This window comes from Capra hircus, chromosome 18 (genome assembly GCF_001704415.2).
Source record: "Capra hircus breed San Clemente chromosome 18, ASM170441v1, whole genome shotgun sequence".
Classification (NCBI taxonomy): domain Eukaryota; kingdom Metazoa; phylum Chordata; class Mammalia; order Artiodactyla; family Bovidae; genus Capra; species Capra hircus.
In genome coordinates, this window is record NC_030825.1 from 12344795 (window position 1) to 12487222 (window position 142428).

The window sequence follows — 142428 nt, forward strand, 5'->3', positions numbered from 1 at the left end:
ACGTGAAAGGTATGGGCATTGAGAAGCAGAATCCTTCCAGAAGGGCGAGGCGCCTTCGCCCCTCTAGAAGATTAGAGCCACAAGGCCTCGGAGTAGTCCCAAATGGGACTTGTCTCCTCAAAGTGAGGAGTTTCCCGGCCCATGCACCCAATGTTGTAGCCAAGTGTTCTGGGAAACAAACTCACTCAGAAGGACGATGCAGACAGTGGAGTGCGGTTTATTACACCGGCGGGCCCAAGGCAGAGTCTCCTCTTAGCCTAGGACCCCGACCAGTTTTTCTGAAAACCTTATATACCCTAAGTGTACGTGCCAAACCCACCTCCCCAAATTCCCTGAAACTAGTCTGAACAAAGGAAAAGAAAGATACAATCAAAGTTAACCCGTGATTCATATGCCTTAAGCCTAAGTAGTTAACAGGGGACAATTATCAGTAGGCCTGTGGTCATACCCCAATAAGCATAATAGAATTTGTGATTCTATTTGGTTACACAGATAATTAGGATATTCTTTTAGACAACAGAGAGTCTAGGTATGAGCCCTGGGGCTCTTCCATCCAAGGAGCCCGGTTTTCCAGTTGGTGTGTCGTTTCCATAGATAACTGGGCATATAGTTCAAAGTCCACAGTTCGCCCCAAGATGGAGTCCTGCTTTCAAGATGGAGCCTGTTCTGTCTGTTTCCTCCTTCATTCCCCTTCTTGATGCTCTTAACTCATAGTATGAGCATCATTCATAGGGATATATTGCACCCTGACTCTCCGACCTTTAATTTGGGAGAACGACATCAATCTTTGGGTTACAAAGTTCATGATACATTGTAAAATAAAGGGTCCACAAAGCAGAACTATCAAGGCAACTATAACAACGGTAAATATAGTTTTCCACCAGTCACCCTTCACCCCAGGTAGGACCGAAGTCCAAAAGGAAGATTATCATCAGCCATAAATTTTACCTGACCTTTGATGACATCTAGGGTTGCTGATACATAGCCAGATAAATCAGGAATATATACACAACATTCAACTTTAATTATAGCACAGGTCCCTCTTTGTATTGAAACTGTGGTTAGTCTCAAGATGATACCAGCAAGTCCTTGTGGCAGCAGTTGATTGTAGAGCTTCCCCTCTTTTTCTTCTTTATGATGATCTTGGTTCCACGGGGCTCAGTGGGGTCCTTTTACATAGTCAGCTCGGCGTCCTCCGGGTCTGCGTGGTATGCTCTCTTCACCCTCATGTGGTGGATCCACACCTGCAACTTTCACTGCAGGAGGGCTGGTTAGAACCACAGTATATGGACCCTTCTAATGTGGGGCCAGGAGTCGTGTTCCCAGTCTTTGAGCACACCTGATCCCCGGGCACAAATTCGTGAAGGGGGAATGGCACCCTTTCTTGTACAAACTTCAGTTCAATTCAGTTGAGTCACTAAGTCGTGTCCGACTCTTTTCAACCCCGTGAATCGCAGCACGCCAGGCCTCCCTGTGCATCACCAACTCCTGGAGTTCACTCAAACTCATGTACATCGAGTCGGTGATGCAATCCAGCCATCTCATCCTCTGTCGTCCCCTTTTCCTCCTGCCCCCAATCCCTCCCAGCATCAGTCTTTTCCAGTGAGTCAACTCTTCACATGAGGTGGCCAAAGCACTGGAGTTTCAGCTCTAGCATCATTCCTTCCAAAAAACACCCAGGGCTGATCTCCTTTAGAATGGATTGGTTGGTTCTCCTTGCAGTCCAAGGGACTCTCAAGAGTCTTCTCCAATACCACAGTTCAAAAGCATCAATTCTTTGGTGCTCAGCTTTCTTCACAGTCCAACTCTCACATCCCATACATGACCACTGGAAAAACCATAGCCTTGACTAGACAGACCTTTGTTGGCAAAGTAACGTCTCTGCTTTTGAATATGCTATCTAGGTTGGTCATAACTTTCCTTCCAAGGAGTAAGCGTCTTTTTATTTCATGGCTGCAGTCACCATCTGCAGTGATTTTGGAGCCCCCCAAAATAAAGTCTGACACTGTTTCCACTGTTTCCCCATCTATTTCCCATGAAGTGATGGAACCAGATGCCATGATCTTCGTTTTCTGAATGTTGAGCTTTAAGCCAACTTTTTCACTCTCCTCTTTCACTTTCATCAAGAGGCTCTTCAGTTCCTCTTCACTTTCTACCATAAGGGTGGTGTCATCTGCATATCTGAGGTTATTGATAATTTTCCTGGCAATCTTGATTCCAGCTTGTGCTTCTTCCAGGCCAGTTTCTCGTGATGTACTCTGCATATAAGTTAAATAAGCAGGGTGACAGTATGCAGCCTTGACGTACTCCTTTTCCTGTTTGGAACCAGTCTGTTTTTCCATGTCCAGTTCTAACTGTTGTTTCCTGACCTGCATATAGGTTTCTCAAGAGGCAGGTCAGGTGGTCTGGTATTCCCATCTCTTTCAGAATTTTCCACAGTTTATTGTGACCCACACAGTCAAAGTCTTTGGCATAGTCAATAAAGCAGAAACAGATGGTTTTCTGGAACTCTCTTGCTTTTTCCATGATCCAGCGGATGTTGGCAATTTGATCTCTGGTTCCTCTGCCTTTTCTAAAACCAGCTTGAACATCTGAAAGTTCACGGTTCACGTATTGCTGAAGCCTGGCTTGGAGAATTTTGAGCATTACTTTACTAGCGTGTGAGATGAGTGCAATTTTGCGGTAGTTTAAGGATTCCTTGGCATTGCCTTTCTTTGGGACTGGAATGAAAACTGACCTTTTCCAGTCGTGTGGCCACTGCTGAGTTTTCCAAATTTGCTGGCATCTTGAGTGCAGCACTTTCACAGCGTCATCTTTCAGGACTTCAAATAGGTCAACTGGAGTTCAATTCTAGTCTTTATCTATTCTATGTCCTTTGCCTTCCTACTTTGAATTTAGCATCTTCTTGTCTCTCTCTGCAGAGACTCATGCTGGAATTTAGACTGGAAATACCTTAAGCCCTAGAGATTGATTTCGGGAGAACTTAGAACGGAATTATGTCTTGTCTTCCAACCCCCAAACACAGTATGTCTCTCCATGTATTTAGGTCTTGTGTGATTTCCTTTTTAAGTGTTTCTTTGATTTCTTTCATTAACATTTAGATGAAACATAGAAATCAAGGGCAAATTTTGTTAGACTTACACTTAATTGTTTCATTCTGGGGGACCAATTGTAAATGGTATTATTTTAAAATATTCAGTTACTGTTTATTTATTGGTGGTGAATGAAAATAGGGTTGATTTTTGTATTTTGACCTTGTATCCTGAGATCTTGCTAAACTCACAGAAGCTTTTACACATGCTTTAAAATTTTCTTCATAGACAAAGATATACGCTTGTGGGGACAGTTCTGTTACTTTCTTTCCAGTCTGTATGCCTATGATTTCTTTTTTCTTGCCAGATTTCATTGGCTAGACCTTCCAGTAAAATGAGGTCTAAGAATGTGAAGAATATATATACTTTTCTTGTTTCTGGTCCTTAGAGAAGGCAGTTCTTTCACTATTAAATATGCTAGCTATGGGATTTTTGTAGATATATCTTTTACTGGATTAAGGAAGTTATTTTCTACTCTTAGTTTTTCAAGAGTTATATATATATATATATATATACATATATACATATATCACGAATGGATGTTGAATTTTGTCAAATGTTTTTCTTTCATGCACGAATTAATATGATACTGTTTTTTCTTCTTCAGAGTCTATTAATGTGATGGACTATGTAGATTTTTTTTTTTAAATACTCCACAGCCTGCATTCCTGAGATAAGCACCATTTGATCATAGAGTAGTATATCTTTCACAGGTTGCTGGATTCTATTTGCTAATATTCATCAAAAAATTTTGGGTCTGCATCCATGATTCATACTGGTCCATACATATTTCTTGCATTGTCTTTGTGTGGTTTGGGTGTCAGAATAATACTGGCCTCTTGGATGTCCCTGGTGGTCCAGGGGTTAAGACTTTGAGTGTCTGTTGTTAGCTGTGCACGTTCATTCCCTGGTTGGGGAAATTCCACATGCGTCATGGTGCAGAAAAAAACAAAGACAAAATGACAAAAACAACAACAAAGCAAAAAACTGGTGTCTAAAAATGAATTGGTAAGTTTGGTAAGTATTCCTTACTTGTGTGGGTCTCGTGTTACTCTGACTGTAAACATTTGGTAGTTTTCGCTAGTAACACCATCTGGGCCTAAAGATTATTTTTGAAAAGTTTTAAACAAGTTTAATTAGTAGAGATAGGAATACTGGGTAATAATCTATTTCATTTTGGGTGGGCTTTCGTCATCTGTGGCTGTTTAGAAATAGTTCAAATTCATCTCAATTATTCAGTTCAAGTGCAAAGAGATGCTCAAGGTATTCTCCCATTGTCCTTCTAGTGTCTCTGGGGTCTGTGGTGTTAACTCCTTTTTATCCCACATGTTGGCTGTTTGTGTCTCTATCTGTTGTCAGCCTTGTTAAAGATTTGTCAAATTTTATTGGCCTTTTAAAAGTACCAGCTTTTGATTTCATTGATTTTCCTCTCTTGGTTTAGTGTCACTGACTTTTGCTTTTCATCTTGATTCCTTTCTTTTGCTTGCTTTATTTTACTTTTGTTTTCCTGGTTTCTTAGTGTGGAAGCTTAAGTTATGGATTTGAGATCTTTATTATTTTTTTTTTAACATTTTCTAATGCTATAAATTTCCCTCTAAAGATAGCTTTAGCTGCATCCAACCAATTTGGATACTTTACATTTTCATTTTCAATTCAAAACATTTTCTACTGTCTCTTGAGACTTCGATGCATGTGTTGCCCAGAGGTGAGCCCAGGAGTTCCTCTCCCACTGCATGGGGTTGCTTTCTTGGGTTCCCTCCTCTTTCCTTCTCCCCTTACCGAGGTCTCCCTTCCCCCTCCCGTGACCAGAGAGCCTGAACCTTAGTTCTTGGCTCTGCCATGCTCTTCCCACCCTGCCTGCCTCTAGGACCAAGTGGCAAGAGGTCAGAGTGAGGGAGAAGCTAGTGGGGAGGGGGCTTGGGACTTCCCCCGTTGGTTCGGTGGTTAAGAATCCTCCTGCTGATGGATGGGGACATAGGTTTGATCCCTGGTCTGGGGAAATTCCACATGCCACAGGGCAGCTAAGCCCATGCGCCACAACTACTGAGCCCTTTGCCACAACCACTGCAGCCCACGGACCCTTATAGGCCATGCTCTGCAGCAAGAGGAGCCACCCTAATGAGAAGCCCGAGCTCCCCAACTAAAAGTGGCCCCCTCTCACTGCAACTAGAGAAAAACCTTGCGCCCAGCAAGGAAGACCCAGCCAGAAGTAAATGTAAAAGAAGCTAGGGTTGACCCCACGTTGTTGGGACCACAGCTTTTCTGATGAGACACTTTTCAGACTCGGAGGTTCTATATGCCTGCCCAACCACATCCCCGCTGCAGACTCCCTGGGGGCTGGGATAAACAACGGGAAAAGCAGAATAGAGGGAAAACAACTCGGGGCGTGCCCCCACATTCTCTGACTCTCCCAAGACTCCCTTTGGTGTTGCTCAGTCCAGAAACAGGGGTTCTGTCTGCTCTGTCTCTGCCCCACCTGGCGCATGGTTCCCTTCCTGCTGCCTGTGAGCTCAGACCAGGAGGTTCCAGGAGAAGGGTGGCAGCTCACCACTGCCCTAGGATGCTTTGCATTCTGGCTCCTTCCCCTGTCTGTCTGCCTCCATGTACTTCTGAGTCGATCCCAGTGAGAAAGCCAGCAAGGACAGTGCTGGTCCATCTTGATGGAATCAAACCACCTTGATTTTATTTTTAATAACAGTAATCACTGTGGGAGCTCGTGACAGCTGTCGAGGAACTCGGTGCATCCTGGCATCACAGGTACCAACCCAGGAAGTCATTTGGGTTTAAGGTTAAAAGCTGTTTTCCTCTACAGTAGCATAAGGTCCAGCCTGAACTCAGCTTTCCTGGGCGTGTGTGTCCACCTCCATCCTAGTTGTGCGTGTTGAGCTGGTTTTCATTGGAAAACGAGAAGGTCAGAGTGGACGTGGTCCTGAGGGAGCTGGCCAAGCCCATCATTCACAGAGGGAGAAACAGGCAGGAAGAGGGCCAGCGTGAGGGGTCCATCAGGGCCCGGCTGTAACGCCTCTGGAGGGCTCTTGGGGTCTCTGCTAACACAGCACAACTTTTCTCTGGAGTGAAAGTGCTTGGGTCAAGTCTATATCTTAAATACTAATCATAAGTGCTTCTAGTTACTAAGTACTTAACGCATCCGGACCATTACTCATTTATAATCTGTCATTAATCTCCACAGCAGCCCCAGGAGGTAGATTGTGCTTACCACCCTCATTTACAGTGGGGCATGAAGCCCAGAGAAGGCAACTGGCTTTCCCAAGGGCACACAGCAAGGGAGAGGTATGGCAGGGATTCAAACCCAGGATGGTGCCTCTTAGTCGGGAAAAACTGAAAAATCAAATCCTGAAGACACGTCCTCCCAGTGAACACTTGGGGCTGGCCAGCTTATCTTTCAAGGATGGACTTTTGGAATTTCAGTGTTCTGCAGATCAAAGCCTTTCTGGTGCATAACCAGGGAATCAGCCCATGTCTCAGAGACCTCGTAAAGTGGCTAGGTCATTAACCTCTCAGATGACTTCCATTTACTGGCAGGAAATATTAGTAAAAGAAGAGTTACCGTTGAAACGTTTGTACGCTGATGGTATTTTGTTTTGATTAAGAATTCTGGGAAGCCCGAGAGGCCTTCCTGCGCGCAGAGCTGCTGTTTCCCCGCCAGGGTTGGCGCCTTCTGCAGATGGAGCAAGACCCCATCATTCACGGGAACTTTAGAACCTTCCCTTCGGCTGACCCATCCCTGTCCCAGTCAGCAAGACTGACTCAGAATGGGCCAGACCCCCGCCCTCCCCTAGGGTTTTTCAGGAGGTGGGACCAGCGATTTCCCCCAACTCCCGATCATTTCAATCAATCTCAGAGACAGGACACGAGGGCGGGGGGACGGCCCTGGATCCCATCCAGGCACCAGAAGTGCTTCACATAGGCAGGATGTGGATTTGGTTGCCATCCTCAGTTAATAGAAAGTTAGACCATGCTTCCAGCTGCCCTCGGTCCAGAGTGAGCACTGACAGGGCGGCTCCAGTGTGGACTGCTTCACAGGCACACGCCTCCTCCAGGTCCACAGGATGCCCTGCTCTAGCAGGTGCCCGGCAGGTCGGGTTCCTACCTGTGATGATGCGGTGGAGGGTGGGGAGGCCCTCCTCCATCTCTCCTCCAGGATTCCCTGCAGAGTTGCCCTTCTGCTGCCTCTGTTGCCCCCTGTCTCCCTTCTTGTTTTGTTTTCCTTTCTCTTCCTTCCCTCCTCATATTTCTTTCATCGTCCTATTTTGCACATTCCCCCTAAGGTAATACATGCCCTCTGGACACATCTTTGTTAGACAATCAGCAGTAAGGAAGTAAACCCAGACCTCTATAATCTCATTGCATAATTCCTGTTGGCCTTTCTATATTCATATATATGTGTGTATAGAATACAGGACCCTTCTTCGGACAGTATATTTTCATGTACCCTCCCCATACTAAATGCTTTTATAACCACATTATCGTTTCTATACACATTGTAAACCAACAACTCCGGGCCATAACATTTGCTTTAAACAATCCCATTTACTAACTTGTTCTTTTACAGGGTGTGCTTTTGATGTTGTAACTGAGGAATCAGTGCCTAGCTGAGACTTTCTCCTGTCTTTTCTTCTGGGAGTTTTATAATTTTAGGTTCTGCATGTAGGTCTGTTATCACTGGAGTAGGTTCTCTTTATCCCTGGAAATATTCCTTGTTCTGAAGTCCACTGTGCTGCAGTATCAGCCCTGCAGCTTTCCTTCCATGAGCATAAGCGTGTTGGTTGGTCTACATTTCTCCCTCTCTTTGTTTTCAACCTCTCTGTATGTCTGTATATAAAGTTAGTTTCTTATAGACAGCATATAATTGTGTCTTTTTTGTACAGTCTGACAATCTCTGCATTTTAATTGGAGTGTTGACATCATTTACATTTAATATAAATAACATTGTTGAGTTAAAACCTGCCATCTTGCTGTTTGTTTTCCATTTGTTTTACCTCCTCTTTGTTACTTTTTTCTCACTTTTTCTTCTCTTCTTTCGGATTAGTTGCATAGCTTGTCTGATTCTAATTCATGTCTGTCATTGTAGATAGTTTAAAAGTTGAAGTTTTATTAGAGAAGTACAGAAAGTAGCGACTTTTTTAGTTAGGAACACGTACTTTAATCAGTTTTTACAATAAAAAAGTCTTCTTTTTTAAAAAAAAAGTTATGACACACACACACACATAAAGAGAGTAGCCGTTTTCCCTAAAATAATGAGCCCAATCATGAGATAATTGGTTAAGGAAAAGGTCAATAATAATAATAATGCATATTTGGATTTGCCTCTGGTTACCAATTAGGAAACAGAATAATCCCACACTGAAAGCCAAGAGCATCTTATTCCCTCAGCTCACAAGTGTGGAGTCTATGGTTCTAATTCTCAGAGGGGCAGTGCCGGGAGCTGGCGTGAGGAACCCCACCCGAGGCAATGGTCATGAGGAAGGAAGCCAGACAAAACGCAAAGGCGTGATCTAGCTTCAGGGGTTCCCCCTGAGTTTTCCTGAACAAATACCCGCCAAAAACCAGAGTCTGCCTGCACACCACCACTTTTCTCTGGAAAGAGTTAACTCAGGGCTTCAGTTAACAGTCTCCTGCAGAAGGAGTGTCTCAGCTCAGACCCCTCTGGTGGCTCTCTAACTTGCCTGACAGTTAGAGACTTTTACAATTTGTGGATTGTTTATAGCCCCCCAACCGCAAGAGGCACAAAGCTTAAAGCATCTTAAGATACAGAGCCTTTTCTAAGAGCTGAAAATCATATTGGTGATGGGTTTTCACTGTTGGCTCAATGACTGCTGCCAGGCCTCCATATTCTTTATCTTTTAGACACCTGAAGGATATTAATCAATGTAATAGGGATATAGAAATAGGAATGTAGTAGTTTTGATGTTAGCAACACTAGACTTTTGAGTTAATTACTTTTCTTTGTTATATGTCACTGCACTCCTCTTGTGTCCTTGCTATGTAAGAATGTAACTTTATTTAGTGCTGAGAGTGGCACCAGACTTTGGGAAGATCAATACAAATAAGTCTTCTGGTTGACAAACCCTTATCAGAAAAAAGGCTGTAAAATGTTAATTGGCCCTCTGGCTAGAAGATGATGTAAATCACCTAAGACTTGTGTATACAATTAGGTATGTAGAGAGAAAGCCTGGTTTTGATAAGAGCCAGGGCTGCTGACGCTGCATAACTTTATATTACCCATTGATCTCTATGTACAATCAAAAAGGTATAAAAGTCCTTTCTAGACAATAGAGGCCGGGCCAGTCCTGGGAAGACTGGTTTCCCCCGTGTCTTACTCCTTTTCTGGCTGAATTCCCATCTGGGGTGTGGAGGCTTGCCATGTCTACTTACTTGCCCCAGCTTCTAAGATCCACGCGAGAGGGAGCCCAAGGTGGGGCACCCCCCGCTATTCAAGAGGACGCTGGTAGGATGCCAGTGGCCTAACATAGATGGTGCAAGCTCCTTATCTGGAACTGTACTGGCTTTCCACGTAAACCAAATTATTCAGCCTCTTTTCTCCACTTAATTTTCCTCCTACACTATTTCTTCCTAATCTAATCTTATATTAATAAATAAATAAGTTTTTTCTCACCCACGCCGTCCCCGCTTCGAATTACCGTGGATCCAGCGGGGCTGGACCCCGGCAGGGCAGAATGGAGAGTTCTGGAAATTTAGGGGAAATGAGTTGACTGGTGAAAGCCCCGTCCCTGGGAACGACGAGCTCCCCTTGGCTCACCTTCCCCCACCATGCTTCTCTTCCCTCCCCTTGTGCTAAGCTTCTCTCCAGAGCCGTGTGTTCCGTGCTCCAAAACTTCCTGAGCCAAAGCACAGTTCTAACTAGTGTTTTTCAGTTCTCATCATTGTTAAGTCCAGCTCTTGGGTTAGCTGACGTCTCTCCAGTGTGCAAATTTTAGGGCATGTTTTTGTGGGGGCGTGAAGGACAAGGCTCCAGACACTACACTCAGAGCTTTACCTACATTGGTTCATCTGCTCTTTCCAGATGAGGAGGTCCCCTGTGAGGTCCCCACTGTTATCAGCTCCGCCTTGTGGCTAGTGAACTGAGGCTCCAGCCCTTCCAGCAGGGGTGGAAACATTCTACTTGTGATTGTAGTCTTTCAGTGTAGACATTTGTTGGAACCTGGTCAGCTGTGTGGTTTATCAGATTTGAAGTTGACCTCCAATAGGGTTGATTTCAAAACGCCTCTGCAGCCCCCTGCTGGTGAGGTTGGGTAAGTGCAGGCCATGCTAGTAGTGAAAGGGGATCAAATGAGAACTTGGCGATGAACCTTCCTCTTTTGTGTTTCAGGGTGCCTGACACTTCCCTTTCTCAACTGAGGCTCCTGTCTGCCTCTAGGGGACCAGGAATCCTTCAGGAGCTCAGCAGGAGAGAGGAGTCCGAGTCTTGCTTGGAATCAGAGATCAGAGGCCTGAAAGTGGACTTGGATAAAGACAAAGGGTCTTCTAATTCCCTTTAGCTCCCACTTTTGCATTAAGAGCCAGTTATCACCAGAAAGTCTACAAACAGTGAATGCTGAAGATGGTGTGGCAATGTGGAGAGAAGGGAACCCTCCTCCACCGTTGGCGAATATGTGAGCTAGTGCAGCCCCTATGGAGACCAGTCTGGAGGTCTCTTAAAAACAGAACTGCCATATGACCCTGCAATTCCACTCATGAAGATGATACACAAGAAGGGCCTACTATATAGCACAAGAAACTATTCAGTTCAGTTCGGTCATGTCCAACTCTTTGCGACCCCATGGACTGTAGCATGCCAGGCCTCCCTGTCCATCACCAACTCCTGTAATTTACTCAGACTCATGTCCATTGAGAAGGTGATGCCATCCAACCACCTCATCTGTCGTCCCCTTCTCCTCCCACCTTCAATCTTTCTCAGCATCAGGGTCTTTTCAGATAAGTCAGTTCTTCGCATCAGGTGGCCAAAGTATTGGAGTTTCAGCTTCAGCATCAGTCCTTCCAGTGAATATTCAGGACTGATTTCCTTTAGGACGGACTGGTTGGATCTCCTTGCAGTCCAAGGGACTCTCAAGAGTCATCTCCAACACCATAGTTCAAAAGCATCAATTCTTTGGCATTCAGCTTTCTTTATAGTCCAACTCTCACATCCATACATGACTATTGGAAAAACCATAGCCTTGACTAGACAGACCTTTGTTGGCAAAGTAACGTCTCTGTTTTTAATATGTTGTCTAGGTTAATATGCTGTCTAACTTTTCTTCCAAAGAGCTGCTAAGTCGCTTCAGTTGTGTCCGACTCTGTGCGACCCTGTGGACTGCAGCCTACCAGGCTCCTCTGTCTATGGGATTTTCCAGGCAAGAGTACTGGGGTGGGTTGCCATTGTGTCTTTTAATTTCATGGCTGCAATCACCATCTGCAGTGATTTTGGAGCCCCTCAAAATAAAATCTGACACTGTTAACCACTGTTTCCCCATCTATTTCCCATGAAGTGATGGGACCAGATGCCATGATCTTCGTTTTCTGAATGTTGAGTTTTAAGCCAACTTTTTCACTCTCCTCTTTCACTTTCATCAAGAGGCTCTTCAGTTCCTCTTCACTTTCTGCCATAAGGGTGGTGTCATCTGCATATCTGAGGTTATTGATATTTCTCCCAGCAATCTTGATTCCAGCTTGTGCTTCATACAGCCCGGCATTTCTCATGATATACTCTGCATGTAAGTTAAATAAGCAGAGTGACAATATACACCTTTGATGTACTCCTTTTCCTATTTGGAACCAGTCTGTTGTTACATGTCCAGTTCTAACTGTTGCTTCCTGACCTGCATATAGGTTTCTCAAAAGGCAGGTCATGTGGTCTGGTATTCCCATCTCTTTCAGAATTTTCTACAGTTAATTGTGACCCACACAGTCAAAGGCTTTGGCATAGTCAATAAAGCAGAAACAGATGGTTTTCTGGAACTCTTGCTTTTTCCATGATCCAGCGGATGTTGGCAATTTGATTTCTGGTTTCTCCGCCTTTCTAAAACCAGCTTGAACATCTGGAATTTTACGATTCATGTATTGTTGAAGCCTGGCTTGGAGAATTTTGAGCATTACTTTACTAGCGTGTGAGATGAGTGCAATTGTGTGGTAGTTTGAGCATTCTTTGGCATTACCTTTCTTTGGGATTAGAATGAAAACTAACCTTTTCCAGTCCTGTGGCCACTGCTGAGTTTTCCAAAGTTGCTGGCAGCATCTTGAGTGCAGTACTTTCACAGCATCATCTTTCAGGATTTGAAATAGCTCAACTGGAATTCCATCACTTCCACTAGCTTTGTTCATAGTGATGCTTCTTAAGGCCCACTTGACTTCACATTCCAGGATGTCTGGCTTTAGGTGAGTGACCACACCATCATGAGTATCTGGGTTGTGAAGATCTTTTTTGTACAGTTCTTCTGTGTATTCTTGCCACCTCTTCTTAATATCTTCTGCTTCTGTTAGGTCCATACCATTTCTGTCCTTTATTGAGAAACTATACTCAGTATTTTTTAATAATCTATAATGGAAAAGAATCTGAGAAGCAATATATCCATATGTATAAATGAATCACTTTGCTGTGCACCTGAAATTAACACAATGTTGAAAATCAACCATGCTTCAGTTAACAACAACAACAACAACAACGAAAGAGGCCCATTGAACTTGACCTTCAAGCTGATAACCAGCCAGAGGGGAATAAAATTCAGGGTCCGCCAAAGGGGTATCCCTCCTTCCCAGCTTCAGCCAGGTGAGGCGAGGGATGAGAAAGAAGTGGGGAGGCATGTCCTGAGCTGCCCCCTTGCGTCCCCCCAAAGTTGATGGAGGAAGGTAGATTAAGGGGGAGGCAGAAAGCAGAAGGACTCGGAGCTACCCCCAGTGCCACACAGAGGGGAGACTACCATGTTGCAGGATGGGGGACCCCTTTTCGAGCGCTTGTCTAACACTAGGAAATGAAGTCAGAGGAGACACGTGTGCTGACAAAGCAAGAGACTTTTTGGGAAGAGGCACCCGGGCGGAGAGCAGGAGGGTGAGGGGACCCTGGAGAGCTGCTCTGGCACATGGCTCAGCCTTGGGTTTCATAGTGATGGGATTAGTTTCCGGGTTGTCTCTGGCCGGTCATTCTGGCTCGGTCCTTCCTGGTGGTGCACACGTTGCTCAGCCAAGAAGGATGCCAGCACGGATTCTGAAAGGTGGTAGGACACGTGGCATTTCCTTTTGACCTTTCCCAAACTCTTTTCAGTGGTGGTGGCTTATTAGTTCCATGTTCCTTACCAGGATCTCCTGTTGTAAAATGTCCCATGCAATGCTTACTACAGTGCATGGCTTGTGTGTGGGTTCAGTCAGCGTGCTTCCCCTAACAACCACGTGCAGGCCCAGCTCCAACATGGGACAGCGCTGTGTGTCCAGGCTGCTGTGGGGCGGCCTGGTTAGGAGGGAGTAGCCAGAGCTGAGCCCAGGTAGTGTTGCTGTAGCGTTGATGGGGGGCTGGTAAAAAGCTGTGTCCACATGCCGACCCCCAGACCGGCAAATGTGACCTTGCTTGGAAAAAGAGTCTGTAGGTGTGATCAAGTGGCCCATCTCAAGAGGAGATCAGCCAGGCAGGCTCTACGTGCAGTGATCACTGTCCCTCTGAGAAGAGGAGGGGCCGGGTGAGGACGGAGGCAGAGGCTGGGGAGAACCCCCGAGCCACCGGAGACTGGAAAGGGCAGGAGAGGTTTCTCCAGAACCTTAGGAGGGAGACATACCTCAGCCACACCTTGTTTTCAGACTCCTGGCCACCAGAACTGCGAGAACATCAATTCCTGTTGTCTTAAGCATCCCCTCTGCACCCCCTGCAGTGTGTGGTCATTTGTTCTGGCAGCCACAGGACCCTAATCTTGGCTCCAGTGTCTTGTAAAAAGATCTGGGGGTTGAGTGGATTACCCCTGCCCCGGCAAAACCACAAAGACCCGAAACAGCTCCTGCCCCGTGAAGCATCATTGTAGGAAGGAGAGAGTCGAGGAAGATGCACCCATGAGAAGCTCCAGATGGAACATCTCAGACAAGTGACCTGAGACTCTGCAAATGAGCAGAGATGCTGTCAAGGGACAGAGACTGGGGCACTGCTTATTGTCAAGTTTAAACTAGTTACCACTCCCCGCACCACCCCACCCACCCTGTTCTAGAAGATAAGCACACACTTCTGAGCGGAAGTGGAGTGAGCATAGCTGCCTCTCCCACAGGGGTGAGAAGCACATGGAGGAGGAGGATAGCATGAAGATGCCTTGGCCACGGTCACGTCCAGTCTGGTCCCAGCTTCTGCAGGCCGTCCAGGGCTTCCCTGATGGTGGAAGGCGGCTACTGCCCACCAGAACAAAGCCTAGGGCTGGCCCCCATCCAATGCCTACATCTGGAACATGTTACATGATTGCTAGAAAAATAACCAGACGAACCCAGGACATTTCTGGTAAAGAGGCTCCGAGGAAGCAGCTCTTGGAGCAGATGACTCAGGCTGTGCTCAGGGCTGTGTGGTCTGCGAGCCACGCTGCCTGGAAGCCATTCCCTGTGCCCTGGCTGATTCACCCTGCAAGGGGCATCGCAGAAGGCTGTGGCCTAGCTCCGTGGCCGCCCAGATACCTTTTGCAATCACAGTGAATCATGGGATCTGCGTTAATGTTCTGTGGCTGCTGTAGTAAGTGACCCAACCTTAGAGACTTAAGACAGCATGTGAAATGAAATGCGCATGCTCAGTCATGTCCAGCTCTTGCGACCCCATGGACTCCAGGCAAGAGTGCTGGAGTGGGTCACCGTACCTTTCTCCAGGGATCTTCCTGACCCAGGAGTCAAGGCCACGTCTGCTGCATCTCCTGCATTGGCAGGCAGGTTCTTTACCGCTCAGCCACATAAATCAGCACAAACCTACTGTCCTGCTGGTCTGGAGGTCAGAAGCCTGAAAGGGTCTCACGGGACTAGTCAGGGTTCCTTCTGGAGACTCCAGGAGAGAATCTGTTTCCTGAATCCCTTGGCTCATGGCCCCCTTCTCCATCCTCGGAGTACGTTCCGCTGATTCTGCCTCACTCCTCCTCCTCCTCTGACTCTGACCCCTGCCTCCCTGCCTCTCAAAAGGAGCCTTGTGATCACACTACACCCACAGGATAATTCAGGGTAATTCTTCATTCCCAGATCCTAATCACCTTAATAAAGCCCCTCCTGCAAAGTGTGGTGACTGGACTAGTGTTCCCCCAGATTTCATCTCCACTCAGCCCTCAGAACATGACCTTATTTGGAAATGCGGTCTTTGCAGATGTAATCAAGTTGGGGTCCTACCTGAGTGGGTTAGCCCCCATCCAGTCACTGGTGTCTTGTAGAAGGAGGGAAATTTGGACACAGATGCTCAGGGAAGACAGCCTTGTGACTTCAGAGTCATGGATGGGAGGAACGTAGAACCCAGGAAGCCCGAGGATCGTCAAGACCGGTGGAAGCCGAGGAGGCGTGGGCTTCATCCCTGAGGGTTTTGGAGCAAGCATGGCCCTGCCGATGCCTGGATTTTGAACTTCTGGCCTCCAGAGCTTTGAGAGCACAAGTCTCTGTTGTTTTACACCCCACCCCCATTTTTGGTTGTTTGTAGCAGCCCTAGGAGACTGATGCGTCAGCTGTTTTTCGCTCAGTTGTGTCCAGCTCCTTGCGACCCCATTTACTGCAGCATGCCAGGCTTCCCTGTCCTTCACCATCTCCCAGAGTTTGCTCAGACTCAACGTGCATCGAGTCGGTGATGCCACCCTTCCGTCTCATCGATGCATTCCAGGCTTCAGTGATCAGGCTGTGCTCCTCCTGGGGGTGTTACTCAGCTCATCACAGAGCCTTTGAGGGGAAGGGAACGTCCATGGCAGGGAGGAGCTGGAGACGGCAGTCAAGCCAGATGTGAAGTCTAGGTCTGGGACTTCCCTGGTGGTCCAGTGGTTAAGAACCTGCTTTCCCGTGCAGGGGACGCAGGTTGGATCCCTGGTCTGAAAGGTCCCACATGCTGTGAGGCAACTAAGCCTGTGCGCCACAGCTACTAAGCCCATACTCTGGAGCCTTGCTCCACAGCAGAAGCATAGGCATCGCGACGAGGCGCCAGCGCACACCGCAACTAGAGAAGAGTCTGCACGTCACGACAGACACCCAGCGCAGCCCGAACTCAACACGAAAGACGAAGTCTAGGTTCCCTGCCTCAGGCCTTAGCTCAGGCGACTGACAACTTGGCTAGGGCTAGGGGTCCGAGGCCACTTGCCCAGGTGCCTGGCAGTGGGGGCTGGCTGGCAGCTCAGGCACAGTCTGGGGTCCTTGGCTACCCCCACCCCATCCTCTCATCCTCCTGTGGGCTAGACCGGGCTTCCCCATAGCATACCTGTCTCTGGGTCTGAGAGACCAAGAGCAGAAACTGCAGACCCCGTGGGTCCCAGGCTTGGAGCGGGTGCCCCATCCCTTCCCCCACAGCTTGTTGTCCAGAGTAAAACCATACGGCCAGGCCAGGCCCAAGGGAGGAGCATTAAACTCTGCCTGGTGATGAGCTGAGGGCTGGAGAGACAGGGGGCGAGGATGCGGGGTCCCCGCCCCACTGACCACAGGGCCGTGACTCCCGGGAGACCTTTCCAGCTTTGGCCTGAGTGGAAAGCGGGACCCAGTCAGCAGCAGACCCGCGTTACCCAGCTGACGACACCGACCTGGAACACGTGTGTGCAGGGTGAGGCCGTCCTCGCAGTTGTCCCTGGGTCAGACCCGCCAGGGCTTGTGCATCTGCAGGTCTCACTGACTCACCAGCCAGGGCCTGCCAGGGGCTCCGGAAATGTGTCTTCCATGAGGGCCATTATTTAATAGGAACACAGAAGCCACCCCATCATTTGGAAATAATCTCAGTTTGTCTTGGTTTAGGCAAGAAGGAGCACAGAACCTGGGCATGTTTCGTATAATAATAGATCACAGGGTGTGAATGCCTCCAGTTGTTGTCATTGTTGAGTAGTTTCTTGGGAGTCAGAGATGATTGTATTTCAGTCCTTGAACATTTGGTGCGTGCCCACTGTGTGCCCAGCCCCATGCTGTAACAGGAAAGAGTGGATCACCCCTCCCTGTTCCGGTCACCTATTGCAGAACAAGAAAGCACCCCCTAAACTTAATGACTCAGAGCATCACCAGTCAATCGTTTTGCTGGGTCTGAAGGACCTGCATTCATGACTGCACATTGGTGCTGCCTGCCAGCTCCCCTCCCTGGGGGCAGCTTGGGCTTCCTCCTGGCATGGTGGTGGGCTCCCAAGAACATGTGTCCCACAAGGAAGAAGTGGAAGCTGCCAGATTCTTAAGGCCTGGCCCAGCATCCTTCTGCCATATTCTTGGTCTCACAGTTTAGAGTCAAGGGAACAGCATCCTTCCAAGACTCATGGGAAAAAGGGATTTGTAGATGTAATAAGGTGAAGTTCTTACTGGATCAGTGTGGCCCTAATGCACTGTGACTTGGTGTCTGTGTACAGAGAGCAGGGGACACAGTGGGCAGATGAGAAGCTGGAGGGGAAGAGCAAGGATCCTCCTCTCGGGGCTCAGAGGGAGTCCGGCCCTGCCGACCGCTCGATTTCAGACTCTGGCCTCAGATACTGTGAGAGAACACATTTCTGTTATTTTGAGGCACCCAGTTTGTGGTCATTTGTTCTGGCACACCCCAGGATGCGGATACACTGATTTACCCTGCTTTTCCAACTTTGACCAGAAACTCCACTTATTTGACTGTTTCCTAGGGTGGGGGAGATTAAGGGAGGTGTCCCATAGGCGGTAGTGCTCAACTTGGACGATATTTATAAAAATAGTGTTGACAACTCAGAGGACATGGAGGAAAGGGATGATGCCAACAATTAACTCGTTTACTGCAGTGGCTCTGGGGAATTCCCTGGCGGTCCAGTGGTTAAGGCTCCAAGCTTTCACTGCAGGGGATGTTGGTTCAGTCCCTGATCGGGAAACTATGATCCTGCATCCTGAGCTGTGCAGCCAAAAAAAGAAAAGAAAAAAAAACACTACAAAGGCTTTGTCAAGAGGGTCTGTTACTATTCTCATCTCACAGATGGAGAAACGAGGGATGGGAAAATCAAGGCATTTGCCCAGGGTCTCAGGACAAGAAGGACAGAGCTTGGCTTCAGTGTCCAGTAGGAGATCTGGAGGTTTAGGTCCTCCCCGGCCGGAGGGGTTCCCATGCTGGGGGCTGGAGGGAGACAGGCTTCCATTCTTTTCATCCCTCAGTCCCCCGGGCTGGCATGGAGCATATAGCAAACACACTAGGGGACGCTGTTCATGAGCGAATAGGCGGCATTGGGATGCTTGGCTCCATCTGCAGGCTGACAGGAAGGTTTAGAATCTTCTGGAAATGCCACACCCTGGGTGTGATGCCCAGGGCCCAGCCTGCTCTGGAAAAGCCTGATTGTCACTGGAGAGAAAGCAGTCACCAATGCAGCAGCCGCCAGAAGAGCTGAGCTTCCGAGGCATTCTCAGCCACGGTCATCAGGCCCCCGGCTCTGCGCCTGGGATATCAGGGAGGAGAGAAGCAGGCTTCCGAGGCGTTCTCAGCCACGGCCATCAGGGCCCCGGCTCTGCTTCTGGGATATCAGGGAGGAGAGAAGCAGGCTTCCGAGGCGTTCTCAGCCACGGCCATCAGGGCCCCGGCTCTGCTTCTGGGATATCAGGGAGGAGAGAAGCAGGCTTCCAAGGCGTTCTCAGCCACGGCCATCAGGGCCCCGGCTCTGCGCCTGGAATCTCAGGGAGGAGAGAAGCAGGCAGGAACCCTGGCGACGGTGGCAGCCCAGGAGTATTTCGGATATGGGTTTGCCCTGTTCCAGGTTAATGATTTCAAAACCAGCATGAGCAACGAGTCTCGCAAAATTGTGAAACATAGTCTCCCCCTTTTTGTAAAGATATTATCATACTTCCATTTTGTTGTTTGCCTCCAAGAATGAAGAGGTTCCAGATGGATAATCCCAAAGAACAATAACAAAGAAAGAATAACAAAAAATAAACTCCCCTGTTCGAACATTAGATCTGTTATCAGGTTTAAACTAAAGATGTTATCCAATGTAAGTATTGGGGAGGAATAAAAATCCTACCCCTCCTCCTCACCTAAATCAGGATAAAAATTTATCTTTTTATGTAATAGAAATCTGAGGTAAGTAGTGGGACTGATATAGAAACCTATGTTAGTTATAGATGGCCAGGTGCCACTACTTAAGGCTTCTGTTCCCACCATACCTCGTGGTCTAAAGTGGCTGCTGCACTCCAGCCATCATATGCATATTCCAGGCAGGAAGGAAGAGGAGAACTCTGAAGTCTCCCTTGAGGGAGACTTCCTTGAAGCCACACTTAGATGTAGTTCTACAGACAAGAGAAGGTGTGAGGCTGGCTGGGAAGTATCCTTTAGCTAAGTGACAATAAAAAATCTTCCTATTTTTAAGGAAGAAGAGAGATGAGCTATCTGGAGGCAACTTGAGCATTCTGTCGCTACTAGGGAATTTTGTGGTTCAAGGGATCTAGCATTGAGACTGAGCCTTGGGAAGCTGGTATTATGGCCCCAGGATGGCCACACACTGTGTTGTCTGGGCGGTGATGGTTTGGCAACCTTATCACTTCTTATAAACTTTTCCTTGGCTGAGGAGGAAGGGTTCATGAGCGTTCCAGGGTAGTTGTTTATACTTCAAGACCACGAAAGCATTTCCATCCCAAATCCTGTAACAAAAAGCTCCCTGAAGGGTCCAGCACTTTTCTAACCAAAGAATTTCATGGGCTACTCTTGTCCATCCTAGAAGAAATCAGTCCTGAATATTCATTGGAAAGACTGATGCTGAAGCTGAAACTCCAATACTTTGGCCACCTGACGCGAAGAACGGACTCATTGGAAAAGACCCTGATGTGGGGAAAGATTGAAGGTGGGAGGAGAAGGGGACAACAGAGGATGAGAGGGTTAGATGACATCACCGACTCAATGGACTTGAGTTTGAGTAAACTCCGGGAGTGGGTGATGGACAGGGAGGCCTGGCGTGCTGCAGTCCACGGGGTTGCAAAGAGTCAGACATGACTGAGCGACCGAACTGACTAACCTGACTCTTGTCTGACTACCTACTTGCTTCAGGAGGTATCCCTTGCTAGCAGGAAGCTCACAGTTGGCACTCAGGGCCTGAATAGATTCAGGAAGAGACAGAAAGGGAGGAAGGGAGTGGGGGAGAGTGATGCTGCATTGGACCTCTTGATGATAAATTACCACATCACTGATTTGTTAAAAGGTCAGGTTTTGGAATCCACTGGCTCCCAGCCTCTGTATCGCTTACTGTGTTATCCTGGGCCACTTATTTATGTGTGTGACTCTCAGTTTTCCTCTCATTTGATGAAGATGCCCCAGGTCCCACCTCAGAGCACCGGCATGAGGGATGGGAGATGGGACTCATGGAGAGCACTCAATAGTGACGACAAGCTTGGGTACCTAGTTCTCTACTGTGAGCTCAGGGCTCACCCAGCACCCAGGCACCCAGAATGGAAGAGAGCTGTGGGGGGCTGTGGCCCACCATCCTCTTTGGTGCCAGGAGTTCCCCCAAAACCTCCATCCCAGCTCCCCTGGCCGTCTCCCCAAGGATGCCCCAGGATCTGCCCCAGATGTGAGTCTTGCCTTTTGGGGCTCCTCATTCTCTCCCCCTAGATTCAAGTCCACACTGATCAGAAGGCCCACTCAGATCCCCACCCCCCAGCCTCACCTTTCCACCGCGGTCCCCGTGTCTCCTATTCATCCTTCCAGACCTGTCTGTCTTGGCCATCTCTCTGCCTATCTCTCTTGCCCATCTGTCTGCTTCCTTGGGGCAGCTGTTCCTCCCCTGCTCAGGTCACTGACTCTGGCTGCCCTGGCCTCTGGGTGAACACCACTAACCAGGTCCTGTCCCTCGGTCACAGGGTTGCAGTGATGTCTGGGTTTCCTGGTTTGCATTCCCCCTAAACAGACTCCAAAACAGGATGTGAGTGCAAGTAGTTTATTGAGGAGATGATCGCAGGAAACGCCAGGAGGAGGGGAAGGGCCAACAGAGGGTGGGCATCACACCAGCTGTCACCTCAGCACCTGGAGTGTAGCCCCGGGGGTCTCTGGGAGCCAGTGTCATCACCCTGAGGGGTGCAGGAGCTGGGGCATTTACACTCCAGTTCTTACTAAGTTATTGGTGTGATTCCATGCTGATATTGTGCCATGCCCAGGGCAAAGGAGTATCTGTGCCGGCAGCTGACAGGACAGGGCATGGCAGCATCTGCCAAGGTTGGACGTGTGGCCTGAGCACAGCTAATCATGTCTTTCCCTGGGATTTTGCTTCTCAATTTGAAGCCAGGCGGGAGGTGTGACCTGTTGAATCATAGCTACCAGTGGCCACCTACTCTGCCTCATGGACTGACCAGAGGTGCCAGGCAGAGCCCAGAGAGGAGGGGGAGGTCAGGGGAGGGGAGGGGAGGGGTGGTGACCATCTTCTCTGAGGTCCTGGTCCCGGGCGTATCTGAACCTGTCTCTTCCCGGGCCTCCCACTCATAGGAGCCGACACACCACCTCTTTTTCTTCCTCAGTCTGTCCTAATTACCTTTCCATAACCTGCAGCTGGCCCTGCATCACGTCTGTTTGTGAAGCCTCCGTTCACTCCTCGGTCCAGACACCCGCCCCCTCTGGGCTCCTTGGAAGCCTCTAGATCCCTGTTGCTGCCCTCAGCACAGAGGACGCATTGACCATCCACCCGGGGTCCCTCCGTCAAACGGCTTGTCTCATGTCTGCTTTATTCATCTCTCTCTTTTTTTTTTTTTCCAGAATGCCTGGTCCAAAGAAAGTCCTCAGTAAATGTCATCAAATAGAATGAAAAATGAACTCCAGCATTCATTTATTTTTAAAAATCTATTTACATTTTCTGCTTGTATTACTTCTTGTGGGGTAACTCAAGGTGGATAAATTTGCTCTTCACTGTTGGCTGAAGAATTCCTTTCATTTGCTCAAAACTACCTCTCTCGAACTTTAAGGGGGTGCCCATCGTATTCTGGGACTTGGTGTTCACTTTTCCTACGTGAGTCATCGTTTTTATATAGTTAAATAATACCACAGCTCAGCCTTTGGCTTCCCAATCTCTTCTTGTAAGAAGCCCTCCTCTTTGCGTGGCTAGACTTTCTTGGCTCTTGCCTCGTCTGCTCCTGCACTGGCCCGCGTGTCGGCATGCAGTAGGTGCTCAGCTGACACTCAGTGGCTAGAAGAATGAGTGCACAGATACCCTCAGCGGACAGAGACTCCTGGGCTCGCCTTCCCAACCTTCAGGTCCCGTCATAGTTGGGGTTCCCAGAAGCAGGTGCGGAGCTGCAGATTTGAGGGCAGGCAGCTTATTTGAGCTGTGGAAGGAATACAGGAGCTTCCCAGGTGGCGCAGTTGGTAAAGGATCTGCCTGTGAGTGCAGGGAAACCTGGGCTCGGTCCCTGAGTCAGGAAGATCCCCTGGAGGAGCAGATGGCTAACGAGCTCCATTATTCTTGCCTGAAAATCCCACGGACAGAGGAGCCTGGAGTCCTGCAGTCCATGGGATCTCAGGAGTCAGACATGACTGAGTGCGCGCACTCACAAGGAATACAAGAAGGAGATGAGTCTAGTGGTGCAGGAAGGGCAGGAACGTAATGTCTATAGCATTAAGCTGATGGCCGCTGTGTGACCAGCTAGAGAATCTCCTGGGAAACATCCACCTCTGAGTCATCCCAGCTGAGAGCGCAGGGTCTGGGGTATTTACACCCCCAGCCCTGTTAGCCATGGTTGGCCAATGTCTCAGGGGCATTAAATCCCAGGCACTTTGGGGCCTTGACTGTGGAGTGACATCTCCTCCCAACAGGGCCAGTCAGATTCTCTCTCTAGGAAGTTGGAACTGGGAGACAGCTGGGTACACCCTGCGCTGGTCCCTGGAACAAGGGAGATGTGAGCTCCCATGCTGGCGGGCTGGCCGTGAGACCACAGGCGATGAGCAAGGCCAGGCTGCAGAGGGAGAGGGAGGGGACCCCTGCTGCGAGAGGTGAGAGCTGCGCAGAAAGTTCTGACAGCACGTTTCCAGGACTAACTCTCGTTCTCTGAGGGTCTTGGCTGTCCTTGAATGCTATAGTAACCCAGTATCCTACCAAGAAGCCCCCTCTGTGGTTAAGCGACCTCAAGTGGGTTTCTGTTACACGCCGCTTCAACTGATCAAGATCTTCCCCTAGGTTTACATCCCCCACCAGGAGTCGCCTGCCAATATAAGATGTGGAAATCACCCTTGGGCCCTTCCTCTCCAACAAGTCAAGCAAACCCATCCCACTGAGATCCCAGAGGGCCACAGAACTGGCACCTGTCAACACAGAGGGGTCACCACCTTTCCTACTTTTTTGGTTCTTCTTTCTAAACTAATACCCATCACAAAATGGTACCCCCGTGTCTCCTTGACTCATGTTGTTAGAGGTCTTTGATGCTGAATTCAGGCTCAGTGGCTTTGTGCAGCTGCTAAATGGGTGTGGCAGGAACAAACAAGAAGCTGGAACTCCCCAGCCCTGGCGCTTGGTGTCCAGCTCAAGGAGACTCCAATGCAGACAACTGGTAAGAAGAGTTCAAGACCCATCAGTTCTTTGGCAGCCACCTCGAGAGACAGGAAAGAGAGACTCTGATCTTTGCTGTGGATGATTAAACTCGTGGCCATCTGCAAACCCCTCTCTTCTGCAGACGTGTGTGGTCCTCGCATCAGCCCACCTTGGTTCTGAGAGACCAGGCGGACAAGAGGATGGAACCTCTCCAGGCCCAAGCGTTCCTTTTTCCAACCTGGGCTTCATTATGACCAGACGGCCTTTTCCTTGGTCTCAAAGTCTCCGTGACTGAACTGCTGCCTGGGTGGCACATCGGCTCCTTAGCTGGATTCCCACGGGTGTATGTAGCCAGTCCCTTCCCAAGAGGACCCTTGGGTGCCTCTCAGTTCTTTCCCGTCCAGGACTTCCCAGGAGTCCACGTTGCCCATGACACACCGTTTTATTTGAATTGAAATGCAGTTTTTTGGAAATCAAAGTCTAAGATTGCACAATGATGGAAAAGTTGATGGAAATCAAACCTCTGCCTTTGTACTCTGTTGGCCCTAATAACAGTAATATTAACTAACACTTGCTAAGCGCCAGACCCTGTCTGACTAGTTTCCTTATATTAACCATTTAATGCTCATGGCAGCCATGGGAGAGAAAGATGCTGTTATGATCACCCCATTTTACACACGGGAAGCTGAACAAAGGCCAGGCCTGGAGGTGGAGGAGCCAGGATTTGAACTCAGCCCTGCTGGTTCCAGAAAGCTGCAGACCTGGGCTCAAACTGCCCCTTGGGTGAGCCAGCCTGGGAGGCGATTGCAGCTCAGAGAGGTCAGGTGACTTGAACAAAGACACAGAGCTGGTGGAACCAGGATTCAAACTCGTCCATCTAGCCCCTCCTTCCCCTAAGAAGGATTGGTTATCTCTCACTGAATGTCTGCTCGGTGCCAGGCACTGTTTGTTTGTTTTCACATATTGCGTCTGTTTTTTTAATTAATTGATTTGGCCACACCACATGGCTTTTGGGATCTTGGTCCCCCAACCAGGGATCAAACCAGGGCCTAATGTAGTGAGAGCGCAGAGTCTCAATCCCTGGACCACCAGGGAATTCCCTGTTGTATCTGTTTTAAAACTTGGGGAGGATTTAAAACCAGCCTGCAGATTCTCTGATCTGTACCTGTTGAAAAGTTTGGTCTGTGCCCTCTCTTCTGTGCTTTGACCAAGGGTGTGGGAGCAGTGACGTTCTTCCACCGCCAGGCCATCAAAGGTCCTGCATCTTTTGCCTGGTTCTGTTGGGAGCCTTGCTCTGGGGGAAGTAAAAAGTCTGACTGCATGGAAAGGCTGCATGGAGCTCCTATCACGAGAATGACAGCTTGGGTATCCGGCCAGGTGGGACCTTCCAATGTCTGCAGCCCAGCCAGCATCTGACTGCAGGCACTCAATGAGGCAAGGAAGAACCATTCAGCAGAGCCCATCCCACATTCCTGACCTGTAAAACCATGAACACAGTGATGTTTCTTTCTTTTTTCTTTAGGTTTAACTGTTTTTTTTTTAAACTTTTAATTCTGTATTGGAGCATAGCTGATTAACAATGCTTTGATAGTTTCAGGAGAAGAGTGAAGGGACTCAGGCATACATATACAAGTATCCATTCTCCTCCAAGCTCCCCTCCCGTCCAGACTGCCACACAACATTAAGCAGAGTTCCGTGTGCTGTATAGAAGGTCCCTGTTGGTTATCCATTTTAAATATAGCAGTGTGTACATGTCAGCCACAAACTCCCTAGTACCCTTCTCTCCATCCTTCCCCTGGCAATCATAAGCTTGTTCTCTTAAGTCTGTGAGTCTGTTTTTGTTTTGTAAGTAAGTTCATTTGTATCAAGGAAAATGGTTGTTTTAAGCCACTACCTTTTGGGATGGTTTGCTACAGAGCAGCAGTGACCCTAACGTGCCGTTTGAGAAATATTAATCCCACTGAGATGTTAGAGAGAAATGAATTTGCTGAGAAATGTCTAGTGGGTTCACACTGTGGCACATCCAGCTCCCTGTTCCCCTCAGACCACTTGGTTCAGGGGCTAAGGTCTCTGACACGAGTGCTTGCCAGAAGGCAGCAGGCAGCTCTGGGCAGACAAGGAGCAGGTGCACAAATGCAGAGGAGCCCACAGAGGGAGAGGAAAGAAGCAGTGAGTGGAGGAGGTGGGGTGTTGGCAGTTCCTTGGTGCAGAGGGTGGGGCAGTGGCAGCCCGTCTGGACAGGCACCTCGGCTTGGAGGTGACATTATAGAAAGGTGCCCTCAGGTTGCAACTCTGCCAACGGCGCCTCTGGAACACCTGAGCTGGGGATGGTGTCCCCAGAGCCATCCAGAACTAGCGAGGAGCCCACAGAGCAGCTCCCAAAGGAGGCGGAGGCCCGAGTCAGCCAAACTGGAGATGTTTTGTTGTTGACCACCCCCATCCGCACCCCCACCTGCATGCTGGGCCCGTGAGAAATCAGTCTGAGTAGCTTCTCTTCCCCTCTGCTAGGGCAGGAGCCGCTTTGCCCACTCCTCCCAGAGCCCCAGCGTTAATGGTGCTCAAGGCGGCAGCAGGTGCATGGTGCGAGCCTGAGTTGAAATCCCAGTTCCTTGTGGCAGGTGGGAGTGCGCCTGCGCGCAGGGAACCAGCGAGGGAAGGGGCGAAGCGAGGCCTTTACAAAGCTGCCCTGTGTCCTGAGGCTTAGGTGCAGTGTCGCTGTTCAACCAAAGTTTAATTGAAATTGTAAATGTAAAATAAAAGTTCTCCTCTAGTGAAAAAACAAACGAACAAATCCCAGTACCTCCACTGGGGAGCTGTTCAACCTTGGGAAAGTTACTTGCATTCTCTGTACTCAGTTTCTGGGTGGTAGCACCAGCTTCGGAGGGCTGTTGGGAGCAGGGGGTTTTGCCAGGATGATGGGTATGAGGCTGGGTACCTGAGAGGCATCTGCCAGGAATACAGCTCTCTCCTCCCCTTGGATCTGCCCTTTGTCACATCGAGGATGCTGGTAATGAAGCAGTCTGTTTTGCTTACCACTAAATGCCCAGTGCTTGGGACAGAGCTTGACACATAGTAGGAACTTAATAAGTATTGAATGAATAAGTGTTGAGCTGAGAACGATGCTTCAAAAACTGAGAAAAGGAAGAAAAGTAAAAGATGAAAATAAAATGAGTTAAAAAGGTAACTTTTTTAAAAATTGCATTTGAGCTGCACCTAAATCTTGAAGAGTTTCCAGCTTTCTGAATCCTAGTCACACATGCCTGGCCAATCACTGAGGTTCTTCCCTTATATTTAACTCATCCCCCCTGCCCACCCCCCTCCCCGCACCAGCCAAGTGCTCTGAACCATTGACACTCCAGACTCAGATCCCAGTCCCAGAGGGGCATGTCTGTGCCTGCTCACTGCTGTACAGCGCCGGGGCCAGTGCAGAGTGACTGGATGGGGCTGTTGGGGAAAAGCTGATACTGAGTGATATGGTGTCTTCACTCAGGAATAAGCAGCGTGGTGAGGACAGGCTCCCTCGGGCACCGGCACTGCCCGCATACAGTTCAGTTCAGTCAGTTCAGTCGCTCAGTTGTGTCCGACTCTTTGCGACCCCATGAATTGCAGCACACCAGGCCTCCCTGTCAATCACCAACTCCTGGAGTTCACCCAAACTCATGTCCATAGAGTCAGTGATGCCATCCAGCCATCTCATCCTCTGTCGTCCCCTTCTGCCCCCAATCCCTCCCAGCATCAGGGTCTTTTTCAATGAGTCAACTCTTCGCATGAGGTAACCAAAGTATTAGAGTTGCAGCTTCAGCATCATTCCTTCCAATGAACACCCAGGACTGATCTCCTTTAGAATGGACTGGTTGGATCTCCTTGCAGTCCAAGGGACTGTCAAGAGTCTTCTCCAACACCACAGTTCAAAAGCATCAGTTCTTCAGCACTCAGCTTTCTTCACAGTCCAACTCTCACATCCATACATGACCACTGGAAAAACCTAGCCTTGACTAGATGGACCTTTGTTGGCAAAGTAATGTCTCTGCTTTTGAATATGCTATCTAGGTTGGTCATAACTTTCCTTCCAAGGAGTAAGCGTCTTTTAATTTCATGGCTGCAATCACCATCTGCAGTGATTTTGGAGCCCCCCAAAATAAAGTCTGACACTGTTTCCACTGTTTCCCCATCTATTTCCCATGAAGTGATGGGACCAGATGCCATGATCTTCGTTTTCTGAATGTTGAGCTTTAAGCCAATTTTTTCACTCTCCTTTTTCATCAAGAGGCTTTTTAGTTTCTCTTCACTTTCTACCATAAGGGTGGTGTCATCTGCATATCTGAGGTTATTGATATTTCTCCCGGCAGTCTTGATTCCAGCTTGTGCTTCTTCCAGCCCGCATATAGTAAGTCCACATTAAAAGTGGGGGGCACTGGGGAGTCCTTTAGCTCCTATGGCCTTGCTTTCTTCCTCTGCTGACCAGGGCCTTGGCTACATCTCTCAAAGGTGATTTCTTCTGGTTCTAAATTCACTGAAGCGTTTACCTGCACTGCCGGCTAGGGACTTGGGGCAGTCTCTTCTCCAAGCCTCAGTTGCCTGATCTGTGAAATGGGATCATTTCCATCTCAATGGATTCCTGTGAACCTATACTGAAATAATGACGATTAAGGATTAGCTTGGGCCTCAGCTTTACTGCGTTCATCCAGTAACATCTTCCTGTCTTCATTTGCACGTTGGGAAGGTGTGTGTCTATGTGTATATGTGTGTCCGGATGGCAAGAGTGAAGTTTTCTATCCAGGTGTAGAGGATGGGGATAAATTTAGCAAATGTATTCTACACCCTAGTTGATGGGGCCCACACCAGTCCCGAGGAGGTAGCTTCTCTTTTCCCATTTTCCAGTTGAGGCACACAAAAGTGGAATTTGGTAAATTTGCAAACCCCTAGTGGAAAGTGCTTGGCACCGCGCTGGATGCACCGTTAATTTCTCAATGGAAACGCTATTTTTATGGTCATGATGAGGAAACTGAGCGCTTCCTCCTTTTCTCAAGCCGAGTTTTTATTTTATTTTATTTTTTAAATTAATTAATTAATTTATTTATTTAATTTTTTTTTATTTTAAAATCTTTAATTCTTACATGCGTTCCCAAACATGAACCCCCCTCCCACCTCCCTCCCCACAACATCTCTCTGGGTCAAGCCGAGTTTTTAGGACGCGGGTGGTCCCGCTCTCCCTCCGAGGCCCCCGAGCTCGAGGCGCCAGCGCCTCCCGGAGGCCGCCCAGCTCTTAAGTGGGGCGAAGCCGGGAGGGGCGGGGCCACGACGGCGCGACCCTATTAGGGCCGCCGGGGGCGTGGCTCCTGGGTCCGGGCAGCCTACAAGAGGCGGCGCGCACGGTCCTCTGACCCACTGCATCTTTCGGCGGCCCGAGAGTCCCTCATCCTGCGACCTGCCTGCTGTGTCCGCTGTGCTTGTGCTGCTGTTGCCGCCACTCCGCGCAGGAGACGCCGGCGAGGAGGTGGTTGAGCCCTGCGGAGGGAGGTGAGTGTGCCTTAGATTCCTCTCTCTGCACCGTGCTCTCCACCCCCTCAATCTCCTAGGAGCTGGAATAACCAGAGCAGATGTCATCTCTTAGGGTTTACTGTGCGCAGGCAAGTTAGCTGTGCACGCCTCCTGCATTTCAGAACCGTGCTCGGCGGCATGCCCTTCCGCAGATGGAGAAACTGAGTCTCAGCGAGGGCAAGTTGTCTGAGACCTCACATACTAGAAGCTAGGGAGCCTGGGACTCAAAGCAGGTCTGACGCAGAATCGTGCTCCCTGAGGCTGTGTGTATTCTTGCCTTCCCTGTGCAATTCGCCAGCATCTATTGCATCCCTGTGTACACCGTGGGCGTCAATAAGTGGAGAGCATGTGGCAGGAGTTTGAATGTGTTCTGCCCACGTGTGGAGGCTGAGGTGATCCTGGCGGCGTGTGTATTCTGCTGGGCAGTTTATAGAGCCACGCCCCTTTACGATAGTGTTTGCGACAGACCTTCCAGGTAGTCTTCCTCTTCCCCTATTTCAGAGGAAGGCACTGAGAGGGTCAGGGAGGTGAAGTGTCCGGGCAGAGTGGAGGCTGGGACCCAGTTCCGTCTGCCTCCAAAGCCCCATAAAGCTGTGGATGTGTCCGGGCGTGGCACATGTCCAGTTCCTACAGGTTTGGGAAGAATTCCCGGGCTTCTTCAGCTAGAGTAGGTATCTGTATAAACTTCTGGTAGGGGGAACCGCTGGCAGCTGAGGGCTCAGCTCTGGGGTCTGGGAGATCTGCGACCCCCAGTGGAAGAGCCAGGGCCAGCCCCATGGGCAGTGGAGACCCGGAGCCTCCCTTGAAAGGGCTGGGCTGGTGGACAAGCCAGCTGGCTAATGCCAGCTCATCGAAGTCCAGTTTGAATTGGGTGTCCGTTAGCTGGAAGGTGAGTTACTGCTCTGGTCAAGGGAAGCAGCTGGGAGTTGACAGATGCTCAGCTCACCTTCCAACCAAGAGTGGGCTTGTGAGTTTCCACTTTGAGCCTTTGGGCTCCTTGCCCTGGCAGATTAGGGTGAGCCTGCCTTCCCCAGAAGGGTCACGGCATCTAGGGTCTAGAACCTGACAGATGAGAGGCCAGGATGTGAAGGACAGGATGAAAGGCATGCCCCCTTCTCCAAACAGATCCAGAGGGGGAACTCTTGGGCCTATTTGTTTTGTGCACTTGATGGCTGTGTGTGATGCTGTTACCTCAGGTCTATCTGTCTGCACTTAGCCTTCATACTTAAGGGCTGAGTCCTGCCTCCTTTAAGACACTTCTCTGTCCAATTGCTAACTCCACCTCTGAACCTGACCTTCAAACCTGAGGGATTGTTTTGTTTGAGAGGGGCTCCAGGTAAAACACAGTTAGCAGAGTTGGGGCCAGCCCATCCCTGACGATGCAGGCAGGGAAGAGAATGAAGAGAGTGATCTTGATTTTTACAGTCTCTTAAAAAATAGGAGTAGGAATAGTAATGATCGTGTTTGTAATCCTATCAGCAGCTGACATTCATCTGGCACTTACTGTGGGCCAGTCATGCCTGGGGTTTTACATGGATGACCGCTGACTTATTTGTGAGCTGGACTGTCCTCCTTTTTACAAGGAGGAAAGTGAGGCTCCGAGTGATGAAGGCATGTACCCAACATGACATGGGCAGGGTCGGGGAGAGCTGCCATCCTAGCCGGGTCCTCCCTCAGATCCTGGAAAAAGATGCTGGTCCAATGACTGGCCACATGACTGTCAGCTCAGAGCTTGCTTCTGGGCAAGGCTTCTGCCGTGCGGGTTCTGAATTCCCCGGCCCCGGTTAGGGGTGGGGCTGGAGAGGAGACACTGACATGGGGGCTTGGGATCAACTCTGCCGACAGGTACCTGCATCAGTGTGCAGGGCCCTGCTGGGGAACCCAGAGCAATGCCAGCTGCTCCAACAGCCCTGCCTCTGGACTGCCAAGCAGAGCTGGCTGGACGGGGAGGGGCTGGAGCCTCAGGAGCGGAGCATGGGCCTCTGAAGACCCCCACACTTCATCCCTCCCTCAGCGACCCTACATCGGATACCTGGGTTTTTCTGTAGGTTGCATTTGAAAACCAGCTTTTAAAGGCAGGACCTCTAAATGTGACCTCTTTGGCCTCATGGGAGCTGGAACATTTCTTTTCTCTGTCACCAGAGTAATTTACTATGTATGGGAGGTGCCTCTGTGTCTGCTTACTCCCGACCTAGGAAGACTCCCCCCCACTTTTTTGCAGACTCACTGGTTTTTGATCAGTCCCAGATGTGCAAACCCAGCATCACTCAAAGGAGCTGATGGCTTGTCGAGAAAGGAAAATAGAACACAGGCATCATTTCATTTCATCTTCAGTTCACTGAGCTGACTGCGATGGGGATCTGGAGCCCCTCATCAGGTCCTACGGGAAGCACACTCCGTTCTGGAACAGGGAGGGACAGGCCGCTCTTCTATTTTATTTTTTTCCCTTGGAAAAGATGATTCTAGTATTGTAAAATACTAATAACATGAGATTTATCATTTTAAAGTACACAGTTTGGTGGCATCTAGTACATTAGCTGTGTTGTGAAACTATCAACACTGTCTAATTCCAGGACATTTTCATCACTCCAAAAGGAAACCTTACGATCAGTATTAACAGTCACTCCCCATTCTATCCTCCTCAGCCCCTGGCAACTGCTCATCTGCTTTCTGTCTCTCTGGATTTGCTTAATTCTGGACGTTTTGTGTAAAAGAAACCACCCGGTATGTGACTTTCTGTGTCTGGCGTCTCTCACTGAGCCTGACATGGTCAGGGTTCATGCGTGTTGGAGCCTGTGTCCGTGCTGGGCCCTTTTTTGTGGTCGAACACTCTTCCGTGGTGTGGGCAGGACAGACCATCCTTAGTTGATCCTCTCACCCACTGCTGGAAGTTTGGGCCATTTCCCCCTTTCGGCTGTTGTACATAATGCTGCTGTTGACATCTGTGTACACTTTTTTTTTGGACACCCATTTTCAGTTGTTTTGGTTCTTCCCCCAGGAGTAGAATAGGTGGGTCCCATGGTAACCTTATTTTTACCTTATTAAGGATCATTTGTCCCTTTTTCTTGACTTTCGTCTTGAAGAGGCATCAACTGAGATCATCTCCTTCCAGAAGGAATCAAGGCCCTCTGCCATGAGCGTAGAGAATGGGGCGTCTGGGTGTTTTTGGGGAAGTGTTCACAGTATCTCCCCACCCCTCACCCTGGAGAGCAACTGGCAGAGATTCCTGTCAGAGATGTTGTCCTGGGGACATCTTGTATCCCAGGCTGTACATTTATGAGTACTTGGTGATAGACAACCCCCCAACCCAAGATTGTGGGGACAGACAGTTTCTTGTGGTCCAGCCCCGGGGAAATTTATCTTCTCTGATTGCCCCAAGTGCTGCGTCAGCTTAGAAAAAAAACCACAGATTCAGGGGAAAAAGGAAAAGTCCTAATGAGGATTATGCAACTTTTGGACCATCATTTTAAAAAAATATTATAAATTATGAAATCCCACATTTTCAGTCCAAGTTTCTGGACCATTTCCCACTGTGAGTGCAGAATGGTAAAATCCTGGAAGGAAAAGAATCCAGCTTCCATTTTGTTTGTAGTCAAGTGGTCCGAGAATGGACCCTTCCCTGACGTTCTTTTGGACTGAAAACTTCTGGATCTGTCTAGAACTAGGGACGGGCATCCAGCTGACCACAGCTGCGGCTGATTTGATAAGACCCTAGAAGTTCTTTTACTGGTGGCTCAGTGGTAAAAGGAGCTGCAGGAGACGGGTTTGATCCCTGTGTTGAAAAGATCTCCTGGAAGAGAGCATGCACCCCACTCCAGTGTTCTTGCCTGGAGAATCCCATGGACAGAGGAGCCTGGCGGGCTACAGTCCATGGGGCCGCAAGGAGTCAGACACGATTAAAGTGACTTAGCATGCACACACAGAAGTCATTTTAGAGCAAAGAGGCAGTGTGCCTGGCAGGGAAGGTGACAGTGGATGGGTGGAGCGTTCAGGGGTGCGCTGGGAGGGGGCCATGTTAGTGCAGAGGCCTGGAGGAGGGCTCCCCTGGCACCCTGAGACTGACAGGAAGCTCAGGGGTCCGGGGGTCAGGCTCAGGGTAGAGGAGCCTGCATCTCCTGCTCTGAGCTGCGGGGCACAGGGGAGTCATGGTGTGGCCTTCGTACCTGAGAGCAGGTCACGATGGGATGATCGGTGTCCCCTGCAGTGTGTGAAGCCCACCCCAGCCCCACGGTGACTGAGCCTGTGTACTGACCCAGCAGCAACCCACCCTTTACAAAACTGACCTCCCTTTACAACAAAGACAGGGCACCCTCTACAATGAGGCCTCTGGTCCTAGCTCTGCTCCATGTTCACCGAGGCTCATCTCACTTCTGCCTTCTGGCCACAGCAGGAGGGATCAGGTTTTCTGCACATGCTGACCATAGAAGGCCCCTCCTCCCCACTTTTTAAAAAAATTTTTGGCTGCCCTGCACAGCATGTGGGCTCAGTTCGCAACCAGGGATCAATCTGTGTCCCCTGCATTGGAAGTGCAGAGTCTCAACCATTGGACCACCAGGAAGTTCTGAAGGTTCCCTTTTTAACATAAATTTCTTTGAACTCCCAAAGCGAACCAACAAATAAAAATAAGAAATATGAACTAGAACAGGGAGATGGTAGGAAGGTGGGCAAAGCTTGGGGTAGCAGGTGTGACAAGGGCTGGAGTTTGGGAAACACTGGACTAAGGTGCAGCATGGGGAGATTTGAGAGGCCGGTGCCACCAAGAGTAGTGGTTCTCAAAGTGAAGTCCCAGGGCCAGCAGCAGCACCCAGGGGAGCTGTCAGAATGCTGATTCTCAGCTGCACTGCAGACCTCCAGAAGCTGTGGAGGTGGGGCCAGCAATCTGTGCTTTAGCTTGACTTCCAGCACTTTCTGGTGCAGGCTCCAGGGTGGGACCCACTGCCCGGGAAAGCCTGGAAGACTTTCCCTGGGCAGGGGCCCAGAATGGGGTGGGCGGGGCGGCTGATTGGGGCGGACGGTTCTGTTTACAGGACCTGATGTGAGCACAGAGAAGTCATGTGGCAGGGATAGAGCCAGTGGCTTGGGAGCAAGAGTGACCTCTTCTGTCCAGTGTCGAGGCCCCTGAGAGCAAGTTGCTGGGTGTTCCTAGGCCTTTCTTCCGGAATGACGCTGGGTTTGCTGGCACCCATTGCTCTAGGGCTTGAGCAAGTGTCCTGAGGGTTCCAGCCTTTTCCTTCAGCAGTGTTTAGAGCCCATGTGCCCTGGAGCTTGTGGAGTCCGTCTGTTGGTGACCCCTAAGCGGCCCCTCTGAAAGAATGGGCTGTTTCCTCTCCAGCATTCAAAATACATCTGTGTGTCTGTACATGTCCGCTGCGTCTCTCCATCCTGCCCCCAGCCGGCTCCCAACACAGCCAGTCTGTTCTCATGGGGGGAAGCACTGGCTGCTTTAAAAACACTGTTTATTCCCGGGAACCGTCAAGGCCAGGCTTCCCGGGGACTGAGATATTTTCAGCTTTGGCATCGCTGGACAAAGTGCCCTCTCAGACCAGGATGAACCGGGCCCTGTCTGGCAGAGTCGCTGTCTGGCCCAGGTGGGAGGCCCCAGCCGCACAGGGCTTTCTCTGGGCTCCAGCACCTTCAGGTTCACCTCGAAGGGCTGTCGGAGTCCAGGCCCCGGACTTGTCTCAGTGCTGATATTCAGGGGAGAGCCCGGAGGGTTTTATCTTCACAGTGCTCTTCTCCTGCTTCTGTGGAGGCATTCTTCCAACAGAAGCCAGAGCCTCTTTAACTCTTCACTGAAACTTTTTATTAAAGTTCAACATGCTGGAGAAGAAAGCACATGCATTCCTGCACAGGGGGATGGCGTTTTCTCCAAGTAAGGTGACAGAGCCTGACTCCCCCCCAGGCCCCTCCCACAGCCCCACCCCCGAGGGGAACCATTTCTGCGCTTCTGTTGGGGTAGGTTGGTTTTGCCTGGTTTTGAACTTTACATCAAGGGCAGCATGGATGTTTCATCACTGGAGTCTGGCCTCTTCAGTTCAGCGTTAGGTCTGTGAGGTCCATCTGCGGAGCTGCATCTGCCGGGTTCTCAGAGCGTAAATCAGACCCTGTCACCGTCGGCTTCGTCTGCTCTGCACCTGAAGTGCTCGCCCATGCGCACAGACACACACACACACACACACTCACACTCACACAGACACAACCCCACCCCCCATTCCACTTTGCATTTAGAGTAAAATCAACACTCTTTGGTCAAGGCCCTCGAGGCCCCAGGCTGCCTGGCCCTGTTTGCCTCTGTGACCCCATTCCTCCCTGGTCACACTGCTCTGACCCTTCTTGTCCAGGCCAAGACAGTGACCATCTCAGAGCCTTTGTCCTTGCAGTTCCCGCTGCCTGGGGTTCACTCCAGCCAGAGTGGTCACTGCCCCTACCTCTGTCTACCCTCACCGTCCAGTGTCCCAGGCTGTCTTCCTCCAGCCTTGGTATGGTCTCCTCTGCTTGCTGTGATGCCCACCCCCCACTGCACCCCACTCCTGGGGACAGAGCCTTGCTCACTGCATACCCCAGGGACTCCCTAGCTACCTGAGGGCTTGCCCTGGGGATTTCCCCCGAGAGGCCGCGTGCAGAATCCATAGTCTGGTGCTATATAGAATGCTTGACTTCGGTTCAAGGCTGTGACTCACCCTTGCAGGTACCACCTGACACCAGTGAGTCATGCGTTTCAGGTGGGAGGATAGTCCCGGTGCTGCCAGCGCCGTAGCCTGGAGCAGAGGTGTCTGGGATGGCTAGTTTCACCCTCAAGGAGCGGGAAAGAAACACTAATTGAGCACCAGTGAGTCTCGGGACTCTGCTGCTGGGCTCCTTAGAACCACTATTTCCACAATCTGCAAATTCTCCCCCAGCCCTGGGAGAAACTCAGTACTTTGTTTTGCCTGGGAAGAACTGGATACTCCGAGGGATTGAAGGACCTTCTGGGCGGCCCCCAGGTCTACGTCATAGAGTCAGGATTCAAACCGGGTTTGACCCACTGTCCACACTTTTCTTCGATGTCTCCTGAGAGTTCTCAATTTCTTGTTTTTGGGAGCTGGAGGTTTCCTGCCATTTATCTAAAGATTTCTGAGGGCACTGTTTCCAAGGAAACATCCACATGTCTACGAGAAGGGAGAAAAGGGCCCCAGGCGTCATGTACTGGGTATTTGAAGAGTATATTAATTTATTATCCAGTCACTTTAAAGTGGCTTCTCATATATTATCTTGGCTTGCATTGAACAAACCTGTTTTTTCTTTTTTTGTTCTGCACAGAGTAGATTAAGCGAATGTTTGTTGAGTAAGTGTGCTCTTTTTGTTCAGAATTGTGTATGTTCTCTGCATAGTATTTAAAAAACTGAATGGGTTTTATGTATTATATTCAGTTAAACATACTGAGTTGAAAAATAAAAAAATTAAAGAAAAGAAGAAAATAAACATACTGAGTTGTTGCCCTGTGTATCCCATAAGGACATATCTTTTGCTGAGGGGACAGGAGAAAAGAAGGTGCCCGTGGGGGTGGCCTTTTTTGTTAAGCCTAATGTCCGTCTTTGTGGGGTTGGGGGCAGAGCAGTTGACAAAGGAAGCGACAGTCCTCCGTGGTCTTTCCCTAAGTCTGTCTAGAAGGGTTTACGGAAAACTGGCTCCCATGGAGGAGGGAGATCCCTGCCCTCGGCGTGTCTGGTGCTTACCCAGCCGCTCTTCCAGCCCTGGGATTTGCCCGAGACAGGCTGGGGTGTCCCGCCCCCCTCCTCCCAGCCGCCACTTCATTCCTGGAATTTCTGGGTGGTTTGTGGGTCTGACTCTCCTCTGCCTTCGGCCTCACTCACATTCTGAGTTCTCCTTTGTGCTCCTGAGGGAGCTTGGAGTCCTGATGCCCCTGCCTTTGGGGCTAGCTGTGGGGGCTCCTGCTGACATGGGGGCACAAGTCAGAGCTGCCCTGATATTTTGGAGGGCAAGGCAGGCAGGGAGTCAGAGCATGGCAGGCTCCTTGCCGTTGTCCGCAGGCATTCTGCACGACTGCGAGCAAGTTGCTCGTCTGCGTTGAGCCTTAGTTTCCTCAACTGTAAAATAGGGATCATAGTCATAGTGACCCTAACAGTCTGCAGAGAGGGTAAAAGACAAGATTCTGGGAGTAGAGGACCCAGAACAAGGTCAGCCACTTTGTCCTCATTCATCATGTGTTGGCTGGGTGATTGGTGAGAAATGTTTGTTGAGCAGTTAATATGCCACGAAGTTTCGGGTTGAGTAAGACCCAGTCAGCCAGTGCTGTGCTGGAGCTGGCTCATACTGGCTTGTGGGAGCCGATGGTTAAGTTTCTGGAAAAGTTGTGGGCCAGTTCAATCCCACCATCATTTTTTTTTTAAATTGAAGTATAGTTGATGTCCAGTGTTGTGTATGTCTCAGGTGTATAATACAGTGATTCAGTTATACGTGTGTGTGTGTGTGTGTGTGTGCATGTGTGCGCTCAATTACTCAGTCATGTCCTACTCTTTACAGTCCCGCTCCTCTGTCCATGGGATTCTCCAGGCAAGAATACTGGAGTGGGTTGCCACGCCCTCCTCCAGGAGTTCTTCCCCACCCAGGGATCTGTCTCCTGGGTCTGTGGCACCGGCAGGGGGATTCTTTACCACTATGCCACCTAGGAAGCCCTACATACACGTATTTTCAGGTTTTTGCTCTTATAGTTTATTACAAAATACTGGGTATAGTTCCCTGTACACGCAACCACCATTATATGTTATATAAACTTACAATGAAATAAATCTTATTTAAAATAAAAATAGTAGCTAGTCAAAACATATTGCGTCCTAATCTTTTACCCTGCCTCACTGTTCTCTCTGTTCTTGGGGTGGTTGCTGTCTACTCCATGTGTATGGTGGAAAAGTTGCCTCACAGTGTGTTATCGTGGGACTCTTTCCAGAAACTCCATACTCAGTGGCCCTACATCAATGGCTTGAAATTGCCGTGGTGGGGATATTTACACCAAGGGAATGGGTAGACACTACAGATTAGGGTGAGTATTTCAAGGTTTTCCAAATGTCCGTTATTAAACATTTGCCAGTCTAGCACTGGTTCCAGCCCCTCGAGAAGTGCCAAGTCTAGCTGGCAAGGCAACCAGTGTGAGCAGACTTGAGGCAGGCTGCTGGCTCCTTGACACCCAGGGCCCAGCTGAGCCCTGGAAGGAGACCCAGCCTCAGGGCAGCAACGGCCACTGAGCCGGGTAACTGTCGCTGTGAATCCGGTTTCTGGCCAGCTGATCATGTTCGTGCTGCAGACCCTGTCTGTGACATCTCGAGTCATCACTTCCCCAGGAAGCTGAGAGAAGTGGCTAAGGCCCCAGGCATGTAGGGAACTGAAGCATATTTCAGATTTAAGGGAGGCCTGTTTTTTTTTTTTTTTTATCATCCCCACCAGCATTAGACATCTTATAGGAGTTTTAAAAACTAGGTTTGTCTCAAAGCAGAGGCTTTGAAATAAGAGAGAATAGCCTTTTTCACTTCATTCACCTTTATTAATCCCAGTCTTCCTCAAATCTCTCCAAACAATGGGTCTGTGGAGCATTTAGCATCATTATTATTGCCATAGCCAATACGATTAGCCATTAACCATGCAGTGAACCCTGTAATGTTGTGACCCTGTAGTTCTTTGTCTTCATCCCTTGATCCCAGCCTGCCTCCTCCCCTCACAGACAGATCAGTCTCTGCTCCACAGGAAGACTCAGTGGAGGATTCAAAGGGTCACCACTTTCCGGAAACCTCCGGGAGCTGAATCACGCCTGCAGACCTGTCGATCTTGTTCACTGACGAAGATGCCAACGGTGTTCTATAAATATTTACGAAGTGAATGTACAGATCTCCTCGTTCCGACGAGGTCAGACTTTGGCGATTCAGCGGTGAACAAGGCGGACAGGTCTGGGGCCATGATTAAGCTGGGACCCCAAAGTTGAGTCCTAACCCACGGGCAGGAATTCATCTGCCGGGCCCCGGTGGGGGCGTGGCAGGTCGGGGTCACAGGCTGAGCCGCGGGAACAGCGTGTGCAGGAGCAGAGAGCTTGGCACAGCCTCAGGGCTGCCGGCTGGCGGGTCCCATGAAGATTCATCTTTCTGGCAGACTTTCCTAAACACAGGCAAAGGCAGCCTGGGCGGAGTGACACCTCCAGGTTCATCCACATTCTCTTTCTTCATTTTGCTCCTGAGAGTTGAGTTGAGTGTCAGGAGACCCCGAGGTGGATTGGGGGCACTTGGGGCTGTGGGTGCCCTTGACGTCCACAGACTCTTAGGCGGCGCGGAGGGTGATGGCAGAGCTTTGTGGCAGCAGCCAAGTGTACAAAGCCCTCCACGCTTCCAGGAAGTGGGATCTCAAGTCTTGGTTCCACCCCAGTCCAGCCCCAGACCTCACTAATACCATGGAAGATCACCAGGCTCAGTTTTGTTTTCCAGAAAACGGAGTGGAAAACAGCCAGAGCCCAAATGTATCCCGCAAGTTGGGGAGATGCTGCAGGAATCCGACCCCAGATTGAGTGGCTGTAGACCGAGGGGTTTGAAAGCTTTGTCAGTGTCTCCCCGCCCCTGCGTCCCACCCCTGGTGCCCTTATCTTGTTTGTGGTCTCTCAGGCTGGGAGTTTCAACTGCCGTCAAGGAGACCTCTCCTAGACTGCATTTCTGTCAACTGCGGCATTCACTTGGGTGTTTGATGCTGTTGGTAACAGGCCAGGGACAGAGAGTGGGGAGGGCTTCCCTGGAAAGGAAGCCTGCATTTGGCCACCCTGGGAGAAGCGGGGGGGCAAAAGAGCCAATGAGTGTTGGCCTCCATCTCCAGGCCCCAAAGGGAGCTCGGATAACCCGCTTGCCTAAAGTGTGAGCCCCTCGGGGATGTCAGGAGGGTTGGAGGAGTGCAGAGAGAGTCAGAGTGGGCATCATATTTGAGTCAGAGGCAGATGGAGGTTGGGTGGGTGCTAGGCTCGGTGACGGGGCATGTCATGGTGCAATGTCACCGTGACGTAAACGTTTCACTCCCCTGGGGATGACACATGGGTACCTTCTTCTCGACAGAGTCACTGGCTGACCTGGAGTGGGGGTGGGGCCTGTCTCCACTGAGCCCAGCCATCTGCCCAGGAAGCAGAGAAGGGTGGGGAGGGTCAGAGTGTGAACTGGGTTGTTTGCGGGGGTCCTGCCCTGTGTGGGTGGTGATGAGAAATCCCCAAGGAAGCTCACCCCGGGGAAGGCGAGGTGGCATTGAGGAGGGGGCTCAGAGGCCAGACGGAGCTGCGTTCCAGCCCCAGGTTTTCTGCTTGCAGTTGTGTGACCTTGGGTGTGTTCCCAAAGACCCCAGGGGCCTTAGTCTCCTCATCTGTCAGATGGGAGCAGTAGAACCCAAACCCCTGGCTCATCAGGAGGGTGGAGTGAGGAATGCAGCCATGGGCACATGGTGGGCCTCCCTCCAGGTAAGCCCCCACCGGCCTCCCTGGTAGGAGCCTGTACTTGTCATTGGAAAGCCCCAGGTGGCAGTGTGTGGGTCTCCGCTGGAAAACTTTAAAAAAAAGTATTTTATTGAAGTATAGTTGGCTTACAGTGTTGTGTTTATTTCTGTTGTACAGCAAAGCGAGGCAGTTACGCATCTGCTGCTGCCGCGCCGCTTCAGTCGAGTCCGACTCTTCGACCCCACAGACGGCAGCCCGCCAGGCCCCGCCGTCCCTGGGATTCTCCAGGCAAGAGTACTGGAGTGGGCTGCCATTATATATATTCTTTCTCGTATGCTTTTCCATTCTGGTTTATCACAGGATGTCGAGTATATTTCCCTGAGCTCTGCAGTAGGACCTGGTAGTTTATCCATCCCGTGGATAGTAGCTTGTTTCCGCTAACCCCAGCCTTCTGCTCTGTCCCTCCCCCACACCGATCCCCCTCAGCAACCACAAGTCTGCTCTCTGTCTGTGAGGCAGTTTCTTTTAAATTACAGATGGAAGGGGCTGAAGTGCTTTGTTCCTAAGTTCTGATCGAGCTGTTTGGGCAGCAGAAGTTGAATAGTCTGTGCAGACCAGGGGGCTGGCAGGGCCTGGTGAAGTCGCCTCGGCCGATGGCCTTGTGCTGAGACACAGCACCAATCGCCTCCACCCAGGTTCCAGCCGCGATCTCAGTCTCGGCCACCCGATTTGCCTCTCTGTTGCCCCGTCACCCCCTTCCATACAGCCACCAGCGGGATGTTTAGAACCTAATTCTCATTTATTATCTGATGCTTGTATTAATACTAGTCTGCTAGGGCTGCCAGGACCAAGCACCCCAGACCAAGCAGTTCAAACAACAGAAATCCATTCTTTCACCCTCATGGAGGCCAGAAGTCCAAGATCAAGGTGACGGCAGGGCTGGTTTCTTGTAGGCATTGCCTTCAGCGTGTCGATGGCGGTCCCCTCCCTGTATCTCACACGCTCATCCCTCTGTGTGTGTCTGTGTCCAATCCATCCTTCTCACAAGGACACCGGCCATACTGGAGCAGGGCCCACTCACATGGTCTCATTTTAACTTAACCACCTCTTCTAAGGCCCTGTATCCAAATCCAGCCATGGTCTGAGGAGCTGGTGTTGGGACTCCAGTGACGGAATTTGCAGAAGGCATAGCTCTGTCCATGATTCTGTGTTTCCCTCTGTGTGCCAGCCCTGTGCTGTGGTCTGGAATAAAGCTGTGGGACACCAGGCCTGTTACTGCTACAGTTCTGCTTGAATCTTCCATGTTCTTCTTGGCCCAGACTTAGAACCCATCAGGGTCCAAGCATTGCCCCCTCCAGAGCATGGCTCCCCCAGCCCCCAAGCCCGCCCCTCCCTGCCCCCGCCCCAAGCTGCAGGCACACCAGGCCACTTTCAGACCCAGCAGTGCCACCCGACATGATGCTATGAATGGCCCGGCCCAAGACAAGTCGGCATGTCTGTGCCAGCGACTGTCTCGAGGTAGAGAAGCCACTTGGAGAAACGCCTCTTTTCACTTGTGTTTCTCCCCAGGGGAAGGTTTGGCTAAACCCCGTGGTTCTCCCAACTTTGAAGCTCCACCCGAGCCTTCATCAGCTCTCTCCTGAACCTTGGAAGGAAGGCCCCGTCTGTGGGGCATGGACCATGTGAGGCCATTGAATGTTCAGAGTGAAGGCGACTCTCCAAGTCTTCTGGCATAAGGTCGCCCTTGTTCAGGAGAACATGCCAGGAGGGTGCCCTTGAACCAGCAGTGGTTTCATTGTCTTTCATGCTTTGGCATTTTGCTTTCTTCTACTCATTAATATTTTTAAAAACTTTGAAGTAGACAAGTCCAAAAGATAGAGGGCACTCACCGGTGAGGTCCGGCCCCCAAGGACGCCCAGCTCTGGCTACCACCTCACAGTTCCAGCCAACTCACCTGGTCCACCTTGCGTGAACTGAGCTTATGTTTTGCCACGTGTTCTTGAGCTTTTAAAGCAGAAACAATATATTAAAGATAAAGATGAGTCCCCTCATAGTCTCATTCCTGGTTCAATTTCCTTCCTGGAGTGAACCACCAACATGAACTGGCTTCACTGTACAAACATGTGCACGCACACCATATGATATATGTACAAACACATATAATACACGTCTGTTTAATAGACACATACGTATACATGCATGTCCACCTATAATATCCACAAACTTGTCCAAACATGGTCTATATGCCTTAAAATGTACATAAATAGTACAAACACATATGATACATGTCTGTGTAATATACACATACATATACATGCATGTCCACCTATGATATCCACAAACTTGTCCAAACATGGTCTATATGCCTTGAAATGTACATAAATAGTACCATTAGCATCATACTCTACAACTTTCTTGGCCCAACCTCGGATTAGAGCTTTGTTGCTGCGGACAATCCCAGAACACCAGGTCTTTCTTTTACCTGCTCTATACTATTCCACCCACGCTGACCCACACCTATTTTACCCCTCCCTCTACTGAGAGTTATTTGAATTGTGCCCACTGGTGATTTAAACCAAACCCAGGTTTTGGTCCAGTTGAGTCATGTGAACAATTCCTGTTTCATGCCTTTGGGGGTGCCCTGCCCCTCAGGATGCTGAAGCGCAGAGTAAAGCAAATTGGATGTTTCTGTGACGACCGAGTGGTCGTTTTGTGATGTCAGTCTTGTTCCTGCTTTGTCCCAAATCTTAACCCGGCGTCAGTACTTTTTGGCATCCTTTTCAGCCTGGCCTCTGCAGCTGGGAAATGGTCATATATGGTGGTGTGACTAAGCGGGGAGGTGGCAGGGACCCTGGGAGCGTCTGCATTACTGGCTTGATTCCCACGGGGCGAGTGAGCACACAGAAGCCCTCCCGTGGGCCCTGCGGCTCTGCCCCAGAGGGAACTCCTCGGCCAAGAGGCCACAGAGCCAGGCCTCCGCCTGGATGTCGGCTGCTTTTATCTGAAGCGTAAGCCTGGTCAGGACCCTGGAGAGTTTCCAGGGATGGAGATGGGAACTGCCATGTTCCCATCGCTCCAGGCTCTGTGCTCAGCCTCTCGGGTGCCCAGGGCAAGCCCCAGAGGATCCCCGCCTTCCACTGCCATCTTGCAGCCCCACTCCAACGCAACCAACAAAACCCTGGCTGTTGCTCAAGTGGGAGATGCCAGGGGGGCCTCCTGGGGTTCTGGGTGGGCCAGCCTCCAGGCTGCCTCCCTCCCTGCTCAGCCAGCAGTCTCTGGAGCCCTCCTTTCAGCTCTCCGTGCTGTCTTCAGCCAGGCCTATCCCACTGGTCAGGGCTTGGGGGCTTCCCTGCCCGTCTCCCAGCCTAACTGGGAGCCCCTTGAGGCCAGGGAAGTGCCTTGTTGTCCTCCTCTCTCAGTGTGCAGCACAAAATAGGTGCCTATAAAGGTCACTGGGTAACTGACCGACTCTCCCTGGGGGTGAAACAGAGGCGGGAGGGTGAACGAACAAGGGTGAACGACAGGCCCTGTCTTGTCTTCTTGGACCAGACAACAAGCATCAGGAGGACCACACTTCGTGACCTGTAGTGTGACCCCTGGCCCCCCAGGGTGAGAGGAACCAGGGCAGCAAGCTGGAAAACCCCAGGCTCTCAGGGACATCACACCTGGGTTTGAGTCTTACCAGTAAGCAGCCTTTGGGATCAACTCTCTGAGCCTCAGCCTCCCCATCTGTAATGTGGTCGCAAGGGCACACCGACCTCCTGGGTTGTCGTGAGGGCTGGAGATGACATGGATGAGGCGACTGGCCCCCACAGAGGCTCAGGAAGGGCTCTGGGAAGTAGCACAGGCACAGCGGAAACTCAACCTAATAAATTATCTTCGGGCTGGGGAATTTTAGAATTAGTAAGTGTGTTCCAAGACTAAGACAGCTTTTCCTAAGATGCCTGCCAAGGAAGAAAGGTTAGTGAGAGGCGGTGTTTGGGAAAAGGGCCCAGAGCCCAAAGGCAAGGATGGATCATGAAGATCCTTGACAGGTCATAAAATGACAGCGTCAGGCACTGTGGATCTCAGAGGGGGTGAATCCCAACTGATGTGACCGTGAGGCGTGCACCACAGCCCCCGGCCTGGCACGCGTCAAAAGCTAGGGTTCCAGAAACACTCCTAGGGATGCACAGCCCCAAGAGGGGCTGGGAGGCCCGGGAGCCCCAGCCACCATCTTCCATCCCTTCCTTGGCCCCGCTGATGCAGCTGTTGGGTACTAATCACCCATATGAACCATTCACTCAGCAGCCAAGAGGGTCACAGCCAGCAGTGCCCATAACAGGCCCACTGTCAGACAGAAGCTGGCCGAGGAAGGCTGCACGCTGGACTGTTTGAGGGGGTTGCCAGGCAGGGACAGGGTGAGAGTGGGGTGCACAGGTACTCCTGGGAGGCCCTTCTCTTTCTCTGAGGATCAAGTTAGCAGAGCATGTGGCTGGGCCCTAGGAGGCTGTGTCGCAGGGTGTGATGGTTACACACCCCATGGAAGGGCCGTGACCAGAGCAGCCTGTGCAGGGATGGGTCTGGGGGTGCCTGACGGCCAGTTTGGGAACTGAGTCTTACTTCACAGGGACTAGGAAGTTTGCTACCCCTGTTGGTTCACGGCACATCCTTTGCTGACATGAAATGGCTTTAGCAGTCTCTTTCGGGGGCAGGAGATGGAGTTTAATTCAGGCCATAGACTCACCGGAGCCCTGAATGAATCCAGATGCTGACTCAGAGTGAGGAAAAGGAGGCGCCACGAGCAGCTGAGTCTGGGAGAGACCGAGCCAGGATGTCCATGTGGCATCGGGCCGCTTGCCGTGTTGGAGGCTGTTGGCTTGAATCCCAGCTCCACCACTTCCTGCCTGCCGGACCTTGCTGGTGTAGCTTCTGGGAGCCTCAGTCTCCGCATCTGCACAGTGGGGAGAGAGGGGTGCCCGGTCCACTCTCTGCCGTGGCGGGTTTGGCACTGACCGACTTCTCCGGCCACCCTCTGCTTCCTTTCAGAGCACGAGAGCGCCCAGCTGTCTCAGGCACCCAGGCCACCCGTCACTCCCTGCCCTCACTGCCAGAGTGGAGCCATGAGCTGTGTCCTGACCGGCGTCGTGCCCTTGGGGCTGGTGCTGCTGCTCTGCGGAGCCCAAGGCTTTTTCCTGCCCAATGTCACACACTTAGAGAAGCTGCTCAGCAAATACCAGCAGGACCAGCCCCACTCGCGGGCGCGGAGGGCCATCTCCAGGACGGACCGGGAGGAGATCCTCATGCTTCACAACAAGCTGCGGGGCCAGGTGTCACCGCCCGCCTCCAACATGGAGTACATGGTGAGCTCCGGGCCCGGGGCAGGTCCGGTGTGGGGGCTCGGGGCGGGGGCTGGTGAGGGTCACAGGCTGGGCTCTGGCCTCGGCGCTCACTTGGCAGTTGGTGGCACGCCCGTCGCACGCCCAGCACAGACTCTCAGCCCTGGGGCTGTGCTGGTACCGTGGCCTCCGTGCAGCGTGGCCTCCACCCCACTCTTCAAGTGCTCCCTCTGTCCACACAGCGAGGGGCAGCTGAGTCTGAGCAGTGGGGCTTTCTGCTGGGAGGAGGAGGCCGAGAAGGGACACTGGAGGGTCCCCTGTACCTCAAGAGAAGCCCCCGCACTTAGGAACAGAAGGAGCAACCAGCTCCAGGTGCCCGTCCCCAGCTCTACCTTCACTCACGTGTCTCCATGTCTGGTTTTCTCAGCCCCATGAAGTGGGCACCGGGGTTCCCCCCAGCTTTACAGACTGGCCCGGGATCACACAGCTGGCAGAGGCAGAGGTGGATTCCGACCTGGGTCCAGCTGAGTCCAGGACCCACACTCTCGTTCACCTGTCCATGCCTAGTCTGAACTCTACCCCACCCTGCTGCCCCTATAGGTACCTGGAGCTCGTTCTCTGGCTGTTTCCATCCTCCCTGCCCATGGTGTTCTCACCTTGATTAGCGGGGCAGCCTCAGCCCTGGAGGGGGACTCACCTCCCATCTTGCCCTCTGAATCCTGGTATCACGTTGTAATTCCTCAGTCTTTATTCTTCCAGCCTTTCTCCTGGCAGGAGCCTCGAGGGCCCTCTGTGCTTCTTGCCTGGCGCCCGAGGCCTCCTGTCAGGAGCCCTGGTCTGTCTGGTTAGCTTGTTTCCCTTCCTCCTCTACGGCCAGAGAGGTCTTGGGGTGCTGTGTGTGGAGCCCCCACTCTGCACCCTGGGCATCTGCACCCTGTCACTCCCGTATCCAGCTCCGTGCAGCCCAGGCCCTGGCCCTCTCCTTCCTCTGGACTCAGCTGCCGCTCTCTGTGTTGATCATGTTCTGACCTCGGTCACCCTCATGGTCGGGCACCTGCCTGTGTGGCTGTGGGCCCCTAGGCATTGCTGTGGCCGATGAGGTGGTCCATCACCAGGGATGAGTGGATGCCGCCTGGGCAGAGCCTGAGCAAGGCTGTCCCCTGGGGACTCCTTATGAAACCATTTCTTTTTTTTCCCTCAAGAAAATAGTCCAGGGGTTTGTTCTGAAGGGGCCGTGCTAATTTTAGAAGGCAGAGTGGGCACCCTTTCAAAATGTTAATGCACAGGGCAGCCACGCAGAGCTCTTTAGGGTTAAAGATGGAGAGAATTAGGGTAGGTTTCTTTTTAGGCTCCCGCTGCCCCCTGCCAGGATCCTCGCCTGCCAACGTCCATCCACCCAACAACAGGCGGCACTGATTGGAGAGAGTGCCTCAGATCCATGGCTTCCTGCTCAGCCCCGCTTCCTGGGGCTTTGAGCCACAGCCCTCTGAAACAGGCTCATCCCAAGAGGTGGACTGTAAAACCCCACAGAGTTAAGACACCCTGTTTTGAGGTTTTACAAGTAGACAGGCTCTGGAGCCAGCCTGTCTGGGTTTAGGACTTGCCCCTGGATGTTGAGGAGTGCAGTTATCTTGGCCAGAAGGAGACGCAGGACCGGAGACTGGGGCAAGGGGTGGCTCCGTGCTGGGGTCCTGCGGTTGGTGAACCAGTCTCCTGGAACGTCCCAGGGCCCTCCCCGTACAGGCTGTCAGTGAGCACCTACTATGTGCGGGGCTGGGCCTCCTGCCTGCCAGGAGACTCTGGGAGGGGGTGAGCAGCCGCTGGCTCATAGCCTGAGGGTGCTGGGTGTCAGTTTCTTGAAAGAGAGAAGTGGTCTCCCTCACCTGCTTCACCGGTTTCTCTTCCGGGGAGTTATATATGTGCCCTGTGCTGGCTGGGAAGGGAGCAGGTGGCAGATTCGTTGTCCCAGACCCTGCCTCAGGGTGGGCTTTGCTGGAGGGGAGCAGGACTGGGTGAGTTAAAGGCATTTCTTGCTACTTACAAAAAAAAAAATCTCTCTATATGTGTGTGTATGTATGTGTGTATATATAGAGAGGGTTATATATGGGCTTCCCAGGAGGCACTGGTGGTAAAGAATCTGCCTGCCAATGCAGGAGATATAAGAGATGTGAGTTTGATCCCTGGGTCAGGAAGATCTCCCGGAGGAGGACATGGCAACCCATTCCATTATTCTTGCCTGGAGAATCCCCATGGACAGAGGAGCCTGGCGGGCTACAGCCCATAGGGTCACAAAGAGTTGGACATGATTGAAGCGATTTAGCATGTGTGTGTATAAAGAAATGTATATGTATATATATATATAAAATGGTAAAATATACACAATATAAAACTTACCATTTCAACCAGTTTAAAATGCACTGTTCAGTGGCATTAGGTGCCTCCACACCATTGTACAGCCATGACCACCACACATCTCCAGGGTATTCATCCTCCCGTGTCACAGACGAGGAGGCTGGGGCTGAGAGGAGGGACTTGCCAGGGTTCCCAACAAGTTACGGGATGAGCAGGAGCTCTGAGCATCCAGGCTCCTCCAGGTTCTTTGCTGAGCAGAGACTGTTGAAATGCTCTTGGAGTCCTTGAGTCCAGTGTCGCGGAAGCTGAGCCTGGTCCTTAGGGTCGTCCTGGGGCCCGAGCTGGGGGCGTCTGTGCAGCTTGAGTTCTTCCACACACTCCTGACCCTACCTCCTGGTGCCCGTTTCTCGTCCCCTGCAGACCTGGGATGAAGAGCTGGAGAAGTCGGCGACGGCCTGGGCCCAGGAATGCATCTGGGAGCATGGGCCCACCAGCCTGCTGGTGTCCATCGGGCAGAACCTGGCCGTGCACTGGGGCAGGTGAGAGCCGCCATGGCCCCCTGCTTGTGACCTGGGGTCTCACTCACTCTGCCGGACCTCTGAGCATCTGCTAAATGTCACCCACTGACCTTCGCCCAGGTCAGCTGGGCCGGTTTCCTTAGAGGAAGTGGGGAAGATGGCTTCCGACAGGTTGAGACTCGCTGACCATGTGCAAGGCACACGAGTTCTCTGAGTAGGGGCCCAGGAATCACTAGGGTTCCAGAGTCTGCTTCATTTTGCCCCATTCATTGAAAAATTGATATGGACTGGACAGGGCCCCTGAAAACTCAGGGCAGGGTTTGCTGGCCTTCAGACCTACCATATCCAGTTTCTGAGCTTGGATTTTAATGGGACCCCAAGCCCTTGCACTCTCCTTTAGCCAGGTTGTTCTGGGCAGGACCTGGGCAAGGGGTCATCACCGGGCAAGAGGCTTGACTCCGTGGAGGCAGAGCAACCCGGTGTTGTTTTCTGCTTTCTATCCAGTCAGTCTTATGACAGCATCGCCAGAAAATGTCCAGGAGGAACCCAACCCATGGGCCTGCTGACCTGGTCAGCTCTTTCTGTGTTTCTGGGCTCCTGGGCTGCATCTGGCCGACATATTTTCGCATAGTTGTAACCGTGGCCAGGACAGCTATTGATTTTTTTTTTCCTTCTCATATGACATCAAACAGTTTTCTAGTACATGCTTGTCATGGTTATCACATTTTAAAGGCTGCCTGTGAGCCGTCAGGTTGACAGACCAGAATTTAGCCATTCCATCCTCGTAGCTGGGTTTTATTTTTTTCTTTTTCCCTTTTGACTCATTTGAATGATTTCATTAGGAAAACTCCAAGGAGTAGGATTGATGGGTCCATGGCACAAAGGCTGTTCCCTTTCTGGATCAATATTGCTGACTCACTTTCCAGACCAGCCCCTCATCTGAAAGCCCCTCAGCAGCTGAATGTTTTCTTTCTAAAACCGGCCTAGCCTGGCAGCACGCTTGTGGGACATGGATAGATGGGGTGGTGGGTACCCTGTGGCCCTGGAGCTCTGTCACTGTCTGTGTGTCCCTCTCCGAGCTGGCCCCAAGCAGAGAGGCGCTTTCCCTGGCCAGGGCACTGACCGCCACCATTACCTGAGTCCTGACTGTAATCCTTACAGGACTGCTGGCTGCCCTGCTCCCCACGGTGCCCTCAGAAGTGCCCAGTTCCCCCTGCATCTGTTCTGCTTATTGAAACCACTTTGTCCACACTTGCTGGTGACAGCAACCGGGGCTTGCATCTGGCGTATTTTCTCTCCCAGTGCCAGCCTGGGGCTGAAGAGAGGGCCAACGGCCACCAACAGGAGGTGGGGAGGGTCTTCTAAGTGCTGGGGGCGAGGGAGGGCTCGGGTGATAGGATCCCAAACGGGAGCTTGGAGCAAGGTTTTCGCCCCCTTCGGTTTTTTCTTATGCAGTAGTCTGTGAAATATGGGATTCAGGGGCTGCATATATTTCCCCAAATGTATATAAAAAATACATAATTATTAGTATAAAAAAGGGTTCACTGGGACCAGATACAGGTATCCCATACACACAGGTGGTGTCTGGGTCACCCAGGCATACTCCTGGACTCTGAAGGAGGCCAGTTCGTGTTTTAAGCACTTCTAACAGGTGCCAGGTGGGATGTGGGGCTGTTGGCCTGAGGAGCGCCCGCCGCCCCCCTGCCTCCAGCTCCACCGTGGGTGGTGGTGCTGCCAGAAGGGGTCTCTGTTGCTGTGCGTGTGGTGGCCGGAGCTTCACAAGCTGCCCTGTCCCTCTGTGCCTGCAGGTATCGCTCCCCTGGCTCCCACGTGCAGTCCTGGTACGATGAGGTGAAGGACTACACCTACCCCTACCCCCACGAGTGCAACCCTTGGTGTCCGGAGAGGTGCTCTGGGCTCATGTGCACCCACTACACCCAGGTAAGGCTAGAAGATCGGGCGTGGCCTCAGCCTGGCACCCCCTAGAATTCTGGGGCTCTCCCCCAATCAGAGAACCTCTGTTCTATCATTGCCTTAATTTTTTCCCTTTAACTCAGTCCTACTCAAAGTATAACTGGTGGGTTGAGCTGTTTGTGGCTGGTTCACAAATATGGAAGCTGAGAATAAGCACTAGAAACTTCTGTGGCAGTTTTACATTGCTGGGGCATTCTCCTTGTTTTGTTTTGTTCACTTTTCTGTTTCTGATTTAAACAAATGTCTGGGTCTTTCATGGGCTAAGGGAAGCATGTGGGCCTTCACCCCTTTACCACACACCCGTTTACTGTGGGCACCTTATGGGTTCAGGCCAGATTACGTCACCCTGGTCGTTTTCCCCTTGAACTTTGATGTATGGATGTCATCTTTTCAGATAGTTTGGGCCACAACCAACAAGATCGGCTGTGCCGTGAACACCTGCCAGAGGATGAATGTCTGGGGAGATGTTTGGGAAAATGCCGTCTACCTCGTCTGCAATTATTCTCCAAAGTAAGAGCGAGTGGCGTGGTTTTACGGGTTGGAGTGTGTTTGCTTGCCGTGGAAGACCCAGCTAGAACTGGCTTAAGTGGTAAAGTCTCTTCATTACTTCACACTCAGAGATTAGTGTGTCTGGGTTAGCTTAGTAGCTCAGCAGTGTCAGTGCGAACTTTCTGTCTTCTTGCAGTGCTGTCCTCTCCTCACGGTCTTAAGAAGGCTGCAAAACATCAGGCACCAAGTCTTCCCAGACAGAAGGGAAGCGAATGGTAGAAAAGAGTTCTCTCCTTTGGCTTTTCTTTTCCCTGGCCCACTTTCTCCTTAAGTCATTTGCCAGAACCGGACTGCTCATGGACAAGGGGGAACAAGACTGCCTCAGTTGGCTTTGACCAATGAACTTGTCCCAGTTGGCTTGGCAAATCGTCCTCTGGGACTACCCGAATAAGTCAGAAGCAGGAATAGCTGTTGGCTGGGCAACTAGTGGAGTCCACTATAAAGATTCTTTTTCTCTGAAAATATGCAGCAAAGAGCACTCTAGTAAGTAGGTGTTTTGCTTCTTTATATTTCCCCTTCCAGAAGGGGCCTCATCAAACCTTGTGGGCACAGTCCCTCCGTCTTTACAGCATCCTGATGTCATCAGTGTGTCACTCACCCCCTTACTCATTCGCCTCCGCTGCTCATGAGACAACTATGTGCTGATTCTCGGAGAACAGCTCACCCAGTTTACAGCCTGTGGTTTGCGCACTGGCCGAGGGGCTGGCAAGCCCTCCTAGCACTGTGCCCTGCATGCAGGGGCCCTTAAGGGATATTTTCTCAGTGACTGCATGAAGCAGGAATGACCTCATTTATTGGGTTGGGTCAGGAGTGGCCGTGAGAAGGTGGGATGAAGAGGGAATCGCTGAGGTCGGGAGGAAAATAGAAACTCTCCATAAACCATCTGGCATGCTAGTGGGAGCAGTGTCTCCACAGCCACAGGGATGAGGTTAGGGGTTGTGTCATCAGTGGGAGGGACCGAGCCCCATGGAAGGGCAGTAAGCTGGTCAGAACTCCTGGAAGAGTGGCAGGTGGGGAGTGAGGAATCATTCAGTTTGACTGTGTATTTAAAAAACCCCAAACACTAGAAGATCCTACTAGAAATACCACTTCCCCCTTATTTAGCTCCTATCCCTTTCTTAAAAAAATTAATATCCTATGTATAGTAAAATACACTAATCCTGAAAGTACAGCTGGTCAATTTTCACGTGTATAAACATATATTAGCACAGGCTGCTGTAACAAAGTGGCTTCAGCAGCAGATTTCTCTCTTATAGCCCCAGAGGCCAGACGTCCAGATCCGGGTCCAGCAGGGCTGGTTTCTGGTGAGGATTCTCTTCCCAGCTCACAGATGCCCACCTTCTCCCCATGTCTCCACATGGTGTTTCCTCAGTGTGTGCAGGGGGTGGAGAGAGATGGAGGGGAAGTTGAGCTCCCTATGGCTCTTCCTATAAGGACACTAATCCTATCGGATCAGGGTTCCCACCCTTGTGACCTCATTTAACCTCAGTCACCTCCTCTGAGGCCTCATCTCCAAATGCAGCTACCCTGGTGGTTAGGGTTTTAACATATGAGTTGGGGGGTGTGCACATACGTTTAGCCCATGAATCATGTATATATAACATAGCACCCAGGTTGGAAGACGGGCTCCCAGGACGCCTGGCACCCAGCCCATGTCAGCAGTGGCTAACTCTGAGAGTTACTGCTCCAGTCCTGTGGGAGGCATGGTTTGTCACTGAGGAAACGTGGAGCCTACATATTCTGGCAAACTCAGCTTGGGGAGGGGAAGAGCCCATCTGGGGGCCCAAATGGTCTGAAGAACCTGCTGAGCCCTACCCAGGGACAGGGCAGGGGCTGGGGCACCCAGGGTCCACCTGGTGATGGTCCATTTGTGGAGGTCAACCCGAATTCGTGGCCCTCCGTGAGTCCCGGCTAGCCTGCACGTGAGGCAGATGTGCTCAACAAAGCAGTGTCTGCAGCCTGCTGGGGAATGTTATTTTGCCCTCTCTGGGTGCAGATTAGGACAGCCCCTGCCCACCATCCCCAGCCGGACACCCGCGTGGCCCTGGGTGGTTCCATTCCACTATTTGTGCTGACCAGGAGCAAATAGTATGTTTTCTGCAGTTTGTCCCTTGGCTAGCACTAACGGGACCCCTCCCTCTCTGGCCACCCTGGACAGCCGTCAGACCGTCACCCCATGAGGCTGCTGATTTAGCAAGCACTCAGAGAGTGTGTCGCCATCACCAGAGGCCAGCCCCGATGTGAGGCGTACACACAGCCACCTCCTTCATCTCATGACCAGCCCCCGAGGTTACCCTGAGCAGAGAAGGGGGCAGAGGTTCTGGTTGGCAGGGCCAGGTCTAGCCCCGGAGCCTGCTCCTCATGGCTTGGCCACCCTTGGCCCAAGACTGGGGCCCTGCAGCTATTTCCTGAGAGGATAGCTAGTTGAGTGGGGCAACCATGAAGGAAGTTCCTAGAACAGATCACAAAGACCAGCCCCCAGTCACTCACTGCTCCAGCCTCTGCTGCCAAAGGCACCACTAGAAGAGCCTTGGAGTCCTGCTCACCACCCGCTCGCTACCCAGGCCCTGGAGAATTCCCACCGAGTGGCCTTTGGTTTTCCTGCTCTGGGAGCTTAGAGGGAGGCGGATCGGCACCTGTGATGCCCAGAGGGACCTTGGTTCCAGCCCCACGAGCAGAGTATGGTCAAAGCTCTGAACCCCACAGGCTGAAGTCAAATCCCAGCCCTCACACTCACTCACTGTGTGACACTGGGCAAGTCACTTAACATCTCTGAGCCTCTTTCCTCTACTGATAAAGGATTGAACTCTAGCATGTCCTTCCTAGGGTACTGGAAGGATGGAGTAAGCGGGTGGGTATGCAGTGAGAAGCCAGTAACCTTGAGGTCCTCCCTGGAACAGGCTGCCATCACTCATTTGAGAAATGGCTTAAATGGGAGGGTCCCAGCAGTTTCAGGGCTGGGGGAGGAGGCGGTGCCACTGGCTCTCAGAGTTGTGCGAGGGAGCAGTGTGGGTAGGTGGGGGCCACAGGACAAAGGATGAGAAGGAGAAGGACACTTCATGGCTCCTGGCTAGATTTTTCTGTAATTCTCTAGACGCTGTGCACAGAGGGGCTCAGGGCAAGCGCCTGTCCCCCTCATACCTTCCTTCCTCCCTGCCCAGGTCGGGGCCCCAAGAGGGTCTAGAACAGAAAGAGGGGTCCCCGGGCTCTGGCATGGCAGCCCTGTGATGGTGTTTCTGGTCTGTCCTCAGGGGCAACTGGATCGGAGAAGCCCCCTACAGAACCGGCCAGCCTTGCTCTGAGTGCCCGGCCAAGTATGGCGGTGGCTGCAAGAACAACCTCTGTTACCAAGGTAGGAATCCGCTTCAGAGCCCTTGGGAGCAGGCTTCTGCTCCCATCCCTGAGCCATAGAGCTGCCAATGTGAAACGGGGACGTTGGACAGCTAGGGGGAGAAGTTGGTCCCTTCTCTTGGCCTCTGCTCCCCTCCTCCATCTTCAGACTCCAGCCCACGCTCCCCTCCTCCCCTCCTCATCTCCAGACTTGGGGTTGAGCCCCAGCTCCCCCTGGGACATCCCCCAGTGGGCATCTCCCATGGGCGGCACTGACCAGAGGCATCCTGCCCTCTTGGTGCTCAGACTTTGGTATAAAACAGACAACAAACGAGGAATTTAAAGCAGCCATGTGATGGATGGTCCAGACCAGCTATGGGCTGGGTGGGCTGTCGGAGCCCCTCCTGCTCGTCCTTGTCCCCACCAGCCCCCCACCAACCCACGTGTGCGGCTCAGCAGGCCCTTACTCGTCATAAACATCTAAGTTCCCCTCCACCCTCAGCTCAGGCCTGGCTAGAGCTTTCAGGCCCTGTATTTCCCAGCGACACCAGCGTTTGTTTATTGCCGGCCACTCAGGGTGCTTCCATTTGCCCCGCTCCTGTAAATAATGCGCATTTTTCACGCCTGAAGTGCTCCTCACATTTTGGACTGTTTCCTCCAACTCCATCCCAGCTGCGGTGCTGACCACGTGTCTGCGGTTGCGGTGTGTTTTTTTCACGTGGCTGCATCAACAGGTCCTGTGATGGCTGAGAGGGGCCTTTCAGGAGGGTTGGCACGGGCAAGAGGCAGCGGCCCTTCCCTGCCGGGGGTTCGTGGGGTCAGCCCAGTGGGCTCCAGGGTGAAGAGTGAAGTTCCAGCCATCTTGCGCTGCAGCGGGGCGGTGGCGGCGGGGCATCCTCTGAGGGGAGAAGCAAGGGTCTGACGGTTCGGTCAGTGTGGCCCAGTCCATGTGGTCCCCTGGGTCATGACTTACATGCAGGGAGCTGAGTCTCTGGGGGAAGCAGGGGCTCAACCCAGAGTCCAGACATGAGACTTCCGGCTCTGGATCTTGGTGATCTGAGGCTCTTTGCTTAAATCCCTCGGTCTCTCTGCCCAGCAGCAAAATGGGCCTGGTGACTCTGTCCGTGACGCATCTCAGGCTCAGATGAGAGAGTCAGTGCATTTAGTGTGAACATCCTGAGTGCCTGCTGTGTGCCAGGATGTTGCTAGGTGATGGGGTGGGGTGACTATGGGGACCAGTCCCGGCCCTGCCCTGGGGAACCTGACATCCAGTGGGGCCGTCGCCCGTTTCAGGGCATGATACAGGTGCCTCGGGGCTGTAGCATGAGCCTCCGCCGTGGGCCAGGTCAGGGAGGGCCTCCTGTGCAGGCAGCTGTTGAGGAAGACTGAGCCTGGTGATGAAGGAAGGGAAGGGCGCGCCCCCCAGGGAGCCGCTGTGCCGTGGCGCAGTGCCCAGGTCCTGGCAGTGCCCGCTGCGTGGTAGGGGGCTACAGGCGTTTGTTAGGTGGAGTTCCTCCTGCTCCCCCTCTCTACTGTCTTCGAGACAAGTGAAATATTTCCACGCAGTCCCACTCCGATACCTGGATTCCTGGGACAAGTGTGGGTTTTAGAGTCTAGTACACCTGCTTGAGGGCTATCAACCCTGCACGTTCCAGCAGGGGGACCCCGGCAGGTCACTTCATCAATCTGAGCCTCAGTCTTCCTGTGTGAGCATGGGGTGACGTGTCAGCCCCTGAGGTTAATAGGAGGGCTGAGAAGGCAGGCCAACACTTGAGGCATCTCAGGCTCCAGGTCCTCATTCAGGCGGGTCCTGTGGCTGCTATCTGGTCACCCAGAGGGACAAGTCCCCTCTTAGATCCTGGGGGCTGGTTAGGGGACTGTGAGGGAGGGCAGACCCCTGGGGGCGCCCCCTCAGGTCTCCCGTTGGGGGACTCCATGTGTGCACGAGGCAGACTGTTGTGGTGCAGGGCGGGCAGAGGGGCTGGGTATGCCAGGCAAACTGCTTGCCTTCTCTGAGCCTCAGTTTCCCCATCTGTAAGAGTAATGCCATCATCTCCTACAGATGGTTTGCTGGAAGGATGCGGTAAGGAAGGTACGAGTTACTAGGACAGCAGCCTGCACATAGTCAGCACTTTATGGACCCAGCCCATTACTTTCTTGGAGAAGCAGGTGGGGAGGTATGACCTCACTCGTCACCTGGCATGGAGTTCTTCACCTTAGGGGTTACTGGGGTCCCCATCCATCTCAGGATCCTGGCACATGCCTTCTTTTCTTGGAAAACACAATTGTGGTATCACACCTCCTCTAGGAAGACTTCCCTGATTTCACAGCCAAGCCACTCACTTGCCTCCATGCTCTTACTGCACCCAGACTCTCCATGAACTTGAATCACCTGTAGTTACAACCGCTGGTTCACGCCAGGGCCTCCAGGGGCACCTAGCAGGTGTGTTCTGCATGTTGTCTGAATAAATATACCCCCAAAGTCCACAGAGGGTCCTTGTCAGAGAACAAATGTACGCAAAGACAGCCTAGATACAGGTTAACCCACCCAATGAAGCCTCCTGGACTTGCTTCTTTATTTTTGGTGGAAAATACCCAACTTCACTTGGCGGGCATCCTGATTTCCTTAGCTAACCATGCAGAAAGTCTCCTCTAAAGCGGCTTATCTGCATAAGCTACTTAATAAGCGTTTATTGAGGTGCCTGGCAAAGCTTTGACCTCTTAATAGAGATGGAGCAGGGATAAGGATACACCATAAGAGGTGTTCCTACCCCTCCAGCCTGTCCCTGTATGGCGATGAAGGGTGTGGAATTCAGGGAAAGGAGTTTGACTCTCAGCTGTGTGAGCTTGGGCAGGTCATAGAGCCTCTGCAAGCCTCAGTTTTCCCATCTGTGAAATGGGGCTGTTCACGCTTCCCAGGGCAATGAGAGGATGACACGAGAACTTGACATTAGCTATGAGCTTTGTCCACACTTACAGAACAAGATGGAGTCTGCAGAATGACGTAGAAATGCTCAGTGCCCCGGGACCCCTGGTCTGGAGCTGGACAGTGCACAGGGTAACCTTGGCGTGAACTTGGGCATGGAATTTCCCCAGGCCTATGCTGGTCCACTCAGGGGACCTTAATTAGGATGTGCTCAAATACAGCCCGTCCGCTGGGTAAGCATTCCACTTTTCATGTGTGTGTCTGAGGGTGAGGACCGTCTGCCCATTTTCTCAAATAGTGAGCCCTCCAATGCTTTAGGCTGCTCTACCCAACTATATTCGGCTAAATAAAGCTGCGATTATGAGGTATAAAAATCCTAAAGGCCAGTGGAAGAAAACCCAGCTTATTCCAGAGACAGCTCTGGCTTTCAGTGAAGGGCAAGCCTGAATAGCCACATTGACGGGAAGACAGACCAGAGACCGCTGCTGGGTTCCAAGTGCTGTTTGCAAACCCAGCGTCTTCGTAAAGATTTTGCCTATAGAGTTTAGCTACAGATGATGTTTTTCGCATTCCCCTTCCTGAATATCTTTAAACTTTGCTGGGACTATTTTTTTCCTTTCCTCCTCAAAGACAGAATTCATTGCAGGGGTTGGGGGGGTGGGTTTGATGGTCCTTCATGCAGCCAATTTTGTTGAGCAACTGCTGTGTGCTGGAGCTCGTTGTAGAGTAGGGTGTGAAGCAGGCTGGCTGCTGCCTCAGGGAGTTTTCAGCTGGTGGGGGAGGCAGGTGGTGGTGAGCATGTTGTCCAGGAGCCGGACATGAAGGCCCACGAGCTCTGGTAATGAACTTGGGACTCAGGATTGATGTTCTCCTCTGACTTCGATCCCGTCCATCCTCCTACTCCCGTCCCATCCCCAGGGTTCCCCTGGGGCAGTGGTTGTACAGTGATGAGTCAGCCAGTGAAATGGCTGCAGAGTATCCTATCAAAAGGCATCCAGAGAAGATCTCTGGAAGAAATCTTGAAGTCACCCTTCAATTGAATGGCTTGTGTCAACACAAAACGGTTGGTCTGCCCTTCAGAGAAGAAATGTCACCCTAAAGGAGAAATGGAGATAAGACTCAGAATTGGTGGACATTTGATGGGACTTGAGTCTTAATTCATTGACACAAAGAAGCCTGGGAGGGCCGCATTCCTGCTCCATGAACTCTTTATCAAAGCACATCTGTTGTCTTTTCTCACAGAGAGAAGCTTAGAAGGCAGGGGTTTCCAACTCTGGTCCACGGCATCCTTGCCGAGTCCCCCAGCAGATGTGCACCAGCTCATGTTTGATAAGGGCACACAAGCAATACTTTGCTTTGCTTTGGCTGGAGTGTAAGGCGAGGTGGCAAGAATACACAGAAGAACTGTACAAAAAAGATCTTCACGACCAAGAAAATCACGATGGTATGATCACTCACCTAGAGCCAGAAGTCCTGGAATGTGAAGTCAAGTGGGCCTTAGAAAGCATCACTACGAACAAAGCTAGTGGAGATGATGGAATTCCAGCTGAGCTCTTTCAAATCCTGAAAGATGATGCTGTGAAAGTGCAGCATTCAATACGCCAGCAAATTTGGAAAACTCAGCAGTGGCCACAGGACTGGAAAAGGTCAGTTTTCATTCCAGTCCCAAAGAAAGGCAATGCCAAGGAATGCTCAAACTACCGCACAATTGCACTCATCTCACACGCTAGTAAAGTAATGCTCAAAATTCTCCAAGCCAGGCTTCAGCAATACGTGAACCGCAAACTTTCAGATGTTCAAGCTGGTTTTAGAAAAGGCAGAGGAACCAGAGATCAAATTGCCAACATCTGCTGGATTATCAAAAAAGCAAGAGAGTTCCAGAAAAACATCTATTTCTGCTTTATTGACTATGCCAAAGCCTTTGACTGTGTGGATCACAATAAACTGTGGAAAATTCTGAAAGAGATGGGAATCCCAGACCACCTGACCTGCCTCTTGAGAAACCTATATGCAGGTCAGGAAGCAACAGTTAGAACTGGACAAGGAACAACAGACTGGTTCCAAACAGGAAAAGGAGTACGTCAAGGCTGTATATTGTCACCCTGCTTATTTAACTTCTATGCAGAGTACATCATGAGAAACGCTGGGCTGGAAGAAGCACAAACTGGAATCAAGATTGCTGGGAGAAGTATCAATAACCTCAGATATGCAGATGACACCACCCTTATGGCAGAAAGTGAAGAGGAACTAAAAAGCCTCTTGATGAAAGAGGAGAGTGAAAAAGTTGGCTTAAAACTCAACATCCAGAAAAGGAAGATCATGGCATCTGGTCCCATCACTTCATGAGAAATAGATGGGGAAACAGTGGAAAGAGTGTCCGACTTTATTTTTGGGGGGCTCCAAAATCACTGCAGATGGTGATTGCAGCCATGAAATTAAAAGACGCTTACTCCTTGGAAGAAAAGTGATGACCAACCTAGATAGCATATTGAAAAGCAGAGACGTTACTTTGCCAACAAAGGTCCATCTAGTCAAGGCTATGGTTTTTCCAGTAGTCATGTATGGATGTGAGAGTTGGACTGTGAAGAAAGCTGAGTGCCGAAGAATTGGTGCGTTTGAACTGTGGTATTGGAGAAGACTCTTGAGAGTCCCTTGAACTGCAAGGAGATCCAACCAATCCATTCTAAAGGAGATCAGCCCTGGGTGTTCTTTGGAAGGAATGATGCTGAAGCTGAAACTCCAGTACTCTGGCCACCTCATGTGAAGGGTTGACTCACTGGAAAAGACTCTGATGCTGGGCAGGATTGGGGGAAGGAGGAGAAGGGGGCAACAGAGGATGAGATGGCTAGATGGCATCACCGACTCAATGGACGTGAGTTGAGTGAACTCTGGGAGATGGTGATGGACAGGGAGGCCTGGCGTGCTGCAATTCATGGGGTCACAAAGAGTCACACGTGACTGAGCGACTGATCTTATCTGAAGGCTTGGTATCATGATTACAGATCATGGTGACTTTCATAATGAGAACCGATGCTTAATAAATGCAGTTTCTTTGGTGAATTAGAATGTTTTGAAACATGAAAGTGGCAGTCATGTTTGGAGAAATAACCATATTTGGCTGGGGAAAAGGTTGGGAGCCAGTGAACTAAGTTTTTTTAACCAAGAGTTGGGTCTTTGGCTCTTTCTGGGTGACGGTTCCAATGTTACTGGGTTTCAGAACTTCAGTGCAGAGAAAGGTTAAGTGATCTTGACCTTTGGGGGTGGGGAAGGGAGCAGAACCTGTGGGCGGTAAAGGGCAATGGGTCTAAGACTATCGACACGGGTATTCTTGCACCCCGATGGCATGTATCTAGGAGGACCCCTCCCGCAGTGAGAACCCAGGGCAGAGGGTCCTCAGGGAGACAGCTGCGGTTTGGGGTCAGAGGATGAGGTGGCTTCCTGAAGCTGCTTCCTTGGGTGGGCAGTGGTGAGTAGGCAGAGATGGGACAAGAAATCATTCTGACCACCCAAGGGTGGGTGCAGGGGCCTTCTAACCTCCAGCCAGCCCAGCTGCTCTTGGGTTCCAAATCAAGCACAGTGAGCAGAGAGCCATCCATTGCCCTTGGCAGGGAGAATCCCACCTGGCCAGTTGGCCCTGAAGTAGAACTTTCTCTTTGCTGCTGAAATGACCCTTTGTGAAAGCAAACCTCAAACCAGTTTTGTCTCCAGATGGCTTTTTGAGTTTTTCCCAAGTGCATTTCGTTTGGATCCCAGCATGTTGCTTTTCTCTCCCCCCTTCACTATTAAGAGACTCACGGCCAGGAACCTGAAACGGACGACATGAACGAGGTGGAAATGGCCCCTATTCCTGATGAGAAGCACGTCTGGATCAGCCCGAGGGTGATCAAACCCACGAAGCCCAAGAAAGACTCTCCCGTGAACTACATGAGTGAGTGGGGCTCTGCCCTGCTGGCCGCCTCTGGAGGGGGCAGTTTTCTCTGGGGTGGACGCAGTAGGGGAGCCAGTGGGCTGAGAGGTCTCCAAGTCGACAAACAGCGGGGACCAGAGTGGAGTGTAGCTTGCAAAAGCACCACCCAAACACATTTCTAAAAGATGATACTTTAAAGTCATTTCAAAAGAAGCATTACAGGAGCTGTGCTTGGGTGGCCTTCCCCCCAGCCCCCCTATGCAGTTATTTAAGGTTAGACCTTCTCTTGTCCTTTCAGAGAGGACCAGGGCTGAGATCGGGTTCCTGTTGGGGTGCCCACCTCCCAAAGGATGAGTAAACAGGCAGCGTGGGGCCCAGCTCCCAGGGCCACCACGCACACGGGTCCTGTGGCTTGGACCTGCCTCTTTGACACCCCATGTGCTCATCTGTAAAGTCAGAGCCCTGATGACTCTTGTTAGCACTGTTTTAGTTTAGAGACACGGGTGTGTGCATTTCCTGTGTCCATATTTTAGGAGAGGCATTGTGTTCCTGACAGAGAAGAACTGAAGCAGTCACTAAGGAGCTAGGCTATGAATTCTAGACCTGGGCTGGATGTTCTCATCTGTCCCTCCTCAGCTATCTCCTTGCCAGAGCGGCTGCAGCTCCGTCAGGTCACTGTGAGGATCCTTTGCAGTCACATGGGTCCCCAGTGTCAGCTGTACTGTGAGGTCCTCAGCGTTGCCTCTAACAGCTCCGTTAAGGCGGGAAGTTGGCTGTTTCCCCAGAGACTTTTGGAGGTCCCCAGATGCCATGTTCTCACGCTCACTTCTGGTCTTCCAAGACCCTTCCCCTCCTGGGGCTTGCTTCTCTCTGCCTTTCCTTGCTCGGCTCTGATTACCCCCTCCCTGGCCCGGGTCACCTGTGTATGCTTCACCTTTACTGAAGTTTGGGGGCTCTAGAAGGCATTTTCTTACAGACATGGCACCAGGTATGGCTCCTCTGCCCACCAGTGTCTCTGTTTTCCCTCTAAACCATCACACAGCACACAGCTGGACTCGGCTCTGAGCAAGAGGCCGGCTCACACCCATCTTTCTCAGAAAGCCTTGGCTATTTTGTCAGTTGCCCTCCCGCCACCCCCCACCCAGCCGGTGTTCTTGTGGGCCTTCAGTTATCTCTCCCCTGGGCTTCCCGCCTGTTTAGTCAGTGGGTTGCAATGGCTCCCCACTCCAGTACTCTTGCCTGGAAAATCCCATGGATGGAGGAGCCTGGTAGGCTGCAGTCCATGGGGTCGCTAAGAGTCAGACATGACTGAGCGACTTCACTTTCACTTTTCACTTTCATACATTGGAGAAGGAAATGGCAACCCACTCCAGTGCTCTTGCCTGGAGAATCCCAGGGACAGGGGAGTCTGGTGGGCTGCCATCTATGGGATCGCACAGAGTCGGACACGACTGAAGCGACTTAGCAGCAGCAGCAGCAGCTCTCTGTGACCAGGAAATACCCTGATGTCCTTGTCTGTCCAGAGGTCCCAAACTCTTTCATTATTATTTTATTTTTCGATAATGTAAAATTACAAAATAATACGTGTCTTTCTGTCAAACTATAATGCTACTCCAAGATTCTGATATGTCCCTATAAACTAAACCAAAAGGAAAACTTGGCAAAGTCCTCTTGGCTGTAGGGGAGTTGACACTGGGAAGAATGGCTGGGTCCCCACTTCCTGGGCTGCACCAGGCTCGCCCTCCAGGCCCTGTGAGGCTGAGGGGAACTCAGTGTACCAGGCTGCCTTCCAGGGTTGGTTCACTTTCTCATCAAGGCTCAGAGAAAGTCCTGGAGGTGGACACTGTGCCCGTCCCCGTTAATAAGTGGAATTTGAACCTCAGAGAGGGAAAGTAAGTGTCCAAGGTGACAGTCCTACTGGAAAAAGGAGCCAGGATTCAAACCTCCACCCTACACCTGCAGCCAGTGGATGACGCCTCTGTTCTCATTATGACGAGAATTCCAGGATATTCCAGAAAGTTCCTCAGGGTGGGGATGGCATCTGCTCTCAGACTCATCCTCCCATTTCTTGCCGTGACAAGTGTTTCTGCATTTCTCTCCTAGCCCAAGTCGTCAAGTGTGACACCAAGATGAAGGACAAGTGTAAAGGGTCCACGTGCAACAGGTAAGGGCTGGCCCCTCCCTCTCCCACCACTTGCAGCCCTTAGACACACCTGCTCTGGGTCAGGGGTCCCTTCGTGACCTGTCGGCTGATCTGCTGTGTAAATGCCAGGTGTGCTATTGACAGGGAGATCCTGAACAATGTTTTGGTGCAGATGGGTGCTCCTTTCCACCCTCTGCCTGAAGGGGTCCCAGAGTGACCCAGAGCTCTGGGCTGCAGCAGCGTTAGGGCAGGTGTGGCCGTGGCCAGGTCCAGCACAGCTGCTGTGGGGTCCCAGTCAGCCTGCTTCCCCAGGGCCCCACCAGACAAGGAGTGGCCAGCATCTCCCCCGGAGTGGAACGAATTAATCTAGCCAATGGAGTCGCTTAGTATCATCCATTTCAGATGTTGAAAAACATCTGCCAAGAAGAACAGGCTTGGTTTTGGCAACATAGCCGCTGAGCTGCTCCTTCTAGCAGCAAATGGCCAACAGGTGCAGCGGCCACGTGCAGACCCTAAGGTTCACGGCAGGAAAACTGTGGAGGGAAGGGGTGGAGGGGTCCTTGCTCTTCTTCCTATAGGTCCTGGCGTCTGTTCATCTAAAGCTGAATCATGTTATTTAAAGCACATGCTAGGTGTGTATGCCCAGTAGTGGGATTACTGGGTCATAAGGCAGTTCTATTTCCAGTTTTTTAAGAAATCTCCACACTGTTATCCATAGTGGCTGTACTAGTTTGCATTCCCACCAACAGTGTAAGAGGGGTCCCTTTTCTCCACACCTCTCCAGCATTTATTGCTTGTAGACTTTTGGATCGCAGCCATTCTGACTGGTGTGAAATGGTACCTCATTGTGTTTTTGATTTACATTTCTCTGATAATGAGTGATGTTGAGCATCTTTTCATGTGTTTGTTAGTCATCTGTATGTCTTCTTTGAAGAAATATCTGTTTAGTTCTTTGGCCCATTTTTTGATTGGGTCATTTATTTTTCTGGAATTGAGCTGCAGGAGTTGCTTGTATATTTTTGAGATTAGTTCTTTGTCTGTTGCTTCATTTGCTATTATTTTCTCCCATTCTGAAGGCTGTCTTTTCACATTGCTTATAGTTTCTTTTTTTGTGCAGAAGCTTTTAAGTTTAATTAGGTCCCATTTATTTATTTTTGCTTTTATTTCCAATATTCTGGGAGGTGGGTCATAGAGGATCCTGCTGTGATTTATGTCAGAGAGTGTTTTGCCTATGTTCTCCTCTAGGAGTTTTATAGTTTCTAGTCTTACGTTTAGATCTTTAATCCATTTTGAGTTTATTTTTGTGTGTGGTGTTAGAAAGTGTTCTAGTTTCATTCTTTTACAAGTGATTGACCAGTTTTCCCAACACCACTTGTTAAAGAGATTGTCTTTTCTCCATTGTATATTCTTGCCTCCTTTGTCAAAGATGAGGTGTCCATATGTGTGTGGATTTATCTCTGGGCTTTCTATTTTGTTCCATTGATCTATATTTCTGTCTTAGTGCCAGTACCATACTGTCTTGATGACTGTGGCTTTGTAGTAGAGCCAGAAGTCAGGCAAGTTGATTCCTTCAGTTCTATTCTTCTTTCTCAAGATTGCTTTGGCTATTCGAGGTTTTTTGTATTTCCATACAAATTGTGAAATTATTTGTTATAGCTCTGTGAAAAATGCCGTTGGTAGCTTGATAGGGATTGCATTGAATCTATAGATTGCTCTGGGTAGTATACTCATTTTCGCTATATTGATTCTTCTGATCCATGAACATGGTATATTTCTCCATCTACTAGTGTCTTCTTTGATTTCCTTCACCAGTGTTTTATAGTTTTCTATATATAGGTCTTTAGTTTCTTTAGGTAGATATATTCCTAAGTATTTTTATTCTTTTCATTGCAATGGTGAATGGAATTGTTTCCTTAATTTCTCTTTCTTATTTTCTCATTATTAGTGTATAGGAATGCAGAATTGAAAGAGACACATGTACCCCAATGTTCATCGCAGCACTGTTTATAATAGCCAGGACATGGAAGCAACATAGATGTCCATCAGCAGATGAATGGATAAGAAAGCTGTGGTACATATACACAGTGGAGTATTACTCAGCCATTTAAAAGAATACATTTGAATCAGTTCTAATGAGGTGGATGAAACTGGAGCCTATTATACAGAGTGAAGTAAGCCAGAAAGAAAAACACCAATACAGTATCAGTTCAGTTCAGTTCAGTCGCTCAGTCGTGTCCGACTCTTTGCAACCCCATGAATTGCAGCACACCAGGCCTCCCTGTCCATCACCAACTCCCGGAGTTCACTCAGACTCACGTCCATCGAGTCAGTGATGCCATCCAGCCATCTCATCCTCAGTTGTCCCCTTCTCCTCCTGCCCCCAATCCCTCCCAGCATCAGAGTCTTTTCCAATGAGTCAACTCTTCGCATAAGGTGGCCAAAGTACTGGAGTTTCAGCTTCAGCATCATTCCTTCCAAAGAAATCCCAGGGTTGATCTCCTTCCAATACAGTATACTAACGCATATATATGGAATTTAGAAAGATGGTAATGATAACCCTGTATACGAGACAGCCAAAGAGACACAGATGTGTAGAACACTCTTTTGGACTCTGGGAGAGGGAGAGGGTAGGATGATTTGGGAGAATGGCATTGAAACATGTATAATATATGAAACGAATAACCAGTCCAGGTTTGATGCAGGATACAGGATGCTCAGGGCTGGTGCACTGGGATGACCCAGAGTGATGTTACGGAGAGACAGGTAGGAGAGGGGTTCAGGATGGGGAACACATGTACACCCATGGCAGATTCATGTTGATGTATGGCAAAACCAATACAATATTGTAAAGTAATTAGCCTCCAATTAAAATAAATAAATTTATATTAAAAAAAATAAAGCACATGCTCAAGAGAGAAGTTGTATTGTATTACCTGAAAGAGAGGGTCCTATTTTACACCATGGGGACGTGGAGTCAAATTTGTCAGGAGAATGCTCCACTCGCCTTTGGCAGAAGTGTCCTGGGACAAAGAGCAGCTGGGATCAGATGTTCAAGGGGCTCACATGTTGTCCCACCAGCCTTGGTGATGGGCCAGCAAATACTGCGAAAGTAGAACCAGGCAGTTTGGTGGTGAGACGAGCAAGAGGTGGCAGCGAGGGTGGTGGAGTAACCATCTGCCCCCACCCTGAACGTCATCCCAGAGGGGTCTCCACCCTGCAGACTCCCGAGTCTGAGATGCCCGGAAGGCTCCCGAGCTGCCCCATGGCAGTGCCATGTCTTCCAAACCGCTGACTCATAATAAGAGCATCATTCCTGAATAGTCAGTGGGAAAAATGACAAGATTTGGAGAACTTTCGTTGTCAGACAGCATCAAAAGAGTTTCAGGATCGGAGGTAGACGGAGCCCTCCCCAAGCACGAAGAAGGCAGGGGTCTGTGCACCTGAAGCCTCTTAGACGCCTCCTGTCAAGAAATAGAGCTCAGCCCACGTGTAACCCCCTGAACTCCCACGGTGCCCTTCCTGGATGTTGTCCCATCACCTGGCACACCAGTTTTCTGTACATGGCACTTTTGCTGGGATGTTTTTCTGACTTTAAAGGATATCCTTGTTCATTGTAATTCAGGAAAACAACCACCAAAACAAGTATAAATAAAATAAGTGTCCTAGAATCTTGTTAGTGTCAGTAATAATTTGATGTCGTTCCTTCCAGCCTTTGTTCTGTGCTCTGATTAGGCCTATCCTATTGTACAATCTTGTATGTTACTGGTTTCACTTAAGATTTCCAAAGTCAATAACTATTCCTCAAAAACTTCATTTCTAGTGGCCGTATAATACGCTGACATTTGGCTGCACAGAAATATATTTGCCTATTCCTTTGACACCTGCTGACTTACTTCCAGTTTTCCCCAGTTATGAACAGTTGGAATAACATGAAGGTCTGACTTTCTGATTTTTTTCTTGGGAGAGTCAAGAATCAAGGGATATAAATTTTTAGGTTTCTTTAAATTGAAGCATAGTCAATTTACAATGTTGTGTTAGTTTCAGGTATATAGCAAAGTGATTGTTATACATATATATATATTCTTTTTCAGATTCTTTTCCATTATAGGTTACTATAAGATACTGCATATAGTCCCTATATACAATATACAGTAGTTCTTTGTTGGTTATCTATTTTATGTATAGTAGTGTGTATATATTGGAGAAGGAAATGGCAACCCAGTGTTCTTGCCTGGTGAATCCCAGGGATGGGGGAGCCTGGTGGGCTGCCGTCTATGGGGTCGCACAGAGTTGAACACGACTGAAGTGACTTAGCAGCAGCAGCAGTGTGTATATATTAATCCCAAACTCCTGATTTATCCCTTCCCCGATTTCCCCCTTTTGTATTCCTAACTTTTCTATGTCTGTGAGTCTGTTTCTGTTTTATAAATAAGTTCATTTGTATCTTTTTTTAGATTCCACACATAAGTGATAGCATATATTTGTCTTTCTCTGACTTCACTTAGAATGATAATCTCTAGATCCATCCATGTTGCTGCAAATGGAATTATTTTAGCTTTATGGCTGAGTAATATTCCATGGTATATATGTACCATCTTTTTATCCATCTATCTGTTGATGGACCCTTAGGTTACTTCCATGTGAATATTGTGACTATTGCTGGCATGACCATTGGGGTACCTGTATCTTTTCGAATTAGAATTTTTCATCTTTTCAGGATATATGCCCAGGAGTGGGATTGCTGGATCACTTGGTAGTTCTGGTTTCAGCTTTTAGGGAACCACCATCCTATTCTCCATAGTGGCTGCACCAAGTTGCATTCCCACCAAGAGTGTAGGAGGCTTCCCTTTTCTCCACAGCTCTGCAGCATTTGTTATTCGTAAACTTTTTAGTGATGGGTGGTACTTCATTGTGGTTTTAATGTACATTTTTTCTATTAGCAAAATTGAGGATCTTTTCATGTCCCTGTTGGCCATCTGGCTGTCTTCTCTGGAGAAATGTCTATTTAGATCTTCTGCTCATTTTGGGGGCTTTCTGATTGGATTATTTGTTCTTTTTTTATATTAAGCTGTATGAGTTTATATATTTTGGAAATTAATCACTCTCGGGTCACTTCATTTGCAAAAGTTTCCTCCCAGTTTGTAGGTAGTTTTTCTTCATTTTGTTTATGGTTTAAGGGACATGAATTGTTAAGGCTTTCTGGAAAGATTAATTGATATTTGTGAGCATGATCACCATCATTGAATTTTATTCTATTAAAACACCCTTGTAGTTTGACACCTAGAACTTTTAGTCTGCACATCTTTGATGATTGGTATCTGAGGACTTTTTTGGTGCCTTTGCAGCCACTTGTCTTTCTTCTGGACAAGCCATTTGTCCATTGTTCACAGAAACGTCCATCTATTTGACTTGAATCTGAAGCACATGAAAATGGTCTTTAAAGAGGCCAAGTTGAATCTATAGTTGTGTCCATGTGTCCATACACTTCAGCTTGGATAAATTGTGACTTGCTCCCAAATGGTGTATGCTAGATCACTGACACTTTTCTATATGTAATAATAGCTACTGAAGGGGAATAAAAACAATAAATTCATGGCGAGGTTTTATCAACGTATTTTATTCAACTTATGAATTTCATCTCCTTTCTTCCCCATCAGGTACCAGTGCCCAGCAGGCTGCCTGCACAGTGGAGCAAAGATCTTTGGGACTCTCTTTTATGAAAGTGTAAGTACGGCCAGAGCTTCTTTAAATGGCCGGTGTGGACGCCTGTCTCTGTGTTAAAAGCAGGTGGCTGATTTTCAGGTGAACAGATTTTCATTCTGCTCAGTAGTCAAACCCCCCTCTTTGTAGAGCTGATCCATGCTTATTTCTGGGGTCACAGATTTGTGAAGCCACTTTCGGGAATGGGGGCTGACCCCTGAGCCAACCAGTCTCTATGTTAGCCCCAGCGTTAATATGCTCCACTGGAGGGGGAGAAAGGGCTGTTTGTCACTGTTCTTAGTTTGTAAAGCAACGCAGATGAGTTCTTAAAGATAAGCAACCCCAGAAACAAAGACGTGTTATAGAGTGAGGTCAGAGTCAGCAGTGGGGTGAGCCTTGGCCCGGCTTTTTGGCTTTTTGTGGGTTGAGGACAAACATCTTGTGTGTTCCTGGAAATGATTGCTGACAAAGGTGAATTCAGATGTACTTACATTCCGGCCCCGCCCTGCAGGCGTCCAGCATCTGCCGGGCCGCCATTCACTACGGGATCCTGGACGACAGGGGAGGCCTGGTGGACGTCACTCGGAACGGGAAGGTTCCCTTTTTTGTCAAGTCAGAGAGAAACGGCGTGCAGTCTCTGAGGTAAATGTTCTGTGATCAGGGCTCATATAAACTTCTTTTCTGATTGTGAAAGTATTGTTGAAACCTTGGGAAGTTCTGGACCATATAAAGAAGTGGGAAATAATAAAGATGACAATGCTATAACTCAGAAACCACCCCTATAGGCCATGTAGCGTATTTTATCCCACTGGGTTTCTGTGTGTGTGTTTAATGTGTTGAGCTTTTTGTATGTTTGCTTGTTTTGTAGCTTTTAGGAAAGTTTATTCCATATTTGAAAGTTAATACTGACTGCTCTTAATTATGAAATGTACATATAGCCATTAAGATATAGAAAAACAAATAAGGAAATATTGACCCCTTCTTTCCCACTTGCTCGAGATAATCTCGGTACACAACCTTCAAAAGCACACAGTCTTGCAGTCTGACGTGAGTTCTGAATCCTGCTTTTTTTCCCTTCCTTGTCACTGAGACCTTTTCAGACACCTCAGTAATGACTGATAGTATCTTTGAGTTTGCAGGCTAATTCTTCACTGGCATTCCCCACATACCCCCCTACCCCCGAGAATGAAGCTTTACATCTAAAAAATATACCTACTTGTGTTTGCAAGATGCTCATCACATAAGGTATGTGGATAGATCACAAGGCAGACCATCCTTGCCGTCCTGACTTTTGGGGGATGGAGGGGGCATGAAGACCAGCAGGAGGCTATGTCTTGATCTGTCCATGGCATCTGAGGCATAAGGTGACCAGGAGATGGTGGAACCCACTGCAGGCTCTGGGGTCAAATGGACCTGGCCCTGCCTCCTCCCCTTCTGTGACCTGGGCTGGCTTCCTCATCCCTTCTGGCTGGCAGTGCCCTGATATTTAAATGGGGGCCATGGTAGGACCTGAGGCTGACACCCAGCTAACCCACCACAGGGCAGCGTGTCAGGGACCCCTGTCAGCGCCCCCCCCCCAGGGTCTGTGGCAGGAAGGCGCTCAGCAGACGCTTCTGTGGTTGTTACAAGGTGGTATGTCCATGTCTGTTCTAAACAGTGAGGCCACTCAAAACGTTTCAGAAACGGTGTGAGTCATTCTGCTTGGAAAGGCCTGGTTCTTCATCTTCAGGCAGTGTTGCAATATTCCTTGTTCTGTCTTAGCTGGGGATTTGGGGGTTATATAAACAAAACAAAACAAAAAAGAGCAAGGAAGTTTAAACGAAAACCAAGAAAATATTCAGAGATCGATTGGGTGACCTCAACACCAGCCTTGGTGAAGCTCATCCTCAGCCCTGGTGGAGCTGTGGGCTTGGGTGAGGGTTCAGGTCTGTGTTGTCCAGGATGCCTGTCCTGAAGCTACTTCTGGTCTCTTCCAGTGGCCAGCTTTGCATCTAGAGTGAGGCTCTTCACGTCTTAGAATTCAGGGAGTCTGTGAACACAAGACAGATGAAAGCTTTAGTTTCACTGACCTCTAACTGAAATGTAGTATTGTCTTCCTTTATGGATATTTAGCCCCACATCTAGCTAGCACTGCTAGAAGTCCGCTTGCTGGAGACATCTTGAAACATTCCCTGCCATCATGGTCCCTCAGTGACAGAAGTTAGAAAACCTGCCTCTTGATTCTGGTTTTAATGCATTAATAAAGATGCACAGCCATTAGGCTAACACAAATTTGTTTTCATACTTTGATAATGATATTAATAATACATGACTTCCTTTTAATCTTTTAAATGTATCATATGCATTTAAAAAGCATTGTTCTGAGGAGGCATCCAAAGGCTTTACCAGGCCTCTAGAGGGATCCTTGGCACGAAGAAGATTAATGAGCTCTGTTCTAGAATGTTCTCAGTCTAGACCTTGCTCTGGAATGTCCTACGGGCTTTCAGGGTGATGGGAAACAAGTAGGAAGACATGAAATTGAGGCTGAAATAAACTAACTACAGTAACAAGGGTGCATGTTTAGAAGCAGTTCTGTTTTGCATTCATCTAATGTTTCCTTTTACAGCAAATACAAGGCTTCCAGCTCATTCACGGTGTCCACAGTAAAAGGTAAGCTGGACAGTCCTCTGTTATATGACCACAATCCACAGGTTACCCTGAAATTTTGTTCCCCTTAGTTACCGATTTAATGGTTATCATAACTGTTGATACTGCTTTTCTCAGCATTGCCACAATATTGAAGAGGTTCCTGAGAAGGATTCTTTAGCTAGTTTCTAAACATATCTGAACTTGGCATTGGCCCTAGATGGCTAAGGCTGAAACACAGGCCCGAGTTCCCAGCTGACTATCACAGAAAGACTATTGCCTGGGTCTAGAAGGCAATGGCACCCCACTCCAGTACTCTTGCCTGGAGAATCCCAGGGATGGGGGAGCCTGGTGGGCTGCCATCTATCGGGTCGCACAGAGTCGGGCACAACTGAAGTGACTTAGCAGCAGCAGCAGCAGAGTAGCTAACAGGCTTCATAGGCAGTTTGATTTCTACTGAGTGGTAGGGGCTACCTGGAACATTGTGTTGAGAAGGATTCTGAGGTCCAGTTCTGTGCTCAGCAGAGAATGGAGCTGGAGAGGTTAGTCATGTCTGCCACAGAGGAGAGAGTGAAACCTGGGGAAGGACGTGGCCTATATTTGCTGTGTCTCGTCCAGCTTTGTACATGACCTGTGGCTTGTTCCTTGGCAGGGCGGCATGTGACCATGGGAGAGCAGGCTGTAGTCAGAATTGGGGTTGGGTTTGTAGTTGCCCAGACCGGGCACTTTCCTGGAGGGGCTCAAGCAGGCAGGGGTGCATGGGCACACCACCAACATTCCCCTCCCCGCTGGGAAACTGCCCGCCTGCCCTTTATTCCTTTGGGAAAGCCATGCTTGTCATTTGGCCTGGATACCAGACAGGTTGTTGTTCAGTCGTTCAGTCGTGTCCGACTCTTTGTGATCCCATGGACTGCAGCACGCTAGGCCTTCTTGGAGGCCTGGAGTTTACTCAAACTCATATCCACTGAGTTGGTGATGCCATCCAGCCATTTCATGCTCTCTCGTCCCCTTCTCTCCTGGGTACCTGACTACCTGGTTAGATATCTTTATAAAAATATGTAGCAGCATTTTACCATATTACAAAATTAATACCTATTTATTCCAGATAATTTAAAAATATGGAGAATCAGTAGGGAAAAAAGAAAAAAGAAAACCTAAATTCCACCACTCAGAGATAACTACTCTGAACATTTTGGTGGATTTCTGTAGAATTTATTTTCCCTCTGCATTGAGTATATACATTGATAATATGTACATTGATATGTTTTTAAAAATTGAAATTGGTAGCCTGATTTATTTTTTGAATAATAATATACCAAGAATATACTGCTATACCTTTAAGTGGACTTCTGAACCTAATTTTAATGGTCTCCCCAGCATCCCATTGTATAACAGACCCTTGTTGGACCCCTGCCTGTCTAGATGATAGGCTCTGCTAGAGGTAGGCAGACTACAACCTTCAAGGCCAAACCCCACCCGCCATCTGTTTTGTAAATGAAATTTTACTGGCATGGAGCCATGCCTATTCATTTCTGTGTTGCCTAAGAATGGTTTTCAACAGTATGTGAACTGTGAACTTCCAGATGTTCAAGCTGGTTTTAGAAAAGGCAGAGGAACCAGAGATCAAATTGCCAACATCTGTTGGATTATCGAAAAAGCAAGAGAGTTCCAGAAAAACATCTATTTCTGCTTTATTGACTATGCCAAAGCCTTTGACTGTGTGGATCACCACAAACTGTGGAAAATTCAGAAAGAGATGGAAATCCCAGACCACTTGACCTGCCTCTTGAGAAATCTGTATGCAGGTCAGGAAGCAACAATTAGAACTGGACATGGAACAACAGACTGGTTCCAAATAGGAAAAGGAGTACGTCAAGGCTGTATATTGCCACCCTGCTTATTTAACTTATATGCAGAGTTCATCATGAGAAATGCGAGGCTGGTTAAAGCACAAGCTGGAATCAAGATTGCCGGGAGAAATATCAATAACCTCAGATATGCAGATGACACCACCCTGCATTTAGTGAAGAAGAACTAAAGAGCCTCTTGAAAGTGAAAGAGGAGAGTGAAAAAGTTGGCTTAAAGCTCAACATTTAGAAAACGAAGATCATTACTTCATGGCAAATAGATGGGGAAACAGTGGCAGACTTTATTTTGGGGGGCTCCAAAATCACTGCAGATGGTGACTGCAGCCATGAAATTAAAAGACGCTTTACTCCTTGGAGGAAAAGTTATGACCAACCTAGACAGCATATTAAAAAGCAGAGACATTACGTTGCCAACAAAGGTCCATCTAGTCAAAGCTATGGTTTTTCCAGTAGTCATGTATGGATGTGAGAGTTGGACTATAAAGAAAGCTAAGCACCAAAGAACTGATGCTTTTGAACTGTGGTGTTGGAGAAGACTCTGAGAGTCCCTTGGACTGCAAGGAGATCCAACCAGTCCATCCTAAAGGAAATCAGTCCTGAATATTCATTGGAAGGACTGATGTTGAAGCTGAAACTCCAATACTTTGGCCACCTGTTGTGAAGAACCAACTCATTGGAAAAGACCCTGATGCTGGGAAAGACTGAAGGCGGGAGGAGAAGGGGGCGACAGAGGATGACATCACTGACTCAATGGGCATGAGTTTGAGTAAACTCTGGGAGTTGGTGGTGGATAGGGAGGCCTGGCATGCTGTAGTCCATGGAGTCGCAAAGAGTCGGCACAATTGAGCAACTGAACTGAACTAAACTGAAGGCTGGTTTCTGCTACAACAGCAGAGCAGAGTGGTTATAACACAGATCATAGGGCCCAGGGAGCTGGAAATATTTACTCTGACTCTTCAAGAAAGAGTTTGCTGAGGCCTGGACTAAACAAGGACAAGACGTTAGAGACCACAGGTATTCAGTATTAGAAGTGCTTCCTTAGACACAGCATTTGACCTTGAAGGAGTCACCTACCCCTCAGGAAGGGTTTGAGCAATGAACTGAGGCTGGAAATCAAAAAACCAGACCTTCAGCGTGTCCTGTGCAGCCTCAGGGGGTCTCTTAGCTCTTGTGGACCTCAGTTTCCCCATATACATAATTAGAACAATACCTTCCATGAGGATCCAGCATGATAAGGTAGAGGGAAAGGCTTCAAAGCAGAAAAGCACAATGCTGGCCCCACAGAGAAACTGGTAAGGGTGACGACCTTTGACCTGGAGACACACTCCGGCTGTGGGTTTTGTCTCATCCCTTGAGTGGCCCTGGGGGAGGAGTCAGGAGCACTGGGGCCTGGTGCCTGCTGGGTGCTCACCCTGGCTCTCATCCGAGTTCAGAGGCCCAAGTAGCCCCCAGGACCAGCGGCCCCTTTCACAGTCTGGAAGCCTGAGGCTCAGGCCCGCCCATGACCTGTCGTTCCCATTCACAGTGCAAGACCTGGACTGCTACACCACTGTGGCCCAGCTCTGCCCGTATGAGAAGCCGGGGACACACTGCCCAAGGTAAGGCTCCCTGGGATCTGGATTTGCAAACATGGGGTCTGATAGAAAAAGGGCCAGGCTGGGTTGCCGGGTGGGTGGGGTGGTCACCGCATGCAGCCATGCACGGCTGAGTTCTAGATGTGGCCCTGGCATGTGTCCACCTAGGAAGTCATTTGCTTTGTGATCTGAGTCAAAGTCCCACCTGACTTCTCCCTGAGACCACTCATTCTCAGCCCTGGCTGAACATTGGACTTGCCACAGAGGCATTAAAAGGGCAAATCCCAATCTCCAAGGATGGCCCAGGAGGGCATCGCATCTTTAGAAGCTTCTCTGTGAGTCCCTTGTGCAGCCGAGTGCCTGCGGACTGCCATGAGGAACCTAACTGAGAAGATGATTTTGCCCCGCTCACTGTTGCATCCACTAGCAGGAGAGAGTGTGTGCTTAGCTGCTCAGCCGTATCTGACTCTGGGACCCCATAGACTGTAGCCCTCCAGGCTCTCCTGTCCATGGGATTCTCCAGGCAAGAATACTGGAGTGGCTTGCCGTGTCCTCCTCCAGGGGATTCTTCCCAACCCAGGGATCAAACCCAGGTCTCCCACTTTACAGGCGGATTCTTTACCGTCTGAGCCACCAGGGAAGCAGAAGAGAGTATTTGACTTCATTTGCCGCCAAGCTCTTCCCAGGCCCCAAGACAGAGCTCAGTGCCTGTCATTCTTGACCCCTTAGATCAGCTGAGAACTCTGGAAGCTGGTTGACACTGGTCCCCTTGAAATCTGCTCTTTGATTCTTATATTTGATCTGTGATGTTTTCTGTGGGTCACTTTAGAATGAGCTTGTTAAAATCCAGCTTTTTGGAGGTAAAACTTACACAGTGAAATCCACCAGTAATAAGTATACAGTTGGGTGTGTTTTGAACAGTGTACACCACAGTCCCGATAGAGGACATTTTCATCACCCCAGCAGGTTCCCCTGTAGTCCGTTCCCCTCCCTCCGCTCTCTCCTGTATCTCTGCCAGCCCCTGATCTGCTTCCTGTCCCTATAGTCGTGCCTTTTCTGGAACCTCATGTACATGGAGCCATCACAGCAGAGACTTGGGTGTCTGGCTTCTTTCACTCCGCACGATGCTTTGCAATTCATCTGTGTCCTAGAGCCAACGGGTGATTTGTTTCTTCTTTTACGTTGCCGAGTGGTGGTCCACTCTGTGGATGTACCGCAGTTTGTCTAAGGAGTGAGTTTTATACTCATCTGCCTAAACCTTACTTGGCTGGTTTTGGAAGATGGTGCGTCATAACTAAAGAAGAGGTGCCTCTGAAGTACCTATTAGATCCCCTCAGAAGATGGGGGATGTAGCACCCCCTGAGCCCTTCTCCTGGGCCTGGAGGCCTGTGGGTTCTCCAAGGGAAATACTGACCTTAAAACCAACAGGTAAGGACTTCCCCGGTGGTCCAGTGGTTAGGACTCTTGCTTCCACGGCAAGGAGCACGGGTTTGATCCCTTGTTGGAGAACCAAGATCTTGCATGCTGGGTGCAGCGGCCCCCCCAAAACCTAACAGGCAGAGAACCCCCAAGGGTGAGCAGGAGGAACCCCAGGAGGGTGCTGATGAGGGAGAGGGGCCTGGACTGGGCCCCAGACTCCTCCCCTTGGCTACTCATGTTCCCCTTGGGGCTTTCTCACTGCCCACTGCCACCTCCACCACCACGCTGACCCGCCTTGAATGTTCAAGGGAAAACATCCCTTTAATATTTTCCCACATGTTAAAGAGAAGCAGAAGGAAGTAATTTCAGAAAGCACAAACAAAAAGAAAAACTTGACATACAAGTATCCAAAATGTTTCTGACCTCTCATTCTAGAAGCAGGAAAGAACATTCTTACCCAGATTCCCTTTTTTTTTTTTTTTCCTGTTTAAATCTCAGACACATCCTCGTTCTCTCTGCCCACTCTGCCCCTTCACCCCAAAGGACCCTTTCCACTTCCTGGTCGCTCTGCCTGGCTCTCTTCCCCTTCAGCATCCTGCCTGTCTCTGGGCCAGAGGGCTTCCGGCCGCCTTTTTGGTTTCTTGGTCCCTGGGCTCCAGCCCATGTGTGCCTGTTCCAGATGAAGACAAAAGACCTTTTCTTAAGTCAAGCTTGTGCTCTTTCTTGGTTTGAGAGGCTCCAGTTTGAGGCAGTCTCCTCATCCCCTGTGGCAGGGATGTGGTGACTGACACAGCAGTGAGCAAACCCTTCCTGCCCCAGGTTATCAGTGTTCCCTCCCTGGAATATTCTGTGACTCACAGAGGTGAGCACCCCCACCCTTTCCTCCTCCAAAACAGGGAAGTGGCCTGAAAAAAATATCTATTGATTACAATCTCTATACAGTACCCGCAGTGTGAAGCGGCCAACACCCAAGAATGGGAGATACAACCCCCTACAATTGCATACTCACCTCTGTTAGATTTTTGTTTCATTTCACCTCGTTGTTTGTGCATGTCTTTTAATATGAAGAGCTATTTTTTTTAAATTTTATTGCAGTATAGTTGACTTACAATGTCGTGTTAGTTTCAGGTACACAACAAAGTGAATCAGTTATGCAAGCATCTGTTGCTGTTGTTCAGTTGCAAGGTAGTGTTAGACTCTGTGATTCCATGGGCTGCAGCATGCCAAGCTTCCCTGTCCTTCACCGTCTTCTAGAGTTTGCTCAGACTCATGTCCATTGAGTCGGTGATGCCATCCAGCCACCTCATCCTGTCACCCCCTTCTCCTCCTGCCCTCGATCTTTCCATCTATATCTACTCTTTGAGATTCTTTTTCCTTATAGTCATTACAGAGTACTGAGTATAGTTCCTCATGCTATACAGCAGTATAGAGCGGGATATTACAGTAGGCCTATTTTATATATAGTAGTGTGTATATGTCAATAAAATTCTACATTTACTTTTAGGAAAAGGAAAAATATCTTTTATCACTGCTAGGGTGAGAGAGGTATATATGTATTTTTTCTTAAAGGGTAGACTGTGGTAATAATTGTCTTTCCTTTAAGTACTAAATCTTGATGAGCAAATAAAGAGGGCCAGCTGCTTTTCTCAAGAAGTTTTGTTTTCTGCTGATGATAACCATTCCCTAAACGCTTCTTGTTTTCCAGAGTTCACTGTCCAGCTCACTGCAGAGATGAGCCGTCCTATTGGGCTCCCGTGTTTGGAAGCAACATCTATGCAGACGTGAGTATTCTGGCCTTATCAGAGACTGCCTCACAGAAACCACGTTCCAGGGTCTGGACATCAGAAATTTAAAATCTCATTCCTGTGCCTCTAGATAAATTTATACCATCCATTTCTGCTACCAGTGCTCTAGTTTCTGCATTTTCAGAAGTATTTGTGCTTCCACCAATGTGTGCTAATGAACACAGACATGGGTGTGCCTCCTCTTACCCAGACATCTCAGAGTCTGGTAAACTGAGTCCTGCTCCCTCACTGACAAGCTCTGCTCATGTGGAGGCTGCCAGGCCTCACATACTGCACCGCCCCGGATGCTTAATGGCCTTTCTGGCTCTCCTGACGCTTGTGTAGCTGTTGGTCTTCTCTGCACATTGCATTTCTTTTTGGCTGTGTACATGCCCTGAACTAAAAGCACACAGAAGAAAATGCAAACTACCACCAATTTACTACTGGTAATAACCACTCTTATTATATTCCATTTTTCCATCCTAACTTTAGCAAGGAACCTTTAGCTTGGTTGTTTTTTAAGTTTTATTGAAATATAATTGATTTACAGAGTTGTATTAATTTCTCCTGTGCAGAAAAGTTAGTCAGTTATACATACATATTCTTTCTCATGCTCTTTCCTATCCTGGTTTGTCACAGGATGATGAATATGGTTCTCTGTGCTCCAGAGTAGACCCTTGTTGTTTATCCATCTTACAGATAAGAGTTTGCAGATGTGGCTCCTACAGAAAAAGGTCTCTTTCTCCTGTGCTCCAGGGTTTAGGGACATGGTGACCCAGGAGATGTGAAAATGGTCACAGCTCTGCCCAGCAGGCTCTGTGATCTTCTTGACCAAGTCATTCACCTCTCGGTAGAATGAGCCAGGGCTGGGGTTTCCTAGTTCAGGGAATCCTCTAGATCTGAAATTCCGTGAGTAGGTCAGCTTCGCTCCGCCCCAGCTGATGTTCTCGCGCCGCTTTCCTCAGCTCCATGTCTGTAGCTCCCCTGCGTCCACTGTCGCCGCCCCCGCCTTTGCCTCCATCTGCCTTCATTTATTCTAGGCCCCTGTAACGTCAGCTCACCGAGTTCTGTAAAGTCAGAGCAAACTTCATGACTGACCTTCCCCCACCCCTCATCTTTTTTTCCTCTCCTCTTTAAATGAGCCTTTTTTTTTTCTCCTTAAAAGGTGCTTAGCCAAAATGGAGCTCTAAAAGTTTAATGAAGGAATAAAACAACGTGAATCAATTGTTATACCAAATATTTAAGCCAAAACCTGCTACTGAAAGGCAAAGTCTTTGATTTTCAAGTGCTTTAAATATAAAAGGATGAGCAAGATGATTCTAGTAAAGTACAAAAAGACAAATAGATAAAGCAGGAGTGGCAATATTGCTATCTGATAAAGTGGAATTTAAACATACTGAATGGGACAAGACAGTCCGTTACGCAGTGGCACAAAAGGTACGATTTATGTGTATGTGACAATCAAGTCCATATCCTCCAAACAGCGTAGCAGCTAAACACATAAAGCAAAAAAAAAAAAAAAAAAAAATTTAGAAATGCGAGGAGAACCTGATGAAATTTTAATAATAATACGAGGCTACATTTTACTTTGTTATAGGTTCTTAAAAACACCATCACTAGGTATTGTTACTCCCATCTTACAGAGACGGACAGGGAGGCTCAGAATAACCTGCCCCAGATCACGCTACTGGCAGTGGCGAAGGCAAGATGCAGACGAGAGCGTGTCTTGTCTTTGGGTCTGTTCCGCCTGCATGAATGTTGCTGCACTTATGAATACACAGGTGTGAACAGGCCTGTGTGAAAACCTGTATTCAGTCTCTAACTAAGTTATTCACTAGGATTTTGAGCTTTTGACATCACTGTGCCGGTGCCGATGACAGGGCTTGGCATATAATAATTGTTCAATTAATGTTTGTTAAAAGAATAAGTAGATAAAAATACTGCAGTAGGCAATGCCTAAACATCTCTTGAGAAAATTTTGAAAAAAAAAGGAAGGAAGGAAGGGAGAAAGAAGGAGAAAACTACCTCCGTTTCAGAGGCTCTTTTCTGGCCTCGGTTTCTAGGTCACTCTGTATTCTGGGAAATGATGATGCCCCTGGAAAATGTCTGTTTAGCTAAGAGATTTATTTTGGGAGAGTTGTCTCCAGGCCTTCGAAGGGCCCAATAGTGCCTCCCTCGGCAAGCGTTACTTGGCAGACCCCGCACTTTGTGGTGAGCTCCAGGCAGGAGGAGCACCAGGGTGCAGCCTGTGAACCATATCTGGGTCAGAAAATGCGAGAAACTCGAGCCCCAGCTGTGACACTGAACAGGCCTGGGATGGTGGACAAGCCTTGCCCTGCTCTGAACCTCAGTTTTCTTATCTGTCCCATCTCCCTCTGCGGCTCCTTGAGTTCTCACACTCCTGCGTGCACCAGAATCTCCGGAGAGCTTGTTCAGACAGAGTTCCGGGTCCCACCCCCCCCCCCACCCCGCATTTCAGACTCAGGGTTTTGGGGCAGAGCCAGGGAATCTGCATTTCTAGCAAGTTCCCTGGTGGTGCTGATGCTGCTGGTCTGAGACGGCACTTCAAGGACCCCTCGGTTGGAGATGACTGTCGTGTGGGAATTTCCGATAGTGGTGGTGGTGGGAGCAATGATTGTGGTGGTGTCTATCTTGTCACCTGACATCTGTTGAGCACTTGCCGTGTGCAGGCCTGCATTCAGCCTTTGTTCTTTACACAGTCGCCTTGCTAGCCCTCCTCGGGCTCTTACTGACCCCTGTGGAATAGTGTGCGGCTTGCCGGCTCTGAGCGGCAGTCCCGGCTCTGCTGTTTGCCAGCCCAATGATTTGGGGCAAGTCTTTAAACCCCTGTTAAGAGGGAATAATAGTGGTGGTGATGATGGTGACCATGATGATGATGACGATGATGATGATACTGTGTAGGTTACTGGGAGTGACTACATCAATCACTTGAAACGCTCAGAACTTGTCCTGTAGTGATAAATGCTCAGAAAAATTACCTATGATGATCCCTGCTTTATGTTGAGAAGATAGAGCCTCTGAGGGTTAAAACAGATGATCCAAGGCCACACAGCCAACCAGTGGTGGGGGCAGGGCTGCTGAAACCGGATCTCTGTTGATAGTGCTTGTGAATAAGTATCCAGATACCGGTGATGCCGATATGTTGGTGTTGGAGAAGACTCTTGAGAGTCCCTTGGACAGCAAGGAGATCAAACCACTCAATCCTAAAGGAAATCAACCCTGAATATTCATTGGAAGGACTGATGCTGAAGCTGAAGCTCCAATATTTTGGCCATCTGATGTGAAGAGTTGACTCATTGGAAAAGACCCTGATGCTTGGAAAGGTTGAGGGCAGGAGGAGAAGGGGATGATAGAGAATGAGATGGTTGGATGCATCGCTGGCTCAAAGGACATGAGTTTGAACAAACTATGGGAGATGATGGACAGGGAAGCCTGGCATGCTGCAGTCCGTGGGGTCGCAGAGTGGGACACACCTGAGTGACTGAACAACAACGAAGTTGGTGTCGCCTCGGGTCTTGAGAGAAAGCAGATACCTTGTACCTTTGGGGAAGCAGAGGTGAGAAGAGACGTGTGGGAGGAGGAAGCGGGAGGAGAGTGTTTGTCTGCCATCAGCAGTGGAAGGCGTGTGCAGTGATCACCAGCCCATGCAGTGAGGAGGATGATGTGCCGGGTGTGAGGGTCCCATGCCTGCTGTTATCGTGGGAACCTCTGTACCGCTGGTGCCCAGACACCCTCGGGGGCCAGGGCAGAGGACCGTCCCAGAGGCCCCAACACTGGAGCTACCCAGCCTTTTGGCAGCTGTGGTCAGAGGATATGCCTCCTGGGCAGGCCCTGGGTCTGGTCACCCACAGAGCATGAGCGATACAGAGAGGGAGACGGAAGAACCCCCAGTCCTGCCCACTGGGCGGACAGTGAGCCCCAGCTCAGCCCTGCAAACAGCGAATGTAGGAGGATTCCACAACAATCGTTTCCTTCGCCCAGTCTCCCTGCCTCTCTCTGAGATGGGGCAGACTTATTGCTTGTTAATTTTCTAGGGACACAAACCCTTCTGAGAACTGGAAAGTTGTGGATCCTTCCGCTGAGGAGGTGGGGGTGGAGAAGGCTTCATAGTATTGATAAAGTTGACCAACCATCCCAGTTTGCCTGGGATGCTGGGTTTCCCAGGCTCAGTGCTAAAACCTTGAAAGTTCTTGCCAACCCTCTAGGCCCACAGAGTTCTGCCTGTAGCCTTAGGGCCTTGCAGATGCCCTGGAGCCTGCCTCAGGCTAAGGAATCCGGCCCTTATCTGTTTAATGTATGAACTGAAGACAAGATATGTTCACGCAGGATTAGAAAAACTGGCCTTCAGCGCCTCAGGTCAGTCAGTGGTAGGAAGCAAGAAATCTGGTTCTCCCATCTTTAGTGTGAGGGTGCCAGTCAGCTCTGAGACTCTCCAGCTTCTAACAGCAATATTAACTTCCCAGGGAGCGGGCAGGGCAGGGCAGGGCCTTCTACTGTGAGTGTTTTTTTCTCCTTCTGCAAAACCAGCAGCTTGTCTGGAATGGCCTGGATTTGGAAGGGATGTGGCAGGAGCTGGCAGTCTGCAGGGCTGTTGGGTCTTTCTCTCTGCCTCTGACCCTCCAGTCTACCTCTTGCAAGGACCCTTGGAATTGCACTGGACCCACTGGGGTAATTCAGGACCCTCTCGCCTCAAGGTCCCTAGCTTCGTCACATCTTCAGAATCTTTGTGCTGTGTCGAGTCACGTGCCCACATGTTCGGGGATGGGGTGGGAATCTTCAGCGTTTCCGTTATTCTGCTGACCACAGAGGCCCAGACTTGACCCTTAGCCCAATCTCGTTTGGAATCACTACTAAACCATGAAGTGTCTTCAGGGCTTTGGCAATGTTGTCCAGTCTCACTGAGCCTGTGTTTCTGGACTACAAAATGGGAATAAGATAGTCACCCATCTCACTGGAAGGTGAAATGAGATGACAAGCAAAAAGCAGCCCAGGGCTGGTATTCAATAAGCTCAGTCGACATGAGCTCTGCTCACCGTGACGGAGCCTGTTGATGCCACAGATGGGTTGGCTGCACCTGACCAACACTCAGCCTCAGGCTTCACCCCAGAGCAGCTGAATCTGTGGGGTCGGAGGGGGGAGGGGGGATAGGAAGGGCATCACCAGGTAAAGACGCCGCAGCTGCAGTGAGGGTGGAGGCTCGCTGCCAAGGCCAGTGTCAGAGTCCAGCACAGGCCAGACGAGGGACCGCAGAAGGGTGTTACCTGGAGTCAGCCTCAGCATCACCTGGCCCTCACCTGAGGGGATGCTTCTGAGTCTGTAGGTGTATCAGGGTGAAGTCCAGGAGCCTACATCTTTCAGAAGCACTGGCCTCCCCAGCCCTGAATGAGTCTCCCCAGCTTTGAGAAACGTTGATTAATTACTCTCAGACAACCCAGTCTGAAGAACGTATTTCTACTGGATAAGTCAAGACCCTAATAGAAGTTGAACCCGACGATTGTCTTACCCAGGGATTGGATGACTTGATGACTTTAGAAAACAGCATCTCCTGCCCTTGCTTGAAACACAGGGGCTCATGTGGCACCTGGAGTGAACCCAGATGCCCCCACGGCCCTCACGGCCCAGAGTGACTGGCCCCTGCTCACCTCCTCCCGCCTCTCCTGCCGCTTTCTGTCTGACTCACTGTGTTTCAGCCACCCGGGCCCCTTTTTCTATTCTTTGGATATGACAAGTTCAAGTTCACTGCGCTCCAGGGCCTTTGTACGGGCTGCTCCCTCTTCCTGGGACACTCCTCCCAGACTTCCCATGTCCGTGGGAGTCTTCCCGTATTAACTGTTCTAAAAGAGCCTCTCAATCTTATCTCATGATCAGGTTTTGTTTTCTTTATGGGTGAGTTCCTCATTTGTGTATTTGTTTATCTGTCTCTCTTGACTCCGTGAAGGCAGAACCTTTATTTTGTTCCGCCCGAATCCTCTTGCATCTAGTACAGTGCCCGGCACATAGTAGGTGTTCAGAAAATGTTTGTCAACAAATTAACAAATGAATGAGGGATGAGGCCAGATCTCCCTGGAGAGACCACTGAGGAATCGAGGTAGTGATGGTTACTTCCTAGGGCTTGGTGGGGTCAACATCCTACCAACCAGCAAGCCAAGTCACGGTTGACCCCATCAGGGCGTGACTGAAGTCCTGACCTTGACACTAATCACAGCCCTTCTGCACTTTCAGACTTCCAGCATCTGTAAGACCGCTGTGCATGCAGGGGTCATCCGGAACGAGAGTGGGGGCTATGTGGACGTGATGCCTGTGGATAAAAAGAAGGCCTACGTGGGCTCGCTCAGGAATGGAGTCCAGTCTGAAAGGTAGGGCTGCTTTCTTGGCCACTCAACACCCGAGGCCTGTGGGGGCCATTGGAGAAGGGCCATGGCCAGTGCCCTTTAAGGTAAAGCTTGGGCAGACTTGGCACGTGTTCTCAGTAGATCACCCAGGACAAGCCTGTCCTTCTCTTCTCTCTTCCTTTCTTTTTTCAAAATAAGAGCTTGTTTCTCTGCCCAGCACATATTCTTGTAGACAATTTAGAGGTGTCAGAAAAGCCCCAAGGAAAACTATCACCCATTACCTCTCACATGGGGGAGTTGGAGATCTTTGGTGTGCTACCCTATGGTCCTTTTTCGGTATATGTGTGCATGGCCCCCGCCCCTCCCCCCAAAAGACAAAGGGATCAAGTTATAGTCACACAGCGGTTCTCTAGCTGCGTCAGGATATAGCTGCATATACCCAGCTAAGAGCCGAGTCTGAAGTGCAGCAGACCTAGGTTCAGCTGCTTCCCAACTTTGTGGCCTAGAGCCGGTCGCCTGGTTTCTCGAGCCTCTGCTTTCTGGCCTGGAACATGGGGAGAGCTACAGTCCCCACCTCTGGGGCGTGTTGGGAGGCTGACAGAGGCGTTGCCCAGCCCTTCTGGCCAGGACACCAGCCACATTGGACTGGGGCCCCGTTGATGACTGCGTTTTACGTTAATCACTCTTTGAAGTCCCCTTCTCCAAGCACAGTCACATTCCGAGGGCACCAGGGGTTAGGAGGCCCACATGTGAGCTTGGGGGTGGGGGTGCACAAGCCAGCCAACCACACCATGGGAAATGATGAGGATTCTATACTTGGGGAGCGCTTTAGAAAAGGAATATAAAGTCGAGGGTACAGACTGTGCCAGGCCCCCTGAAGCCCGGGCTCTCGTGACTCCTGGCACTCTGCCACTGTCTGCACCCTCCCAGCCTCCTGGGGCGCTGCAAGGGCGGACCCTGCAGAGTCAGGGGACAGGGATCCTGGCGGGGTTAGGGGCGCACAGGGTGTGCTTGGTCATAGCCATCAGCCCCGAACACGCGGAGTTAATGGCTTCTGCGTTTTCTCCTTCAAAGCCTGCAACCTCTGTGTGGAAAAAGCTTAATGAAGGGAAATTCCATTGATTTAATGGGAGGGAAATGAAGCAGCTGATTAGGTGGAATTTCCTGGTGGGGCTGGAAAGAAATCCCAAGACACCCATCTCATGAGTTCACTGTGTCCCTTTGAGGGAGAAAACGCCTTGGTGAGAAGCTGATAGGCTGGCCTTCATATCCTTGAGAGGACCCCAGCAGCTCCACCTCCGCCCTAGGCTGGGACACAGGGGGGTCTCTAGGGAGGACTGGGGACCGACAAAGGGTCCCCCAAAGTGCCTTCTTCCCCACTGTTAACTGCCTCCGTCCATCTGTAGTTCTCTCTGCCCAAAGGACCCGCCTGAAATACTGTCATTATAACTGCCCCTTGACATTCACGGCCTTGGTTCCAGGATCCCCCAAGGATACCCCAGTCCAAGGATGCTCAAGTCTTTATTATTGTTGTGGTTGTTTAGTCGTTCAGGCATGGCTGACTCTTGTGACCTCATCTACTGTAACGCACCAGGCTCCCCTGTTCATGGGATCTCCCAGGCAAGAATGCTGGAGTGGCTTGCCATTTCCCTCTCTAGGGGATCTTCCCGACTCAGGGATCAAACCTACGTCTCCCATATTGGCAGGCAGATTCTTTACCTCTGAGCCACCAGGGAAGCCCCAAGTCCTTATATACAATGATGAAGAACAGGAGGTCGTCCACATCCACGACCCCACAGCCACAGGTGGACGTGGAGTGGATACAGAGGGCATGCTGTGTCTTGTGGGCAGCCTTCCCCAGGCCCTGGAATGGTTGATGCCCACTGCACTACTCAGATAGGTTCTACTGAGCGGACAGTTTGCTTCCCTTCCTTCTTGGGCTCTTTCCCCCTGAGTAGGTCGTGCAGGCTGAAACCTGTGATCAGCTGAAATCTGTGGTGAGCTTCCCTACCTGTAGAGGGAAAATGATAGCAGCCACCTCCAGTGTTGGGGAAGACAGTGGGTCTCCAAGTAGGCTCCCCAGAGCAGCATCCAAGTTGATGGGGAGTTTGCCAGAGAAGCACATTCTCTGGCCCGCCCGGGACAGACACTTGGGGAGCGTGGGTCTGCCCTCGGGGGCCCTGATGCCTGCTGGAGGGCGGCTGCTGCTGCAAGAGGCGGTGATGCAGGGCGGCCATGTCCTGGCACACAGTTGCACCGTCCATGCTCCTGATAGTCTGTGATGCACTGTGTATCTGCGGGGGTTCCAGACGCATGCCGGGATGGGTGGGCGCCAGGTGGTAGTCTGCCTTGCATGTGCAGAGGGGAGAGGCCAGGCCAGAGGGGACATGGGGTCTGAAGGCAGCTGGGAGCCCTCTGCACTGCTCGTCAGCTGGCTGTCCTGGGGCAGGCAGTTTCCCCAGGCCTCCGTCAGTGTCTGCTGTGAGGATTAAATAAGAAAGTGCGTGCAAAGTACTCACCAGTGGCTTAGAGCAAGTGTCCAACAGACCCACTGGTCTGGCTGTTATGACACCTCAAGGCTAGTTCTGAACCTCAGGACAGTATGGTTCTTTTCACGTAGGGTCAGGTAACGTGACTGTAGGAAGTAGCCTACATGGATTATTCCAGGACAAGGGAGAAAGCATCATACAGGAATTACTCTTTCGTCCTGAAATCCGTCCATTCCGCGTGCTCTCACCTATCAGGTGTCACACACGGGATGAACCCTTACAGTGTCCCAGGCACTGGGACCCAGCGGGGAACACATAGTCCCAATCTCCGCCCTTCTGGGACTTGTTACCTAGTTGCAGGACAGACAGTGCAGAAATAGCAACTTCAGCAGCAGGGCACAGGTGTCTCTGCTATGGAGGGTGGTGCTGGGAACCAAGTACACCCAGCAGAGCCCCATCTTACTTGCTGGAGGGGCCTCTGTGGTGACATGGCTCCTGCAGAGATGTCTGGCTGCCCCAGGCAGGGCAGCCCCCTCCTCCCCTTCTTTAGATGGGACCTCGGAGCCCCTCTGTGTATGGACCAGGGCTGAGGAATTTCCCTGGAGCCTGTTCCCATTAGGGAATTAGGGACTGTGGGAACCCAGCCTGAGGATGGTGACTCTGTCCTCAGTGTCTGCAGAGCCCCTGGAGTGGTCCTGGCTGTCCCGAGGGAGATGTGGATGCTGGACATACAGTGGCCCGTTCACAGAAAGCCACATTCTAAATTTAGGGAAGCCTTCAATCAGTCAAACAAACAAAACCTCCCGAACAGAATTCTTAGTACACGGACAAAAAGTTGGTTCTGCGTCAAAGCGTCTTTAGCAATTGTCTTTTTCTAGAAAAGGATTTCCTGAACATTTTGAAAGATGACCATGCAGAACTGGGACCACGTAAGACGCCAGGCACTTTCTCTCTCTCACACACATACCCGTGAAAGAATGGAAGGAAAAGGAATCCAGGGAAACTTTAGATGTTGGGACCTGGGTTTGTCCAGATATTCTCAGAAAGAAGCTAGACATCTGGAAGAAAATCGGTTCAGGATTTTTTTTTTTTTTTTTCTGAGGCCAGGACTGATTTTTGAAGACAGATTTCACAATGAGATTGGGAAATATACCAGACAATGGCAGATAATACTCTTGGTCACAATGACCTGTTTACGGAGGTTGATGGTATATGCATGGAGGGATGTTTACCCGAATCGTAGGCCATGTGGACTAGCATTTATGGGGAAGCTCCTGTGTGCTGGGCACTGTCTCTGGGGCTGGGGCCACAGCAGGGACAGAAGGAGCCGAAATTCTCATCCTCAGAGGCTTCTGTCTATTGGGGCATGTCCCAGATACATACCGTGAGCCACATATGGGATTAAAAAAAAATTATTAGAGCATAGTTGATTTACAGTGTTGTGTTAGCTTCAGGTGTGCAAGACAGTGAGTCAGTTATACATACACATATATCCACTTTTTTTTTAAGAGTCTTTCCCCAACACATGGGGATGTTAAGGTTTCTAGTAGTACATTCATTTCATCCAATGAATCAACATCATTATTGTCTCAATATGTATGAACAGAAGAAGAGCTGATGGGAAGCTTGCACTCCTCTTTTCTCAAAAGAGCTGGGAATCCAGCGGGTGTTCCACACACAGAACGCGTCTCAGTTTGGGTGAGCTGCACTCCAAGCCCTCGACAACCACCGTGAGCTCCGGGAGTCTCGAGGGCCAGGTGTTTGGAGCTCTCTCAACTTGTGCAGAAACTCTGGGAAGCAGAGACCACTGGGCCATTATTTCCAGATGGAATGAGCTTTGCATTCTCCCCCAGGCTGGCGTCTGCCTCCCTCCCTGCTCCTGTTTCCCAGCACTCTCAGATCTGTGCTACCGTTAGCTCAGCTCACCTCCCAACAGTCCCATGAGGCAGAGACCACCGTTACCCACAGTTATCAATAAGGAAAGGGAGGCTTAACAGAGAGGTTAAAGGACTTGCCCAAGGGCACCCCACAGATAAGTGGCAGGGCCCATACTTGAACTCAGGCTGGTAACCAGCACGTGTGACTTCTCACTGCAGACAAGTTGTTGACTGAAGAAGGGGCTGGGGTGAGCCTTAACACTCCTAAGGTACATTTGTTTGTAAACTTTACAAATAATTAGAAGAGAAATACTTATTATTTAAATAATAGGGCTTCCCTGGTATCTCAGACGGTAAAGAATGGCATCTGGGACCCCTCTGTACTGCTCGCCAGCTGGGTGTCCTTGGGCCAGCATTCTCCCCTGCCTCTGTCAGTGTGTCCTTACAATGCAGGAGACTCGAGTTTGATCCCTGGGTCAGGAAGATTTCCCTGAAGGGAATGGCAACCCACTGCAGAATTCTTGCCTGAAGAATACCATGGACAGAGGAGCCTGGCGGGCTATATAGTCCACGGGGTCGGCAAAGAATTGGACACGACTGATCGACTAACACGTTCACTTTCTATTTAAATAATATGTCTAGGGATTAGAAAAAAAGAGTTCCTATAAGCATTCTGTTAATCTCTGTTAACTGCTTTTTTAAAATAACTTTTCCAGGCTTCCCCTACCCTATGCCGGGCAATACACATAAAAATGAAAATGTAGATTGTATTTTTTTCCCTAAAAAAATATTTTTTTAATTGTTTTTTCCTAAAAAATATTTTCTATTTCATGAAATGAGATGAAGATGTTTGATGATTCCTTGGGGATTGGGCTTATGCGCGAATAGTTCACTTGCCGCCGTGCACCTGCCCGCAGTTCCCCTGATGGGAGAATGCGGTTTCAGTCTCGTGGGGTGACGCTGTCCATGGCCCAGGGCTTGAGCTCCGGTCAAGTGCACAGCACTGACCCAGAACCTTCCCTGGATGAGCTCATTCACCTCCTATAGGGCCCCTGAGGAGGGGGTACTTTTGTGAATTCTGTCCTCAGAAGAAGAAACTGAGGCTCAGATAAATGGATTAACCACCCCAAGGTCCAATAGGTAAGATCTGGAACTCTTTCTGTCTGACTCTTGAAGTTTCCTGGAAGATCAACAGAGGGTAAGAATCTGGGAGAACAGATTAGAATATTAGAAAAATGTTTATGTATATATAACACACTATACATATACATACATGTTCATGTATGCATATAAGTGATATTGCTTAGTACTAAAAAAGATGTCACACATTTAAAGCCAGGAGAGCAATGCTCTGCCATCCTTTTGTCGCTGGGTTCCCTGCCCCCTGGGGTTAGCTGCCAACTAGTGGACCGTTTATCCCAGGACAGAGGTACACTGCCCTCTCTCTTTAATCCAGTCTCTGTCGTGTGCTGCCAAACGCCAACCACTTCCTCCCTGAGTAATTTTCGCCCGCAGGAGTGAGCTTCCAGGACGAAGCCTTATGCTTTTGGCTCCTTGCGGACAAACCTCCCCCCTCCCAAGGGGCCCCCGGCGTTTGAGCCCCGACTACCATGTGGGGTTGGCCAGTGTGGTCCTCAGCAGTGGTGTGGCCACAGCCCATCCATTTAGGGTGAGGGTCGGGAAAGGGTCCCAGAGCATCCACAGAGCTGCATCTGTGTCCCAGCTGCGCCTGGAACAGATGTTCTGTTTGGGGCAAAGCACGTCACTTCTCAGAGCCTTGCTTCCCTTTCTGTAAGTGGGAAGAACCCTGGAAATCTCTCGGGGGGCTGTGGGGACTGGATGGGGTAAGATTACATAACAAATGGAGGCAGAGTAGGGGTGCGGCGGTGTGTGTGCCTGACACAGCCGCTGGCTCGGAGAGCTGAGCACTGGTGCCCAGGGCAGGCGAGGGGCCGTCGGAAGCCTGGACTCACTCCCCAGGGCTGGGCTGTGATACCACCCGAGGCTACAGTGCCTCAACCTTTCCCGGAGCTCCCATCCCAGCTTGTCAAGTAGATCAGTGACCCTGGGGACGCCCCAGAGGCTTCCCAGGCCAGCTCCGGTTCTTCCCCAGTTCTCACAGGGGGTTTTTGCGCTGGTTTTCCCTCCCTTCCCCCTCCCTTTCTCTCTCTTTCTTTCTCCCTTTCTTCTTTCCTTCCTTTCTTTCTCTTTTTCCCTTCCTCCTCACCCCCTAACTTTTCATAGTAAGATTAGAGAAATTTCAAGAAATAGTGCAAATAGTTTTAAGAAACTACTATCACAGAAAATCCCACTGTAAACACTCTAGTGGTTTCCTTCCAGATTTTTATTTCTATTTACACAGTAACACTTTGTTTCTTCGTTCTCTTAATTAATTCTGCTTTTGGCTGTGTTGGGTCTCTGAGGGCCTCTCTTGCTGCGGCGAGCAGTGGCCGCTCTCTGGCTGTGGCAGCTGGGCTTCTCTTTGCAGCGTCTTCTCTTGTGGCAGAGCACGGATTCTAGAGCACATGGGCTTCAGCAGTTGCAGCTCCTGGGCTCTAGAGCTCAGGCTCAGGAGCGGTGCACAGGCTTAGCTGCTCCGTGTAACGTGGAATCCTCCCAGACCAGGGATCAACCCGAGTCCCCTGCATTGGCAGGCAGATGCTTATCCACTGTGCCATCAGGGAACTCCCTTGTGATTTTGTTTTTGTTTCTACAGAAAAAGGAATCAGACTGCCCGCATTGTTCTGTTAATTTTTTTTCAGTCAACAACAGTTGTGAGTGTCTTCCCAATATTTCCCATGCCTAACGTAGCCACACCATCATTTCCATGGCTCCGTGATATTCTGTTGCATGGACGGACCATCGTTTCTTTACCCAGTTGACTGACATCTGGGTTGGTTCCTTTTTTTTTGTTATTGTAAACAACACAGCAAAAAACATCTTTGCACAACCTGTGTGCTTTCCCTGCACTTTGCTTAGGTAACTTCCTGTTAGCAGCATAGCCACAGCCACCAAATTGACCTCTTTCTGTGATGCATAGCATGTCTCTCCTGTTCAAGCCCTGGTGAGAAAAAAATCTTCGACTCTTACCAGGCAGGTCACCCCACCCACTTCCCCACCCTCCTGGTACAGCATCTGCCTCGTCACAGCAATGCCCCTCACTGGCCTGCTCTCTTTCCTGGATACCTCAGGGCCTTTGCACCTGCTGGTATCCAACCCTGGGCCCTCCCAGCTCCTAAACCTCCCATGGCTGGACCCTCATGTTGTTTACATCTACACAAAAATGCCAGCTCCCCAAGAAGGCACCCTCCTGCTGTGGGGTCTCCATTCACTCTCCCCCCCACTGCGCCCCCGATCTAATCGGATCCTCAGGACCCACCACTGTCTGCAAATACTCTTTACACCTATTTAGTGGTTAATCTCTCACCCCCAGACCGTAAACTCCATGAAGGTAAGAACCCCTTCACAGGTGTGGTTAACCCTGTGTCCCTGACACCCACCCCAATGCCCGTACACAGTAGGTATTCAGTAAATACTGGTTCAGTGACTGATAAAATGATGAGTTCAGCTATTTGTTCAGAACCAGCTGTAGGATTTTAATACCCTTTATGAAAGTTATTCAGTATATTTTAGGAACATCGTCCAATACCTTTGGTGAAAATTGTTCAGAAATGTTGTGCTGGTTTACATTCCCTCATGGGAGCTACAAACTAACCTAGAAAGAGTCAGAGGGCAAGATTTAGAAAAGGAGGTTGTCTTCTAATTTATCAGGTCACACTTGGTTTTCATCAGACACACACAATTGTCAACTTTCCTAGCAGAACTGGAGCTTGGTAAATGTTTGAAGCACGGACCTTGCCCGAGGCGGCGGGAGGGACCCACTTGATGTCACATGATACTCAGTTGGCCCGCTGTCTGATGTGTTGAGAAATGAACAGCCCGTTCAGCAGAGCCTGCTTGTGCCTTCCAGGTGGGGTGGTGGTTCAGTGGGGATGTCTGGCAGGAACTTTAGGGTTCCTGTCTGGAGGGCAGCCTGAGTGGCCCCTGTCCCTGGTTTGTTGGGGGTCCTGTGGATGGGGGGCACCCACTGCCCCATCCATAGAGTTTCAGAATCACAAACCCTGGTAATTATCCCCAGCACGTGTAATAGCCGAGGGCGTGTGGCTCTGAGTGATTCTCCCAGACGATTCCTTTGGGCAGAGAATCCAGGAAAGTCTTGCAGCCCAGAGGCCCGAGGAGGGCCCTGAAATCTGAGCTTCTGAGAAAACTGCAGGACAGCCAGGGTTGCCACAGCCCCCACCACAGTGTCCACCCTCTGCCTCTGCAGGCCCATGGGGGCTTCTGGCACCAACATTCTGTCGTTTCTGGGCTCTGGACTTTCCCCACCGCCCGCTCTTGCCAAGGGCTCCCATCTGATACACATTTCCAGAAGACCCAGCTCAACCAAAAAAATAATGGTAATAAAAAAGCCACATGAGGGGTTGTGCTGGAGGCATGCGGGTTAACAGGCCACCCCGTGCATAGTTGAGGAGGGTGTGAATCACGCTGAAACACAATTCAGCAGGTTGCCCACATCACCAGTGGGCATATCCTCTGATACAGTAATTCCACTCCTAGGAGCTTATCCTGGGGTGCCCTCCTATAGATATAGGCAGCCCCATGGACCAGGTTGTTCTCTGTAGCATTGTTTGCAAAAGCAAAACATTAGAAATGGCTAAATATCCATCCTCAGGGACCCAGTTAACTATATGGCAGTAGCGTGGTGCAGTGGTAAAAAGCATCTGCCTGCCAGTGCCAGAGCCAGAGGAGACTCGGGTTGGACTTCTGGGTCGGGAAGATCCCCTGGAGGAGGGCATGGCGACCCACTCCAGTATTCTTACCTGGAGAATCCCATGGACAGGGGAGCCTGGTGCGCTACAGTCCATGGGGTCACAAAGAGTCGGACACGGCTTAGCGACTGAGTACACAGTAGCTTCCTACAGGAGAATACTATGCAGTTGGATCAAAAGCACGAGGAAGCTGTTTTTGTACAGGGAGCCAATGGCTATAAAAGGGACAAAAACAAACGTTGACAGGATGTGGAGAAGCTGGAAGCTGCTTGTGTGTCGCTGGTGGGGATGGAAAACAGTGCAGCTGCTTTGGAAAATAGCCTGGCAGGTTTTTAAAAAGTTGAGCATACATTTAACACACGACCTAGTAATTCCACTCCTAGGTATATACCCACAAGGAGTTGGAAGCGCACATTCACACAAGAACCTGTATGCAAATATCCATCGCAGCATCATTTATACTTGCCAAAAATTGAAGAAACCTAAAGTCCATCAACTGAGGAAGGGATTAATGGTGTGGGATCAACCCACGTGCTGGAGCACCACTTGGTAAGAGAAGCAGCGAAACGCTGAGCACGCCACAACATGCTGCTGCTTTGCTGTTGAGTCACTAAGTCGTGTCTGACTTTTCGACCCCATGGACGACAGCTTCCCTGTCCTTCACTCTCTTCCGGAGCTTGCTCAAACTCACGTCCATTGAGTCAGTGATGCCATCCAACCACCTCATCCTCTGCCGTCTCCTTCTCCTCATGCCCTCCCCTTCTCCTCATGCCCTCAATTTTTCCCAGTGTCAGGGTCTTTTCCAGAAGTCAGCTCTTCACATCAGGTGGCTAAAGTACTGGAGCTTCAGCTTCAGCATCAGCCTTTCCAGTGAATATTCAGGGTTGAGTTCCTTTAGGGTGGACTGGTTCTCCTTTAGGGGTGATTGGCTTTCTGTGCTTGGCTTCTGTTGAGCATGATGTTTTGAGGCCACAACATGGGTGAACCTCAAAACACCATGCCCAGAACAGAAGCCAATCAGAATGTCACACACTGTGTGATTCCATTGACACGAGAGGTCCAGAAGAGGCAGGTCCATAGCAACAGAGCTGGCCAGGGGAACTGACTGTGAATGGGTACCAGAGACCTTCCAGGGATGACTGTAATGACTTGGACTGTGGAGATGATTGCATAGCCCCCCAGATCACTAAAAGTCACCAAACTGTCCACTCAGAAAGTATGAATTTCCTGGCATGTTGTATCTCAATGAAGCTGGGTGTTTTTTCTTTTTTTTTGCTTTTTAAAAAAGGATTTAGCTCCCATCTTGAGAGCGTGGTTTTTTCTGGCTGTTTGACTTGTGGAAACTGACTTTCTCCTTGCCTTCATACTCTTGCCTGCAAAATAGGGATACGAATGGCTCCACTGTGGGAGGGAGGTAAAGGCGGATAGAAAATGCTTCCTTTACAATTCAGTTCAGTTCAGTTGCTCAGTCGTGTCTGACTCTTTGAGACCCCATGGACTGCAGCATGCCAGGCTTCCCTGTCCATCACCAACTCCCAGAGCTTGCTCAAATTCATGTCCATCGAGTTGGCGATGCCATCCAACCATCTCATCCTCTGTCGTCCCCTTCTCCTCCCGCCTTCAATCTTACCCAGCATCAGGGTCTTTTCCAGTGAGTCAGTTCTTCACATCAGGGCTTCCCTTGTGGCTCAGCTGGTAAAGAATCTGCCTGCAATGCGGGAGACCTGGGTTTGATCCCTGGGTTGGGAAGATCCCCTGAAGAAGGGAAAGGCTACCCACTCCAGTATTCTGGCCTGGAGAATTCCATGGTCCATGGGGTTGCAAAGAGTTGGACATGACTGAGCAACTTTCTCTGCACTCCTATACGATATCCGAGCTCAGCTGTTGTGCCTCTTTTAGTAACTGGACACGTGCACTACTGTTTAACACCTCCCTGTTAATCAGTCAAGCAGGCGGTTTCTCTTTGGGTTGACAGGTGGTAGCAAAAACCAAGCAGAAGTCCTAAAGGCTGAGTTGTGTTCAGACAGACAGGGGCCAGCCAATTCCAAGTTAACAGAAATACCTTAACAACCCAGACCTGGACTCAGACCCGGGCGTGTCTGCAGAGGCAGAGGGCTTTGCCAGCTGCTCCTGGCCGGGGTGGGCCCTGTTCCTGAAGCTTTAGGAAACATCTCTTGGCCACACTGCTTCCACTGAGGGGACCTGGGGACACCCAGCTCCCCCACCCCCAGCTCGATCCCTGCAGAACTTTCGGTAACATGTGCTCTTCCTTCTTTTTCAGCTTGAGGACCCTTAGAGACGGAAAGGCCTTCCGCATCTTTGCCGTGAGGCAGTGAACTTGCAAGGCTGGGGAGAAGGGCACGTCTTCAAGACGGCTTTAGGGGTTCTCTTTTTATTTTTATTTTGTCATTGGGGGGGGTGGGTGGGGCGGGGATGTGGGGAGTCAGGAAGCTTCCTTTGATTGGTGTCCAGTGTCCCGTCTGCCATGCCTTGGGCTCAGCTCCTCACACCGGGAAGAGAGAGCATCCCAGGGGTCCTGAGCAGACAGCTGGTGATCATCCTGCTGAGGCCCAGGGGTCTCCTCATGGAGGTGTCTTTCTATGGATGGAGAGAAGATTCCTACCAGAGGAGAGAATGAAGAATTTGGAGCTGACACCGCGAGGCACTGGGGCCATGGAAAGAGGCGCACGGAGAACACTTGGGGGCGGGGGAGTTTCAGGGATGGAGTAGAGGTAGCTATTTAAAACATTCAGAAACACAGTCTGTCCCTACCAATGGTGAAAATGGGATCAATGTTTGCTGGTCAGACAAACGGGCTGGTCTGGGGGACTCTGCCCTGGCGCCTGTCCTGCTCCCGTCCTGCTGCATGCGGGCTGGTTCTACACACAGCAGTGCTGGTTGACTTCGAGTTCAGCCCTAATTCCAGAGATGTGTCTTGTCTTGGTCCTTCCCTACGTCCCTGTGGCCTGTCTGTCTGCTGCCTCGACCTTTGGTCTCATTGAGGACTAACGAACCAGGACCCTTCCTTGATCCCCTCCTCGCTGCGGCTCACACCCCGCCCAGACTAGTTTTTGTGTCTCCCACCAGGGTCTTTGCTTAGCAAGTGATTCTGTATGAAGCCCACCTTTTAATTTCAACCCCTCGTTCTCTGTGGGTCCCACCAAGATGTCTAAAAACAGCCAAAGAAGGGCTGTTTAGTTGCTGCCTTTAAAGATGGCACTGAAGTGTGCAGATTCCGGCAGATGACCTATTTTTCTGCAGTGGGAGGAATGGCTTCATTCTTTAGTACATTCCTTGCCGAGGTTAGCAGCTCTGGAAGGAGACACAGCCTGTGGTTATGAAACCATCTTGCGGCATAATAACAAGAGATGGTAACACACGCGGGGGATTTCTCTTCCTGTTTTTGTGGAACGGTTCTAGCCAAATGTTCCTGAGGCTCCGAGGAGCGTGGTGCTCTCTGGCTCCCATCACCATATAACTCGACCCGAACCCACAGTGAAATAAAATACCCTTCTGTAAATAGTGTTTCTTTGCAGAAGGTAAAATTCCACCTTCCACCACCAGACTGGCCAATAGATCACTTTCGTGAATGCCAGTTTCAAAGTTGATTTCACCCTCAATCAGCATATTTCAAAGGCAAAAGAGCTAGCAAAAAGTTAAAAAGAAAAAATTAAGATAGTCCGGACGAGGAACTCTACCTGGGGAACCAAGCTGGTGCTTCCATCGGTGTATCCCTAATTAGAGCAGAAACAGAAGGTAAATACTGTTCCCAGCTAGAGGGAGTTTGTAGAAGGAATGAAACCGTTAACCCTGAAAGAGCTGAAATGAGCAGGACTGTTTTTGCTTTGCACTCTGTGGGCTTGTTATAATTCATAAGTACTGACTGTCCGACTCCAAATGTCAGAGTGGAAGAATTTGGTCCGACTGTCAGATACTCATCTTGTCCCTGCCAAAGATCTGAGTCCTTGGAAACCTCTGGATGCTAGCTAGGTATTACACTGTTGGACTTCTGCTTGTCACTAGGCTTTGGTGGCTGTGACCAAGTCCAAACTCTGAGTTTGGGTTTTTAGAATTAATGGCAGTCCAGGGGAATTTCAGTATGTTTGCTTTTAAAGCATTCTGCCCGAGGGAGAGTCTGAAACATCCAATAGGAGTGAACTGTATCATTTAAAAATAAAATTTCTCGTTCCTTCATTAACTGGCCCGAATAATGGACTAGAAACTTCTTGCCCAGAACCAGGTCTTGCTATTTTTTTCACTCTCACAAACATTTTGAAGTTGGAACCATTTATCTTCCAGAAGTGAACACAGGGCTTCCAAGTAGAAGCTCTCCTACTAATTAGGGACCCCCTTCCATTTAGTGTGTTTACCAGTGCCTACGGCGCCTTCAGCACCTCACCCATAAGAAGATGATAAATCTGGCCGACAGTGTTACTGGGACCCCCCAAAATATAAAGTTTTGGTTTCCTTCCGGGTTTTCCTATCATGTTCTGATTTTTCATACTGTCTGTAGGCTCACTCAGCCCGCAGCTTACATGTGTGCTTTTTTCTATGAAAAATGATGTATTTTACTACTTCCTATGTACAAAAATTTATTGTAAATTTATGTGTGCTTCGCTTGAACAGGGACCACGTTGCTGTCATTTCAATAAAACTGACTTGATTTCTAAAACGTTTCTGGGACTTATCATTTACGGGCACACCTCAACCGTTTGTGTAATAAAACGTTTAAAAGCTCGTTCCAGGCTGGTTGGAGAAGGAAATGGCACCCCACTCCAGTGTTCTTGCCTGGAGAATCCCAGGGACACGGGAGCCTGGTGGGCTGCAGTATATGGGGTCCACAGAGTTGGACACGACTGAAGAGACTTAGCAGCAGCAGCAGGCTGGTTGATTTTTTCCATGCCATCCTCCCGGGAAGGCGGCGCACGGGCCCGGAGATGCTAATTGTGAAAGGATTTCCAACTCCGATGTGCGTGAAGCTAAGTCATGTTGGGGCTGCGGACCTAGGGGCGTGAGGACGTGGGAACTGTAGACGTGGGGGCGTGAGGACGTGGGGGCCTGCGGACGTGGGGGCGTGAGGATATGGGGGGCGTGACGACGTGGGGGCCTGAGGACATGGGGGCTGCAGACGTGGGGGTATGGGGGCCTGCGGACGTCGGGGCATGACGACGTGGGGGCATGAGGGTGTGGGCGCGAGGACATGTGTGCGTGAGGACGTGGGGGCCTGCGGACGTGTGTGCGTGCGGACGTGGGGGGCCTGTGGACGTGGGGGGCCTGTGGACGTGGGGGCGTGCGGATGTGGGGGGCCTGTGGACGTGGGGGCGTGCGGATGTGGGCGTGAGGACGTGTGTGCGTGCGGACGTGGGGGCCTGCGGACGTGTGTGCGTGCGGACGTGGGGGCGTGAAGGCCTGTGTGCGTGCGGACGTGGGTGTGTGCGTGCTGGTGGGTTCCCGTCGGCCGGGCTGGGCTGTGGCCTGAGGGGCTGCCTCCTGACCAGCTAGTCGCACGGCGTGGTGAGTACGACAGCTTTACCCTCACTCCATCAGCATCTTAGTCCGCTCGGCTGTCCCCGCAGCTCTGGCGGCCGGAAGTCCAAGATGAAGGCTCAGAGGGCCGCTCTCCTCAGGCCTCGCTCCTGGGCCTGCAGGCGCCCCCTTCTCACTGAGTCTTCTCTGCTGGAGCATTCCTGGTGTTTCTTTTTCGTCTTACGAGGTCGGATTCTGTAGGATCAGTTCCTGCCGCGTAGACTCCCACTTAACCTTAGTTATCTCCAAAAGGGCTTTCTTGGTGGCTCTGTGGTGAAGAATCCGCCTGCGGTGCGGGCAGATGCGGGTTCAGTCCCTGGTTGGGAAGATCCCCTGGAGGAGAAGATGGCAGCCCACTCCAGCATTATTGCCTGGAGGGCTATAGTCCAGTGGGTCCCAAAGAGTCAGAAACGATTGAGCACGCTCATCTTCAGAGGCCCCATCTCCACATACAGATGTATCAGGCGTTAAGGCTTCAGCACATGACTTTGGGGAGGGGGAACCCCAGCTCAGCCCTGAATAGACGTCGTCTTCCCCAGCGTCAGTCCGTTTTTGTCCAGGTGAGTCGTGTGTCTCTGTGTGTTTCGAGCGCCAGCATCCCCAAACCATTTTGGGGGTTCCTGGCCGACCTTTTTCATCTCCCCATCCACGCTGTGCCTTTGCTTTCACCGGCCATCTATTTGTAAGAAGAGCTTCTCATTCCCATCAATGGTGGGATTAATGGTCCTTTTTTCTTTTTTTGGTAGTGGCGTGCGAAATCTTACTTAAACCTTTGCTTCCTAAGGGAAAGCTGAAGAGTACAACCGCTGGACCACCAGGGAACTCTCAGCTTTCCTTTTTAATAAATGTACTTGCGGCTTTTTAATTTAAGAATTAATTTATTTGTTTGTGGCTGTGCTGGGTCTTCATTGCTGTAGGCAGGCGATCTCTGGTTGCATCGAGCGGGGGCTGCTCTTCATTGTGGTGCCTGGGCTCACATTGCAGTGGCTTTTCTTGGGGAGCACCAGCTGCAGGTCCGTGGGCTTCAGTAGTTGTGGCTCCTGGCCTAGAGCACAGGCTCAGTAGTTGTGGCACACGGGCTCTGTTGCTCTGTGGCAAGTAGGGTCCTAGTTCCGGGACCAGGGTTCAAACCTGTTTCCCCTGCATTGGCAGGTGGATTCTTAACCACTGGACCACCAAGGAAGTTCCCATTTAAGGCTTTTTAAATGTTGATTTAAAAATACTGCATAAGTAGGTATGCGGGTGGGTCACAGAAATCACAAAGATGAGATGATGACGACTGATGTTTGGGCAAATGCAGCTTTCTGACCAATGCTTTGTCAAGGCCATGGACATGCCCCCCCCCCCCCCGCCCCCAGATCAATGGCAACCTCTGGGCACTGGGAGTGGCCCTTCCAGCCTTTCTCCTACAGAGCCTGCAGCCTTCCTTGGTGCCACACCTCTTCCTCCTGCTTCAGGAAGTTCTTCTGAACCCCCAGGATGCCACAACCCTGGGTCCCGAAGTTTTTGCCCCCAAATGTCCAACACACAAAAGATGCACTGGCTGGGGAGGCAATGGCAGCTTGGAGGGAGCTGGCACTCCCTTCTTGCAGAGTCGGTCTGAGACGCAGCAAAGGTGTGTAGGAGTGGTGTGAGCAGGCTGAATGCCAGCATGCTGCTTGGGGACCCCAACAGAGGAGGCTCCACACAAGGTGACCCAGGGACTGAGCACTGGCCTGAGGGTCCCTGGCCTGCCTCCCACCCCCTTACCAACTGAGGAAGCTTGGACGAGTTGGTGTTCTTTTTTTTTTCACAGCTGCACTGTGCAGCATGTAGGATCTTAGTTCCCCAGCCAGGGATCACACCCATGCCTTCTGCATTGAAATGGGGGAGGTTTAACCATTGGCTTACCAGAGAAGTCACTTCTGCCTGTTTGGGCCTCTGGTTGCTCATTTAGGAAGTGGAATTTCTCACAGTGACCTCACCGCGCCTAAGAGCAGTGATTCCAGGGGAGCTGCGGGCTGAAAGGTGCTCTAGTAATCGTGGCCACTGTGCCGGGTGACATGCTTTGGGGTGGCAGCTAACACAAACCCATGCGGTAGCCCTCGGACTTGTCAGAAAGGCAGATTTTCGGGTCCCAACCCAGATCCTGTGAATCAGAACCTGTCGGAGTTCACAAGCCCTCAGAATGATTCTGGTGCTGGGTCCGTTGGAGAATCATCATTCTGAAAACATCCAGATGTCTTACGTGAGAAGTCAGAAGTGATCTGGGGGCAGAGGCTCAGGGATGCTGGGACAGCTGGTCAGCATCATGCGAACCTCCCCCCTCCTCTGTGGGCAGGATGGCAGCCGATCACAGACTGTCCCCACACTGAGTCTGAGATGGGAAGAAGGGACGAGAGGGTGGGTCCTCTTTCCCACAGTATTTTATTGGGGAAGAAAACCCTTCCTGGGATTCCCCAGTGGGCCTGCTTTTGCATTCCTTTCATCACCAGTGGGTCACATGCCCAGTCCGAGGTTTATCCTGAGCAACTGTGATGGAACAGGAAGGTTTAGAGAGAAGAGAGGCAGACCGGGGGCCACAAAGGGGTCACGTGGTCTAAGAGTTATGAGCCAGGATGCAGACATGCCTGCGTTTGAATCCCACATCAGCTCTTCACCAGCACTGTGACACTGGGCAAGTTGCCGAGCTTCTCTGAGCGTCGGTGGCCTCCTCTGTAAAGGGGCAATATTGACAGCGCTCATGGTTCTTATGTGGATTCAGTGAGGTCATACTTGAGACATGCTCAGCCCTTGGTGGGTGCCCACGGCTGCCACATGTATCACTACATTGCTTGGCAGCATGGAACTAATACCAGTGGGTACATGCCGCAGGGAGACAGATTTCTACCAAGTACAATGAGGAAGATTCAGATTGGCAGGACTTCCAAAAGAGAAATGGGCCTTATGAAGAGGGCGCGACGCCTCTTCCCTGGAAGACTATGAAGGGAAGCTGGAAGATCCTTGGACTAGATCGACCTCAGAGCCTTTTCCCTGATTCTGACTCCCGGCAGAGACCTGCCTTCCCTCTTTCCCCTGCCCTGCCCCGAGGGCCCTGGGGACCCACAGAAGGGATGACAGGAGCTGTGAAATCCTGGCTCCTCAAACCATGGCCACTTCATTCTAAAAAGGAAAAGTAAAAACCCCGCAGCTTGGTGGGTGGTCCTGAAACCATTACATGTTTTATGGGGTTGATTTGTTTGTTTGTCTTACCCATTTTCCTTCCAATTTTTCACACCAAGACCTGTCCTAGACTACCACTGGGACTTTAAAAATCTTTTAGGCCCTTAAAAAAATAAATTTGGTGGCGAAGGCCCAGGTTTCGAAACCCTCATGGTGTTCCTTTGACTCATCCTGGCCAACTAAACCGGTAGCAGCTTTCATCCAAGGACCAGGAGACAGACCATTAAACCAATTCTTCTGTCAGTGCCTGGCCTGGATCCCACGTGGGCAGAAGGCCGCCCTCTGGGCCCTGCTGCCACCTGAATGGGGATGGGCTGGCCTGTCAGCCAGCAGGCTCCCAGCTCGTGGGCTCTCACCTTCTCGTGGCTGTGGTCCAAGGATATTTCCACTCCATCCCACTGGCACCAGTCCAGACCCGCTGCCCTGCCACCCCTGTCTGACCCAGGAAGGCAGCAAAGGAACCCACCTGTGCCAAGTGCTACTACATGCCAGGATTAACTGGGCACCAAGCTTGTGCTGTCTCTAATAAGCACACGTCTCCATCAACAATTTGCTAATTCAATGTATGTGTCAAATATAATTCAAATCCTAATTAGATTTTCTTTGTCAAAACATCAGCTGGGAATGCATTGAGTTGCATGTAACAGAGACCCAGCCACAGTGGCAGGGAGGTCCTGGGGATGCATGCTTGGGGAGTCCTCCAGGTTCCTTCTCACTTGCTGCTCTGCCATCCTCAGAGAGTGGCGTGTGTCCTTGTGGTTAAAAGATGACTCTTCACCCCTATCCTGTAGCAGACCTTCCAGGAGGGAAGAGACACCATGAAGGGCAGAAGCCACGTGGCAGTTTGATTCCGCCTCTTTTATTCCAGGTAGTGTATTTTTCAATTCTGGAATTCTGAGGGAAAACCCGAATCTGTCTCAACGAGAAAAACAATGGAAGCATAGTTTTCCCAGAGGTCTCAGCCCGTGAATTTCCACTGATACCTTCTTGGTCAGACTTGGGTCCCACAGCCACTCCTTGCTGCAAGGAAGTTTGGAGAGATGCATCATTTTCCACGATGAGATCAAGTGGGTCCTATGAGGACGAATGGGAGAAGGGACCTTAAGTAGGTCAGGTCCGGCTCACCTGTGAACAGGTGAGAACTGCAGGTGTCACTTCTTAGAACTGCTGTAACAAATGACCATAAATCCAGTAGCTTAAACAGTAGACATTTACTGTTCTGGAGATCAGAAGTCTGAAACTTCTAGAATCTGAAGATTCTAGGGGAGGATCTTTGCTGCCTCTTCCAGCTTCTGGGGTCCCCAGGCATCTCTTGGCTTCTCACCACGTCACTCCAATGTCTGCCCCAGGTCACATGGCCACCTCAAGATCCTTAACTAATTACCTTTGCAAAGATCCCAATTCAAATTAAGGTCACATTCTGGGGTTGCAGGGAGATATGAATTTGGGAGGGATACTATTCAACCCAGTCTAGCAGATGGACACCAGTCCTGTGGGCTGAGCAATGGTGGCTGCTTGTCCACGTGACAGCTGTCTCCCTGGACGCTTGGGTTTGCCACCATTAGCTCTGGGGTCTTTGCCCCAGCCCCTCTGGAGCTGGTGACTATTGGGGCAGCGTTTTGGGAATTGGTGACTGATGTGGCTTCAGGTTCCAGTCTGTGCTCTGTCTCATTTTCCCTTTTCAACTCCTCATAGTTGGAACCTTTGACATCTTCCTTGTATGATACTTTAGAGGGGGCAGAAGAAGAATCTGGAGCTGGTGAGCCTGGGTTCAAATCACAGCTCTACCACTTAAAATCTGTGAAACCTTGCATGAGGTACTTAACGTCTCTGCCTCAGTTTCCTCATATAAGAAATGAGAACAATAATAGCAGCTACTTTGGCTTTTTTAAAAGTTTGTTTTGGGACGGGGGAGCCTGGTGGGCTGTAGTCTGTGGGGTCGCACAGAGTCGGACACGACTGAAGCGACTTAGCAGCAGCAGCAGCAGTTGACTTACAGTGTGTTAATTTCTGCTGTACAGCTAAGTGACTCATATATGGGTCCTTTTTCATATTTCCTATGATGGTTTATCACAGGATGTTGAATATAGTTCCCTATGCTATACAGTAGGATCTTGCTGTTCATCCATTCTATACATAATAGTTTTCATAGGCTAATCCCAAACTCCATCCCTCGCTCACCCTCTCCACCTTGGGAACCACAGATCTGCCATGTCTGTGAGTTTGTTTCTGTTTCATTGATAAGTTCCTTTGTATTGTAATTTAGATTCTACATGTGATATTTGTCTTTTTCTCTCTGGTTGACTTCACTTAGTTTGATAATCTCTAGGTCCATCCATGTGGCTGCAAATGGCATTGTTTTGCTCTTTTTTCACGGCTGAGTAATATTCCATTCTGTGTTTGTACCACATCTTTATCCATGCATCTGTTTACATTCAGATTGTTTCCATGTCTTGGCTATTGTGAATAGAGCTACAATAGCAGCTACTTTGTATAGTTGTTATGGTGTTCAAACAAGTTAATATTTTTCTTAAAAAAAAAAAAAGCATTTGGAAGCCTGGCACATAAACGCTATATACGTGTTAGTTTATATCATCATTTTAACAAATGTGTTTTGTATTCCTCATTTTTTTCCCCTCAAAGTTCTGCTCTAAGCCTTCAGGCAGCAACCCCTGTTTTTCTTAGGGAAGGGAGGCCATAGCAGAAGAGCAGGAACAAAGACATGAGTTTTTTGTAGCTTTTGACTTACTAGACAGATTTTTGTTTCTTCTTTTTCTTTTGACATTACTTCAGACTTGCAGAAAAGCCACAGAAATGCTCCAGAGGATTCCCCTCTGCCCTTTATTCAGCTTCCCCAGATAGGAACACGTATCATCTCCTTGATCATCTTCTTTCTCTCTCCTCTAAATTATTTAAGAGGGAGTTGCAGACATGAAACCCCCTTTATCTCTAAATACCTTAGCGTGTGTTTCCTAAGAACATGGATGTTTTCTTTGGAGGAAGGAGGCATTTTCTTCCATAACCCTGGTGTAATTATCTGAATCAGGGAAATGAACATGGATGCATTCTATAGTCTAATCTGCAGACCTTATTCAGGTTTTGCTGATTGTCCAGGAATGTCTGTTACAGCAGAAGAAGATCTCAGATCATGAATCACATTCAGTTTTCTCATCTCGTTAGTATCCTTGAATCTAGATAAGCTCTTCACTTTATGCTCTTCTTTTATGATGCTGACATTTTAAAAAAGATGACTGACCAAGTGTTTTGTGGAATGTTCCTCACATAAGTTTGTCTTACGTTTTTTCCTTATGAGATTCAGATGACATGTTTTTGGAAGGAATCTCACAGAAGAGATATTGTAAGTGTTAGTGCCTCGTACCAGGGGCCACGTGCCTGTTCGCTGTGGGGCTCTCATGTCCATTTTGATATCTTGGTTAAGATGACATCTGCCAGGTTTCTCCACTGAGAAGAGCCTATATTTTTTGGTGGTAAATGTTTTAATTGTCTTGTAGTGAGATGTTTTGGAACTGTGTAACTATCCTACCCCATAAAACCTTCAGTCCCCAGTCTTAATATCTGGTGATGATTCTTCCCTGAAACAAGCATTTTGTGACGGTTATTAAATGTTACTACTTCTCATTATGTTGTGCCTTCCACATTTGTCAGTTGACAATTTCATCTCAGGAAAACATTTCCCTTCCCCTCCATTCATTCATTTATTCACACAGTGTATTTTATAAATGTATATTCCATGTGTATTATGTTATATACAAACATAGACACACATTTATTGTTATGGACTCATCCTTATTTCATGAGGTGGATTACATTTTTTTTCTGTATTTTCATGCTCAAGTCCCAGATTTGAGCAGCAGGAGCCCCTTCCAGCTGGCCCTGTGTCCTTCTGACACAGCCCCATCAATTTTGGCTCAGCCTTCTGGCACATGGTGTTCCTGGCTTGCCTTGTACTTAATTTGCCCTAGTCCTGGAATCAGCTATTTCTCCAAGGAACCCTACTTCCTTTTAGTGGAGATTGTATCTAAATAGACATATTTAGTGGAGAAAATGGGTTGAGGAAAAAAAATGTTCAGATCTCAAAAGCCAAATCTCATGGACCACACAACAGATTTGGGCAGGATCTGGTTCTTCACCCTGCCCAGGCTCTCCACATAACAGGAGAGTGGAAGCCCAAACCCAGCTGCTGACCGTGGTCTAAGAAAGTCCCCGACCTCAGGAGGTGGAGCCCCCTCCTGCTGTAGAAGCTTGGAGACAGTTGCTTTCCCAGAATCCCTTGCAGCTAGGTGCATACCTAGGATGTGTTTGTATGACTTTAGATTGGGAGCCTCTGATGCAAGGAAGCTGGTGTCTAGAGACTTTTCTCAGGGGAGCTGTAGGGGCTTCAGGGATAGCAGTTAGGGGCGCTAGATTTAGACAAAATAAGAACATTAAACTATTATATGCAGCATACCTTTACTAAAATACTATTGTTTATCTGCAGTTCATAATGGACTGGGTTGCCTGTGTTTCGGAGCCTAACAGGAGCGTCTGGATTCCAGTCCCATCGGGCCGCGTGGCAGTCACCCAGCAGGTAGGTCCCACCCCCACCAGGCCTTTCTGTGGGGTGATCTCTAGCTGCAGAATGCTCCCGCCTTTCCCTCCAGCTCTCTGTGAGATTCTGGGGGATCCACAACGTTCTTGTAATGGCCCCTTTTTTGCTTAAATAAGTTCTGAGTGCTGTGAAGGGCCATCTGTGCCTGCCTCTCATTGTGCTGAAGTCAGGTGAGGAAAAAGAGAGGAAACCCCCAGATCAGTTCTGGAAACTGGAGCGGAGAAGGGCCTTGTTCCCCACTTCCTTCCAGAGCTTGCAGAATTCCCCAGCCTGCAGACTGAAGACAGTCACCTATGCGTCCATTCAACGTCTACCATCTACTCGTCTTCCCATCCATCCACCCACCCACCCTCCGTCTGCCATCCACCATCTACTATCTGTCCATCCATCACCTACCATCTGTCTATGCACTGTCTGTCCATCCCTCCATCCATCCGACATTCAGAATTGAACGCCTGCTCTGTGCTAGACACTGTCTGGGTCCTGGAGACACCACCGATGAAGACACAGCAGATACAAATGTGTCTGTTTCCACGTGGAGCTTGCCTTCCTGTAGGGAAGGCAGGCCTTAAGTTACACAGGTTGTATGTCAGCTGGTGAGAAGTGCTGTCAAGATGAACCTTGAAGGGGGCGGGGAGCACTGAGGCAGGGGCTGTCGGTGTTCTACCCTGAGTGGTTAGGAAGGCGCCTTGAAAAGGCGCATCCCAGGTGGAGGCAGCAGCGAGCCCCAGGGTGCTGGGGAGTCAGAATGCCTGGTCTGAGGGACCCCACCGAGGCTGAAGGGAGGGAGGGCAGGGGCAGGGGCAGGGACAGGGACAGGGGAGGCCAGAGTCCAGGCCGGTCAGGAACGCCCTGAGGCTGTGGAAAGAGCTGGGATTCAGCTCAGAGAAACTGGGGCTGCGAGTGGGACCTGAGCCAGGAAGGTTTGGGCTCTGATTCCAGTTTTAAAGGCTATTAAATGCCACCTCAAGGAGAAGTAGGGCCTTCTGAATGAACCAATTTAAACTTGAAACGACAGCAAAAACCAGGCTGCTTTTCCCTGAATGACTGATTTTATTCTACCAAGTTCACTAGACGTGGGGCAGGACTTGAGATCGAAAGGTCAAGTTACTTGTAGGAGTGGGTGGCTGGAAAACTCCTCACACCTCACGGGCATCCCCTGTTTATTCCTCACCACAACCCCACAATACCCCATTTACAGATGAGGAAACAGGCCCAGGGTAGCCCAGCATCTTGTCCAGGGTTAGTGAGAAGGTCCAGAGAGGCCCGAGTGGGGTCGGCAAGGACAATTTTCCTCCCCCACCAGTCTGGTGGCAGGGCAGCCTGGCTGGGAGTGAGCATGCGGGTAGAGTGCCACCGTCCCTGGCTCCCAAGGCCGCTGGGATGACCTGCCCACTTGTGGACGAGGCTGGCAGAGCCATGAGACGTCTGCTCCCAGATGGAAAATTGAAACCACGCTCTTCCGTCACTACAGCCATTTGTCACTGAACTGGGGTGCGTATAAACAGCTTAATTCAGACCATACTGCCACCCCCTCCCCGCCCTCCTTTCCCAAGCCTTCCTCCAGCTCACTTCAGGAAGGTAACCGACACAGCACTGTGTCAAAATGAAGGGCCCCATTTGCTACTCCTTGTTGAACTGAGCCTACTAAGATGCTATGGGTTGTCTTCACAACGTCAAGACTTAAGAATTATTATCAGGCCCACTTGTCAGATGAAGAAACAGGCCTGACTTAAATCGTTTGGCCAAAGTCATGCTGACAAGAGGCAGAACCAGGTTCTGGCCAGACCTTCCCGTAGAACCCAGCTGCCCCTCTGTGACCTCGACTGCTGCGTTGGGACACACAGCAGCCAGGTACACACCAGAACCCTGGCCCTAGGCTGGATCCCAGCTCCACTCCACCTGCTGAGTGTGGTTGGCCTTGCAGAACCCTCTCTGAGCTCCAGTGGGAGATCCACCTGCCTTAGAGACTCATCACACACCTCACAGGCGCCTGTGCTGGTCTTCATCCCCCAACTGCATGAGCATCAGCCTCTTACCATCTTGAAAGTCTGTTTCTCACCCCCACTGCCATCTGTATCATCAGACAAGGGAGTATAACTGAAGAACGTGGAGCCCCCCGGGGTAGAGTCCTGGCGGGGCCTCTTCCAGCTGTGTGACTTTGGGCAAGTTCCTTAACCTCTCTGTGCTTCCGTTTCCTTGATTGTACAAGAGGCACAATAAGTTCCTGTCTCAGAGTGAACATGAGGAGTCAGTGAGATAGTGTGTGTAACGTGTTTGAAACAATTTTTAATAAAGGACTGGACTGTTAAATAAAGGCTGATGGATAATAGCCAAGAAAGCCCTGTAAATGTGTTTGATAACATCACAATAACAAGTGAAAGATTATAGGAGCAACAAGAACTGATCATACCAGGAACAGGTGGATAAATGAGTGAGTGAGTGAATGAATGAATGCGAAACTGACCAGACTAGTTCTGGAGAAGTCCGTGCAAGCCTGGCCCCTTTTTCCAGTTTCAGGAGCCCTGGGCTGCAGGTGAAGACGTGCGGTTGTAAACTGAGCCCACACAGATGGAAGGGGGAGGATGTGAGTTCCCTTTGGGGGAAACCTGCAAGCCAGAGCCGCAGGCTGCTTCCTCAGCCCAGAGAAGAGGATTTGTTTCTGTAAGGCCTCCTTCCCCATGTTCACCCTGCCTACCTCCTTCAGTGATTCTGACTAAAATAGGGGAGAAGTGAAGGGGGATAGGTCTCTGGAGAGTCCTGGACCCAGGAAATAAAGGCTTCTTAGAGGTGTTTCCGAGATGACCTGGAGAGAGAGCTGTGGGTTAGACAGGAGTAATGAGGTACACTAGAGCACACAAAGCGCATTAGTACCGTGAGACCCCAGTAGCACAGGCCAGCCTTGGTCTATTGCTCTCCTCTTTATCAGGCCTTGTGGATAGTCCGTTTTTTACGAATTGCTGATTTGCAGTGACCCTGTGGCTGTGTGCTGTCCTTAGTTGCTCAGTCGTGTCTGACTCTTTGTGACCCCATGGACTGTAGCCTGCCAGGCTCCTCTGTCCATGGGATTCTCCAGGCAAGAATACTAGAGTGGGTTGCCATGCCATTCTCCAGGGGATCGTCCCAACCCAGCGATCGAACCCAGGTCTCCCACATTGCAGGCGGATTCTTTACCATCTGAGCTACCCGGGAAGCCCAGGAATACTGGTGTGTGTAGCCTGCCCTTCTCCAGGGGATCTTCTCGACTCAGGAATTGAACCAGGGTCTCCTGCATTGCAGGCAGATTGTCTACCAGCTGAGCTACCAGGGAAGCCCACCCTGCATCTATCACGTGCCATTTTTCCAACTGCATTTGCTCACGTCCTGTTTCTGTGTCATATTTTGGTAATTCTCTCAGTATTTCCAACTTTTTCATTATTGTTATATTTGTTATGGTTATCAGTGGTCTTAGATGTGACTATTGTAATTGTTTGGGGCACCACGAACCACACCCATACTAGAAGGCAGATTTGATTCATAAATGTCGTGTGTATTCTGACTGCTCCATGACCAGGTGTTCTCCCGTCTCTCCCTCGCCTTGGGCCTCCCTGTTCCTGAGACACAATATTGAAATTAGGCCAGTTAATAACCCTGAAGTGATCTCTCGGTGTTCAAGTGGAAGGAGGAGTCAAACGTCTTTCACTTTAAATCAAAAGCTGGAAACAAGCTTAGTGAAAGCCAAGGCAGGCCAAACGCTAGTCTTCTCACACCAAACAGTTAGCCAAGTTGTGAATGCAAAGGGAAAGTTCCTGAAGGAAATTAAATGGCTGCTCCAGTGAACACATGGATGATAAGAAAGTGAAACAGCCTTGCTGCTGATACGGAGAAAGTTTGAGCAGTCTGAATAGAAGATCAGACCAGCCATGTTCCTTGAAGCCAAAGCCTAATGCAGAGCAAGACCCCTACTCTCTCCAGTTCTGCGAAGGCTGGGGGGTAAGGAAGCTGCAGAAGTGGTTCATGAAGTTGAAGGAAAGAAGGCATCTCTATAACATGACAGTGCCTGATGAAGCAGTGCACTGCGCAAAAGCGCTAGCTCGGTTCACGCGTGACGGCCCTGCAGTGAATAGCAGATGTCAGAGCAGACGATGAAACAGCCATTAAGAACATTCATGATTCTTGAGAGGAGGTTCAAGTATCAAAATACACAGCCCTCATGGACACCTTTGAGGGGTTCAAAATACAGTGGAGGAGTTAGCTGCAGATGTGGTGGGAACAGCAAGAGAACTAGCAGTGGGGCCTGAAGATGTGGCTGAATTGCTGCAACTTCATGATCAAACGTCAGTGCAAGAGGAGCTTCTCCTTATGGATCGACATGGAAGTGGTTTCGTGAGATGGTAAAGGTGTTGTTAAGACTGCTTAAATGACAACAAAGGATTTAGACTGTGACCTCAACTTAGTTGATAAAACAGGTTTGAGAGGACTGACTCCAGTTTCGAAAGAAGTTCTGTTGTGGGCCAGAGGCTATCTGGCAGCACTGCGTGCTCCAGAGAAACTGTTCACCAAAGTCAGTCATTACAGCCAACCTCACTGGGATCTCATATTAAGAAATTGCTGCAGCCACCACCCCTGTCAGTCAGCAGGGCAGTGCTGAGGCAAGATCCTCCACCAGCAAAAAGAGGACGACTCTCTGAAGGCCCAGGTGATGATTAGAATGTTAAAACAATGAAATATGTTTACATTAAGGCACGTACATTGTGTTTTCAGACATAATGTTACTGTGTGCTTAACAGACTGCAGCATAGTGGAGATACACCTTTCATAAGTGGCAGGAAACCAAAGCATTGTATGATTTGCTGCAGTGTTTGCTTTACTGCAGTGCTCTGGGGTCAAGCCAGCAATATCTTGGAGGTTCGCCTGTATTATATTCTGGTAAGATGTTAAATTTCCTGATTTTGATCATTTTATTGTATTTAGGTGATAGAAAGTCATGTTCTTGGGAAATACACGCCAGAGTGTTAGGGAGAAAGGGGGCCAATGTCTGCAACTTACATATATATGATATTTACATGAAAACACATAGAGAGAGAAAGAATAGGGCGAAATGTCAGTGATGGTGAATTTGGGTGAAGGGTACACAGGAATCCCTTATATTCTTGCAACCTGTCTGTTGAATTTATACCAAAATAAAAAGTTGCAGAAAATAATGACTAAAAAATGAGCAAGCAGCCCCAAACCTGTGGTGTCACGCTGTATTCCAGCACTGCTCTTTCAGGTTCTCGACTTCCTCCAACCCTGGAACACGCTCATGCCCGCTTTGTCCCCCCTGGGCACTAGAGACTGTCGTGCTCAAGTGGGTGGCCCATTGCTCGGATGGTTTGGATGTCCTTACCTCCTCCTCCTCCTATCTCGAGAGATGCCGGAAGCATCCACTCACTACATGCTGGGCTCTGGCGCTGACCCTGGTGGTCCCCGCCCCCACCCTCAAGGAAGCAACAGACACAGGACAGGAATTACAAGGGGAGGAGGATGGGAGGAGAGGGGCTCAGGGACCCAGTAGTCTGGAGCTGAGTGGGAGCAGGAAGGGTTCTAGGTGGAAATAGTTTACACCAAGATCCAAAGGAAAAGGAAAAAAGCTAGGAGAGGAGAAGGGGCAAAAATGCTTCCCAGCAAGTCTGTGAGTTAGGTGCCCTGAGCCCATTTTACAGGTGGGAAAACTGAGGCTCCAGGTGTGTAATTAACTTGCCCACAAAAGGTGCCATGGCTAGGACATGATGGCCCTGGGATCCTCACTGCCCCACTTTGCTATAAGTGAGAAGGGTGACATCTAAGGGAACTGGAGACAGCTCTAGGAGGGGGGACATCTGGGGTAGGGGGTGCCTCTTTCATCCCCAAGAGGCCAGGATGCAGATAACCAGCAGGATTTTCAGGCACCACTGTCTCCAGTCTCCACTTATTGCGGAGCTATTTCCCCAGAATTCCATAGTCTTAAGAGCCAGGTTTCTCCTCTGATAGTGAAATTAGATCACTCCAAGGGGAGAATCGGGCCACTCAACCTGCCCTCTCAACTTCTCAGCCTTCTACCTGCCAGAGCTGCCGGGATGTCCGGGGAGCGGGAGAGCAACGCAGACCAGATGCCCAGGTAAGGAACCAGATGCCCAGCCCTGCCGCTTGGAAGCCTGACGTCTCGCGTCTGGGCCTCCGTCTTGTCCCTAACGCACAGACACCAGTGGTGCTGCAGCCTTGGCTCAGGGCTGGACGGCTTTATAAGGACGGTGGCGGTGCTGATCAGAATGACGGTCGTTTGAGACTGAAACACCTCATTTTCTCCCTCTGGCCCAGATGCCGAGGAATGAGGTCCAGTCTCCCTCTCTGGCCGACTCCACTCCTTCCAGACTGTGTGGTGGTTTTTCCCCTCGTTGCTTTGCCAAAAGTGAGTCACAAACCTCACCACCTGCCCTTTGGAAGAAAATCATTATTTTAACCAAGAAGACAGGGATGGCAAACCTGAGGAAACAGTGGGAAACTCCTAAGATGTCAGCAGGGACGGGTCTCAGACTCCACATTCAGCACACGGCGGCCTCTGTGTGTGTCTGCTGCAGGGCTTCAGGGACCTAACCCCAAAGTACAGTTGGGGAGAGGGATTTAAGAGGCTGGCACCTGGAAAGATTCCAGCAGCTTCTGTGTTTAGGCTGGACCAGTGGCCTCAGCTCACCTGGGCAGCTGCCTTTCAAAACGGCCCCAGGAGGCTCCGTCACTGATGATGGTCCTCAGTGATTAGCATGGTCAAAGGACCCCTGCATCTCCTGACTCCAGGAGAGGGCACATCCCTCCCTCCATGCCCAGGAGGCAAGGATGCAGGTAACTAACAGGATTTTCAGGGGCTGGTCTCCAGCCCCTGAGACAGACTTGAGTTATTGTTGCTGGGCTATTTCCCTAGAAATTCTGTAGACTGAGAACCAGGTCCCTCCCCTGAATAATGACATGTGGTCATGCCATCCTCAGCATTTAAGATGGCCATGCCAAAATTTTGTGGCCATACAGAGATGTGCTACGCTGGGTGATCACACACCCTAAAACATGATGTGAGTGAGAAGGCTGCTCCAGCACTGTGCTTATGGATATGTTCCATTCATCTAATGCAAATGTGTTCTCAGAGTGCTTGCTCTTGGCTGAGCACTGATAATAGAGAGCTTCCCAGGGCGCCGTGATTCAGGGAGGCCGGATGGTGGGCCCATTGGCACCCATGAGAACGGCAGTCGGTGGTGGGGTTATGTGGTGCCGTGAAGTGGGGATGTGCTCGTGTGTGCAGTCAGGGAGGCTTCCTGGAGAAGAGTCCGGTGTTTATCCTAAGAGCAGTTGGCTACAGCAGTTGAGGTTTTAATCGGGGTGATGGGGATCAGATTTGCATTTCGAAAGTATTCTGCTGACAGTATGGAGAATGATGTGTTGGAGTTCAGGGTGGGAGCCAGGGAGGAGGCTGTCACCCACCCCTGGTGAGAGGCCTCAGCCAAATATTTCTAAAGTGCTTCCCACTGTCTGGGCCGAGGGGATGGAGAAAGGTGGATGGGTTGAGAGATACTGAACGGACCATCCTGACAAGACTCGGATTCACAGGTTTTGGGCAGAGGGAGAAGTCAGGGTCACAGTCGCCCCCAGGTGTCTGGCTTAGAGGAGTTGGGCCAGGCAGTGTCTGCTCGTCCAGGTAACTCATGTGAGAGGGGGAGATAAAACTCTTTGTCATTGTAAACTTAAAAAGTACAAAACATAGCTTATAGTACAATATTGTCCTTGTTTTAAAATGTACGGAAAAAAAGACTGAAAGGAAATTCACCGAAGATTAACAGAGGTTCTCTCTGCACACAGGATTCTCGACTTTCTGCTTTTCTCTGTTTTCCAAATAATTGTTAATGACCATGTACTAATACAGTAATTAGGGAAAACCACAGGTGAAAAGGGATGTGTATTTCATCAGTTCTAGGACAGTCCAGCCTCTGATGGAGGTAGTGTTTCATTTTTTCCCAGAGAAGAAGTCTAGCTGGTCAGAGCAGGAAAGTTCCCATAGCTGGCACTCCACAGCTTAACCTCTCCGTTTCTATCAGGATCCTACAGCCAGGCTCAGCCCCCATCACCTCTGAAAGCAGTTTTTGCTCCATTTGTTGAATCCAGGTGTGTGACGCTCCAAATGTTAGAAGCTCGTTGTCGTTTTCTTCTGTAAGTTCAATGTCGTGTTTTCTCCTGTTCTCCCAAAGAAAACTTTCAAAGCAAACCGTAGATTCACGCGCGTGACATCTGCCCGCAGTGGAGTATTACTCGGCCATTAAAAAGAATACATTTGAATCAGTTCTAGTGAGGTGGATGAAACTGAGCTGATTATACAGAGTGAAGTAAGCCAGAAAGAAAAACACCAATGCAGTATACTAACACATATATGGAATTTAGAAAGATGGTAACGATAACCCTGTATGCGAGACAGCAAAAGAGACACAGATGTCTAGAACAGTCTTTTGGACTCTGTGGGAGAGGGCGAGGGTGAGATGATTTGATTTGGGAGAATGGCATTGAAACACGTCTAATACCATATGTGAAACGAATCGCCAGTCCAGGTTCAATGCAGGATACAGGATGCTCAGGGCTGGTGCACAGGGACAACCCAGAGGGATGGTTCGGGGAGGGAGAACGGAGGGGGGTTTAGGATGGGGAATCCGTGGCAGATTCATGTTGATGTATGGCAAAACCAATGCAATATTGTAATTAGCCTTCAATCAAAATAAATAAATTTATATTTTTTTTAAAAAATGAAGCGTTCCCTTCCCTGGCTTCAAAAGGCCAGAGAGCTGCTATGTTTTATTTCACGTCTGGCCCCAAGAAGATGGGATTTGGGTCAGGAAGAGCCCCTTGGAAGCAGCCTTCCCAGTAAATCCAGTCTGTTTGCTCAGGAATGACAAAAGGTTGAAACGTTTTAAAACAGGAGCCTGAAGGATTGAGTCTGGTGCAGGGGGACCCCTGACTGTCTGGGGAAGATTGTGGCCTCATTCAGGAAGATTAACCCCCAAATGCAGATGTCGGGGGAGGGGGCTGTGCTCCAGGTCCCTGCAGCCTCCAGCCATTGATTTCCAAAGCGCTTTCCTCCCCGCTGGGCACAGCCTGGCACTGTAGCACTGGAGACCTGGGAGGACCCTGACCCCTTTGGTTCTGCAGAGTGTCGGGTTTTAAATCAGGTTCCTGTTCCAAAAGTCCAAATCTCAGCCTGCGCAAGAAGTGATTGTCCCTCCTTGAAGAAGTTTGGAGGACAGAGTGCCTGTGCCTTGACAAAATAGTAGCAGAGCAGAACAGTCACAGGAGCTGGAATACTAACAGTGACGATACTAGCCGTAGTCACGATAGAAATTGCAGTAGCAGTGTAGTAGTGATAGTTACGGTATTACCATTAATACTAGCAGTGATAAAAGTAGTAATAATGATAGTAACACAATGGCTAGCATAACAGTGACAGTAGTATTAATAGTAATAGTAACAGTGCGTGCTAAGTTGCTCGGTGTCTCTGACTCTTGCGACCCCATGGACTGTAGCCCACTAGGCTCCTCTGTCCAAGAGATTCTCCAGGCAAGAACACTGGAGTGGGTTACATTTACTCCTCCAGGGGATCTTCCTGACGCAGGGATTAATAGCAGTGCTAATGGTAGTTATGGTAATAATAGTGATGGTAGGCGGTAATAGTAGCAGTAGTGACAGTAGGGATCATAATCATGGTAGTGATGGAGGAGCAAGCAGACAGGACAGGCTCCATCTTGAAAGCAGGACTGCATCTTGGGCCAGACTGTGGACTTTGAGCTCTATGCCCAGTACCTATGGAAATGACATACCAACTGGAAACCCAGGCCCCCTGGATGGAAGAGCCTACACTGCCTGCTCACAGGTCAATGTTGCCTCTTGGCACAGACAGAAACCTCCAGGGACTCAGCTAAAAGGCACGCTGCCCTTTGAACACCTGGAAGTGGACTTCACTGAAATGAAACCTCACCGACACTACCATTACCTGCTTGTCATAATATGTTTGTTCTCGGGATGGGTAATAGCTTTTCCTACCCGGACTGAAAGAGCATCAGAAGTAGCTTGATGCCTGCTTAGGGAGATAGTTCCCAGGTTTGGATTTCCTACCAGCATTGGATCGGACTATGGCCCATCTTTCGTAACTGATTTAGTATAGCAAGTAAGCAAAACTTTAAACATCAAGTGGAAATTACATACAACATATAGGCCCCAGAGTCCTGGGATGGTAGAGGGAACCAACAGGACACTTAAAGCAATACTCTCCAAGTAGATCTTACGGGACTGACTGTTCCTGGGTAGACTTGTTTCCGATGGCTCTGCTCAGACTCAGAATGACCCCACAGTCCCATGGCTCTTCTCCGTGCAAAACTGTGTATGGGGGGCCCCCTCCCATAATAAAACAGGTGTCAACATGGACGCGAGTCTCATTGAATTCCGGGAGTTGGTGATGAACAGGGAGGCCTGGCGTGCTGCGATTCATGGGGTCCCAAAGAGTCGGACACGACTGAGTGACTGAACTGAACTGAAGGGGAGATGAGATTTCACAGCAGTTGGAGCAACTGGGTAAGGTAATAAATCAGGTAACTAAGTTTGTACAAGAAAGGGTGCCATTCCCCCTTGGGGAACAGATTCACGAATTTGTGCTCAGGGATGAGGTGTGCTCAAAGACTGGGAACACGACTCCTGGCCCCACATTAGAAGGGTCCATATACTGTGGTTCTAACCAGCCCTCCTGCAGTGAAAGTTGCAGGTGTGGATCCACCACATGAGGGTGAAGAGAGCATACCACAGAGACCCGGAGGACGGCGAGCTGACTATGTAAAAGGACCACTGAGCCCCGTGGAACCAAGATCATCTTAAAGAAGAAAAAGAGGGGAAGCTCTACAATCAACTGCTGCTACAAGGACTTGCCGGTATCATCTTGAGACTAACCACAGTTTCAGTACAAAGAGGGACCTGTGCTATAATTAAAGTTGAATGTTGTGTATATATTCCTGATTTATCTGGCTATATATCAGCCAACCTAGATGACATGAAATGTCAGGTAAAATTTATGCCTGATTATAATCTTCCTTTTTGGATTTCGGTCCTATCTTGGGTGAAGGGTGACTGGTGGAAAACTATATTTACCGTTGTTATAGTTGCCTTGATAGTTCTGCTTTGTGGACCCTTTATTTTACAATGTATCATGAACTTTGCAACCCAAAGGTTGATGTCGTTCTCCCAAATTAAAGGTCGGAGAGTCAGGGTGCAATATATCCCTATGAATGATGCTCATACTATGAGTTAAGAGCATCAAGAGTGGGGAATGAAGGAGGAAACAGAACAGGCTCCATCCTGAAAGCAGGAAACAGAACAGGCTCCATCTTGAAAGCAGGACTCCATCTTGGGTGGGACTGTGGACTTTGAGCTCTATGCCCAGTATCTATGGAAACGACATACCAACTGGAAAACCAGGCCCCCTGGATGCAAGAGCCCCAGGGCTTGTACCTAGACTCTCTGTTGCCTAAAAAAATACCCTAATTATCTGTGTAACCGAATAGAATCATAAATTCTATTATGCTTATTGGGGTATGACCACAGGCCTGCTGATAATTGTCCCCTGTTAACTGCCTAGGCTTTGATTGTATCTTTCTCTTCCTTTGTTCAGACTAGTTTCAGGGAATTTGGGGAGGTGGGTTTGGCACGTACACTTAGGGTATATAAGGTTTTCAGAAAAACTGGTCGGGGTCCTAGGCTAAGAGGAGACTCTGCCTTGGGCCGCCGGTGTAATAAACCGCACTCCACTGTCTGCATCGCCCTTCTGAGTGAGTTTGTTTCCCGGAACGTGTGGCTACAACAGTAATAACGGTAGCAATAATAATAGTGGGAACAGTACTGCTTTCTCTGCCACTTTCTATTTGCTGTGTACCCAGGGCTGTTGGAAACACAAGACAGAAGCAAACACATTCACCTCCGTGACACCTGTGAGAAAGGTCCTGTCCTTACCGTCCCCTGTTTCTCATGAAGACATTGAGGCAGGGGCCGTTTACTTGGTTGCCCCAAATCTCTCAGCTGTCAAGAGGCAGGGCCAGGATTTGAATCCGAATTTGGATCCGTGTCACCTCGCAGGCTCCATGTGGGTCACAGCCTGACAGCCCCAGAGGATCACTGGACACAGCTCGTGCCTGGCCCCTCCAGGGTCTCTGCTCAGCCAGCCACAGAGAGCTTGGCCTTGGTTTTGTGTGGTGAGCTCTGAGGGTGGTCTGGCACTCAGCCAGGGTGACCGTCACCACACTGCACGGTAGTTCTCACGCCTGGGGGCAGCAGGACCCCTGAAAATGACACAGCTTGTCACCCACCCGCTGAGTTTGATTTAGGAGATCTGGGGGGGGACCCAGGAACCTGCCTTTCTACTAATCTCTCAGCAGGTGCTGAGCTGTTGGTCAGGGACCACCCCTCTGAGAAACTGCCCCCCGCCCAGAGCAGAAACTGTCCATGTGTGCACACGTTCATTCAGCAAACTCTTGTGAGCGCCTACTGTGTGCAGCCCTCTGCCAAGCTGTGAGTGACAGGGCAAAAGGGGAGGTTACACACGCCCCTCTGTCCTTCCTTCCCTGACAGCGTGGAGCCCGTGGGGGTTGTGGGGGTCCTGAGGGATGAGAGAGGGTCCCCATGGCAGGTACTGGACTGGAGAGGCTTCGCGGACCCTCAGCCGGTTGTGTGGGCTCCTTTGTCCTCAGGCCCTGAGCTAACTTACTTCCAAACTTTCCATTTAAGCCCGTCACGTAAGTGTTCCCTGAGGCCTCAAACCTTCCAGATGGGCCTGTGGCCATCCCACCAGCTGCTCCTGGGATGTCAGCCCCGACCTCTTGCCTGGGCCCTGGAATTCCTGGAGCAGCCTGACACGGAGCAGCTGCTGAAACGTCAGGAGGCCACGTCAAACAGCCTTTGTGCTCCTGGCTCCTCCCACAGGCAGCTGCAGTGGAGGAGGGGCTGGGTCCTCGTGACCCCAAACCTCTGGGCCCGCAACACACACCAGCCTCGAGGCAGGGACGCCAGCCACCTCTTGTCCACAGAACAGCCTGTCCTTGTCCCTCCTGCTCTCCTTGGATGCATTCCCGGGCCCTCAGTGAGGAATCTCCTCCCATTGCCCTCAGGTCACCCCATGAATCCAGGGGCCACTGGGGTCCTAGGCCTCCAGGTCCTTCAGAATTGCCTGGAAAGCTGGCATAAAATAGCCAGCTGGGGGCCGCACCCGAGAGCCTGATCCCGGAGGTCTGGGAGGGATCTTCATGTTTGATGAGGTATCCAGACAGTACAGGGGTTCCTTGGACCACACTTTGAAAAGCACTCGTGGAGATAGTAAACTCTCATTACATGATATGTGATATATATGTGTGTATATATACACACGAGAGGCTATTTTGTATCTGTGTGTGTATAGAGATAAAAGGGCTTCCCAGGTGGCTCTATTGGTAAAGAATGCAGGAGATGGAGGAATTTAGGGTTAGATCCTTGGGTCGAGGGGATCTCCTGGAGGAGGGCATGGCAACCCACTGTAGTATTCTTACCTGGAGAATCCTGTGGACAGAGGGGCCTGGTGGGCTACAATCCATAGGGTCACAAAGAGATGGACAAGCCTGGAGCAATTTAGCACCCACACACATATAGATATATTGATACCATATCATATTAGTTTCCTAGGGCTGCCATAGCAAATTACCCAAACTGGGTGACTTAAATCAGCAAACATATATTCTCCCACAGTCTAGAGGCCAAAAGTCCAAAATCAAGGTGTGGGCAGGGTCAGCTCGCTTGGGAGGATCCGGGGGAGGGTCCTTCCAGCTCCTGGTGGCCCCAGACATTCTTTTGTCTTGTGGCCACATCCTTCCAAATTGGCCTTCAAGCAGGACAGGAAAGATGCCCGAGTTCAAGTCCACCCCCAGGACGGAGCTGCAGGCTGGGTCCCTGGCCCTGTCTCCAAGCAGTCAGGCTTTGCCCCACAGCCAGTGAAGTGGCTGATCAAACGGCGCGTTTTTCTGAGACTGCGCATGCTTCCATCTGGCACCTGCCTGTCAACACCTACAGTCCTCACCCCTCGCGGTTCCCCACCCTCCCTGGCCTCTCCTGCCAGTTCCTGTTATTCTCCATTTATGCCCAACTCTGGGCCTCTTCCCTCCTCTTAGACCCACCTTCTAAGAGTTTTGAATGTCATTGATGTGCAGGTCACCCCACACCCCCTTTAGTTCTTGCCTCCCTGAGTTCTGGGTCCGTAGAGTTCCAGGGCCAACCAGTCACATGTGTTCCGGATTCCTCACTGGCCGGTTATGAAGGTAGGAAAGCTCGTAGCCTATCTGAGCCCCGCTGGCATCTGTGGCCTTGGAAGGCTGCTGTAAGCTACAGCGATGACACTGAGCACAGGGCAGGTGCCCAGAGCCAGAGGTGAGCATCTCACAAGGCAGATGCGAAGTGCACACCCGCCCCTCCAGCTTGGAGCTCCCAGAGCTGGGAGCAGGGCCTCGGCCAGCTTCTCCTACCTTCCAGGGTCAGAGGAGACAGCTGCCCTCTGTTCTCAGAAGGACCCTACCTGTCCTTCTCTGGTACATAAAACTTAAAGCCAGCAGCAAAGCATTCCTATCTTCCAGTATGAGCTTTGGAGTTTAAGTGGCACTATCTCCTGGAACGAAGTGCAAGGACTTGAACTTAATCTTACTAAAGTGTAAATGACTCACAAGAGATCACTTCCCAAGAAAAACCAAGTACGAGGACCCTGGTTCTGGGGTCAGGGAGCAGGCACCCCCACCTACAGTCAGCAATCAAGGGTACCTCCCAAAGGAGGTGGTGCAGAATTGCCCACCACTGGGGGGCAGCAGAGCACCAGGGATTAGTTTACAAATACAAAGGCAGGGGTCCGAATTGGTACCTTGAAACGTTGCGAAAACTCCTGCCCACCCCGTCTAGACAGCCCTTCTTCCTTCCAACTGAATTCTCACTCCCTCTGTGCATCCCCATCAGGCGAGGATACAAAGGTCCCAAGTGCAGCAGGAGCCTCATTCCTTATTGGCAGGTTTGCCCAAGTAGAGACAGAAGCACTTAACAACTTTTCAGGCGGTGTGGACCAGCCCTGATACACCTGACTTCTTAGTGACTTGGAGTGTCAGCCTCGCCTGGGAGCTTGCCGACTCTCAGGCCCACCGCAGACGCATAGGCAGACGTGTAGGCTCAGACTCTCAGAGGGTTAGGCCCAGCGGGTTTTTTTCAGTTTATTTTATTGAAGTATGCTTGATTTACAATGTTGTGTTAATTTCTGCTGCACAGTAAAGTGACTCAGTTGTATGTACACATTCTTTTTCATTTTCTTTTCCATTATGGTTTATCACAGGATGTTGAGTATAGTTTCTTGTGCTATAGTAGGACCTTGTTGTTTATCCAGACTATATCCAGTAGTTTGCATCTGCTAACCCCAGACTCCCAAGTGATCGCTCCCTCGTCGCCCTTGTCTGTTCTCTATGTCTCTGAGTGGGTTTCTGTTTCATAGACAAGTTCACTTGTATCGTATTTTAGAGTCCACAGGTAAGTGACATCATGTGGTATTTCTCTGACTTCCTCACTTAGTATGGTTATTTCTGGGTCCATCCATGTTGCTGCACGTGGCATTATTCCATCCTTGTTTATGGCCAGGTAGTATTCCATTGCATTTATGTATGCTGTATCTTCTTTATCCATTCAGGTGTCGAAGGATACTTGGGGTTTTTATGGCCCTCGGGATTCTGCTCAGCTCAGGGCTGAGAATGACCGCTTTTGGGTCAGCAGGCAAGCTGGGAACGTTGGTTCACGTGCTCTCCTGTGTTGGTGCTGCTGTAAGGAAAAGGCCTGGTTGGGTTCTGTTCACTGCAGGGATGTTGGTTTGGAGCAGGGATTCGACCCAGCAGGCCCTTCCCTGAGCTGGGTCAGGTGGACCGTTAATGTGAAGGACCTGTGAGTCAGTTATGGCCACACAGCATTGTGACCCAGCCTCTGATCAGTTCCCAGGAGGAGGAATTAGAAAGTGGTCTTTGGGTTGTTAGTTCTTCAAAATGTGAACATCTCTGGCTAAACAAGAAGCCCAGTCCTCTTGACACTGGAATGCAGGCCGCCTGTCCCAGGTCTTCAGGAGGGAGGGGACCACTACCTGGTTCATATCCCTGCTCCACACTTAGAAGCTGGGCCCTACTCAGTGACTCAGCGTCTCGGATTCCCAGCTTCCTGCCCTGCACAGTGGGGACGTGGAAGGAGTGCTCGCTGAGCAAGCTTGTCGTGGGGCTGGAATAACGGCAACATTCTGACAGCCTGACCAGAGTGAATGCTCCGCAAGTGTTAGTGAGTTTTTAATAAATGCCTCACTTAAGTTATGACACTTTATGGTTTCCCAGTCTGGCTGTTACTCAGGAGGTTAGATGTAGAGTTGCTATATGATCCAGCAATTCTGTTTATATACCCAAGAGAAGTGAAGAGTTAGGTTCACACAAAATCTTGTACACGAATGTGCATAGCAGCACTATTCACAGCCTCTAGAAAGTGGAAAAAAACGAAATTTCCATCAGCAGATATATGGATAAGCGAAACATAGTCTGTCCACAGAACAGAATAGTATCTATTGCCTGTAAAAAGGGATGAAGCGCTGACACAGGCTGCAACGTGAATGAGCCTTGAAAGCATTATGTTCAGGTCAAAAAAAAAAGGAAAGGAAATTAATCTCTCAGTCGTGTTGCACTGGTTGCAACCCATAAACTGTAGCCTGCCAGGCTCCTCTGTCCTTGGAATTCTCCAGGCAAGAATACTGGAGTGGGTAGCCGCTCCCTCCTCCAGTGGTCTTCCCAACCCAGGGATTGAACCCGGGTCTCCTGCATGGCAAGGAAGATTCTTTACTGTCTGTGCCGCCAAGGAAGCCCAATCCAGACACACAAGACCGCAGCTTGTGTGATACTATGTATATGAAATGTCCAGAAGAAACTACACAGAGACTGAGAGCACAGCAGTAGTTGCCAGGGGTGGAGGGATTGGAGGTGATGGCTGAGAATCCAGGGTTTCTTTTAGGAGTGGTGGAATGCTCTTAAAGTCATTGTATTGATGGTTGCATGACTGAATATGCTGAAACCCAAGCAACTGTGTGCTTTAGAAGAGTGAATTGTGTGGCCTGCAAGTTATATCCCAGAAGAGTTCCTTAAAAAAGCTGTTTTCCCCATCAGATGCCCTAAAGCTATTTTTTATTGTTAATGAGGGCAGGGAGGGAAAGAGTGACCTGTGAACGTTTTAATTTTTTCCCCAAAAAGCAAAACAGGTTAGAAACATGAGCTACATTCCATCTGCAAGCGAAGGCTCTGCCCCAGCCCCTGTCAAGGTCAGACCTCATAACACAGCAAAGCAGGGCAGCCTGCTGAACTGTGGGCTGTGTTTTTAAAGGCTGCAGGCTTTCCAGCTGCATTTTGTCTGAAAACATCACACAGTCTTTGAGGTGGGTTAAGCCCCTAGGATCTTTGGGGGCTTCGGGCTCAATTAGCATCAGAAAATTGCAGCATCTCCAGGCCCAGGGAACCAGGCTCTGTGCCCACAGCCGTCCCTGCAGCAGCTGCTGGGGATGCCTGCCTGGGCCTTATCTCCAGGAGGAGGCCACCCCACCCTGTTCCAAATGCTTGTCCAGAGGGATGGGGCCAAGCAGAGTCCCAGGGGTGAGGCAGCCCCACATCCCCGGCCAGAAAGAGAGTCTTCCCTCCCTCCCGCCCCCGCCCTGGCGGAGGAGGAGAGCCACTAGGGGATGGATGGGGTTCCCAGCATGTGTGCTTCCCACGGGGACCCAGCAGTTCTGTCCCCAGCCTCATCTCTGGCTGGGACCCGCTTACATCGTGCTGTTACCGTTGCATGAGTTCAGCTTCAAGGGTTGGGGGCAGCCCTAAGGTCTCACAACCTGACTCGGCCCCCGAGACACACTTGTCACTTCTCCCCACTCCCTCACACCCCAGGGCCTTTGCACAGGCTGTCATGGGAAGATTCCGTCAGGTCCCAGCCATGTGCCCTTGGAGAGGTTACTCCCTCCTGGGCCTCAGATCCCTGTTGGTTATTTGAGGAGCTTCCTCAGTGCCAGTGGAGATCTGAAGGCCAGAACTCTGGGGGTGAGTCTGTGTTCTGACGGCCTCCAGGACTGCTCTTTCTGCAGAGTCAGACTGCTCTCTGCCCACTCATCTTTCCAGCCTCAGCTCCCCTCCTATCCCTGGGGCCTTCCAGGATGTCCTGGCTCTTTTGGATTCCTGGGCCTATCTGTGATGGTGTGGGGGCCTTCTTGTCCACGCTGGAAACTCCTGGAGGGCAGGGCGGTCCCCCTAGCAAGTCCTCTCCCCAGCCTGGCCTCACAGGCTCTTTACCAAAGTTTTTAAAGAAGCACAAGTGAGTTTCCAAAATACTTCCTCTTTCACGATCTCATGGTCCTCTCCAGCACCTGGACACAGGAAGCAGGCTGTTGCTCCATTTTACAGATGAGAAACTAAGTCTCTGAGCTCTGGGCTTCTGGCCAGCCTGCCCCTCCTCCTCAGTGTTTCCCAGGTTTCCAAGACAGCAGGAGAGAGCCTTGTCACCACAGGTGAAATTGGGGCTGTCAGGGCCCCTCCGTGGGCTTCTTGAAAGGATGCTGTATAGCAAAGCCTCCCAGCCCAGCCAGGGAGAGAGGTCACGTGACCTTTGGCAGAGAAGAACCTGACCCTCAGGCTGGGCTGTGCTCATGCTTGCTGATTCATCACTCCTGGCCCCTGAGTTCTCTGCCTCCCGCCCAACCACCAACACACAGCGCCAGCTCCATTTATCTTCCCATCAGGAAAGAGGGCAGTAGCCTTAGGGAACCCTGAGGGCCACCCTTCTGGAAGCAGATGTGGACAGGCTGTTCAGGTCGGCGGGAGGACGTGTTCTCTGCAGGCAGCTCTGGCCACAGACCAGAGTAGTGGAGCCACAGGAGGCTGTGCCCGGCCAGCCCGGGGTCCAGCCTCCTCCTCTGCCTCTCAGCAAGGTGACCTTGGCGGAGCACCGGACCCCTCCACCCATTTCCTTCCTGCCACAGGGGTGAGGGGTGCGTAATGACATCCTTATTCTGAAGGGTGGTCATGAGGTATAGAGGTTGTGGAGGTCAGCTCGTGTTGGGCAAAGCGCCTTGTGCATAAGAAACCCTTGGTGAAGATCACATATTTGTGAAAAGATTACTTATTTGTAGAATTCATCAGGAATCCTCTAGATAGAGGCCAAGGGAGATAAAACTGCGCTTTCAGAGTCAAGAGAGGATGTGGGCCCCTCTGTGGGGGTCAGGGGGCGGCAGGAGCTGTGGCCTACTAGGTGTCCTGGGCGCTGAGGTGGCAGCAGACACGGGGGCTTGAGAGACGGAGCCTGGCCTGGGGGCACAGTCAGTGAGACCAGCCACTGGGAACAGGGAGGAGAGGGAGGCAGTGTCTAGAGCCACTGCGGGGACCTCTGGACTGGCTGCACTCAGGTATTCTCTCGGAAGTTCCCTGGTGGCTGCAAGGCAGAGACTGATGGGAACTTTGAGGACTTGCTGAGCCCCATGGGGCTGGGTTCATCCGGGTTACATATAATCGTCATCAGTTAGCCAAAGCTAAGCTGTGCTTGGTGAGGATGGCTCCCAAAAGGGGTCTTTTGAGGCTGCTGAAGGTCTGGTCTGAGTCAGAGCAGGGTCTGTGGGAGCAGCAAAGAGCCCAGGGCCCTGTGGACCCAAACCGGAGGGCCCAGCTGAGCAGCAGGCTGTTCTCCCCGCACAGCCTCCCATGGCTCCTGTTAGCAAGCTGCACATACCCAACACCTTAAAACCGCACGAGCGTGTTCTCTTCCTGCCCCGGAAGCTGGAAGTCTGAAATGAGTCTTTCAGGCAACAATCGAGGTGTGGGCAGGGCTGCGCCGTCTGGAGGCCCCAGAGGAGAACTTGTTTCCGGGCTTTCTCCAGCTTCTAGAGGCGCCCACATCCCTTGGCTCACAGCCTGGTCTTCAGTGCTTGTCCCTCCGCCTTCTGTTTGATCCTCACGTCTCCTTTCTCTGACCCTCCTGCTTCCCTCTTGCCAGGACCCTCATGATGACACTGAGCCCATGAGACAAGCCAGGATCCTCTCCCCACCTCCAGGTCCTTAATGACATCCGCAAAGTCCCATTTGTCGTGTAAAGTCACACAGTCACAGGTTCTGGAGGTTGAAACATGCATGTCTTTGGCGGGAGGTCACTATTCCACTGACCACACACTCTGTATCCACAGAGTTGGGGCAGGCAGCCTCTGCCTAATAAGGCTGTTGGAATATCATTCATATAACTTCGAGTTTTAAAATAATAACTTCTCTTCCTGCAGATGTCACCAGTACTCACCCTCTTTCTTCCTTTAATGATAGAATGCTTCAGTTTTCACTGGGCTTAAGACTGCTCACTCGACAGCCTCCTTTGCAGCTAGGAATGATCGCATGACTGTGTCTGGCCACCAGAGTGTGAGCAGACACATTGCGTGTCCTTATGTGTGCCCTTAAAAGCACGGGCCTGGGCTACCTTCATCTCTCCCCACTTGCCAGTGTCGGGCTTGTGGACACCTCGGCAGGGACTGCAGCAACCACTTTGGATCCAGAGATAAAAACCATGTGTTGAAGCTCACAGAATCGCCCTGCTAGTAGTCACCTCCCTCTGGATTGTGAGAGAAATAATGTATTGCTTAAGCGAATGTATTAGGCGTCTCTCTCTCACAGCAGTGCGCCTTGTACCCTGACTCAGACACATGGGCCTGCGTGTCTGAGAGGCTGTCCCACTGCCGATGACTCCAAGGTCTCTGCCGCCCCCCTCCTAGATCTTCCCGCTGCTGAGCTGGTCGCAACTGCAGGCAAGATGATCAAATCCTCCCTGACCTGGGCAGAGGGGGGCTTTTTCCCAAATGCGCGGGCTTGAAGCCAGTAGCCTCAGCATCACCTGGGAGTTTGGTTGGAAAGGCAGAGGCTCTGGCTTTCGTTCAGACCTTGCGCCTCAGATTCTGCCTTGCATACACCCGCAGCTGGGGGTGTGCAATCACTGGAGAAGCTCTGGTCTTAGCATTCCATGCCTCTGTGCTGGCACCCCTTGCTCTCCAAGTCAGTGGACTCCACGCTGTACCCTGTCCCTAGGGTTGCCCACGGGCTAGATGCCTCAGCCCTGCCTGAGCAAGGCGAGACCACATTTGGGGTGTATTGATGGGGCTCTGCACAGGCTGGTTTTCTGACGTGGAGAGGTATGAAAGGCCTGGCTCAGGGTCGCGCCTCCTCTGATGGCCGCCTCACTGGGGCCCCGCAGGGCATGAGGCAGCAGGGGCAGCACCCCAGGGTGAGTGTCAGGAACCCCACCTTCTCTTGGCCATCTAGAGGACTCTACCCCAGTTTCCTTTGCGGGAGGCAGTCTCCTTGGGTGGAGGGGCCTGGAAACTCGTCTCCAGGTGCACTGAAATCATTCATTCGCATTCATGTTGTTTTACGTCGTTTTCATTCATTCATGAGCGGATAAACGTTTACTCAGTGCCAGGCACTATTCTGTGCATTGGGAATACTGCACCGATTGTACACAGGCCTCCCTCATGGGGGTTACAGTTTACTGTGGTTGTGTCTGGGGAAAAGATTTCCAGGCAAAGGGAGCAGCCAGTGTGAAGGCCCTGAGGTCATTGGTGTTGGGAATGTTCAGGGCAGGCTCATGGCTGGCTGGCATGCTGTGGCTGGTGGATGAGCGAAGGCAGCAGGAAGGAGGTGGAGCGATGAGAGGTTTGTGGGGTGACAGGGCTGGTGGGGCAGACGCTACTGACGCCCTTGCCCGTATCGCCTCGCAGCTCCCCCGTGCGATGCATGCCAATGGCTTCTTACCTGCCGTGTCCCATCTGAGATTTTCTCTGGCCGCAGGAGCAAGCCCAGGGTGCAGCAGGGTTCCCCAGAAGAGCCAGAGAGTAGGCTGACCCACTTGCATCTGGCTGAAAGTCCCAGGGCCCAGAAAGCCCCCAGTCCCAGGCAGACAAGGATGGGTGTCACCTTGTGGAGGAGTTGATGTTTGGGGAACTGCCCTCAGGCAAGGAAGGACGAGCATGGTGTGGGGAGCCTGGGTCCTGCCCCTCTCGTGGGATAGCTCAGAGGCTCGCCCCTCGTCATGGGGCCCCAAGCAGGCCACCCGCTCGAGACCACTCTCTTTCTCATCTTTCCCCTGCCTGCTCCCTTCTGCACCCCTCACCTGCCTTCTGGGAGCACCTCTGGTATATTCTATTTGTCCCAAATCCTTGTCTCAGGCTCTCTGCCTGGAGGCCTCAACCTAAAGCCCAGGGCAGAGGGGCTCGTGTGGGGAGGAGCCAAGCTACCCCTTTGAGTCCCCCTTGCATGGAATGTTTTGGAATTTGAGGGGTGTCCCCATTCCATGGCCTCTCCAGGACTGTGCTAAGCCTGGCTTTGAGTCAGAGTGGATGTCACAGCTAAGCGGCTGGAACACGGGTGCCTCCCCAGACACTGAGGTCATCCCAGCTGCCCTGTCCTCACCTCCTCCCCTGCTGACCTTTCGCCTGCCCCTCCCCAACAGGAGGCAGCCGAGGTCATAGCCGAGAGTGAGCAACCTGTGTCCTCAGGCCGCAGCCGGGGTTGCTGCCGGGAGCCCCGGGCTCTCCTTGCCTGGCCGGCCCCGCTGTGCTGACCCTGGCTGCCGCCTGCGTGGCTGGAGTCTGGGGCCGCGTGGGGCCGCCGGCCTGCCCTGCACTTGTCCCGTCTTGCCCTCGCTGGGCAGTGCCAGTGCTGACCTTGAGTTGCTCTCCTGGCCTCCAGACCTTGGCCTCTTGCTTCCTCTTGCCACGCGGTGCCCAGCTCCGCTGATGAACTTCTCAGGTGGCAGCTGCCCTTCCCTGTGCCCTGACCTGTGAGGGCCTGGGCTGAGCCGGCAGACATGGCCAGAGTGGGCTTCCTAGGCCAACCTGGCAGCCCCGGCTGCCCTGGGCTGGTGCGAGGGCCTTCCTCTTGCATCGCATCCCACAGGACGGTGGCTACTCTGGAGCTGTGCAGGACAGGGGCCACAGTGGCCACTCTGGAGCTGTGCAGGACGGGGGCCACGCTGCCCTTCTGCAGCCCCCTGCCAGGCTGCCCCGGACACCGGCACGCTCATAAAGCCCCCCTCACTCACTTCCAGAAGCCCCTTGTCCCGTGCCTGCTCTCCATCCTGCCCGCATATCAGCTCATGGGAAGTTCTTTTTCCTCCAGCTAGCTTCACGGTGTTGGCTTTAAGATTCCCTTTCGGTCATGGCGTTGAAAGAATGACTCAGTGGTGACGTTGGCAGACCATTTTTTTTCAAAAGGAGGGTCCCTTTTCTTTCAGATTAAAGGACTGTTTTTTCTGGCTGTGCCGTGCAACATGTGGGATCCTAGTTCCCTGACCAGGGATTGAACTCATGTCCTTTGCCTTGGAAGCACCAAGTCTTAACCGGTGGATTGCCAGAGAAGTCCCCTAAAGGACTCTTCTAGATTCAAAAGACAATCATGCCTTTAGCTGACTGTGAGCCTTGAACAAACAAATCCCTTAGCCTTTCTTGATCTTCACCTGTTTCCTTCATAGTAAGTGACCTCATATCCAAAACCGAAATCCTGGCGCTCTCCTCCTTCCTGGGGCCTTTGCAGAGTGAGCCCCTGTATTAAGCGTAGGGAGAAAAAGTCCTTTACTGTTCGCCATGTTTTCACTTTATAAGAATGATAAGCAATACTGTTTTTAAGTGTTCACAGAGTGCTGTGCTCACAGCCTCCCTATGAGGTGGTCCAAGTACTCTCCCCATTTTATAGATGGGGAAAGCGAGGCTCAGAAAGGCTAAGTCACTTGCCCAAGGACACCCAGCAGGACTCAAACCTGGATCTTTCCAAGAGCCAGCGGTGCCCTGAGTGACTCATTCCAGGCTGTCTCAAGGTCCCTTGTGGACTCAGCGTTTGTTTTACTCCTCTGTTTTTCTGTGCGTTTTGTCTCTCCAAATCAAAACCGGTTGTTGTTGTTCTGATTAAGTTGGGGCCAGGTTGGACCTCCCCAGAGCTGGAGAAGATGCCTTTCCAGGATAAATGGAAACTGTTTACACAATAGTTGTCAGATGCTTTAGCAGGAAATAAATCATATGGAATAACACTGGAAAAGCTGAAATTAATCTGTGTGGGCAGCTGGGTTTCACGCCCAAATTAGTTCCAGTCCTTTTAAAAAACATTTTCCCCCTCTCTTTTCATGTTTGTTTGTTTCATTTTTCCCCCCCTTGCATAAATTTTCCAGATCTGGCTTTCAGAGAGGCTATTGATGAGTCAGACCATTCTGCTTGTCTCAGTGCTAATCAGGGCCACCCTGTCCCCAGTTATCTTCATTCCCGCAAAGTCGCCGCAGTGGGGAGGGGGTGGTATCCACATGAGCTGGGGTTCATGGAGGTTGCCCAGCCCTAGGCTCCAGGTTTAGGGGTCATCCCTCGAGGGGCTGCAGGCCATCCCGTCAGCCTGAGTCCTTCAAGCGCCTCCACACTGGGGTCCCAGACCAGACCTCACACCAGAAGTGGCAAAGCCCAGGAATCTGCATTTTGATGCACAGCTGTTTTTGACCCCTGCTGCCTAGAGAATCCTGTGGACAGAGGAGCCTGGTGGCCTGCTGTACATGGGGTTGCGCAGCGTCGGACACGACTGAAGCGACTTAGCATGCATGCATGCTTTGGAGAAGGAAATGGCAACCCACTCTAGTATTCTTGCCTGGAGAATCCCAGGGACAGAGGAGCCTGGTTGGCTGCCGTCTATGGGGTCACACAGAGTCGGACACGACTGAAGCGACTTAGCAGTAGCTCTTGAAGAAAACTTAGACTCCTGTACCACAGTCCTGGGAGCACAGCTGGGAACTGGAGACCTCAGGAAAGTTCTCTGAAAGATTCAGGACCCCACAGTCCCCACCCCAAACCCAGTCCAGTGGGCAGCTCTGCCCACCCAGGGTACAAGCCTCGGAAGGTTTAAGAGCTGAAGAGCTGTGACGAGTGTTCCCCTGCAACTCTCGGTTGCTTCAGTGTTGACAAGAAGCTTCTGCTTGTATCTTCTACTTTTCCCTCAAAACATCAAAAGTATAAGCAGAGTTAGGAGCTCTGTCATCCAGGTGTCACTGAATGCATTTATAACAGGAGAAACAATGGAAAAACCATTTCTCAGGGGTTTCTAGTGTTCCATCCAGTTATACAGCGAGTCCTTTCCTGAGTTTCCACCGTGTACAAGGCATGGACAGACATGAGCAGCCAGACACACCCTACCCACCTGGGCTGGCAGCCAAGAGACAGACCCTGGGATTTATTGTTTAATGGGGTGTGCGAGAGCTTATAATGGGAGGCAGGCAGTGTTTCTGTGAGCTCTGAGGGTTGCGGGGAGCATCCAGACAAAGGCCAAGCACAGGGAAGCACCCCCCGCCTCTTGCGTGAGGAAATGAAGCCTGAGGTCTGGGGAGAAGCCTGAGATGAGGCCTGGTGCACGACGTGGAAGGTTCCGAAACAGCTGCCTGCCTGTCCTCAGAGTGCCCAAGCGAAAGCTGCCTTCTCAGCTGGCCCTTGGCCGCTGAGGGTGGCATTTCTGCCATGTCCCAGCCCCTGTCCCTGCTCCTGTAGGGACATCCTCTTCTCTGCACCCCCAGACCTGCGTCTGCATCCCGAAGGCAGCATTCCCAATGCCAAGGGCATCAGTATAGACTGGGAACTAGGCTGACAGCTTCCAGATGTCTGTGGACCCAGCCTGGCTTCTAGAGGGGCCACTCGGCCTTCTGAGGTTTACAAACAGCAGGACCAGATCCCTGCTGACCCTCATGAGGCAGGGGCCCCTGCCTGGCCGGTGGATCAGGGCAGTCCCCTGGGGTCCTCATGCGGGCCCTCCCAGCATTTCTTCCCCGATCCCAGCATCTACCCCAATCAGATGCCCAAGCATCTGGATTCTGCCCCAAAAGAGGAATGAATGAAGGCAAATTCCACAAGCCCCAGGGAAGGGGCTCATCAGGTTGGTGGAGCTGGTAGGACCCCGGCCATGCCCCTGATGTGAGCATAGCCCCCTGTCACCCCGAGAAGCCCAACCTCCAGGGCCACACCCAGCCCAGACACACTCCCTATCTGATGCCCACTGAGCCAACAGCAGCCACTCTGATCTCGAGGCTCAGCCAAGAAGGTGGGGTGGGGAGGGCCGGCTCCAGAAAACAGGACCCACGGCCTGTCTTTCCAGAAAGATGTTAGCAGTCCTCCCACCGACTCACTGGGTGGGAGATGCTCACGTGAGTGGGACCCCCCACCTCCACCCTGGGAGGCGCCCAGGCACCACAAACCCAACACACAGATGGCTCATCAGTCTTCCTCCCAAAGCTTCTGGGGGCTCTGTGCTCCAGATGCTGATGAACCCCGCTATCCACCCAGGCCTGCACAAGCCAGAGCTACTCCTCCTTTTCCGTTTGTTGGGGGTGGGGCATCCTTCTGAAATCTCAGCACATCCCAAGTTCCCCCACCCCCACCCCTGCGTGCACCCCTCTGCTGCCACCTCTGAGCAGCACATCCAGCTGGTCTCTCCGGAATTCAGCCTTGCCCACTTTGGTAGGTTTTGTTTAATTTATTGAGGTAAAATCACATAAAATTAACGCTTTTAAAGTGATCACTTTAGTGGCCTTTAGCATGTCCACGGTATTATAAACCACCAGCCCTACACAGTTCCAGAATGTTTCCCTCACCCCAGAGGAAACCCGTACCCAGGAAGCTGTTTCTCCCTCTTTCCATTCCCCCCGCTCCTAGCAACCACTCACCTACTTTCTGCCCCTGTGGGCTTCTCTCTTCTGGACATTCCACACAAAGGGAGCCACGCGATATGTGACTTTCGGTGTCTGGCTTCTCTCAGCTGGCGCAAGGCTTTCCAGGCTCATCCGTGTTGTTGCTGTTGTCAACGCTTCATTCTCTTTTATGACCAAATCATACCCCACTGTCAGGACAGACCACCCTTAGTTTATCTGTTCACTGGCTCCACCAGTGAACTGAGCTGTTTCCACCTTTTGCTGTTGGGAATTGTGATGCTGTGAACACGCGTGTATGAGGGTTTGTTTGTGTCTCTGCTTTCAGTTCCTGCGAGTGTGTGTGGGGGGGCACACGCCTGGTCGTAAGGGGGTTCTGTGTTAACTTTCTGAGGCACCCACATCTGTCCACGCCTTCTTTGAGGGCAGATCCTGCGTGAGCTTCCCACTTGAATGCCCAGCATGGAGCAGAGAATTGTACATGAAGTAGATGCTCAGAATTTATCCCTGAGTCCCCAAGACAGAACCAGGAGGCAAGCAGGACAAAGAGGAGTGTTCTGCGACTGTCCAGAGGATGGAACTGGGTAAGCTCGGGACACCTTGCTGTTCTTTTTATTTTTCCTTTGCTGGGTTGTCGTGACTTGTGGAGTCTTTAGTTGTGGCAGGTGGGATCTAGTTCCCCGACCAGGGGTCGAACCCCCACCCCTTACAGAGGAAGCGCAGATTCTTTGCTGCTGAACCACCAGGGAAGACCCTGCCTTGCTGTTCTTCAGACACACCAGGCACGCTGCTGCCCCGGGCCTTTGTAGCTGCTGCGCCCTCTGCCTGGAATGCCCTCTCCGGCGATCTTCCTTGCCACCTTCCCTGCCTACCCACCCCACCCCCCCGACCACATCCCCCTTTCTTCCTTACTGGTTTCCCAGATGGCTGTTTAAACCATGTGTTTACTTATTTTCTTGTTCACCTCTCTCCCTATACTGTGAACTCCACAAAGGCAGGATTGTTCTGTTCTGTCCATTCGCTGCTGAATCCCAGTGCCCAGGAGAGTCTCTGGAGCATAATGGCACTTAATAAATATTTGGTGGAAGAGAAAACTCAGGAGGAGAGGGAGGTGGAGCAGGGAGGGAAGAAAAATGAGGCATCAAGAAAGAAGGAAAACACAAGGTGAGAGAGGGTGGGTAGCTGGAGGCAGGCAAGGAAAGAACCGCGCCTCTTCCGCCCCATTTAGGTCCCCCGAGTCCCTAATGCCGCGTAGGAGCAGGTCCCCCCGTCGGGTTAGCTCATGCTCTGAGGCTGTTGGTCAGTTCCCTCCAAGAACCAAGTCTTCTTTTCGAAGCCAGTTGACATTTCCACTTAAAAAGACACTGTCCAGCCCCCAAAAGCCCAGTGCATGCTTCCGAGCTGTTGCTAGCTCAGGTGTGGCCTGGGCTTGGCCAGCTCAAGGCTTTTAACATACTGAGCCTTTAAATGACCCCAGTGTGGCCCATTTTTAGCTATCTCTGGCCCACTTGCCATCTACAAGCCATTTCCCGCCCGCAGTGGGCACTTGGCGCTCATTTACCAGAAGCGGAGCAGGGAGGCCTTGCTGTGGGGCAGAAGCTGGGTGGGCCTGGTAGAGTAAGTGTGGCAGATGGCCTTGGCCAGAGGCTGGCACTTCATCTCGATCGAACTTTAATGCCACTTGCCGCAGTCGGAAAGGTATGTGGTTAATTTTACGCCATGAACAGGCCCCCACAGCAACCAGAAAGAAGCTGTACCAGGGCAGCCTCGACTGCCTGCAGCGTGGTGGTGGATGGTCATGACTGACAGCATGAGTCCTCTGCTTGAGGCTCACAGCAGGCCTCGCCGGCCAGGCCTTGTGTCATTGTGCATCTGTAAAGGGGAAACTGAGGCCCGCAGACTCTGGCCGATGCTAGCAGAGCTGGCCACGTAATTTCTTCTCCCTTCGCTTTCCGTATGCAGGGCAGACTTGTTAAGGTGTTTTTCCCTTCTAAGGCACCTGGTGTGTATCACGTGTGAGTCATGCCTATGACACATAAAGCTGGGTCAGGCTGAGGCCCGAACTGGGCATGAAATCGTATGCTCTCAGGCTTCATCCCATCCCGCCCTACTCCTCCACTCCCAGGCCCACGACCCCAGGAGCCTCTCCTTATTGCCTGCCCGCAAAGCCTCCCCTCGGGAGTACAAAGTGGCGACTCTAAGCCGAGACACGTGTGTTTGGGGGTTTCTTCCAGCACCCAGCATAGTGAGCGCATCATTGATTTAGTCATTTTTTCATATAATGATTTATTATTTTACTAAATAGATGTTTACTGAGTACCGATTGCGTGCCAGGCACTATTCTAGGTGGTAGGGATGTCCATGCATGTGTGTTTGCGTGTCCCTGTGTGTTTCTGCGTGTGTCGAGGTGTGTGGGGGCATCTGAGGAGCAGGTGACAGTCACACAGGTGATAGGTGGCGGGACTGCTCCTTCCTTGTGTCCCTTACAGGGGCCTCCAGCTAAGGGAGCAGCTGCCATCTGGGCTGTGAGGCTCGGGTCACACTGGCAGTTAAACGCTCTCACTGGTGCCGTGACATGTCTCCACCTCAGGGGAGCGGAAAGTGTGCCCCTACTGGGTGCCAGGAAGAGAGAGGCCCAGAGGCTGGGCTGCAGTGGGGTGTTGTGTGGGCCTGGGGGTCAGCAGTGACCATGGCGACTCAGATGCTGGCGGTCTAGCTGGGGACACAGTGGGCAAGCCACAGCAGGATTAACAGTCTAATTGCACCCGTGGTAAGTGCTGTCGAGAAGTGCAGGACACCAGGGCGCCAAAGTGCCACGTAACCTCATCAGGGTGTTGGAAGGCTTCCCTCGGTACCTGAGCTGATGCTTATTAAACCTGAGGGACCACCGGGGTTCTCTCGGTGCAGATGAATGGGAGAGTCTCTGAGAAGTGGGCAGTGACTGCAAATCCCATGGATGCAGGAAGTGTCCTCTCGAGGAATGGGGAGAAAGCCATTCATGCTGAAGCACAGGGCAGGGAAAGCAAGGTGAAGCTGGAAAGGTCAGTGGCTAGATCATGCACGGCCATGTCAGTGGGTTTACAAAGCTGGCCTGTGTCCTGAGAACCGCGGGGAGCCTCAGAAGGTTTTCAGAATGGGAGTGGAGGGGCGGTGCTGGACAGCACCCTCTGGTGGCTGTGTGAGGAGTCGCAGCTTCGGTGCTCTGGGCCAGGACCTGTCCTGGGCTTGGTTCTAATCCTCTGCTGTGGACCTGGAGATACAGTCCTTCTGAGACTGCCTGCCTGGTTAATGCTGGTGGACACAGCTCAAAGGGGCCGGCCTCCAAAATGGCATGCCACCAAGGCATGCTGTCCAGGAGACACCAGCCGGACATGCCAGCACTTTGTGGAGCAGACCCAGGCAGCGAAAGGTCTGGCCGGCCTGGGTTTTCTCCAGCAGGGTGCCTGGTCTGGGTCTAACTTCAGACAGGATGAAAGGGAGCCTGATTACCTTCCCACCCCCATCCTGGGGAATCTCGGTCCTCACATGGGTGTGTGCTTGTGAGTGTTTGAACAGACAGACACCCCTCCAGTGAGGGGCAATGGAATGGCAACCTAGATCCCCCTGCATTACCAAAGGCAGATAAGCCTAGCCAGCCAGAAGTGCGGGACCCCGCAGCGGCCGCCTCCACCCTCCCTGGCACGCTTGTGGCCTGTTTCTGCCTGAAACTGCAAATGCTTATCGCAGGCAATGATGAGTCATGGCTTGGGTTCTTCCTCAAGGGATGGCCTGAAGCAGGAGACGTTGATCAGCTGCTTTTCTTCATTTTCAGACAGGATGGGTTAAGCCAGCTGAACTTTGTGGAAAGGGCGGGGAGGTGTTTCTCCTCCTTCACTCCTGGGCGGTGTGACTGTGCTGAAGGTCACTCGAGTCTCCCTCTCAGCCTGGAACCCCACTCCCCTTCTCATCACCAGTGTCTGCTCTTCCAGGAACACCAGATACAGAGCAGCAACCAAGCGTCCACCAGTTTCTGCAGAGGTTTTGCTCCCATGAAAACAGCCTGTTCTTTGCTGGCTATACTGGCTTTACTTCTCTAGGGAAAGAAGATTTTGAAATAGCCAAGTGCCTTTTTTTGAGGTGCCCCCAATGGCACCCCTTCTGTTATCCCAACCAGGCCACAGATGTGGCTTGTTGCTCAGGGCAGAGGAGAGTGACTGCAGAGAACTAAACACAGCTCTGGGCAGAAAAATAACTGTTTTGAGTTGTCTTTTTAATCCTTGGTGAAATAGTGGTCTCGAAAGCCGGGCTTTCAAGCATGAGTAACCGTTCCTGGAATTCCCATTTCTGGGCCGTCTCCCATGAAGAGTCGCACAATGAGGACTCACCTCGGTGTGAATCAGAATCACAGCAGGGGGATGTGTGATGCAGCTGAGCGGGGAGGAGAGCAGGGGGACAGGGTAGGTGGGAGAGGCGGAGCCTGGCCGCAGCCCGACCCCGGGGAGGTGAAGACCCCACTCGGCCTTTCCCTGCCCTTCCTGGTGGGCCCGGAAGTGTGACCCATAGCAGAGAGCCTCACTATGGGACCATGGGGCAATCGAGGTCCAGCCCAGGAAACTGAGACCCTGATGGGCCTTTCAGCAGAGGGTACTGAATGCAGAGAACGGATGATACAGGTGATGGAAGAGCTGAGAAGCCAGAGAGAGCGAGGGGTGAGCTGGAGGGGATTTGAAGGACCCCACAGTGCAGCGCCACCTCCAAAATGGCCCCAAATGATAGACTAGAAATGGTGGAGACTGGGGCCTGAGAAAATAGCCTGCCTTCTCGTGGCTCGTGTATGGCGTGTGAGGGCTTGAGGAATGCCACGTGTCCCAGTGGGGAATGTGGACTAGGTCTGAGGGGGCAGGTTGAGGAGCTCATGAAGGGATGTGGGGTTGCCTCTGGAAGGAGCACAGATGGAGCTGGGGAGTCTTCCTATAGGAAGTTTGTTCCCATGTCCTGTATCCCATGGGACAGCCTCACTTCAGTGCCCCCCGCAGGGCCACCTGGAATGGAGGACCGGCTAAGACATGGTCCCCACCCTCTGGGGGCTTTCTATGTCTGTGGAGTTGACAGACCAGGAAGGGAGGACTGAGCGGAAGTTCACACTACTGTCCATGGGGCAGGAGGGTACCTGGGAGCTTCCACTAAAGGCCCACAGCCGAGGTCAGCTCTGCATTCTCAGCAGGGCTGCCTGCCTCTTTGGAGGGCTCAGACCTCCGGGTCTCACCACCATCACCCTTCCCACCCTCGGAGCAGGGCCAGGCTCTGGGAGCTGCCCATGACCTGCAGGTGGGTTATTCATACGTGTGTGGTCCTGAGTGAATGGCTAGTCGAATTTCTCACCCTCAGGTCTCTTTACCATGGGCTCTGGATAATCCCTGTTGTGTGGGTGGGTGGGTGGGTAGGGCGTGCCCTATGTACTGTAGGAGGTTGACCAGCAGCCCAGCCTCGTTCTACGAGATACCATTAGCATAGCTCTGAGTTGTGACCAGCCGAGATGTTCCAGTTTGCCAAATGTCTCCTGGGGGCAAAACTGTTCCTGGTCAAGAACCACTGGCCTGGAGAGTGGGTCTCACACCTGATTTACACATTTGAATCACCTGGAAAGTACAGAAAATGACTAAACCAAACCCTGCAGGGCCACTCCTAGGTATGGGAATAAGACAGAGGAGGCACGTCCGCAGAAAACTGTGGAACTACGTTCCTGTCAGCTTTCTGATAGCTGAAGGCTGGGAACAGCCGAGGTGTCCATCCATAGGATACTAGACAAACAGGTTAAAGTCCTATAGTAGGAAAAGGAAAGAAAAACCCATCAGCATGCGTGCATTGCACTGATACTAAGTTGTGCAAGGGACACCTCACACAAGAGTGTGTGCTGGACGATCCCTTATATGTGAGTTCAGGAGCAGGGAAAACCAGCCTTTCCTGGTAGAGGCGGGCAGAGAGGTTGCTCCTGGGGAGGGGGCCGGGTAGTGCCCGACCCCTGGGGTGCTGGGAGCGTGCTGTCTTGGTCCGCAGGATGACACGTGCTGGGTGGATGCGGCAGTTCATCGTGCTGTGCGCTGCAGAGTTGTGAAGGTCACGCCTTGTGCATAACGAAAAACAGCAGGGATGTATTCTCGCACGGTTCTGGGAGCCAGAAGCTTGAGCTCAGGTGCTTCAGGACTGCGTGCCCTCTGGAGGCTTCCGGGGAGGGCCCCTGTCTCCCCTAGCTTCTGGCAGCCTTGTGGCCATGCCCGTGTCTCCGCTCCTCCTGTCAGTCTGCCGTCTGCTTGGTGGGTGTCAGAGCCTCCTTGGCCTCGCTTATAAGGATAGACGTGATAGCGTTTGCTTTTCGTTTTCGTTGTTTTTTCAGATGCTTATTTATTTATTTGGCTGTGCCAAGTCTTAGTTGCAGCACTCGGGATCTCTGATCTTTGTTGCCGCATGTGGGGTCTTTAATTTCGGTATGTGAACTCGACCTCCTAATTGTGGCCTGTGGGATCTAGTTCCCTGACTAGTAGTCGAACCTAGCCCCCCACCCCCATCCCCACCCCCTGTACTGGGAGAGTGGAGTCTTAGCCACTGGACCACCAGTGTGCATTCAAACCCACCAGATAACGCAGGATACTTTTCTCATCTCGGGATCCTTAGTTACATCTGCAGGTCTTTACCATAGAAGGTAACACTTATAGGTTCCATGGATCAGGGCCTGATACGATGGGGGATCATTATTCAGCCTGTTAAATAACTAAATTTGAAAGGAAAATTTTAAGTTACCAGTGCGATGACCCCATCCTACACACTTGAATCAGACTCTGCTGTTTCTGTCAGTAAATCACGCAGTCCTGGGCTCGGCGGGTGGAGAGACCGTAATCTGGAGGTTGTGCATCCCGTCTCGGTGAGTTCAGGATGCGCCTTTCTTGCTCATCACTTACCACAGTGCAGAGTTGACTTAAGCAACTTGTTTAACATTGAATGAGTTATCGTGTGAATGAATATAGTTACTACTAAAGTGTGGTGTTGGAGAAGACTCTTGAGAGTCCCTTGGACTGTAAGGAGATCCACGCAGTCCATCCTAAAGAAGATCAGTCCTGGGTGTTCTTTGGAAGGACTGATGCTAAAGCTGAAACTCCAATACTTTGGCCACCTGATGCGAAGAGTTGACTCATTGGAAAAGACTCTGATGCTGGGAGGGATTGGGGGCAGGAGGAAAAGGGGGCGACAGAGGATGAGATGGCTGGATGGCATCACTGACTCCATGGACATGAATTTGAGTGAACTCCAGGAGTTGGTGATGGACAGGGAGGCCTGGCGTGCTGCAGTTCATGGGGTTACAAAGAGTTGGACACAACTGAGTGACTGAACTGAACTGAATTGAAGGTCTGTTTTTCATGCGTAACACTTCTGACACTAAATATGTGGATTTTCCACAACAAGCAATTCTCTCATTCTCTACGGACATCAAGTGGGTGTCCTACAACTTAGTTCAATTCTAACACTTAACTACCAGGAGTCAGAGCAGACCCCACCGGCGAAGGGCTCAGTCCCAGAAGACTGCCTCCACTTCACATGCTAGTCACAAGTGGTAAGTCCCCAGGTGACACCTACTTCTTTCTGGTTTGGCTACAAATCAGTAAGTCCCCTCCTCCATTCAGTAGCCTGCTATGATGGCTCTTAGAACTCAGGGAAATACTTTGCTTATGTTTACTTTTTTTTAGCCGAACCACGTGGCTTCTGGGATCTTAGTTCCCTGGTCTGGGTTGAACCTGAGCCCTCAGCAGTGAAAGCATGGAGTCTTAATGACTGGACTCCCAGGATTCCCTCCTTACAGTTATTATTATTGTAAATATGAATCCTTTACATGCACTGTGAAGGATACTGATGAAAAAGTGTACATCGTGGAAGGTCTGGAATGGGCTCAGACATTCCGTCCCCATGGAGTTTCGGGTCTGATCTTTGTTGATCTTTGTGGCACACCCTCTCGACAGATGGATGTGTTCACCAACCCAGAAGGATTTTCATGGAGGTTCCATTATATAGGCGTGGCTGAGTAAA

The 142428-nt window shown here is 50.5% G+C and overlaps 1 protein-coding gene across 1 annotated transcript; it reads left to right on the forward strand.

Moving 5' to 3' along the window:
- CRISPLD2 (cysteine rich secretory protein LCCL domain containing 2) lies at positions 29089-98904 on the forward strand. The gene is made up of 15 exons (XM_005691843.3): positions 29089-29230; positions 45726-46039; positions 48788-48906; positions 50694-50826; positions 51254-51369; positions 54660-54760; positions 61452-61592; positions 63675-63735; positions 69372-69438; positions 69926-70056; positions 72020-72063; positions 75433-75505; positions 78606-78681; positions 84928-85061; positions 96514-98904. The coding sequence occupies exons 2-15, from the start codon at positions 45800-45802 to the stop codon at positions 96566-96568; spliced, it is 1491 nt and encodes a 496-aa protein (XP_005691900.1). The 5' UTR covers positions 29089-29230; positions 45726-45799; the 3' UTR covers positions 96569-98904.

Excerpts from the sequence above, each read along its gene's own strand:
- CRISPLD2 (XM_005691843.3), top strand. The coding sequence starts at position 45,800 with ATGAGCTGTGTCCTGACCGGCGTCGTGCCCTTGGGGCTGGTGCTGCTG. Across the intron at positions 46,040-48,787 it reads CCTCCAACATGGAGTACATG|ACCTGGGATGAAGAGCTGGA; the intron begins GTGAGCTCCGGG and ends CGTCCCCTGCAG. Across the intron at positions 70,057-72,019 it reads AACGGCGTGCAGTCTCTGAG|CAAATACAAGGCTTCCAGCT; the intron begins GTAAATGTTCTG and ends TTCCTTTTACAG.